At 44.1% G+C, this 115,308-nt stretch overlaps 8 protein-coding genes and 1 long non-coding RNA gene across 18 annotated transcripts; 6 read left to right on the top strand and 3 right to left on the bottom strand.

The window, feature by feature from the left end:
• Positions 1-20,131: 20,131 nt before the first annotated feature.
• LOC125284899 lies at positions 20,132-20,966 on the top strand. Its single transcript, XR_007191958.1, has 3 exons — positions 20,132-20,197; positions 20,533-20,670; positions 20,897-20,966. It is a non-coding gene; the product is annotated as an uncharacterized LOC125284899 (long non-coding RNA).
• A 2,688-nt stretch (positions 20,967-23,654) lies between these two features.
• On the top strand, positions 23,655-27,399 carry LOC125285475 (secretagogin-like). The gene is made up of 11 exons (XM_048229930.1): positions 23,655-23,787; positions 23,911-23,981; positions 24,167-24,259; positions 24,563-24,652; positions 24,799-24,855; positions 24,952-25,029; positions 25,716-25,771; positions 25,912-25,957; positions 26,140-26,199; positions 26,293-26,361; positions 26,653-27,399. Exons 1-11 carry the CDS (start codon positions 23,718-23,720, stop codon positions 26,779-26,781), a joined length of 819 nt encoding a protein of 272 aa, XP_048085887.1. The 5' UTR covers positions 23,655-23,717; the 3' UTR covers positions 26,782-27,399.
• A 5,287-nt stretch (positions 27,400-32,686) lies between these two features.
• LOC125285088 (protein MTSS 1-like) lies at positions 32,687-72,050 on the top strand. Of its 6 annotated transcripts, none has more exons than XM_048229329.1 (15): positions 32,687-33,229; positions 37,481-37,542; positions 38,959-39,032; positions 58,483-58,567; positions 59,137-59,228; positions 59,695-59,769; positions 60,272-60,283; positions 62,791-62,948; positions 63,778-63,885; positions 64,082-64,179; positions 64,692-64,902; positions 66,955-67,071; positions 68,352-68,519; positions 68,948-69,104; positions 69,411-72,050. In XM_048229329.1, the coding sequence occupies exons 1-15, from the start codon at positions 33,158-33,160 to the stop codon at positions 70,004-70,006; spliced, it is 2,085 nt and encodes a 694-aa protein (XP_048085286.1). In that variant the 5' UTR covers positions 32,687-33,157; the 3' UTR covers positions 70,007-72,050. The 6 variants fall into 6 exon arrangements, with proteins under 6 accessions (XP_048085286.1, XP_048085289.1, XP_048085290.1 ...); XM_048229328.1 differs by having other exon boundaries at positions 32,689-33,229; positions 68,945-69,104; XM_048229332.1 differs by lacking the exon at positions 66,955-67,071 and having other exon boundaries at positions 32,688-33,229.
• A 39-nt stretch (positions 72,051-72,089) lies between these two features.
• ndufb9 (NADH:ubiquinone oxidoreductase subunit B9) lies at positions 72,090-74,299 on the bottom strand. The gene is made up of 4 exons (XM_048229334.1): positions 74,158-74,299; positions 72,852-73,044; positions 72,651-72,764; positions 72,090-72,450 (listed from the first exon to the last, which is right to left on the bottom strand). Exons 1-4 carry the CDS (start codon positions 74,241-74,243, stop codon positions 72,319-72,321), a joined length of 525 nt encoding a protein of 174 aa, XP_048085291.1. The 5' UTR covers positions 74,244-74,299; the 3' UTR covers positions 72,090-72,318.
• A 237-nt stretch (positions 74,300-74,536) lies between these two features.
• Positions 74,537-77,250, top strand: tatdn1 (TatD DNase domain containing 1). 2 transcript variants are annotated; one of them, XM_048229796.1, is made up of 12 exons: positions 74,537-74,612; positions 74,923-74,988; positions 75,079-75,128; positions 75,222-75,285; positions 75,434-75,577; positions 75,745-75,787; positions 75,886-75,971; positions 76,075-76,115; positions 76,201-76,277; positions 76,362-76,432; positions 76,735-76,861; positions 77,022-77,250. In XM_048229796.1, exons 1-12 carry the CDS (start codon positions 74,576-74,578, stop codon positions 77,122-77,124), a joined length of 909 nt encoding a protein of 302 aa, XP_048085753.1. In that variant the 5' UTR covers positions 74,537-74,575; the 3' UTR covers positions 77,125-77,250. The 2 variants fall into 2 exon arrangements, with proteins under 2 accessions (XP_048085753.1, XP_048085752.1); XM_048229795.1 differs by lacking the exons at positions 74,537-74,612; positions 74,923-74,988 and having other exon boundaries at positions 75,102-75,128; positions 75,447-75,577.
• Positions 77,251-78,854: 1,604 nt separating this feature from the next.
• Positions 78,855-82,841, top strand: rnf139 (ring finger protein 139). Of its 2 annotated transcripts, none has more exons than XM_048230498.1 (3): positions 78,855-79,189; positions 79,933-81,780; positions 81,951-82,841. In XM_048230498.1, exons 1-3 carry the CDS (start codon positions 79,027-79,029, stop codon positions 82,004-82,006), a joined length of 2,067 nt encoding a protein of 688 aa, XP_048086455.1. In that variant the 5' UTR covers positions 78,855-79,026; the 3' UTR covers positions 82,007-82,841. The 2 variants fall into 2 exon arrangements, with proteins under 2 accessions (XP_048086455.1, XP_048086456.1); XM_048230499.1 differs by having other exon boundaries at positions 79,933-81,798; positions 81,951-82,001.
• A 636-nt stretch (positions 82,842-83,477) lies between these two features.
• tmem65 (transmembrane protein 65) lies at positions 83,478-99,755 on the top strand. Of its 2 annotated transcripts, none has more exons than XM_048229460.1 (8): positions 83,478-83,821; positions 84,658-84,949; positions 92,061-92,105; positions 92,830-92,897; positions 93,194-93,248; positions 94,531-94,573; positions 94,825-94,930; positions 97,658-99,755. In XM_048229460.1, the coding sequence occupies exons 1-8, from the start codon at positions 83,792-83,794 to the stop codon at positions 97,778-97,780; spliced, it is 762 nt and encodes a 253-aa protein (XP_048085417.1). In that variant the 5' UTR covers positions 83,478-83,791; the 3' UTR covers positions 97,781-99,755. The 2 variants fall into 2 exon arrangements, with proteins under 2 accessions (XP_048085417.1, XP_048085416.1); XM_048229459.1 differs by lacking the exon at positions 83,478-83,821 and adding an exon at positions 83,828-84,002.
• Positions 99,756-100,252: 497 nt separating this feature from the next.
• dnajc8 (DnaJ (Hsp40) homolog, subfamily C, member 8) lies at positions 100,253-103,715 on the bottom strand. The gene is made up of 9 exons (XM_048229462.1): positions 103,610-103,715; positions 102,738-102,839; positions 102,453-102,509; positions 102,231-102,297; positions 101,732-101,826; positions 101,531-101,602; positions 101,260-101,351; positions 100,960-101,035; positions 100,253-100,758 (listed from the first exon to the last, which is right to left on the bottom strand). Exons 1-9 carry the CDS (start codon positions 103,682-103,684, stop codon positions 100,642-100,644), a joined length of 753 nt encoding a protein of 250 aa, XP_048085419.1. The 5' UTR covers positions 103,685-103,715; the 3' UTR covers positions 100,253-100,641.
• Positions 103,716-104,252: 537 nt separating this feature from the next.
• On the bottom strand, positions 104,253-114,042 carry hnrnpr (heterogeneous nuclear ribonucleoprotein R). 2 transcript variants are annotated; one of them, XM_048230553.1, is made up of 15 exons: positions 113,921-114,042; positions 113,276-113,388; positions 112,861-113,016; positions 112,433-112,551; positions 112,106-112,213; positions 111,746-111,859; positions 111,290-111,466; positions 110,902-111,037; positions 110,520-110,725; positions 110,064-110,213; positions 109,791-109,912; positions 108,937-109,478; positions 107,139-107,211; positions 105,597-105,672; positions 104,253-104,912 (listed from the first exon to the last, which is right to left on the bottom strand). In XM_048230553.1, exons 3-13 carry the CDS (start codon positions 113,012-113,014, stop codon positions 107,171-107,173), a joined length of 1,869 nt encoding a protein of 622 aa, XP_048086510.1. In that variant the 5' UTR covers positions 113,015-113,016; positions 113,276-113,388; positions 113,921-114,042; the 3' UTR covers positions 104,253-104,912; positions 105,597-105,672; positions 107,139-107,170. The 2 variants fall into 2 exon arrangements, with proteins under 2 accessions (XP_048086510.1, XP_048086508.1); XM_048230551.1 differs by lacking the exons at positions 104,253-104,912; positions 105,597-105,672; positions 107,139-107,211 and having other exon boundaries at positions 108,737-109,478.
• Between the last annotated feature and the right edge of the window lie 1,266 nt (positions 114,043-115,308).

Below are 115,308 nucleotides of genomic sequence, written 5' to 3'. Positions count from 1 at the left end.
AATCTTTCTTTTAGTTCCCTTGGCTTTCGTGCAAACTCTGCAGACACATAAGGCTTCAAACTGACCAGTTTCTCTGATATAAGACTGGACTGTAGCGGAAATGTGGCAGAGTAGAGGCCCAGCCCATCCACAATTCAAACAGCCTACGAACCACACCGAGACAAACCAAATACATGTAGTCATGGGGGAAACCACTGACCATGCCAAAGTCCAATTCTATGAATGATGAGTGTCCCACATGATGGTCCTCATCTCTACCAGCCTTGAAAAGCTCATCAGTCCTACGAGCAGCATGTTCAGGGAAAGTCATGCGATAACTACACGTTCTTTTGTATGTTTAGCAGTATAGCATATATAATGAGTATGACCAATTACATATGATATTCCACAGAGGACCAGCTTTATTACAAGAGAAGGAAGGACACCCTGGTCAAAACTGCAGCACAGCAGAGGAGGCAGATCAAATTTTCAGAGACATTCACTGTAATTTCATCCTTGAAAGCCTTGAAATCTAGACGCACCCTAGCGGCAGCAAATTATATTTTCTGCCAGGGCTAGTCTAGCAACTCTCCGTTGGCTTGTGAGCTGGAAAAATTAAACTTCTATCAGGCCAATCAAATCGTGTATAGAGACGTTAGGCGGGCTTAACATAATGATTGATGGCGGAGTTGCAAAGGTTTGACTTGAATACTTGAAAACGAAGAAGATGGATGTTGCTGTTGGCGAACACTGTGACACAAGATAAGCTTTTTTTTAAGTTGGCAAAAGTTTGAACTAGCCAACTAGCTCCGCTGGTGGAAAAACGCATGGGACTCATAGCTGTCCTATTACGTGCAGAGGGAATTTGAAAGACAACCAACCGATTATCCCGCCCCTCGGACTGAGCACTGCCAACGGTGAGTGCCCAGACCCTACATTTTAATGTGGGTCTGGCTCGTCAGGCTACAGTTTTCCCCCTTCCACCTGATGTTTGGAAAGGAGGCACGTTATCCGTGTCAGGTCCCTAAGCGTTTTCAGGTGAAGCATAGCATTTACAGACTTTGTCAATGTCCACTGAACCATACATTTAAATGCTATGACATATAGATTACATCTTTACTTACATGTCTCCACAGATGCAGCACTCCATGGAGAATGATTTCCTGGCTGAAGAGGTGGCCATTGACATCCAGTGCCACAAGGAGATCATGATTGTGGAGGAGAACACAGAAAGGCAGCAGGACAGAATCAGGGAGAGGACAAGACAGAAGGGTCTTGTTACCAGTCGGGGCCCTGGTATAGCGAAGACATGTGAGGAGCCAGCAGAGGAAAGGGGGGAAACTCCTAGGGACCTGATCAACACCAATGGCCGTTCTTTCCCCAAGGTCAGCATCGACCATTTGAAAATGTATGTGGAGGAGGTCCCAAGAGTGCCACAAAGGCTGAAAAGGGCCCCAGCTCCTGTTGGCACCTCAATCCCTACCTCCCCATTCACCATGGATGGCGATGATGAGGATGGCGCCTCATCCAATCCCCTGTGGGAACTCGACCCTGGTTACCTCCCCAACCCCAGGATGAGAAGGATGACTAAACCTCAAACCCTGGGTTCCATGGGCAGTGTAGGTGGACAAAATAACTCTAATCATGTTAGCCTATTACATTTTGTGAAACTCCTGTATACATATCAGTAAAAAATAAAAATGAATACAAATTAATGCCATGTACTTACAAGTAATTGATATTCAAATGTCATGTCAACAGCCTAGGGAGGAAAAGCCCATGTCCTGCTGTAATCAAACTACCAAACGAGCTGCAGGCAAGGCATAAATTAGCCTAAACTTCAAAAATGCTAAAATATCATCCTCACATTAACTTAGCATATGTGTGTAACTTTACAGAAAGTCGACCCATCTTATCACTGAATTAAATATCCAAATGTAAGTTTTTGTAGGTCAGCATTTGACCACGTGATTCTACCGAACAGGCTGCAGACTAGGCATAGCCGAACTTGAAACAGTAGTAGCATCCAACACTAATTTAGCATGCCTGTGTAATGTTACAGGAAGTATGTTATTTTCATATCAGAAAGTTGGCAACACCCCACCTCATCCTCCCCTAGCGCTTTGACTCATCAACTACATAGAAAGTATATCTTGTATTGAGATGAAATACAAGGATTTGTGTGTCAAAGGGAGCACCACTGACTTACACACAGAAAAAAAAGGTGCAAACCAGAACCAAAAATGGTTCTTTACATTGATGCCATAGGGGAACCATTTTTGGTTCAACAAAGAACCCTCAAAGGTGCCTCCACCCCATGTATTCAAACATCTTTCTTTTGTTTCTGTTTTGTTTTTTACATTTCATAAAAAAACACCCGTGAAAATTCTTTTGCAATTACATCCCTGTCCCCTTTACAACTTTACAATACTTATTACAATACATATATATTTTAAATCACTCATTTTAAAATTTGTGGAACCGCTTGAGGAAAGAAACTCCTCCTCAGTCTGTTTTAGCCATGTGGGAACAGAGACGTCTGCTTGACCACAGTGGTTAAAACAGTCCATGGCCAGGGAATGAAATGTTCGTTAAAATAGTTTGGGCTCTTGTCCGTACTCTTCTGGTATAGATTTCCTGCAGGGTAGGGAGAGGTGCTCTGATGGTACCTCCGGCAGTAAAAGTCAAGTGTCTGTAAAAGAGAAAGAAAGCATATATAAGAATATATATGACAATTTACCCTGTCCATTAATGTAATTTAAGGTGCTCTAAGCGATGTAGCGGTTTCTAAGCTAAAACATTTTTTGTCACATACAGCAAACATCACCTGACCATCCGCTAGCTGCCTGTCCCGAGTACACTGTAAAAAAACGTGGTCTCTGTGGACAGCCCAGGCTCGAAAAACAGCCTGGACCATGACACATAACAAACTGTTCCAGCCAATCACCGACGAGATGCACGTTCAGGAGAGTTTCAGTTGCACGGGAGGGAGGGGCAAGCTAGCTCTCTGTTTTGTTTGAACGTCAACAGAAGTGACGTTACCCAACATTGCTAAAAGCAAAGTACTCAGCTTGTGTGACGAATAAAAGCAAACCCACACTAGCAGCCTAGAAGTGAGGTGCAATTCGCCTTATTCACCCGGCTGCCATAACGAGGCTGCCATTACACCTCAGTCCAGCAGATGGTGGTGGTAATGCACTCCGTTTGCAAACTGCCAAAAAAAGCTCACCGATCAAAGAAGAAGGGTTCACTGGCCTGTTTTTCTTCTTCAGTAAATTGTTTTTTAGCAGTTTGCAAACGGAGTACATTACCACCACCATCTGCTGGACTGAGGTGTAATGGCAAGTGTACCCCTCAGACTCGTAATGGCCGCCGGGTGAATAAGGCAAATAGAAGTAATGCCGATGTGTACTATATATACACCACCATTATAAAGTTTGGGATACACTTAGAAATTTATTTTGATAAAGAGGACATTTAAAAGTGACCCTACACTTCTGAGCAGTAGTATGTCTGTGTGATATTAATGATGTTTTCTAAACAAAGTTCGGGAGGAGCCCTTAGGGATGATTGACAGCAATTAACTCACCTGTCTTCCGCCGCCAGGGTATTTAAGCCGGCCTCCTTATCCATACGTCACACGCCGCGGCGCTCGCAAAATTATTGGAGTCGCAAAGCCTCGGTAGGCAGACGTAATGGAGCTGGGTCTTTTCACTATAACCATCCAAAAGCTACATCCAGTCCATGGGCCACAGCCACCTGGTTCACCAGCGTTTTCAGGTCACTGCACAGAGCAAGGGTAAGCTACAACTATCAATTATGCTATAGCCTACTCACCCCAGCCTACTTCAAGGCTCTAACATCAGGCTGCTCCAAGCTCGCGTTTTCACGTCGCAAGACCAGGTAACTCGAAATGCTCTACATGGCTCGCCACGCCAAGCGTCTGAAGTTTGTAGGCTATCCACTAACGTTATCCAGCGGAGGCCTATTTTCCGAAGATCACTCAATCCGTAATCCGTGTTGGCATCGGAAACGAACAGGTCTTGTTCATTCACTTCCTATAGTTGTCCAGTAACTTCTCATAAACTGATACTAGCGTTGTTGGATATTTAAGCTACTTATAACGAACCGATAAGCCTCAACCTTAAGTGCCCAGTATTTCCGCTGGCTTGTTCCGCAGTCTGTTTAAACCATGGCGCTGCGTCGCAGACGTCAGCAATTATTAAAGCGATAGTGTCGATGGCCGACGCTTCATGTAGCTTCTACGGGGTATAGCAACAAGCTAGTTCACTGATATAAGCTTTGCAATGAACTTAAGTCATATTTGGTTACCATGACTGGTTATTCGTATGTTTTAAAATTAGCACTTCGCCAGCAAGCAGTGCTTCGTGGACAGTTGCGCTAAGTTCGCTCTCAGCAGGCCCTCAAAGCCCAGTCTACAGTCAGAACATATATTAATGACACTCCTTGAACACCGGTTTATTGTTTCATCCCCCCCCCCCCCTTTGACAGCTTATTAAAATTGTTTGCTATTATCGCATCGCATACAATCGTTTATCGCAATGCATTATCTTATTGCAAGCTGCAATTATTTATGCCGTCTTGTGTGACCGTTAGTGAAACACGACACTGCACTGACGTGCTCATCAATCAGAAGTGGCACAACTTTCAAGATTAGCTAAATCTTGACATCAACATAAAAAAAAAAAAACACAAACCATATCGCTATTGCATTGCTCCAATCATTGCATTGCTCCAATCATTGGACAGCGGCACACATCCACAGCACTCCATTTCCGCAGCATCTTGTTCTGTAGGTCGGATAGGAAATTTCATCCTCCTCTGTCTTAACTCCTATTTAAGTCCTATAAACCAATCTTTTCTCCTTCCCGCTCCCTCTATTCATTCTCTTCTCCTGACCAGGAAGCAGGCTGCTCTTGACAGCGCTTTCCTGCACCATACGCTCCAGAGCGTATCACTCCGCTGCTTCAGCCACAGCCACGCCAGCGTCCCAGGTTCTTAACCACCGACTTCCTTCCCGCAGCATCTCCGCCGTACTTCCGGATCCGACTCCACTTCTTCAGACGGCCCCGGTACTCCCTCCGCCCCCTCTTCCCCTTCCCCACCCACTTCCCCCAGCCAGGACCCGGTCCAGGGCTGCCCCTCTTCCAGTCGCTCCGACGACTGCTCCCTCCCTTCCCCCTTTTTTCCCCTCCCCATTCCGTTCCCGGAGTCACGTCTGTACAGCACGCCACGACTCATGAAGAGGCGTTCGTTCAAACTCACCTCGCTAGCTCCCTATTTTCTTTACGAGTTAGCGAGCACCTGGTCTCAGCCGGCTCCGGTAGCGACCGCGTCGCTACTCCCTCCGCCTCCTCTTCCCCTTCCCCACCCACTTCCCCCCAGCCAGGACCCGGTCCAGGGCTGCCCCTCTTCCAGTCGTTCCGACGACTGCTCCCTCCCTTCCCCCCTACCCCTACCCATCCCTTCCCCGGCTCCGCGCTAGACCAGCCCGCCGCAGCGGGTTATCAGCACTCCGCGAGTGCTTCGGATCACGACGTCCCATTCCGGCTCCCCAGCTATTCATTAGCCACAGCCATTTCATTCCATCTGGATACTCGCCATTCATGCTATTCATGCCTTATCTTCCTATCATGTATTATGTGTTGTATGTCGTATCATGCTGAATGTCATGTTTTATCAGGTAATGGTATTCTAAAAGTATTCTTTCAGCCCAGGTTGGATTATTTAAGGCTGCCACAGATGGTACGGAATGAGCTTGGACCCAATGCAACAACAGCTTCAGGGAGACCCACGCAGCAACTGCTCCGCTGAGCTCCTGCTACCCTGCTACAACGGCTCCGCTGAGCCCCATGCAGCAAAGCTACAGAACTACAGGACCCATGCAACGACAGCTTCACTGAGCCTCAATAACCCTGCAACAACTACTCTGAGCCCCAAGACCCATGCAACGACTGCTTCGCTGAGCTCCAAGAACCACGCAGCAACTGCTCTGCTGAGCTCATGTAACCCTGCTACAACGGCTCCGCTGAGCCCCAAGACCCATGCAGCAAAAGCTACACCGTGCTCCAGGACCCACGCAACGACTGCTTCGCCGAGCCTCAAGAACCATGCAGCAACAATTACTCTTGAGACCCAAGACCCATGCAACGACTGCTTCGCTGAAGCCCCAAGAACCACGCAGCAACAACTACGTCCAGCTCCAGGACCCATGCAACAGCAGCTACGCTGAGCCCCAAAACCCATGCAACGACTGCATTGCTGAGCCCCAAGACCCATGCAACGACTGCTTTGCTCAGCCCCAAGAGCCATGCAGCAACAACTAAGCTGAGATCCAGGACCCATGCAACGTCGGCTCCACCAAGCCCCAAGAACCATGCAGCAACAACTACGCCGAGCTCCTGGACCCATGCAATGTCGGCTTCACCAAGCCCCGAGAACCATGCAGCAACAGCTACGCTGAGCTCCAGGACCCATGCAACGATGGCTTCGCTGAGCCCCAGAACCATGAAACGATGGCTTCGCTGAGCCCCAGAACCATGCAGCAAATACACCGAGCTCCATAACCCATACAGCAGCAGCTACACTGAGGCCCAGGACCCAGGCAACGACGGCTCCACCGAGCCCCAGGACCCAGGTAACGACGGCTCCAACGAGCCCCAGGACCCATGCAGAAGCAGCTCCGCTAAGCCCATAGGACCTTTAGGAACAGCTCCGCCAAGGTTCAGGACCCATCTAATGACTGCTCCGCTGAGCCCCAAGACCATGCAGCAACGTCTCGGCTGAACCCCGAGACCCTCGCGGCAGCAGCTCTGCTGAACCCTGACACCCATCGTTCCCACGGTTATGCAATACACGAATGTCCGACGCTGAGCAAGCCCAACGAAGATCCACTCTTGTGTACTTGCCGCTTGCCTTGCTATACTTCGCAAGGGGTTCATGTCACAGCACTCTGATTCACCCTCCATCATGTTTACCGGCCTCCTTTGGGCTGCTGAGATGTAGTGAGTCTACATGCCCCTCAGCTCATTTCATTCCCGATGGCAGATCTTGAGATAGACCAGGACACAATACGTTTACCACCAATCAGACTAAACCGATAAATTCCGAAAAGGACACTCCTATTCATATCCAACTCTGCCTCAGATCCTCAGCTTTCATACCCATCACACTACATCTCATATCGGTCAGCTCAGCATCGCTACTAGCCCGCTCTCTTCATCTCAGATGAAGGGTACCCATCACTCGTCACAGGTTCCAGACTAATATATATCCTTGTCAAATCCGGTTCCCGCTGGCCGCTACTCTGTGCATTCAGGATAGGAGCCGCTACTACAGCTGCATGCTTGTCCTATCAGAGCAGCAATCAAATACTGAGCCATTGGTCCACAGATGCCTATCAGTCCTACTGTACATCCACTCCATCTAGTGGATCTATGACTTGCTAAGCAAGCGCAAATGTAATTTCGGTAGTGGCCTTCCTTTCTGCTCTTTTTGGGGTGCAAGCGGCCATTGCTCTATCGCGATCTCCGCTTCAGGCATTCCATGACCACGGCCAGCTACCATGCCAAACACGCGCTTAGCTTATTCACTCAGTATAGCAATCATGCTGACGGGCGAACTAGTGAAATTATGTTTTCTAAACAAAGTTCGGGAGGAGCCCTTAGGGATGATTGACAGCAATTAACTCACCTGTCTTCCGCCACCAGGGTATTTAAGCCGGCCTCCTTATCCATCGCTACGCTGGGCGCTCGCCAAAATTATCCCTCCTCCTCCCTTACTCCTCCATTTCACTGATAGCCCAGTAACGCATCCTCCTTACATTGGGGGGTGCAAGCGGCCATCGCTCTATCGCGATCTCCGCTTCAGGCATTCCATGACCACGGCCAGCTACCATGCCAAACACGCGCTTAGCTTATTCACTCAGTATAGCAATCATGCTGATGGGCGAACTAGTGAATCATCATAGCACTTGCCTTCTTGCTTACACCACCTTTCTGATGCCTAACATAGATAGTATATAGTAAAGTATATATACTCTTTTGATCCCGTGAGGGGAAATTTGGTCTCTGCATTTATCCCAATCCGTGAATTAGTGAAACACACTCAGCACACAGTGAACACACAGTGAGGTGAAGCACACACTAATCCAGGCGCAGTGAGCTGCCTGCATCAACAGCGGCGCTCGGGGAGCAGTGAGGGGTTAGGTGCCTTGCTCAAGGGCACTTCAGCCGTGCCTACTGGTCGGGGTTCGAACCGGCAACCCTCCGGTAACAGGTCCGAAGTGCTAACCAGTAGGCCACGACTGCCCGATCATCCCCCATCAGACGTGCAGTACCAGTCTCTGGCTCCAGGCTTGAACTGCTCGATGGCAGCTAAAAAAATAAAACGGCAATACATTTTGTCATTGTTGATTAAGATAAAAATCATAGCATTAAAAAAATAAGTAAGGTAAGTTAATCAGGTGTACAAACAGAAATTGTAATTACCTTTTGAAGGCACCCTGCCACTAGGTGTCAACAATAATCGTTTCGGCAATGCATTGCAATGCGGGGCATGCACGATTCAGCATCGATGCGGCAACGTGCCATAATCGATTATGTCACTGTTTATTTTCTGGCCTTGAGTGGATAATAAAGTTGTGAAGTTTCAATTACTTCTGGGGGCAGTTCCGGAGCAACGTTGTAATGACATGCGCAGCCTGTAGCTACATGCTAAGCGGCAGCACTAGCTAGCATACTGTAACAACAACACTAAAGAATCAAGATGACGGAGGGAGATGACCACGATAGACGGGTAATTAAAAACGCACCCAAAGCCTGGAAAGCGGACATCTGGGCACATTTCGGATTCTACTAATTTAATGGGAAACTAGACAAGACATACGCGGTGTGTAAAACCTGACACACTAACATCAAGCACGTTGGCAATACAACTAACTTCACGAACCATGTCGATCGTTGGCATCCTGAGTTGGCTTCGTTACTCTGTGGTTTACAGGCCACGGTGGCCTTGGTGCCCCCTTCTTTCAATATTCTGTTTTGCGTCCGACTAATAACGATTTTTATTTAGCCTATGGCCTGTCAAAATAATCTAAGCATTCACAGCGCAAATTAATTTAGTCTTTTACGCAATGGAGAAAGTGACAGCGCACGGCAAGAAAGAAAGTGCATCCAAATTCACCCATTCTTCTCAGTTGAACCAAAGTCCTTTTAGGCAAGTCCCTCCACTCGGCGGCCATATGACGACGCTTTTTGGGCACTCGTCGGCCATCCTATTCAGCAGAAATGCGTGCGCGCAAGGCTTCACGACACCAGCGGCGAGATCACAACACATTATTGGCACGATGTCTTCACAACACACTATATGATTGGCTCAATATCTTCACATCACACCACATGATTGGCTCAATGTATTCACATGTCAACGTTTTGGATGTGAAGATGTGTAGACAACGACCATATTGGCGTGACAAACTAGCCCCATGCATTTCTATGGAGTATTTTTTGAGTGCTGTGTCTCCACATTAGAAAGTCTCTGGTTGAACTACTCGCGAACAAGCCTACTCATCACACAGACATCACAAGTAGCCTATCACATCACATGAAAGAGCTTTTTCTCAGCTTTTAAACTATGTTAGCCTTTAATTGCTGTGGTGAACGGTTCGCGAGAAAATTACACTTAAGTGAATAATATAATTCAATTTAATCATAATTCTACTGAAGGTTCTGCGCCCATCTCCCTACCCATTCATCTCGGTGGAATACTTCACAAACCCTTCGTTCAACACATAACAAACCATATATCAGAATAAACAGCTGACCTTACCGAACAGAAAGGTGTAACAGGCCCCTGTACAGTTAGCCGTTCCAGAGTAATCCAGTTCTGAATTTGCAGCAAATTTCGTGGGGCAACGAACTACCTGAAGCATCCTCCACAAAAAATAGTTCCTCAGTAAATCATTGCTCCAAGTCTACTTTTAATAATGTGATTGTCACATTAATTATCTATAGTTTCTGTAGGCTTTCCAACTATTTTTGGTCTATTGACATCAGTGGCGTCGTTAGACCTGGGCATTCGGGGCTATAGCCCCGGATCCTCTGGGGATAGCCCCGGATCTATGGGCCGTCAACAACAACAAAAACTCTAATCGTGAATGAAATAAATAGCCCCGTAGAAGAGACTTTTGTGTTTGTGTCCATTGTGTGCATTAACAGCAGCGCAAGAAAATTTGACGTGATCTGGGCAGGTTTAGAATCATTTGTTGCAAAATGTTGCAATTTCAATTCTCTTCTACGCTATTAGGCATTGCTGTTTCGTGCTTAGACTAACTAGCCTTAGCGAAATAAGTGTACAGAAGGACAAATGGATATTAGAAGTTTCTTTAGAGAAAAAAAAGGGCAGAGCAGGGACAAGAAGTGGAAACTCAGTGTGTCATCATCTCCCGCCGTGACGTGAGTCATTACAATTGGCCTTCCTTTTCATTCTCAAAGTAGGTTAAAATTGCATGTTCATCAGCCCGATTTTCAAAATCTCTCGGGGAGAAACCCCCGAACCCCCGGATAAAAAGGTCACTAAGTTCTGGGCTCTAGCCCCGAATGTTTTAAATAGCTAGCGACGCCCCTGATTGACATCAACTTTTGGATGATGGTGGCGATTCTCGTTGAATTTAATCTGTCATGCAATGTTGGGGCAGGGCACCTCGACGATCGCATTCCTCAATAAATTATCGATAACCCTGGCGGCTTCAATAAGGATTGCAATCCGGCTAAAAAGACGCCTGTATGGTCGTAAAGTAGTCTGCCCCATGGTCATATTCTAGAACTAGCCTACTCAAATTATTCCACCAGTTATAAATTAGGCCTATCGTTTCATTTCAAGATGCAGAAATGGCGAGTAGTGTTGCACCTGTTAACCGTGTTGAGTTTCTGTTTAAAAAAACTATTTGAGAGGTTGAAATTAGAAGATACGTTTGCTAACCCTGGTGTCTTCCTTGGTTTAGTAGCTAGCTTCTAATGGATTTAATAGCATCTTTTGACAGCGCAAAAACGAGAAGGCAACGGTGTTCAAAGGTATGGCATAGGCTGCTGCATTCAGAATGAGCTATCAATATAGCCTAGTTTCTACAGCGAGTGGTCAGACAATTACTGTCTTGAGTTGCAGTTATAAAACCCAACTACTTAAAAATATTAGATAGTTAGCAGGCCAGACAGAACACAAAAAAAAATAGTTTTGTTTACCCATAGCAACTATGCTTCGCTGGTTTAACGTGATGAGAACGGTGCAAACTTAACTGATGGGTTACTGATCTACAATTCTGACTGTGACATGATTTAAGCATACCGCAAAGTCCTGTAAAATATGTAATTTTAATGTAGCCCAAAATGATAGGCTATTAAAAAAAGTCAGACTTTCTGCCCTACCAAAATGTATGGTCACCGCACGCTACTGAATATATCCTAGATATCTAAATATTAGATGATCAGATTTACAGTTCTATGTAAAATGCCACGTTTCATGTTTTTGTAATGTTTCATAGGCTACAGTGATGCAGGTCTACTGCTGTTAATAGGCTAAATACAACTTTGATCATTTTTATAGTCTACTATACTTTGGCCTTGGTGCCCTGACATATGGCCTTTGTGCCCCCCACCAAATATGCCCAACTGAAGGCCAAGTAGCCTTGCCCCTAAAATGGTGAAATTCCATTATTTAATGACATTTATGTCAAAGATGCAGGAGAGTGATAATACACACATAGCAGCCAATAAAATCTGTTCAATATCTGACTGCTCGTACTGCCTCATGACCTCAAAATTTGCCTTGTTATGTGCAGTAGAATTTTGATACATCGCAATGCATTGCAATGCATCGTAGAATCGAATCGAATCGAATCGAATCGAATCGTTACCTTGTGAATCGTACTCGAATCGAATTGTGAGGGCAGTGCCAATGCACACCCCTAATGTCTTATACACCAATAAATGGCTATTATGCCAGATGTGTGGTGCAGTATGTGTATGTTTTGTCTGGCACTGTCGTATGTGTGATGGTATGAAACTAATTTTCTTCTGCTAATCTTATTTTAGATCAACACGGAATTTCAAAAGAATCACAATTGTCCCACTTCAATCCAAGTTCCTGTCTCCAAGCAACGATTAAGCAAATTATTGATGTGAGTGATGCAGAGTTTTAATCATGCAAACCTTACAGAGGCTAATATTTTTGATCATGTTGATATTGATACTTCACATATTGTTCTATTATTATTTTATTATTCATCACATCCTAAAATTTGTGATGACCTCGGGAAGAATAAAGTATCTATCTCTATCTATCTATCGTATTCGTCTAACTTTTTGTTTCTTTTTATCATATGGTCGTTTACAACAGTGGTTGAATTGATTGGATCATTTTAATGAATTCCATTGAGTCTTTTACATATGATGGAAGAGAGGTAACAAGTGGTTGGAGAAAGTAGACTTCCCTGTCACTCCAGTTTAATATACTCTCCCCAAAATCCACAAAATCTACACAGATGTACCCCCTGAACGGCCCATTGTGGCAGCCATTGGGTCTCTAACAGAGAAAATTGCAGCATTCGTAGATTACTTTCTCCAACCACTTGTTACCTCTGTAAAAAACTCAATGAAATTCATTAAAATGATCCAATCGATTCAATTAACAGATGAACACTGCTTCTTAGTGTCCCCCCTTTTCAAAGCGACCACGTGCTTGTGTAATCCATTCTTGTATGTTTGTATTGTCTCTGTTGAAAACGTTTTTCTAGATCCGCTGCCTGGGCTTGGAAATCACTGTCTGAACTACAGATCCGGCGAACGCGACTAAACTAATGTGGGTTTCATAGTTGGTTCAGGATGATTTCCTTTTCAAGGAGTCCACAATAAAGGGATGCAAAACTTGGGGCCATTTTGGCTCCCATGCTCGTTCCTGATACCTGGAGGTAAAAATCAGAGCCAGAGAGGAGAAAGTTAGAAGTGAGAACAATTTCAATGAGATCCACAATGCAGGAAGTACTTGGGGTGTCGCTAGAGCACTGATTTAAAAAGAATTCTACTGCCTTGAGACTCCCTTCAAAGGGTACGTTGGTGTAAAGAGACTCAATGTCCATGGTCACTAAGAAGCAGTGTTCATCTGTTAATTTAATCGATTGGATCATTTTAATGAATTCCATTGAGTCTTTTACATATGATGGAAGAGAGGTCACAAGTGGTTGGAGAAAGTAATCGACGAATGCTGCAATTTTCTCTGTTAGAGACCCAATAGCTGCCACAATGGGCCATCCAGGGGGTACTCTCTCGGTGCAGCTGGCTCCTTGAGTTAACTCACCTGATACCTGAGGAAAACAAGCTCATAATTTTCTCAGTTTTCCTTTGTTGTGTAGGATAAAAGTAAATATCTTCAACTAGACTGAAATGTCAAGGTAAAAGTGACATTTCTCACCATCCATTTTTCTGCCTGGCTTTTCAGCTCCTGTAGCAACCTTTGCTTCAGGACTGCAGTAGTCAGAGCCGTTGATAAGGTGCAGCTCTCCCTTTCTTTTGGTCCATCTGTCCCACCTCGCGGACTCTGCAATCATGCGCTCTGTCTCCTTGGCCATCATTTTATCGTAGTCTTCCTCCTCCATCTCCAGGAGGAAAACTACAATGACCTAAAACTACAATGACCTAAACTAAAATGACCTGCTCTTCATGTCTCTGACTCCATCATCTCCAGGATGAAAACTACCCTCTTGTGCTCTTTCTCCAGAGCAACAAGTTTCTTTCTCTCCATCTCAAGCTCCTCAGCCCTTCTGTCCACATTACTGCAGGCATGAGTAGGTGTTGCGATGCTTCTCCTGTAAATCGTGTTTGGCAGCCTCTCCAGCGGCTTCCACCCTCTCCTTCTCCCTTTGCCACTCCTCCACCTGCGCCTTCCTGGCATGCTCCATCTCTGTGACATGCTGGAGAAGCTTCTCCAGAGAGGCCTTCAGGATGGTCTCTTTCTCTTGTGCCTCCTCCATCATGCCAGCGAGAAACAGCTGCAGCTCCTTGGCCCCGGCGGGACTCAGGGATGCTTTCAGATGCTCACTAAGTTGATCCATGTAGAAATCGCCGTAATCGCAGTAACAATCCAAAGGAGTACTTAGGCCTACTTCTCCAAGATCACTTTATTGTTACGAAAAAAGGTTGTCGAAATTATAATAACAAGATCACCAAATCTTAGCTTTTTATATGGATATTGATATAGCTTCTTGATATCGGTCAACTTAGCTTGCCTAAGACCAACAACTAGCAATAACGAGATGGGAACGAAGTGAAGAAAAAGGAGCTAGAGACCAAATGAGCGTGAAGACATGGAGGATCAAAAGTGCAGTAGTGATGGAACAACCGACTCTTTTACGCAAGTCGGTTCAACCGGACGGTCGTTGGTTGGCCTACCGAGTTAATAGATTCGGTCACCGGTTGGCGCGCCCGGGGGGTGCGTTACTTCCCCCGCCATAGTCGCTCCAAGACATGTAGCCTCAAGCTGCAAATGACCTGCTCTCCATGTCTCTGAAATAAGCTGGAATACACACTCATATTGACCGACACTAGACTCAAGCACTGGCCACGGTTACATTCGGTCTTGTTCAGTACTCAGCTGTGCGCGGTCTCCTCGTGAGCCTACCTACCAATAGCCTTGATTACTCATGCATTAGCACGGTTACGGTCGGTCTCGTGCAGTAACCTGGTGCACAGTCTCCTCGTGACAGCCAAACATTTCATTTAACATAACTACCAAGATAACATGACGTTTATTTGTATTTGTATTTTACATCCATTACATTACATTACATTACATTACATTTGGCTGACGATTTTTAGCCAAAGCGACTAACAACATGGTAAACAGTTTAAGTTTTAGAGCAGTTCTCAACAATTTTAGGACAATTTAAAAACATTAGAGTACAATAAGAATAAGTGCATCAGTGAGTGCTGTTTTTAACAGTTACTTGTCAGTTTGAGACGGCTGGCGAGTGCTAGGATCAGTAAGACTTGTTGTAAGTGTTGCTATGAGAGGAGATGTTCTCTAAAGAGCTGGGTCTTCAGGAGTTTTCTGAAAATGGAGAAGGATGTCTCTGCCCTTGTAGGAGCTGGCAGTGTGTTCCACCAACGAGGAACAACAGAGGAGAAAAGTTTGGATTGGCTTGAGCTGCGTGCGGGTGGTAGAGCTAGACGTCGTTAGATCTGAGGGAGCGAGCGGTCTGGAGGTAGCGTATGTCTGTATGAGGGCATTCAAGTAGGTGGGAGCAGAACTGGAGACTACTTTGTAGGCAAGCGTTAGAGCCTTGAATTTGATGCGGGCCGCTGGATGAGCAGCGGGGTGACATGTGCCCTTTTGTGTTGGTTGTAGACCAGGCGCACCGCCGCATTCTGGATCATCTGAAGTGGTTTCACTGCGCAGGCTGGGAGACCTGTCAGGAGGGCATTGCAGTAGTCGAGTCGTGAGATGACTATTGCCTGAACCAGAAGTTGGGTAGCATCTTGAGTCAAGTAAGTCCTGATTTTCCGTATGTTGTAGAGTGCGAAACGGCATGACCGGGCGACTGAGGCAACATGATCTGAGAAGTTTAGTTGGTTGTCGAGAACAACTCCTAGATTTTTTGCAGTCCTGGTAGGTGAAACAGACAGGGAGTCAAATTTGATGTTGATGTCGTGGTGTATGGTAGGTTTAGCTGGGAGGACCAGCAGTTCAGTCTTTGAGAGGTTCAGCTGGAGGTGGTGTGCCTTCATCCATGTAGCTATGTCTGAGAGGCAATCCGAGATCCGTGCTGAAACCAAGGGGTCATCAGGTGGAAAGGACAGATAGAGCTGTGTGTCGTCTGCATAGCAGTGGTATGAGAAGCCATGAACGGATAATCTGTCCCAAGGAGGTGGTGTAGATAGCAAAGAGAAGGGGCCCAGCACTGAGCCCTGGGGACCCCTGTGGTGAGATGGTGAGGCGCAGATAGCTGACCAAGCCATGATACGCTAAACGAAGGCGTCCTGTGAGGTAGGATTCAAACCAGGAGAGAGCAGAACCGAGATTCCCATGTTAGCGAAAGTATAGAGAGAAGGATGCGGTGATTAACCGTGTCAAAGGCAGCCGATAAGTCAAGCAGAATGAGTACTGATGACCGAGCGGTCGCCTTGGCTTCTTTTAAGGCTTCTGTTACAGAGAGCAGAGCCGTTTCATCGGTAATGTAGCCTATGAATTTCTATGTAGGCTACATAATCACCTAAGATGCACGAGAAATAAATAGGTTTCTGCAATCGGTTGATAACTCAGACTTGCGATAACACCCGTTTGATTAGACTCATACCCTCAGTTCAGTAGCCTGGCGCGCGGTCACTTCGTGAACCTACTATGAAGCCAGCAACATTCACCTCTCTAACATTTAGCTTTATAACTACAAAGATAACATGACGTGTATTTTTAGGCTATGTGATGAACTTCTCCATATGTGAATGGCCATGAAAACAATCATCTACGATGCACTAAAAACGGAAAAAGGCATGGTTAATAACTTACCGCGAACCTACTGTAGACAACCGTTTTGATTACATAGACTTATAGCCTATACCTCGGTTACGGTCTCGTATGCATGGTTATGCGTGGTCTCTTCGTGACAAACGAAACCAGCAACATTAAAGGAACCATATGTAAGATTGTGGTCAAAACTGGTACTGCAATCACTTTCAAATTACTGTAGAGCTGTGTATCCCCTCCCCCTCTCCCGTGACTCGAGGTTGCCAACCCAGATGCCGAAACACTATACTGACTTTGTGATTAGTAGATAATATTATTGAGAGCTGCAACTTCACTTTTTAAATGACAATATCCTGGCCGGACTACTGTTGTCAGTGATATAAGTATTTGAAATGAACATGATTTCTTAATGTCTAGTGACATATCAGGGCCATTTTATTATTAATTGAAATACATTTCTTACATATGATAGTATATTTTTACTACCATATTTCTCTTAAGACTTAATCAGGACGATGAAAGGTCAAGATCCAGGCTTTATTCTTTTCAATGAGGGGCCAGTATATGTTTGTTTCACCCCATCATGGATTTCACCAGATTCTCAGTATTATCTGACTTCTCTGACTATACAGAAACAGTCTACTAACTTTATGTTACAAACAAAAGAAGGAGTGACCTCTAGGTCCAACCCAGTTTGAATATGCAATAGAAAGGGAGGATGAGGATTAGGCCTTCATCAGGTCTGGTCAGCTTCTATTGTCTTTTAATTAAAACTACCCCCTTTCCTGGGAAGTCCTTCAGAGGCCTGGACACATGCTGTTCTATAAACATTAACATTTCACACCTATCTGAAGAACATGAGGAGAGATATCATATATATCAGAAATATCACTTATAGAATGTTCCAAACATTCTCACAATCAAATCATTACAATCCTTGTACTGAGACTATTACAATGATACCAAACATGAATACATTTACAGTTAATAACACAAACATATAATTCCGCTAAAGTTAACTATAAGGTCTTTGTTTAACCCAAAGACAGAACAGAGGAGATTGACAGATGGTAGGAGCCAGTGGGGAGCATTTCACACCTACATCTGCATTGAGAAAGAGAATACCCTCTAAATGTAAATGTGGCTAAGCCTCCACCAAGTCTGGGGCAAGAAACGGTCATATAAAATTATTTCCTTCACATACGGTTCCTTTAACTTCTCTAACATTTTACTTTATAACTACCCAGATAACGTGTATTTGTAGCCTATGTGATGTAGGCTACTTCCCCATCAATAATGTGTGAATTGCCATGAACACAATCATCTACATGTACGATACTAGAATAAGGCATGGTTGATAACTAACTTGCAGAGAACCTCGACCGTTTGATAACATTAGACTCACCCTCGGTTACGGTCTCGTTCAGCCTGGCACGGTCTAGGCTACTATGAAGCCAGCAACATTCACTTCTCTAACATTTCACTTTATCACTTTAAGATAATATGACGTGTAGGCTAGTAGGAGATGTAGGCATACTTCCCCATCGATAATGTGTGAATTGCCATGAACGAATAATCTAGGCTACGATGCACTAACAAGGCTGGTTATAATTAATCAAACTGGCCGAGAACCAAGACAAGATAAAGGGTACAGCGGTTGCACGGTTACATTCGGTCTCATTCAGTCTCCTCGTGGCAGCCTGCAGCCTACAGTCATTCACTTCTAAGCATTTATTTAACGTAGCCTAACTACCAAGATAACATTAGGCCTATGTGTATTTGTAGGTATGTGATATAATACTTTCCCATCGATAGAATTTCCATGAACATAATCATCTAGTTTGCACTAGAAAGGCATATGTGATCGGTTGTATTACTGGAACTTGCCGAGAACCTAGCAAACGGTTTGACTCGTGTGGCAGCCACGGTTACGAGGCCCGGAGAACCTAGCGAACTGTTTGACTCGTTTGGCAGCCACGGTTATGAGGCCCAGAGCCATACAGGCTCATCATAGTTTGACTGATTATACTACCACTCCAGTAGAGGCGCTAATACGCGATAAGATGAAAAAGTAGCGACGAGAACACTCGCGCAGCCAATCAAGCCAGTGTTGCTCTGTATGTGAAAACGAATGATGTTAGGAACACTGAGTCGGTTTATTGACGTTTGGCACTCGATTCTCCCGGCTCAGTGACACGAACCGGGTTAATTAACCGACACATCGGTCAGTTCGTCAACACTAAAGTGCAGTAGGTCTAGTCGTCGACAGGGCGCGTGAAAAGTACAAATATTACTTAGTGTAAAGATGTCTGTAATAAAACATGTATTGTTCACATGCACAATGTAATGGATAGGCTATACTACAAGTTTCCGCCAAACGAAAACATACAGTCCAAATACTTGGATTTGGACAAATTGGATGGGGAGGATTCAGCTTCAAAGCTATATTTAGCTATCTCTGTGGCAGTCATTGCTTTATGCAGGATCAAGTAACATTGCTATATAGATCAAACCATATGAATACTACACAGAATTAAAATGTGGTTGTAAGAAAGTGAAAACTGAGAAAAGAGAAAATACTGTTGTATTGTGTAAAAAATACTTATTCCTATGGGGTTTAAAAGGGAGGGGGGAAATCATACTGTATATTTTTTACATCCAGTCCTACATTTTCAGTAGGCCTACACAAGCTTCTAAACCCTGATGCAGTAGAGAACGTGTTGAGTATGTCCTGTAAATAATTTTCCGTTCATCTTCCCCTTCCCCTTCCCTTGCCTGTTTGAGTTGACTTCCTATTTAACATGGTTTTTTAACAGTATTTTTTCCTTTTTAAGATGTCTGGGAAATAGTCTCCTGGTTCAGAACCCATTAAATATGGTTCTCTCTGACCCTGGTGTAGGCTCAAGTGAGGAAGACCACCAGCCCTCTGAGAGGAAGGCCCCAGCTGAATCCCGACCAGAACCTGCCCCCAGGACCGTCCATCCTACTTCTCCCACCTCGGCCAAACCCAGCATCGGCGTCCCAAAGCCCCCCATCCAGAACACCAAGCCTTCCCTCGGCCCTCGCACCTCTGGACCCCTCAAGACCCGCACCAACAGCAGCAGGAGCATCTGTAGGCATGGCAACAGCCTCCTTAGCAGAGAATGGGCATGGCAACAGTGTTCGTTGCACAGTGAAGCATTCTGGGAGAGTGATTATAAGAATTGCCTGTTAGGTCCTGGAGGAGAAAGAGATGGACTGTCTGTTACCTCTATCTGAGAAATATCTAGAAAATATTCACTCTGTTACCTCTACCTCTATACCTCTCTATATCTGTCTCTTTCTTGAATTTCCCCTTGGGGATCAATAAAGTATCTATCTATCTATATCTATCTCTATCTCTATCAAAGAAATATCTAGCAATATTTCCTGGTTCTGTATACATTTATATGCATCTCTTCCTGCTCTCCCATCCTCTCCCTCTGTATTGTGTCTTTCTGTCTTTGTGTCTGTATTTCTCTATCAATCAATTAATCATTCAGATGGCAGTCCGGATTCTCCCAGTGGTTGCTCGTCTCCAAAAATGCCAAGTCTTACCCAGGTGCCTGTACCTGTCCAGCGCCACAAGAGGGTGCCCTCCGACACTGAGTGAGAGAATGAGATCAGTCCATGCCTGAAGACTCTGACAGCAGGGAGTTTCCCTCTGGTGAGCTGACATTTACATGTCTGAAATAAAGCTGTTTTTAGTTATATATATGAAGGAATTTAATGAAAGCACCAGTGTTTTTTATAAGCATTGAATATGATATAGAAATAATAAGATGCAACATATTTTGACAGTTTTTACAGTTTGTCTAAAATGCAAACTAATACAGTAGAACTTATAACAGTAGAATGGTGTTTCTGGATGAGTGGAACATGTGTTTTATGTGTGCCACCTATGGCAAGTATACCATCATATATGCTACATCAGAAAGCATGCTATGATGAAATCACATGTAAGAGTTAACCACAAGCTACTTTAATCCGTCCCCCTTACAGAGATAGCTGGAGACAGCAGTGTATTCTATGGAGACCAGGACTCTGCTCCAGTAAAACACTCATCCTCCCTTCGCTGCTCAACCAATCCTGTTGTGGAAGCAGATGAGCGCCAGCGAATCAAGTCCCTCCCCACACCTGGTCTGTCCAATCAATTAAAAATAAAATATTTGGTATTGGAATAGAGTGATCAAGATGCCATTATTATGCTTATGATGTGCCTTTTTGTAATTTAATTCTACAAGTAAATGCTTATAACCCCATGTTGCCATACTGCTTTTATCTAATGCCTGTTTCAACCAAAGGTAAAAGTGTCGAGTGTCGAGATTCGTCTAATATTGTTGTGCATTGTTTACTGTTGCTGCAGTGAAATTGTTCCCAGAGGATGACCCAGTCCTCAGTCCTGGTCTGCCTCCCCCTCCCCTTGACCTGCCTGAACTCATCCCAGAGGACCAGACCCAGACGCCAGCGCATAGATGCCTGCCTCCTCACCACAGGCCTCTGATTCAAAAGACAAAGAGACTCTGGAGTCGTTTGACTCTTCCTTCTCCTGCCATTTGCTTCCGAAAATACAATTTTTAAAATATCACTAGGCTACTTCTCCGAGGCATTATTCTGGGTTTATTTTCAGTACAACATTTCAGTGTATGTTTCCTATCATTATGGGCACACACTACACAAAAGTGCAGGACCATGGTGGTGTTCTCGTTTCAGAGAAGACTGAAAGAGTCTTTGGTATGTTAGTGCTCATGATTATGACTGTATCCCTCTCAGAGTCTGACTGGAATCAATACAGTAGCAACTGTTTTTGCCCCCTGGTGGTTCTTGTAGCGGTGACTGATCTAAAACTCTTATCACGACGCAAAGTTAATTCCTAACTTACACTCAAATTTTTTCGCCATGCCCTTCTCTTTTATTACACGATGTGCCCAGGGGTGTGGCACTTAGCGACATAAGATGTGGTCTGGCGTGTTCAGTCATTCAAACATTATTCGGGTAAGTGTTGCTTTTTTCAGGCTATGTTTTCGATGGTAACCCATGTCATGTCATGTCATGTCAGTCAATAGTGAAAGTAATAAACTGTGTAAAACGATTTTGTCATTAACTATGACACCACAGTGAAGTTAGTTTCACTTTGCCTATGAGTTCAAATAATAGACAGAGTGCAGATGCGTGTAGGCTATACTCTGCTAGGTTTTAGTAAAGCATGGTTCAGTGGAATACGTGTTCCATACGGTCTCGCGTGCAAGCAGATTCCTTCAAATGCGCCGCTGACTATCAAAATACCAATGCACTGTTTGAAGTTACGCTGCTTGCTGTTAAAGGGAATGTCTTTTTCTTAAGACATCTTAAGACAGATGTCTTTTTCATTATTTTAAAGGATGTTACGCCCAAAACACACCCATGACTGATTAAGAAACATAAGACCAACCTTTTAACACCAGGTGCCTGATGTTTGATAGCAAAACCACCTCCAATGTGGTCTGGACAAACCCCTAAATTTATTTAAGCTATTCGCCAGTATTGCCTGAGGAAGACCCAGCCGGGTCGAAACGTTGCAGTGCCAGTGACCATGCGTTTTAGATCATCAAGATAGGGCCCTGAGTTGGGGAGGTATACATTGGTGACTGCATGGGCATCTCACATTGCCTTTTCATGTATTAAACAGCTGGTCAGTGAATGAACTGTGTCTTTTTATCCTCTGGTAAGTCAGCTTATCAAGGACGTTTTTCTTAGTTGCATTAGTTGAGAATGAATCAGCTATTATAGGAATGATGGCAAATAGTTTTATGGTGTAAAGTATGTTTCTGTATATGTACAATATATGTTAATTCAATGTATGGGCTATACCCTCTGTTATGTTTCACTATATATGTGTTAGTCTTTTTATTATGATCTTTACCATTTAAAGGAATTATCCGGAGTAAAATGCACTTTAGATCGATTTACGGATGATTGGAGGTACATACGTTGAGTTGACATCAAAATCAACAAAAAAAAACATAGTCCAGTCCATACAACTTCATTTCAATTTCGAAAGAAATACTGGACTATGTTTTTTTTTTTTTTTAAAACGGTGACGAAATTGTGAATTTCCAGAGCGTGTTACAACACACTCAGCAATCGACTCCTACGGACTTTCCCCTGAAGCTGGCAGCAAAGATGGCAACATTTCCGGAAAGGTACTGGCTTGATGAAATTCATTCTGGACTCTCTATCCGACCACATAAAGACCTCGGGATACTTCGGTTTGGCTTTAGGGACCCTCTACTCACTACCACGTAAGTGTTATGTTGTTTGGAACTGTAGAAGAGGTATACAAATAGTGTTTTGTAGCGGCGAAATTGATATGCCCTGCTCACTTCCAGGCTACGAGTTTTGACTGAAAATGGTACATTTTACTCCGGATAATTCCTTTAACTATTCTTTGACTATATTGCCTTTCTATGCTTTTATTTGTTATTATTGTTTGGTTTTGTTTATGTAAAGCACATTGAATGACCTCTGTGTATGAAATGCGCTATATAAATAAACTTGACTTGAGTTGACCTGACTTAAATAACTGGGGGATATTTTCTTAAGCATGCATAAATGGGTACATGGTGATGGTTTTCTGCACCTTTGTGTATTTTTTTTAAAGTAAAATGCAATTACACAGTTATTTATGACTGAGTATTAATGTGTGAACGAACACATTTGACAAGATGTTTTGTTCTTTTTTTGCAAGATTGCAAAACTTACCTTTCTCTAGATAAGTGTCTTTTTTTTGTTCAGATTACTCTTTCATACATCTTTACACTGCGTTTATTTTAGCATATTTTATACAATATTTATATTTGTGCCAATAAAATAATCTACACAAATTGAAATGAGTCAACCAAAATGTTCCATATGATGAAAACTTTTACAGACAAGACAGTGGTGAGGAAAGATGTTTTATGACTGTTGTTGTTATAAGCTCTCGATATTTTTGCACTAGTGCACCGAAATGTGCTTTCTCCCATTCTCTAATCGTCCACTTTACCCGTAGGCGTTATTCTAAGTAGCCTACCATTCTCTCCCATAAAAAACGGGGAGGTGGAGTTAAGTTCATTGAAATAGGACATACCATTTAGACTTTTGTAACGAGATAGCTCTCTGCGCCAACTTCACATCGGAGTTCATTATTCCAGTTTTAATTTGGTACCATGGACAGCACCTTGGAAAATCTGGATGCCGCCTCCTTTTTGCAAATCTGGAAGCATTTTGACTTTGACGGTATACCACTGTGGGATGCTATGTTATCTTTGATTAAAAAATATATATATATTTTATATTTATTTATTTCCATAAATATACGTTAAACTCCGAATCTTACGCTTTTTTTTTTTTTTTTTTCAGATAATGGCTTTATTGAGGGAAAAGAGCTGAACGAGTTTTTCCGATATCTAATGAATAAGCTTGGGCTAAGCGTAAGTAAGATGCTATCAAACACCGTTAGATCATTATCGCAATAGCTATTCTAAAAGATAACTTTAAACTTGGTTTTACAAAAGTGTGACAGGAGATATGTCAAGTCTTAGGCTACAGTAGCCTACAATTTCATTCATCAGTTAAGGAAATGAGTGATCAAACTGACACAGTGTTGTATTTCAAGGAGGAAGAGACAGAGGTCAAATTGCATCGATTGAAAGAAAACTTCATGTCTTTATATGACTCAAGCATGGACGGTCGCCTGCAGATACAAGAGGTGAGATCCTCGACTAAGAACAATGCTCGAATGTGAAACTTTTGGTGGTGAAAAGTTATGCGCTCTCAGTGTTGTAGGCCTATTGCTGATGAGTAATTCTGTTATAAATGCGAATGGATTCGATTTTCAAAGGGGATATTTTTAACCTGTTGATTTTTATTTCTTATTTTCAATCACGCCGTTATTGTAGGCCTATACTGGACTTAATTCTTTTATATATATATAAAATACACTACACAGAGACCTGTACATAAGGGCCATGAAACCAAAACAAATGAGCATGAAAGGCTTGTGCAATTGCAGGTGGCTAACATGCTTCTACCAGAGGATGAAAACTTCTTGCTCCTGTTCCGCAGGGAGACTCCGCTGAATAGTAGTGTGGAATTCATGAGGGTAAGCCACATGCTTTTAATTGTCCCAGCACCTTTCTTACAGTCACGTGTGGTATGATGATGAAGTATCTTTGTATTTTTTTATCTTATCAAATTTGGTGACATGTTAGGGAAGTTTTAGTATTTCTATGCAATTCCTTTTTTCAGATTTGGAGGAACTATGATGTAGATGGTAGTGGTTACATTTCATCTGGAGAACTACAGGTAACTCAGATAAACCCTGCATATGTCCTCTTATGTTTACTTGCTGCAGAAAGATTTGAGTTGATTGTTGGGGGACTTTCTCTTGGGTCTATACAGGGTTTCCTGCATGATCTCTTTCTGCAACACAAGAAGGAAATTTCCTCAGACAAACTCCAGGAGTACACTGATGCCATGGTAACCTCATTATTCCAGTGTCATAACTTTGCCTCTGACATCCTGGTGCCTGCAAACATGGCGGTAAAAAAAAGAAAATCAGTATCTCACTAAGCCATTCATGTTTTCTCTTTAGGGACATCATAGATAAATTAGATCTGAGGAGGCTGTTCAAGCATCTTGTTTTGCATGTGGTTTATCATTATGGGGACATGGTAATATGGCAAAGTTATTAAAGATGGAATCTGTCAGGTTTCAGTAGTGTGTCCCTCATGCCTTTGAGTGTTATACTTCATGCTAATGCATTGGGTGCAAGAATTGAATGGTTTAAGACCTCATCATCACAGTGCTACTCATTATCTCGCTCAAGTAGCTCTCCCAGTGATTGAAAAGAGATGTACAACTGTAACAGATTAGACTGTTTTTTGTGTGTGTCTGTGAGTGTGATTGGATACAAACACACTCGCTGTGTTCAATATAAATCTAGAGTGTATATAATAGTGTCCTTACTGTGTTAGCTCATCATTGGTAGCCACCACAGGCACTTACTCTCCATACCATACCATGCATTAACACATGCATCTGATGAATGAGGTTTCACTGTTCTGTGGCAAGTCTGTGAGGATTAAGGTGTTCTGAAGGATGTTGTGTGATAAAGGGGAACCGATGATGTGTGAAATTCTCATCGTTTTTAAATTTCTTGACAGATGCTGTTGTTTGATAAGAACAGAGATGGCCATCTGGATTTGAATGATTTAGCCAGGTAATAAAGTGCCACACCCAGGGCAGTTGGTCTTAACAGGCCAACGTAACATGACAGTGCATGATTATTATCATTCTTATCATGATTTTTCTTGAATCTCCTTTAATTTGTTCTTCTGTGCTGTGAATGTTTCCCTTTAGAATTCTGGCACTTAAGGAGAATTTCCTTTTGAAGTTTGAGATGGAGGTGAACATGTTTCTTTTATGTGAAGTAAATGTGTTTGGATGTAAACTTAATAACGATTGCATTTTTAAAGTACCCTACTATATTACGTTATATTTTGTCCTATGCGTTTAGCTGGAAAGATCACCTAAACTGACACATTGGCATGCTTACATTATGTCACTAATTACTGTTGATAATTGTAGGCCTGCACTCAAGAAGAGAGAAAAAGGGATTTTGAGAAGATATTTGCTCACTATGATGTGGTAAGCTAATAATTTCAATGCAAAGAAAACCCCAAAGGCAATCACATGTGTATATGAGTGAATGGAAAAACGTTTTCACTTTCTTCTTACCAGAGTAAGACTGGAGCTTTAGAGGGACCAGAGGTGGATGGTTTTGTGAAAGACATGATGGAGCTTGTGAAGGTGAGAGGCTGAGAGACAGTTAATGCTATGCAGACACCTTTTTTGGCCTGTGAACATCAAGCCTATAGAAAATATGTCATTTCGGTTTTCAAATACAGAGTGTTCTGCAAAACATCAGTGAAAGTGAAATTTATTTCCTTGATGTTCACCCATTTTGATCTAGTTTCTTTGTGATATCATTACTTTCATTACCCTCCCAGTGGCCACTGGTCTCTCTTTATCAGTTCTAACTAATTACAGAGAATGTCTAATAGGAAGACAGGCTCTGCTAATTATGTGTTTTTCCTTAAGCCGGACTTAACTGGAGGGGACCTGGACAAGTTCCGGAAGGCTTTGCTGAGCCATTGTGATGTCAACGGGGACGGAATGATTCAGAAGAATGAGCTGGCGCTGTGTCTAGGGCTCAAGATCAATTCTTAAAGCCTACGTGACAGGGAACTAGAGCATGTTTTCCACATTACCATTGAAAGTCATCACATGCTAATCGCTAATGCCAAACTTTGTTGATAATGTGATAATATTACATGTGTTAGCTTTTAAATTCCGAGGAATGGGGTAGAGAGTTATGTTCATATCATAGGCTTGTGTAGATCTGTGATTATATGTCTGTTGGTGATATGTTATATATGCTATATTATGAATTTTATATGCTGTATGATGAATTTTAGATTAGTTAGGTGCTGTGCACTCAGAATGTAGCAATGAGAACACTGCAAATTTGTTAGCCTATCATGATTCATGTATGCTGAGTGTACTATGCCAATGTGTTTTTCATCATTTTAATGATGTAACTACTAATACAACAAATAAACAGACATTTCAAACATATGAACATAAATAAACACAAATACACTTTCAATCAATGAATGGAAAAGCAATCAAAGAAAGTGCTTGTTATACACAATACCAATAATGTATAATTTAACACATTCTTTGAACTCTCCCTTTTTGATTTTGAGACCTTGCTGATGTTTCAAGCTCTGCTAATGTTAATGAATGCATTGAATAAACATGGCCTGGTAATAGGTCCCTGCTGGGAAGCTGCAAGAGCTACTGAGAATAATGTATGATGTATTGATTTCTCCAGAAATCATCTTGGGATTCATTTGTGCTGTTTCTCTGTCATATTGAGAGTTAGTAGTCCTCCTTCTGCACTGTAAACATTATATGTTTCAAAGTGTGCATGTCTTGGAATAGAGTAATGTCAAAGAGAAAGATTCAGCCCCCTTCTTCTCAGTCTCCCTCTAAAAGTAACCCTGTTCCATAAAACACACACACACACACTTTCTAATTTCCATTTAAGTTGACAAGCATGCCATAAAATATGAGCAAAGGAGGTGAGGTCTAATATAGTATAGGTGAGAATGTAAAGTCAATACAAATGCTTGAGGTGGTGTGATGGGTTTAGCCAAATGGATGTTTGGCTAATTGTGTTTATATTGATGTTTATGTTTTATCCAAAGCAACATACAAAATGTAACAATACAATAGTTAAACAGTTGGACAGTAAACAGTTAACACAAATTAACTTTTAAAAAAATTGGTAAGACTACATTTAGGAAAATAGTAATAATAGCAATAATGTCAATACAATATCAATAATGAAAATAAACAAATAGATTTGCAGATACAGAAGCAGAATAACGTGGTAGAGTAATGTATCCCCAATCCTTTCTAAGCCAGTTTTAACTAGGCTACAACTGAGTGTCATGCTAATTTAGTGTTGTATTGATTAATAACACAAACATGTTGGTTTTCACTTGTGATGTTTCCAGTCAGGCTGTGGCTCTCATGAATGTCCTTCTGCAAACACAGTCTGTCTGAGTGCACTAAGTGATTCATCTCCAGTAATGCTTCAGTATACAAACATGCACACGCACACACACACACACACACACACACACACACACACACACACACACACACACACACACACACACACACACACAGATACAGAAAGACAGAGAGGGAGCGAGAGAGAGAGACACACATACACTCGTCTGGGCAAACATGGTAAGATGATAAAAATAAATTATATAATAGATGCAAGGACAATACTGAAGCAACAGGTGGCATGCGATAAAATGGGACATTTTTAATGGACAAATCATTATTCTGTAGCTGGATCAGCAAACAAATTGCTTTCCTTTTCCAAATAAGAGTTTTGGTGTGTAGTGCCATTTTTGTCAGGAAAAGACCAAGAGGAGGTGCTAACCTCATGAGGAGTGATAGATATGGGTTAAATTAAATTTGTTTCTTGCTTGGAAACCACACTCTTAAAACGAATGTGTTGTCCCTATCTGGCCACAGAGATGTGTTAAAAAACAATGCAAGTTGTGTTGTTTTCAACACATTTGTTTTAAGAGTGCACTGCACGCAGAAAAGCCATAACAGCACTATGGCAACTGGATGGCTGTGTCACGCTTGGGATAAAAATGCAAACACCATGGGCCACTTATGACTGTGGCTAAAAGGTCTTTGGGAAACAACACACATGGATAAATCTCCCCCATAAAAGGCATGGCTGTGAAGCAGGTTTGCAAGCCGGAGGCATAATGGTGTTTTGGTGCACTAGTCTGCAGGTGCTCTACAGAGGCAGACACGCCCTCCAACACCATAGCTAATGACAGACAGGGAAATTACAGAGAGTTGGGGTTAATAGTTTACATGTTCAACTTAATGGTCATTTCCACAGATGTGCCATAATTGCTATTTTGTTGGCAGAGGTTGGACAGAGCTATTTTAGTATTAGATGCTAAAATGTGTTTAATTTATTCAAAACTGCATTTTTGTTTGCTGTGATCTGGGGTGACTCTCCTAAAGCTAAATGCTTATTACACACAATAACACAAATAGTGATTATATCTTGACAGTTGGAAAAGCTCTGACATAGAGCATATATTTTTTATTTTGTCCTTTTTTCAAACAGCTGTTTTTTTTAGTCTGTATATTTATTCAACAAACCCCTTTAACTGTTGGCTTAAAGTTATTTGATTAATCTGAATATGTCATACATCCTCGTCATTCCTTGAACCACAGCTCCTCTCCACAGCGGCTGAAATGGAGCACATATGCAAGCTGGTTTCCCCTCAACAGTCCCTCGACCCCATCCGTGTGCTCGGCACTGAGTGGCTTTGCAGATGGGAAGCCCACACAGGCCCTCTGATTCCTGTAATTTCATTGCTCTGGGCCTGTGCCGGGGGCTAATGGCACTGTTGCCATCTGTCATTACCAGCCTCTGTCTGTGGTTATAGTGTCAGTCTCAGCCACTTGGCCCTGCAGTCCCTCACATTTCAGGGCCCCCTCCAGTCCCACCCGCCAGCCACCGGCACAAAGCGAGCTGTCAGGAGACAGGACAGCACCCACCGCAAAGGGACTGGGGATAATTAGACGGCAGGGCCTGGCGAGTTGGTCAGAGTCAGAGGGTGCAAAAAAAAAGGGGGGTGCAGGCAGTCTGCTTGGACTCTGATGTGGCGATAGCTTTTGCACAGCTGAAGACTGGGACTCCAGAGGCTGACAGATTAATGAATGCACTCGGAACCACAGATTTCTTTCAGGAAATGTGCGTCTTTTGGGTCAAAGAGTGGAATGGGATGTTGGCTTTGTTGATTTATCTGTGAACCGAATTGACAATTTCAAGCTTCAAGCTAGTCCACACTTTTGTGTCCCTCAAGAGCATCTCTTTCATGGGCATATGGGCTGAGAGAGTGTCTTAGTCTAAGTATTCGGTAACACTTTATAATAACTACACACAATTCATCATTTATTAAGCCTTTGTTACTTATTAGTTAATAGTTTGTTCATCATTAGTAATTTCTTGTTCATACATAATTTATCATCAGTAAAGCATTTGTTCACACAGTTATAAATAGTTTGTTCACAGTAAATAAGCCTATATCTAAAATATGTTTATACATTATTGTTAATACTTAATAAATTATGCAATAATATGTTTTTGATTAAGTAATATTTCCATTATTTAACAGTTGTTACATACACATGCACTAATGATTAGTTAGGGTGAGGATACATATTTTATAAACCACTTCCTAATACTATAATTAATAATTAACTCAGGAGTTACAAGTGGTTAGTTAATGATATTTTGTGAGCTCATCCATCATCAAGTGAGGACGTTTTATGCCTTGCAACACATTTACAAATGTGTTATAAAGTTTACTCTTGCATTTATTCATTTAGCCAAAACTTCCACCCAAAGCGACTTACACATGCCAATGAAATTAAAAGGCAAAGCCACATTGGAGGACACCAAGTTTTGAACCCCCAACTTAATGGGTTACTACATGTTAACCTGGCTCCCTATCCACTACACTACCTCTGCCCAGTGGTATTACAACAGTCATTTCAAAAATGTAATATAGATATGCGTATTTACTACGAACAAACCATTTTTAACTGTGCGTAAGCACGATTTACAGATGAGAATTAATGTAGGAATAATGCTTTACAAACGAAGAATACAGCATTTAATAATAGTTTGCAGATGTTTAATAAATGCTTAACAGTGTGCAATAGAAGAAAACAGAAACTCTTGCATGGGTTTCTGTCTGGGTCAAGGTAGTGTAGTGGATAAGGAGTTGGACGAGCATGCAGTAGCCTGAAAAGTTGGGGGTTCAATTCCTGGCTTTCACTGTTATGTCGATTGGCCTTCAATTTAATTGACATGTGTACGTCGCTTGTCTGCTAAATGAATGAATGTGAATCTAATCTTTACAACTCATTTGAAAATGTGTTGCAAGGCATAGAAAGTCCTTACTTTAGATAAGCTCACAAAATATAATTAACTAACCACTTGTAACTCCTGAGTTAATCATAAATTATAGTATTAGGAAGTGGTTTATAAAATATCTATCCTCACCTTAACTAATCATTAGTGCATGTGTATGTAACAACTGTTAAATAATGGAAATATTACTTCATCAGCAAAATATTATTGCATAATTTATTAAGTATTAACAATAATTCATAAACATATTTTAGATATAGGCTTATTTACTATGAACAAACCATTCTTAACTGTGTGTACACATACTTTATTTATGAGAATTAACATAGGAACAATGCTTTACAAATGATGAACAAAGCATTTTGTAATAGTTTGCAACTGGTTTATAATAAGAACATTATTTCATTTCTAAGTGGTTGTATCATTACTTATTAAGTATAAATCATGTACTTTGGATAGGCTTATTTACTATGAACAAACCATTTATAAATGTGTGAACAAATGCTTTACTGATGATAAATTATGTATGAACAGGAAATTACTATGATGAACAAACCATTAACTAATAAGTAACAAAGGCTTAATAAATAATTAATTGTGTGTAGTTATTATAAAGTGTTACCAAGTATTCTTCTGATATCTTCAGATAATATTCAGCTATTCAGCTATATTAACTCCCCTTCCAATATTATTTTTAGATAATTGAATCAATGACAGCAGCACATACAAAACCTCTCCTTGACATGACACATGGAGACAATTCCCTCACCCTCTACCCAATACTAATATAACACATCACTGAAGTGTAGCCTATTTTACATATGTCCATTCTTTGCAGCTAAAACATAAAACAATAATTTGGAATTAATTCAAGCAGTAGTGAGAAATCGCATGGAGACCTCTAGTGGACACCCGGTTTAACGAGATAGTGACGTCAACTTATAAACTTATACAATAAGAGACAGTCATATCCTGAACAATACATTAAGTCATTTTCAGGGGTTGCTCATACACCATCTGTTCCTGTAGGGCACCAAGCTATTTGGACTAAATAAAAAAACCATTGAATCTTTCAGATGTAAAATTAAGTATGCTGCTTTTTTTTTTTGCAGTAGTCAAAAACTTGTATCAAGAATATTTGTCTCCAATCGCTTAGGTTTTAGTTTATTGAAATAGATATTAGGCTACGCCTTGTAAAAGATGGTCACGGTGTGGCGCTGCTGCGCTATAACCAAATTTATGAGGTTATTTAGAACCCGGCTGGCTACTCATTTTCAGGACCTCACGAGGATAGCCTACCTTGTTGTCGTAATATAAACATACTCTGTATAGTGTTAAAATGGGATATCCATGATACACAACAGGTGGCAGGTCAGATAATTATTGTACAACCTGAAATGAACCTTTCCAAGAATATTTTAATGATTGGAAATAATTAAGAAAAGCAGTTCATCAAGCAGAAATTATCTGTGTTAATGTCTTGCACTTCATAGAGCTGAATGTTTTACCGTTAACCTGTTAGCTTCAGATGTAGTGTAGCCTACAAAGGCGGGGCAATGCGTTTACACGCGGCTGCGCTGAGGGGCGCGCGCATCAGAGCGATCTGTATTGCTTAAAGTTGAAGTAAGCAGAGTCGGAACTCACTTGAAATAGCATTGACTTAGGTAGACGCTTAGTGGACACATCTTTTTTTCATATAACAAAAAACCTCACAGGGTTTAGCTTTTTTCTGAATTGTTTATAGGCTACACAACGTTTTGGATTTTCTCCCTGGAATGAAACCATGGAACTTAAACCAGCGTGGAAACTACGACTGCCTTGAAATCTGGTCGCAGTCGTTCAATGAATTTTCCTCTCCATCGTAGGAGAGTGCTGCGTATAGGCTATTCACGCAGACGGGATACCGCAGAAGTCTCTGAGCGGAATTACACCTCTAGTAGAAAAAAAACGGCTGCTGTCTACAGAATTTGGTGGTACCTCTCCAGGAAACGAGAGTAAACAAATTACACCAGGGTGTTTGCAGAATAAACAATAAACGCAGGGTAGAAAATGGAGACGGTGATGGAGAGAGAATGCAGTGCGCTTGGAGGACTTTTTCAAACAGTCATTGGCGACATGAAGGTAACACAATATGAAATATTAACGTCCACCCTTTTGGTACTTTTTACATGAACCAGTATCGAATGATTGACTGTACTATAGTCTACGCTATGACTTTGCTTATCGGCTAGATAGCGGTTGAACACACACACAGAGAGCGTCACTGTGGTTAAAGTCCACATTTTGACTGAGGCCGAATGACAAGGCGTTTACGATGTCTTTGTCATATGTGGCATTGAACTGTAGCTTACTGTATTTGTCTCATGTCTTGTGTGACGCGATTTGTATAATGCCTATGAATGCACAGTCAAGGTTGGCCTGTCTATGTCAATTATCTGCTATTCTTAGCATGTTCTAGCTCCTGCAAAGACGCTTATTTGGAGGAAATTGAGAAGAGTGGTTTACAACAATGTAACAGATCTGATAACATAGCCTACCAGCTGCGAGAATGAGTCTCGTTAAATTACTAATTAAAGAGAGTCCTGAGTGTCAAGAATAAGTGATGTCAACGGCTCTGTCTTATCATGTGTGGTAGAACATCGTTTGTTTCGGCTATTTGTGCCTTCTGTTTTCCACAACGGTTATGGTCTATTACGCACATAAAGTATGATACCAGAAGTAATAGTTTATCTTTTGACTGTTTCAGCGACTGAAACTTGGGCACACCGAGTCAAACCTTAAGATTTAGGCTATTCATTTTTACTTTGGCGCTAAATGAAAGGTCTTCCCGGAGATGATCAAAAGAAAGCGGCACAATTGGTTGGTTCGCAGTGCTACCCTCCATTCATAGCCGCGTCCACACCTGTTCCAGATTATGGAATGCGGGAAGTGGCAGGTGACCTCAAAGGCCAGAGAGGTTAGCCGTAGCATTAGCGGGGCCAAGCGAGTTGGGCTGCCATTTGGGGGGGTGAATGGTCAGAACTGGGTTGAAAGGGGAGAAAAGATGAATGTCCTAATCCTCCATCTATTTGTGATTCTCCATATCGCTGTTTAATTGTCTATGTTTAGGCCTATATCATGTTGGATGTATTTATATTGAGTGTGAATGAAGTTCTGTTCTGGTTGTGGTTAATACATTAATTGTCATTAAGGAAAACCTAGCTGTGTACTTACATTGAGAGTTGAGACTATTGATCCAACTGGCAGGTATCTAAATACTGCCAGAAGTAACCATTAATACAACTAGGTCTGTTAAAAGAACACTGAAAAGCTGTACAGACTATGCAACTTGTCAGTCATTATTTGGAAGTTGTGCCATTGTAGATACTAATCACCAGTTAAACATATTTTGAAGAATGCTCTTACAGGTTCTGCATACTGAATCATCTGTTGATATTAAAGAAATGTCAGTTACAGGTTTGAACCTTTGAATACTTTTCACACATCTGGGAATACAACTGCATCTCCATCTGCAGCAGTAGGTCTTGATTCAAAAGCTTTATTTTGTCTTTGCCTGAAGCTACCCTGTGAATGAAGAGGTCTCAGTTACTTGGTCCTTGTCATAACTGAAGGGCCTATTGGCTCTTGGCTGGAATGATACTGTAACATGAATCATTTCACAAATGGCATTCTGTAAGCCCTAGAATAATCTTGTATTGTGTGGCAAGGGATTTTCCACAGAGAGATGTTTAGAGTATGTGAGCAAGAGATGGTGGGTTAGATACATTCTGTGGGTATTTGCTAATAAGTACCTTTTCTGCTAAATTGAATCAGTATGTCATGGCTTTTGTGTGTGTGTGTGTGTGTGTGTGTATGGGGGTATGTATGTGTGTGCACATGTCGTGCACCTATTAATAAATTATGAATAGGCGGTTCGCATAGCTTCATTGTGTGAACAGATGTATTCTCATTCATTAGCGTAACTCAAGCCTTCCATGTAATATAGACATTTTTCCATAGGCTACAAAAAAGGCCCTTCTTTATGAGACCACCCCCTAACTGAATTGAATGAATGGCCTGGATCAATTACAATCTTATTACTGCGAGACATACTTAACTTAACACGCTGCCAAGATTAGCTTTCAATTTCTTAAAATACTTTCACACATGGCCTGTAGCCCTCTGGCAGCATCAGCATTATTAAAATCCCTCATTTAAGGGGTAGGTTCATCTCCACTGTCTCTCTGTCTCACTAACTTTCCTCGCACCCCTCCCCCTGTCTCAAAATGGAATTTGAACAGGCTGGGGGTTTAAAGTTAATGTGATTGCGAGTATTTCATGCACTTTCTCTTATTAGTCAAAATAACTCTTCATCTGAATAGTCTGTCGTAATCGCCCGGGCCACAGTAATCCTCTCTCTGGGGGGTGTCAGGAGATGGGATTACGGAGGGAAAGCCTGGGCCCTCCAAAACGCCACGGTTCCAGGAAAACCCACACAGCCATTACCAGGGTGACAGCTTTATAGTCCTGCACCACAGGCCGCCCCACAGCAAGTGAGCGCATAGGCACATTTGCATCTGTGCTGCTCACACACACACACACAGACAGGCGCATCGAACGCCTAACAGGCTTCCAACACAGAGAGAGAGAGATGTTCTGGATGATTGTTTGTAGGAGTAATGCTCTGATTTGATTTGTCTGATTTGGGAGATGTGGTTGGTGTGTGTGTGTGTGTGGGCATGTGTGTGTGTTTGTTTGTGTGTGTGTGTGTGTGTGTGTTTCTTTGGTGGTTTGTGTGAGGAGAAAGCATGCTGACGGAGCTGCTGCTAGGGAGATCGAACTGCAGCGTCATCGTCCCCGCACCACAGCCCTTTTCCGCATGTTGTCACGGCAACAGTTGTAGGGCACCACACAATATGAGAGGGAAATAAAAACAGAGCCAGGGTTGATTGGGGGGTTGGGCGAAAGCAGGTGTTGAGATGTCAGACGTCCAACTCCTGCTGCAGAGAGGGGGTTGGTGGGTGATCTCTCTGTTGGGGGTGGGGTGCTACAGAATCAGACAGTTAATGAAGGTAATTTCATATCTGACAAAAGAAGGTGTCGGCATCAAAGTGAAGAACACACTTATGTCTCTTACAGCCACCAGACAACAAATGGAGATGGTCATGAGGTTGTCCTTTGTCATTGTTGGTAGAGAGACAAAGAGGAATTTTGAAGATGCCATTCCTAAGAGGAATGGCATCTTCAACTGACCACATGTTCCACATGAATTGGTTCATCTGTTCTTGTCTCCTTACATCAGATAGCCAGGACTCCCCAGGTCATAGGGGATAAGGTCAGCCCTAGTTGACCTCTGTGGTATCTAGGCTAACCAGCTGTGGTGTGGGCATGCTGGTTTTGATCCAGGCTGCACCGCGTCACGGACAGATGCTTTGTCCCGACCACAGACATGCACAGCAAAAACGCAGGATGTGTCCAGCCAGCTCTGGCCTCCCTGCCCGCTGCCTTTTAGTTTATAAATTCTGGCCCACTTTTTGCTTAAAGGAGAGAGAGAGAGGGAGAGAGAGGGGAGAAAGAAGGGAAAAGAGAGATGGAAAGAAAGAGGGAGAGATGAAGAGAGAGAAAGGAATATAGAGACAAAATGAGAGAGAGAGAGGAGAAAGAAAGGAAAAGAAAGATAATGAGAGAAAGAGGGAAAAGGAGGAAAGAGGGCTATAGAGAGAAAGGGAGAGAGGAAGGGGGAGATAGAGAGAGAAGGAGAGAGAGAGATAGAGGGACCATCCAGTTCAAAGCCAGGCAGACAGCATAATATAACCAGAGTGTAGTTAGCCGTAAATGGGGTCTCATCGTGCTCTCAGCGTCCACCATGTTTGTGTTCCCTCCAGATTAATGAGGCCGAGAGGACCATCCCTCTCCTCTGCCATTCTCCTTCAGCTCGGCATCCGCTTAACTGTACTGTTTCATCCGTGCCGGTTTTGTACGTGCGTTTGTCCTCCATTTTACACAGTCCCAAAAGTCAAGCTTTATCCCTTGATGTGTGCTCTGGCTGGGTTCGTTTGATCCCATCTCTGCTGCACACCCTGCGCCACAGAGACTGGAGAAATCTGGCATCTCGCAGAGCCAGTGATAGATTTGCATCAGGGTGGCTGCCTGTCGTCTTTTATCTCTGTGTATGTGTGTCCTCGTGTGTGTGTTTACTGTATGTGCTTTGTGCATGTGTTTATCACTGTGTCCTTCACTGTGTTCTGTTTGTGTGTGGGTGTGTTTGTGTGCTTGTGTATGCATGTGTGTGTGTGTGTGTGTGTGTGTGTGTGTGTGTGTGTGTGTGTGTGTTCATGTATGTTTTTTGTACTCTTCTCTCAAATGCCTTCTCTGTGTTTTTTATCTCCCCAGAGCAGTTATCCAGTGTGGGAGGACTTCATCAGCAAAGCTGGCAAACTGCAGTCCCAGCTCAGGTGAGACATGTACCAACAGCACACATGGACACCCCACCACTACCACCCCGACCCACCACTCCTCCTCTCCCCTCCTCACCCAGTCTCCCCAGGCGTGAGTCTTAGATTTCATCTCCCCTGCCTCGGCCTCACTGATGAGGCTTGTTATCAGCCATGTCAAGTAAGCAAGCAGATGAGGCGTGGCCCTTTGGCCCTCCCTCGCCGGCGTGTTTTGGATCGGTGCGTTTGGCACCGAGCTCACAGATTCTGCCAAGTGCCAAACCAGGGCTGAAGGTCACCAGAGAACTCCACGTGAGACACCAAACGAGGAGGAAGGAAGAAAGGAGCTGAAGGAAAAAACAGAGCAGGCAACCCAAAACTCAATTAACCTTTCATCAGGCGAGATTAATGATCAAATCATAAACTCATTATCTCGGCAGAGGAGACTGGCACTGTGTGGCAGGTGATCTATTCTGGGCCAGAGGTTACAGCAGTTTAACCCGCTTCCAACTCCAGATTCCTCCAGATCTTTACCCTAAGCTCCAGTTTCGAGGGCTGAGGTGGGGGGGTGGGGGTTCAGTGGGGTTAGAGAGGGGCCCCCGAAAGTTGAAGTCTATTCATATGCATGTGGGCCACCCCTGAGTCTTGTGTACCCCTTTTTCCACGGAGGTGTCAGTCTCCTCAACAAACCCTAAACCAGAACACAAGACCAGGGCAAAGTGAAAGAGGAGATGCAAATTGCAAATGGCCAGGAGCCGTGTGTCTTCACACTCACACAAGTTGTGATAATTGGCTCTTTGCATTGCGGTATATAGGATGAGGTGCCGACTGCACACACATGCTCTCTACCCAGCAGATCGAGGCTAGGCTTTTTTTGGGACGCCTTCCGAGTCAGCAGAGCTATAAGCGCACCTTTGAGAAAATGTGATGTTTGTCTTAAAATAGCCAAGAGCGTGTGGCTGAGCTGCACACATCTAATTTGGCTCAAAGACAGGCAGGAGACAAAGACACACAAAAAACGCATTTTTCCACATAACACCACTCTTGGCTGCTCCTGGCAGATTTGTATTTGGTGACCTGTAATGAACCCCCAACTCATAACACGCCATCCCACAGGACCCCAGCTGAGCAGGTTAAGTTCTGCCTGCTGGGCCAGGGACCATTTGGCTGATTTTAAAGCCACAAGGGCAGGCTTGTTATGGAAGAGGATTTTTAATCCAGCTGAGACCAACTTTGGAAATGAGGGTTAAGGTGACGTTTCAGGCATAATCCCAATTTGATCAAATTTTGCACAGGATGTAATTTTATGTCTTTGTCCTCGATTTTCGCTGAAATAAACAAGCCTTCAGAGGAGAGTGGAGAGATTGGCCTAAAGGTGTAAGGTCTATGCCAAAGATGTCTATCACATTTGTTTGTTGTTGTTGTTGTTTTTTGTAGGACAACAGTGGTTGCCGTGGCTGCCTTCCTCGATGCCTTCCAGAAAGTGGCCGACCTGGCAACTGGTAGTCGAGGTAAGCTCCTGCCCCGTAATTAGCCACCCCAAATCTTATCAGGCACCTTTACTTACCTCAGAACCCCTCCCTTCCCCTCCCTTTTCCACCCCCCCAACCTAGCTAATCCCACTCTTTAGTCCTGTTCTTTTCACATGATCAAAGGCGTCCATACAACAGATGTGTCAGACTCATCTTACCCCTCTCCATCTCCCCACTTCCCCAGTGTGTTTTGGAGTCACCCTCAGCTGCTAAGTCAGTCACCTTGCAGGGCTTCATCGCTTTAATGCACTGAGTGATGGCTGTTCGGGAAGGTCACTGCCGAGCGAGCAGAGGCTGAGTCACTGTCAACACCCTCTCCTAGGTGACGGGCCGGCCTGCTGTTTCTCCTGCGTCGTTTTCCGCCTTATGTGCGAAGAAAAAAGGAAAAAGAGACAGACTAAGAAAGAGTGGCCGTTCAATAACAAAACAGAGGAGGAAACGTTGCCATAGTAAAACAGTGTGGAAGAGAACAACACAAGACATTTAGGGCCGGTGTCCACCAATCATGTTTTTTGCGCCTACGGTGGCTATTTTCAATGGACCCTTTCAAGAGAGTTCCATTATCAGCATCATAGTTGGCCCCACAAGACTTCCTTTTTAACATTCCATATGTTATCTTAATGCAGAGGAAGTAGATTGGGGCCCAAATAGAACGTTCAAGCATTGTTTTTGTTTTTATTGATGAAAGGGTCTATACAAATCCCATGAAGTTCAGCGTTCACAGCGCTCAACGCCTTTGGCGGAAAAAAGTCCTCGCTGCTGACCGTTTTTTTTGCAGCACTCAGAGCGGTGAAAGTTGAAATCTGTTCAACTTTTAGAACAGCGCCGGGCTCATCAATGTCACTTCTCTCTTGATGACCAATCAAAACTTCGTAACCTGGCAAGTGGCAACAATAAACACTTGACTGAAGCGCTCTGAAAATGAGGTTTAGGGCGCTGTCAGCGCTAAAAACGCGATTGGTGGACACAGGCCCATAGTATCTGGACCAGGAGTCGCCTCTTCCTGTACCTCTCCCTGTCATGGCCGCCTGGAGGGCTTTGGCCCCTGCGTGTGGGGCGAGGTGGAGGCACAGCTGGCGCAGGAGAGGCTTAACCGCGTGTGCCAGCGGGCATGTGTCTCTGCATGTGCGTGCGTGTGTGGGCGTCCGACAATACTATGCACAGTACGTGTGCCAGGCCTGATGTTTTGAGGTAATCAGTGTGTATAGGGCTAGGCGTAATCTCTTTCTGTACAGCCCTTTTTGAAAAAAAAGTATTCTATTCATAGAAAACTCGAAAGCTAACATGTGTCTGACAGTGGTAACATCAGTGGAGTGGGGTGGAGTGGAGCTAGTGGGTGGTGCGGTGTGGAGTGTGTGTGTGTGTGTGTGTGTTTGTGTGGGGTGGTGGCTTGTGGTCCCCTTCTGCCACCACACACAGGCTTCCTGCAGAGATGGGGCAGGGAGTAGACCCACCACTTACCCCTGGGGTCTAATTTTAGGCTGTGGTTTGCGGAGCCCGCTAATGCTAGTCATCTGCAGCTGAAGCTAGCCGCTATCTGCTAGCGTGCGTGCCGGGTCCCCTCCACAGGGGTTAATAAATAGGAAGGCTTTTCAGAGAGCAAAGCGACCGCACCATCCATGCTGCGCCACCACTCCGCTCAGGCCCTCTGTGATGCTGGCCTGGGACTGGGCACGAAGGGAACGTTTGAAGAGCATTTCCACTGGGGGAATACCCTCAAATCAAAAGGCCCTTTTTAGAGCACTTTTAAATGTTAAATCTACAGGATTAGATCCATACACACACGTGTCTTATCCAAAGATCACTTAGTTCTCTATATCCCTCTATTTATCATATACTTTTTTTACAACAGTATTTAATCTTCGTCTTTCCTTACCCCGTTTTTTCTTCCAGTTCCAGATTTTCTGCGCTATGAATCACTCCTTATCACTTCAGTGTGATGTATAATCCCGGCTGTGGAGGGCTGAGCTCGGCCATCATAATGCCACATGCTCAGAGAGCTCATTCCACTAATGGGAGTCTCGGAGAATTAACTCTGGCACGGCAACCATGGGCTTTTTTTTTCAGTCTCTCAGAACAGTCAAACACCTCAGAGGCCAAAGGGTACCTCCGGAAGTCTTTTAAAGCCAAACATCAGAGGCTAGATCAGTTAGCTGCATGTACAGTGGTTTCCCTATCGTAAAAACGTAACTGTGAGTTAACATGAGGCTTGGTGCATTTGCTAGGAGCTCATCCCTGGGAGATGCTGAGCTGCTCCACAAATATACAACCGATGTTTATAAAAGTACAAGTCGGTTTGTGCTAATGCGCAACACCCGTCTGTGGTTTGTCGGTGTGCATGGAGAAAGGCCTGGCGGAGAGGCCCCATTGGCCTGCTTGTAAACAGACCCTGCGAGTGGGCACTGGTGTCTGTGGAGCATGTGGCCGTGCTTTTGCTGTGGCATCAACCCAAAATAGCCACCCTGCCTTTCTCCCATCTCTCCATCTCTCTCCCTTTTTCGCTCTCTTAGCTCTCTGTAGTCTCTTTCTTTCTCTGGTCCTCCGCTTCTATCACTGTCTGGGTGTGGACCCGCTGATAGCCAAACAGAGCCTCATGATGACTGTGATTATAAAACTGGCTCTGTATTCAGCAGACTTTGTTTGTGTTTATGTGACACTTTGGGCTCCATAATGGCCAGAGGTGTAGGCTACAGAGCAGACTAAAGTAGGGAATACCGGTATGTTTAGTCTCATTGGGCCGCTAACAATTGTTGGCTTTTGCAGTTCAGTGTTACTGTGCTGCAGGTACCAATGATGCATCAAAATAGTGCTGCACTCTGGTATTGGCACGGGGCATCTTCTGTAGGATCTATACAATATTTTATGTGGTGATTGTATTGTTACGAGTGTAATTAAGCATGTAATTAGCGTTATAAAACTTTGATATGATTCCTCATCTCTCTCTGAGGAAGTGTTTTTTCTGCCCATGCCACATCCACTGTTTGTGCTTGTGCTCGATGTGCTCGTCTGCCATGTCTGCCGAGTCTGCCGAGAACGAAGGGGCTTCTTCCCATCCCCGAACCCCACCAGGCTCATGGACGGCCAGTTCTGATTTGCTTCCCAGAACCCAGCGTGTGCCAGGTGGCCATTTTGCACTCGACCGTGTCGCGTCCCCGAGGCCCAGCCTCACAGCTGGCCCCCATCCTCATGGCAACAGCACGGAAATCACGAGCGGAGGGAGGGGTGTGTGTGTGTGTGTGTGTGTGGAGGGGAGGCTAAGACACCTCTCACCTCCAGTGAGTGAGTGATTGACAGACATGGAAAATTCCCCTTTCCACGGGAGCAGACCCACACGTTATCCCACTCCCACTCCACTCAGCAAACCGGCATTATTTACTGCCCAATAGCCCCATGTCCCTCTCCCTCTCCCTCTCCGTCTCTTTCCCTCTCTCTCCTCTCCCATCCCTCCTTTTCTTCTCCTGCGTCACTCTACTTATCGTCCCTTTCCGAGAGAGGAGCAATGAAGACGACCTCTGTGAACATCCGCTGAAGCAGACATCCTTGTTACCGCTTTGCCTGAGCAGAACAAAATATTGATTTGTCTCTCGCTGGCACCTGCTTTATCCAAACTTCAGCAGCAGCAGCGAGCAGAGAGCAAACACCCGCGTCCTCATCCTCCCCCTCTCAGACACTCAGTTCACCAGTTGCTGAATCAAACAGATGCACTGTACTGGAATTAATGCGGCGTGGGGCGTGGGAGGGAGGTACATATCCCAGTCCCCTCGCAGGTACACAGTGCACATTTCACGCTGTTTTAATAGCATCACTCGGCAAACACTCTCCCCTCCTCTCTCTCTCTCTCTCTCTCTCTCTCTCTCACTCTCTTTCTTTCTCTCTCTCTTTCACCTGCTTTCCACACCTCCCCCACATTGCTCTTTTCCTCCTTCTGCCTCAGTCTGTCTCTCTCTCTCTCTCTCTCTCTCTCTTTCTCTCTCTCTTTCACTTTTCATTCTGCCATCTCAATTTCACCTGAACTATGTGATGTATCATTCTATTTCTATCTTTCTCTCTCACACACATATCTCCCTCTCTCCCTCTCTCTCTGTCTCATCAGTGTCTCTCACAGCCCTGCTGCCAGCTCCCTTGTCAGAATGGGGCTCGGCATCTATTTGCCATATATTTTGCTGGGCTCTGCCGTTGCCATGGCGCCCCCACTGCCAGCGAGGATCCTCTCTCCTCCGGCAGACTTAGCTTTAGCATTTAGCATTAGCATTAACATCAGATGAGGCCGGTCAGTCAGCCATTCAACCGGGGAGAACAGGCAAGACAGGGCGCTGCAGGTAGAAAGATCCCCAACCTCTCGTCGTCCTCCTCCTCCTCCTCCTCCTCCTCCTCCTCCTCCTCCTCCTGCTCCTCCTCCGTTAGTCTGATTATCGGAGGGCCAGCATGTGCTATACATGCAGGAGACATCCCAGGCTTTGTGCTCCAGCTCCCTCTCCCACTGCTGGATGGCATGGAATTGATTTGCATTGGATTATGGCTCCTGGTGGAGGGCCACAGGGATGGGAGCCGTGCCTCGTTAATCAAAGGGAGCCGGCGATGGGGAGGCAGTGTCCAGAGTGCTGATGAGCTGGGAGAATGGCCGCCTTTGTGGGCATTTGCTTAAAACCCCTGATCTGCTTCTTAGATGGTTGACAAATACACAATACCTGACCTACAAACCTAAATGGAATGGTGTAAGACAGCTGACCATGGCTGTGTTTTCAGTTACTGCATTATTTTTTTCCCAAGATTGCATACTCTTCTGTAAGAAGTGTTCTGCAGTCTGCATGTGGGTCTGTGCTCTCACCTGGCAGTGTGTATTTCAGTGTTTAGTCTGTCGGGAGCCGTAGATCTGCTCCTCTAACAAGAATGTTCCACTCCTGCATCTCCCCCAACATTCAACAGTAATGTATGCCTCTCCCTCCCTCATTCTCTCTGTCTCTCTCTCTCTCTGTCTCTGTCTCTCTCTCTCTCCTATCGCAAATTCAGTTCAGCAAATTAATAGCCTTGTATGGTCAAAACACAGGAGAGATGGCTCTAAACAGGCTTTAGAACATAACATACAATTATACTAATAGTTGTTTTTGTTTTTATTTGTTTTTTTTTCCTTCTCCTCCATGTCTTTGTTTCTCTTTGTCTCTTTTCCTTCCTTCCTTCCTCTCTCTCTCTCTCTCTCTCTCTCTCTCTCTCTCTTCCTATACCCCGCCCCACTACACCCCTACTCCCCCTCAGCAGTGCTCTTTGGCCAGAGGCTTCCTTAAAGCAGCACCCCCCCATCCTCCATCCTCTCCGTCTCCACCACTTAACTCCCACAACCAACTGCAAGAAGCGCCCCCCACCCCCACCCCAGCCTCCTAACCTCCATCCTTTATCATTCCAAACCAGCCCCTTCCTCCTACTGACAGCATTAGCCCTTGCCTTTCATGGCTCCGGTTAGGGCTGTCGCTTTGTCACCAGACTGACTCCCTTCGTCCCTCTGCCCCTGTTAGGTCGTCCGTGAGTGGAATGCCGCCATGTATAGAGTACGGGTGGGGGTGTTGTGTGTGTGTGTGTGTGTGTGTGTGTGTGTGTGTGTGTGGGGGGGGGGGGGTGAAAAAACGAGAAGAGCCGTTTTGTCTTTCCATAGTTCCCCAGGAGTTGTTTACCATGCGGTCATCAATTATTCAATTAGATAAACCTCAGTAGATTCTATTAGATAATTAAGTCATGGTTGAGGGATAAATCCTAGGCATTGCTCTACGCTTCTGAGTGCATGTCCTCGGGGCACACACTAACGGCCTCTCCAGCCACGTCAGTTCTCCGTGTCTCAGTGATTGCGATGCTGGCCATGGGTTCATTTATTTATGAATAAACAGCAAACACGTTCCAAGTGTGTCTGTGCGTCTAGTCTCTTTGTGTTGGTTTCAGTCTGAACCTTGTCTGCATTTTTATCTCATCTGCACCTTCAGAGTAGACGTTACAACAGAACTTCTGTAAACTTATATACACTAATGACTAAATGGGAAAGCATGTCGCAATGACCTTTGTATTCTCAGAAATCCTTTTGCCATATTTTATTGGGACTTGTTTTGAGAGGATTCCTCAGTTGAAATGTTGCCAACCTTGACACTGACACTGATCTTGAATACATCTATAACAAGTGTTAACCATTTTTATGTATTGTACTCAGTACTACATAGCCATTCTATGGGAGAGTACATTCCTCTTTGTCCTTCACAATGTCCCAACAACTGTTTTGTCTGTCGGGGGGTGAAATGTAAGATGGAGGAGCAGCCTCATTTAGTCATCAGACATTTGCTCACACCTAGCCCCTGCATGCTCATGCTTGTGGGCGTAAGTGAGGAAATGGCCCTTGGGATGAGGAGCCCATTTTAGCATATTATTACCCAGCCAACGTGTGTGGTCAGCCATTCTGTGTGTGTGTGTGTGTGTGTGTGTGTGTGTGTGTGTGTGTGTCTGGTGGATGCCGGCCCAACGCTAGCCCATGGCAAACACTAAAAACATTAATATGCAGCTAAGATTTACTCTTCATAATGTGTTTGGGTGTGTGTGTGTGTGTGTGTGTGTGTGTGTGTGTGTGTGTGTGTGTGTGTGTGTGTGTGTGTGTGTGTGTGAGTGTGTGTGTGCACGCCCATGCTTTCCCCTTGTTCATGTGGGGCACACCTGTTGTACTGTGTACAGATTTCAGTGGCATGAAACTGGTCGATGTAATAATAGAATTATGAGCTGCGTGCCCGTGCGCCACACACACAACAGCTGGTATGAGTCTGACGTCACTGTTTACCGGCCCCCCTGGCATCTGTGTCAGCATGCACTTGAGGCACAAAACCGTTACCAATCCACAGCTGGGCCTCTATCAACGTAACACATCAAGGTTTTCCAAGACATAAAACAAACATCAGATTAAATCAGAATTTAGATTCACTTGCCGTGACACACTTTTTTTGAGTAACATCTGTTGAAGTCTTTCAATCCAGGCCAGGCTACGCATTTACCTTCTCCCAAGTCCCTTTTGTATCCCTTGAGCCTGACTCTGTGGTTTATTGCACAGTCACCCTCTAACATACCCCTCCACAGCTGAGTCTCTCTGACCTTTTCTCCTGTGGGCTGTTTTTGTTTCACGACCCACCCCATCCCACCCCATCACCCACAGCTGACTGTGAGTTTAAACATCTGAATTATTGAGTGGGAGAGCCCAGCAGGTGAGGCGCACACACACATACACGCACACACACACACACACACACACACACACACCCTTTTCATGTGCCTCCACGTCGGTCGCCTCTTTTAATTAATTATGAAGTACCACTCACCCCACACTCGTTAGCACGGATCAAACGGCATAATTCACCATGGCTGCGGTCCGCCATGAAAAATAGAAACAGGCCACTCACTGGGTGCAGTCATCAAGGGTTGGTGGCCATGTTCTCCAGGCTGACAAAGGAAAAAAAATGACATCCCGCTGAAATCTGAGTATCTTGCTGATTAATGGCAGTGGCCATTTTGCTTCGACCAGCCAGAGCCTGACTGCACGCAACTGGAGGCTAGAATGAATGTTGCATGTAACTGTGCCTGACGTGTCCCAAACCTCATGTCTCTACACAGTCTACCAAGGGACTTTCTCTGCCAAGTGCGGATCACTCGAACCTGACAGATTCAGGCCACAAACCACTAATAAGTTGCGACTGGACCAGAGAGAGTTCAGGTGAGCTCTCTAACATCTGGTGTCCAGCGTCCACTAGAGCAAGCTTGCTTACAGTCATCAGTGGCATTATATTATTTATGAGGAAAGCTAAACAATGTTGAAGCAAAGTAGCCCCCTAGAGGTATGGCGTTGCTATGGGATTACCAGTGAATAAGCTTGGACATTCATGAATGCAGAGGAGGTCTTAAATTATTAATAATCATGGCAAGCCTCTTAGCCCTTTCATGGCTCTTGAGTCAAGTCGTTACAATAGTGGAGGGCTATCGGGTTGTGCTTAACAAGGCACTGGAACTCTCGGAGGTCGAGCTCGGCTCGCGAAAGACTGTCAGCTTGTCGAGCCCCTTAAATAATTCTCAGCCCTCACTTCCCTCTCAGATGCAGGTGTGACTTCCAGTGAGTTGTTACGGTTGCGAGTGTTCCGCGGGCGTTGGCAGACAGCGGAACTGGGACATGGGAACGTGTCGATGTCGCAGCTTTGGGCTCTCAACCACATCCTCCATCCATCCTCCATCACGACTAGATCCATTAACCCCCAGTGGTGATGCAACCAAGCCCCGCATCCACGCTCAATTTCTCCGAATGCGTTTGGACAAGTTGGCGGGCCATTTTCCAAGAACAAGCACAGAAGGGGGCGAATGATATACCTGTTTACAGTGCCAGAGCCAGGGCAGCAGGAACACCAGTGTGTCTGGATTCTTCTGAACCACAGAAATATGACCCCGCAGTGCTCTCACAAAACCCTTCACATTACCACACGGCCCAGCCCCGCTGCACGCCATACTGTTGAAAGCCCTACTGTACCTCGCGTGGTCCTTGGCACTGGCTCATACCCGTCTCCGTTTACACGCGGTGCCGTGGCTGGGCTGCGCGAGCAGGGACAGATTAGATGGTGTCAGCTGATCAAAGAGGGGCACAGGGTTGGCAGCTGTAGCGTACACAGCGCGGGTGTTGCACTGTCCGTGCATGTCTATCTGCGTGTGTGTGTGTGTGTGTGTGTGTGTGTGTGTGTGTGTGTGTGTGTGTGTGTGTGTGTGTGTGTTTGTGTGTGTGTGTGTGTGTGTGTGTGTGTGCTGCACGCAGCTTACCCATAAACACAGGAACTCCCTCTCCAACGCTGTTAGTCATCTAAAGGCCCTGAAGGCCCCCTCATTGGTTTTGGTCCTCAACTTAGACTTGCTAAGGGTGGTGTGGTGTTTCAACATTACACTTGATCTATCCAGAAAACAATTGCATAGGATGTCAATGTTATAACCAACAAAATACTGTTGTGATTGTTCCAAACTATTCCATAGATCACATTTCATAGATTTGTCATGAAGGAGCCCACAAATGACCTTGTTCCATATGGACTACTAATAAAACACTTGAATGGAATGATGAAATATCATCCTGTAAGTGTAGTATATTTGTGATGTTAGTAGAGTAATTGGTGAAGGCTGCATTAAAGTCAGTGGCACAGAGCTACTATTCCCTCTGAGGGCAGCTTGCACTATTTTGAGGCTCAAGGTTTTGATGCAGTATCCAGGTAAAGTCTCTTTGTCTCATCAAACTGCAGTCCACCTGCAGTTACCCCACATGTGTCTTTAAATGACCAAAAACAGAGTAGCCTTGCTGGTCCCCCCCCCTCGAGAGAAGCCTATAGTAGATTTCTGGCTTATGCATACACATAAAATTGGACTCATTCTGATTGGTTGTGCTACTATTTCTATGAACCCCCCTTTTTGAAACACACACACACACACACAGTGGGCACTATCCCAATAGTAGCTCTGTTTATTAGATATCAATGATCAGGCAGGCTGTGATTAGGATTCCATGAGCTTTCATTGGTCAGAGGCCCAAATACAGAAAGCCAGGATAGCTGGATGTGACCTACTTCCCCCTTCAGCCCCTCCACCTCAGCTCTCCACCCCCTCCACTCCCCTCCCCACACCCAAGCCCCTGTTGAATTAATGAACAGAGATGAACCGAGATCTGGCAGCAGTGAGGAAGAGGAGATCAAGCAGCAGGAGGAAGAGGAGCATGGCACATTTTTTCCCCCTGAATGACTGTTAATAGATCAATTTTCACGGAGAATATCTGTGCAACGATCCAAAGATAGACAGAGAGGATGGGAATGAGGGAGAAAGAGAGAGCAAGTCACACATTCAGAGGTCGGCATTGTTCATTTGCACCTCTTTGTAAAATCACCCAGAGGAGGTATTATAATTTTAAGCAAATGAGACCTAATTAAACATGCATAGCATTTGGGAGAGTGAGAGAGTTGGCAGTGCATGGCTTCATCCCGATATCAAAGAGAACAAACATAGCAATTAACCGCCTCCGCCAAATGTGCGACGCCCGCCGCCTCTTGTGCAGAAAACGATAAGGCTGGAAAGGGGTGGGCCGATTGGCTACAAAAAGAGAGCAGTGCTCGGCAAACCTTGGGTAATTAAGAGAAAAGGAGGGGTGGAGGGGCTGATCTCACTGAGGGAGAACAAAGCTAGTAGCGGGGACTACTATCCATCAAATCCCTAACTCCCTCAGTCACTCACTTACTCGCCCTCCCAACCCACCCACCCACTCTCCAACGTTTTGTTTCTGCCAGCGGGATTATCTGTGGTGCAAGTGTGTGTATGTGTGTGTGTGTGTGTGAGACCACTGGCCCTCTAACATGAGGATTACTCATGGGATTACACTCGCTGCTGGACATGGGACTTGGATCCTCGTTGCAGCCACTGCGCTACTGTCTGAAGTGTCTCGGCGGCGGCGGCGCAGAGAGTGCCGCCTTCACAAGTAATCCCAGCTAGCCAGGGTATCTGTGTCAGAGAAAAAGCCCAGATGAAAGGAAGTAGGTCTCGCCTGGCATGGGAACGAGGGCAGGGGAGGGGAAGAGACAGAGCCGGGGCCAGACGAATAGACTGCAGATCTAATGGAGCGATCTGGAGCGATGAGAGAAAGAATCGGCTGCCGCGCCTAGCCGAGCTGTCAGCCCTGTCCTGCCTTGCCCTGTCCTGTCCCTCAGCCTCTCTCTCGTCCTCCCCAACCCCCTCTTGCCCCTCCACCTCCACGCCCCACTGACGGGAGGAACATCACTGGGGCATCGCTGCCGCCATGGGTGTGTGTTTTAAGTGGGGGGCCTCTTGCCTTCCGCCCTCCCCCTGGGTGAGGGAATTGATTTTCAGGGGTGAACTGGCATTGGAATTGGAGTGGAATAATAGGAATGAGGCTGCTGCTGCTGCTGCTGCTGCTGATGTCTCCTCTAATACAGCATGTATGTGTGTGAGGCTTTTTAGCAATGAGGGACCCTGCTCCGAGACAGGAGTGTATACATTCACGGTCTAGGGCCTCTGAGATGGCCCACAGCATTTAACTGCCTGTAACAAATTCACTGCTGGTGTTGGTGTGCCTTATATCACAAAGAGCCCTACAGCTTTGCTGTTTGTGCACTCCCCTCCTAACGTGTACTGGGTCATTGAAACTCAAGCCCAGGAGTGCCTGGTCTTTACACATGGCTCTGAATACAAGTACGGAAATGCAAATAGCTAATACAGGTAACCGGAGAAAGCATGTGACCCATAGACCAATTCTGTTCAAAGGAACTGCCTATCATTGTTTGTCTTGCAAACATAGGCATGATCCTGACAATAGATCTATTGACGTTTGTCATTACGAACACCGGATGACCTACTCTATGCTCGGAAAAGGCCACCCAGTTTCTGTTAGAATTTAGTCAGTGATGTCTTATCCAACATACCAGACTGTCAGACTGCTTCCTAGGGGATAACCTTGGGGAAGGAATGGCTTCATTAGTAGTCACTCAAACAGCTCAGTCAAACCATCAAAAGGTCGTCAACTGGTTGTCAGCTACAGGACCTGTTTCACCAAACAAAGACACAACCATTTCCTCTGCAATTTCATTCAGACCACTGTCATCGAGAAGCCTAGTGCTTACAGGCGCACGAGGGGTCTCTTATGACTCCGTCTCACACCTGGCCTGGAGTGGTCAGCATGTCTGAGGCTGTTCCGTCTCCCCGAGCTCTGGAGACCTCCAAACCCCCAGCTGTCTGGTAGGGGCAGAGCACCCTAGCAGGTGCTGTCCGAGTCGGACGAGAGACTGGGTGAACGCTGCCGGATTTTCAGAGGCCTGCGCAGTCTCCAGGACGCCACCTGTCTGCAGTGCGAAGACGAGTTTCGACAAGCCAACGTCCTTGGAATGGGGCTTGGCAGAGTGGGGGAGGGGAAGGAGGAGGAGGTAGAGGGCATGGAGGGGGGGGGGTTAGTGCAGGGTTTCTCGCCACGCATTATTTATAGAACTTGTAAAGAATTTAAAGAACTCCAGCAGTCCTCGGCCCCCTCACAATGAGGAATGTGCCATTTTTGAAAGACCCCCCACCCCACCGTACTCCACCCAGCCCAACCCCCAATTTCATTGCCACATTGACTCCAGTGGAAATGTGTGTGGGAGGGGGTAGGGGGGTTGGCTGGGCTTGACGATGGGAGTGGGGAGAGGCTTGGAATGGGAATGGCGGTGTCTTGGAATGGGCGACCTTGGCAGGCGCAGAGATGGATGTAACCTCATTCCTCCGGGCTGTCCGAGCCATCACGTCAACCTACCCACTCGTCAGAGTACAGTGGCGCACCAATGGCCAGGCCCCCTTTTCCAATGTACGAGTGAAGGGGAGTGAAGATCCTGAACCTCGCCGGTCATCGTGACCCATATCACTGCAGCGGCACTGATTGCCGTGTTTGGTCTCCATCAGAGCGATCCCAGGGGGCCACCACTTCACGTTCCCCAACACTGATGGCTTTTGTGAGTGGGTCATCCGGTGTTGTGTGAGAGAATCAGGCTCTGCCGTCTCAAAGAGGGCCTATGCCTTTGATGGCGATGGTCTCTGTTGGCTCTGAATCTTTTATTAGGCCATAGAAGTAGGTCAGACCAGTTAAAACCAGTTCACTTTGCAATACGCGTCCCATGCCATATTAAAACAGTATATCTATGTCAGGTCATGGAATCTGAACGTCTATATGATATTGTAGGGTGTTTTAGTTGTTTCACAAGCCCTTAAAGACTAATATTCTCTCTTCCGGTGCCTTTACTTGTTTCCTCAGAACAGATAGGATGTCTAATTAAGGCTTTGTGGAGAACACAGAGGCAGTGTTTCTCAATGAGATGAGCTGCTGTAAATGCTTTGGACATGCTACTTCTCATCTATTGTGTGGCCCTGGACAGGTTAATACATGTTAGTATATAACTGGGAGATCGAACAGATCTGAGATAGCTGTCTGCTAAGTCTGAGATAAGTCTGTCTGTTGAGGCCAGTGCTAGCTGCCGTAGTTTTGCAGTGAGCATTCAGGACGCAGCTGGCTGAGCGTCCTTGTCTGCTCTGAGTCCTTGTGTGGCCCTTTGACTTGGGGCCCCACGGCGCTCCACCGGAGCCTGACAGCAGCGTGGCACGCAAGCCTTCTCCGACAGCCGAGCAGAGCAGAGAAGAGAAGAGCTGTGCAGGGTAAAGGGGTGTGTGGGGTTAGAGGCGAGAGACGTACCGAGAGCAATAGAGAGTGAAGGCATATCTCTCTATTTCTATCTCTATCTCTCTTTCTCTCTTTCTCTGTCTATCTGTCTTTCTTTCTTTAAATCTCTCTCTCTCTGTCTCTCTCTCTCTCTGTCTCTCTTTCTCTCTATCTCTGTTCTCTCTCTGTCTCTCTCTCTCTCTGTCTCTCTTTATATCTCTCTCTTTCTCTCTCTCTATCTCTCTCTGGCGGCTAAAGCTCATGACAGGGGGCACAGGGGCTCTGCTGAGGACAGCGCTCACATCAGCACTCAAACTGACATCCAAGAAGTTATGAGCACAAAGAGGCAAAAAATACTGTTCTCTCCACAACCCGAAATGAGCAAATGGACCAGTGTAACTCAGTGGCCAAACTGTATGCAGCTATTTGCTTATTCAAATATGTTGGAAGTAGATAATCTAAATGCATTAGGAGTATTATTTCCGTTCTTCAGTATAGATTTTCATCCAGGTTGTACTGACTCTCCAAACATTGACCAATAGCTATGCCCTCAAGGACACAGGATTATACAAGACTAATGATCATGACTATGAATCAATAACATTGACTGAATTGGCATACAGAAAAATCGTACAACAAAGCGTACAACACTGTCAGAATGCTTAGGTATCAAGCAAAAACAATCCAGCAATCAGCCAAATAGAGCCTCCATCAGCAGACAGTAATTTGGCCTGATGGGGTAGGCACACCTCTGTCTGTGTTTGTCACTGTGGCAGCCACAAGCTAGGAGGGTTTTGTGTGTGTACGTCTGCCACATGGTTGTGTGCAATGGGTATGAGACGGTAGGTTTGTTCAAATGTGTGTTTTCCTGAATGCCTTTAGTGTCAGTGTGTGTGCGTGTTTATTTGGCCGAGAGAGTGTATGTGTAGTTGAGTGGCATTAGCCTGTATATGGGTGTGTGTGTGTGTGTCTGTGTGTGTGTCTGTGTGTCTGTGTGTGTGTGCGTGTGTGTGTGTGTGTGTGTGTGTCTGTCACGCTGAGGGCCACACATACTGCCGCTGTCTCGCTGCATCCCAGGGAGTCCTCGGCGTTCCTGGGAGCGCATTCCTAGCACCCTGTCACATGGCACAAGTGTCACACACGCACCGAGGGACAACTCCTCTCCCTAAGGTATCGGATGGCTAATTCTAGACCGTGATTGGCCGGGGCAGGTGCTCAGGGGGCTCGGGTGAACCAAACAAAACAAGAAATAATTTAAAAATCCCAGTCACGACAAAATCTCCAATCCCTTCAAATTAAATACCAACATTCACACAAAGGTCTATACATTTATCACCACATTTCAAATTTGCTCCTCGGAGACTTACGGCACTTGTTTTTTTCTGCAAACAGCTTCTGCAAACACAGCTCCCATGTCTGGGAGTTGTTCATTAGGATCAGTGTGGATTTCCACAGGCACCCAGCAGTGTCGCCACAGCAGATTTGAATGTGGCTGATTTACTGCGGCCTGCCAGTCCCATGTAATCACTTTAAGTAATGACTGGATGGTTGAATGGATTGTGTCTGTTGGAGAGAGAGAGAGAGAGAGAGAGAGGGATGGAGAGAGAGCGACAGAGTGAGAGAGAAAGAGATGGAGAGAGAGAGAGACAGAGATGGAGAGAGAGCGACAGAGTGAGAGATGTAGAAAGGGAGCAAGAGAGAGAGAGAAGAGAGAGAGAGAGAGAGAGAAAGAGATGGACACATGAGAGGAGCCGGACAGTTGGGCTTTGATTAAATAGATGCACAGTCTGGCTTGATTGCCATTAAAACTGCCTGCGTCCCGCAGATCAATACCTGTGCCCCGGCCCACCCCACTCCAGCCCAGCCTACCTCCCCGCCCTCGCTGCCTTTGTGCTGGAGGGGTGTTGGCATTGGCGGGGGTTGGAGGAGCCGCAAAGTCACCATGGCACGACTGAACGCGGCGTATCAGGTTTTTCTGCCGACTCAGGGCAATCGGCACGCCCATCTGTGCAAGCCCTGCCCATGCCAGCTCCCCAGACAGGAGACAGAGAGAGCGAGAGAGACAGAGAAACAGACTAAGAGAGGCAGACAGACAGATGGAGAGACAGAGAGAGATAGGCAGACAGGCGAAAGAGATCCCTGGATGGAAGTCGACTTCCACAAACACAGACAGAAACATATATAATAAACATGCACGCATGTATCTGAGTAAGAGCAGATGTGTACACATGCTACGCTGACCTTGACATGCTATCTGCATGGAATAAGAGTGTGTAGAACAGGATAGGAGAAACACAACACGCAGACAGACTGTCTGTCTGTAGTCAGAAGAGGCACTTACTCCTGGGTCAAAGCAAAACAAGAGTGCAGTGATAACACTGAAGTAGCACGATTGTATGTGTGTGTGTGTGTGTGTGTGTGTGTGTGTGTGTGTGTGTGTGTGTGTGTGTGTGTGTGTGTGTGTGTGTGTGTGTGTGTGTGTGTATGTGTGTGTGAGAGAGAGAGACTGAATTAGGGAGGCTATGTGTGTGTGTGCCAATTCATACATGGGAGGGATATGTGTAGAAAGAAAAGAGAGGGAGAGAGAGAGGTTGTGTGAAAGACAAGTGTGGGGAGCATGAGGGTGTGAGTATGTGCGAGTATGTCTGTGGTGTGAGGAGAGAGAGAGAGAGAGAGAGAGAGAGAGAGAGGAGGTGTTGCTGCAATGCAGTGCTCGCCACAGGCCCCCCATGTCACAGCTATTAATAAGGAGTGCTATTCCATACATCAGCTACTCAGGAGGGATCCTTGGCAACCAGAACCCAGTGCCAGCCATATTTATAGATTTCGGGGTCAGAAGATTTGAGGCGCGCAGCGGCTGGGGCTTCAAAAAAAAGAGGAGGGAGAGAGAGAGAGAGAGAGAGAGAGGAGGGAGAGGGCTGAGAGACAAACAGTAGTATCAGACACATCAAGGAATTCATCCTCCTGGTACTTTCACTCAAGTCTTCCATAGCCTCTAATTGAAACCATAGACAAACCAAACACAGCTGGAGGAGAGGTGGGTCCCAGTGGGGCCTGAACACAGAGCTGTGGTGGGTTTTTGGAAGAGTGGAGAGATGAGCTTTTTCCCTCTGTGTGTGATTTTTTATTTTGTCTGCTAGCAAGAGCTACTGAATTATGGATCGCATGTCAGAAGAGAAACTCAAACACGTGTGATTCATAGACACGAAGAAAGAGATTGAAAGAGAGAGAAGCAGACAGAGGCTGAGAGCGGCTGTGTGTGTGTGTGTGTGTGTGTGTGTGTGTGTGTGTGTGTGTGTGTGTGTGTGTGTGTGTGTGTGTGTGTGTGTCAAAAAAGAAAAAAAAAACACGGCACAGCACGAACACATTTGTATTGACTGACTGTCTCCATGGCAACCAGCAAGCATCATCAGGGAGAAAGATTCTGTGTACCTGCTGCTCTCCGCGCTCCAGCAGGAAACTCATCACATCTGACAAGACACGGAGAAGCCAGCTGCAGAAAGCCAAACACCTCGCTCACTCACACCTTTCCCTTGACACCAGCTGTATATCTTCATGCAGGAGCCATGTTTAAGACCAGACCTGGGCAGGGCAAGTAGAGAAGGAGGGGGTGTGGGTGGGGGTTCAGCCTCATATGCCTGAGACAGAGAGGCTGTCTCAGACAGAGAGACCCCCACCCACCCCCCTCCCTCCTCCAGCGCCCCCGCAACCCCACCCTGAATTGTATTCATCCATAAATTAGAATTAATGAAGGGATAATGGAGGTCCATTATACACGCACCGCATGGAGGGGAACTCCAGCAGGCTAGAATCCGATGTTTACACCCGCACCTGAAGAATGCTCACCTCACAGACGTGTTTCTTTTCTTTTCTTTCTGCCTTTTTGGTTTATCTCACATCATAGAAGGGATGCAGGCCGTCTCCTTAAACATACCATATCAAAATAGTTCTTCTCTCTGTGCCTAAACAGGAAAACCAGTCTGGCAAAAATATGAATCTAAAACATGAGATACACTGAGATATAGCCTTGGGTGAGCGAGGTCATAGCCCTTGCCTTGATTGCTCAGCTGTTGATAACTGCCGCCAGGCTTGTCTTGTGCTTGTGGGCGAGGGAGCCGAAATGGACACCCAGGCCTCCAGAGCAATGACTTCAGCCGGCGGGCTCTCGAAGTATGGCCTGAATGTTGGGGAGTGTTCCAAGGCGGATCATCGGCATAGTAGCCCCCCTCGCCTCGCCGGCGGGTTTGTAAACTTGATGGCACCCCGCTAATGGGCCTGCCATAGAAAGCCCCCGACCCACTCAAGGACGCGTAGGAGTGCCAGAGAGCAACAGAAAAGAGAGAGAGTCAAAGAGAGGGAAGGGAGAGAGAGAGAGAAAGACAGACAGTGAAAGAGAAGCAGCAAGTTGTAAACAGAAAGTGTGCTCATCCGCCTTGGCCACAGTTGCGCGTATGAGCGCCATTCCCGTGGATTAAGGGCTAGGTTTCACTGCAACTCAACACCCTCGGCTGCCAGATTAAAAATGTATGACTTCTGCATTCACCTTCACCAACCCTGATCAGCCAACCGCCTCAGCTTCGTTCTCGGCCTCTACCTCGACCTCGGCCTCGCAACAACAAACACCACAGAGCCCAGACTAGCCCCATTGTCCCATTGTTTTGCCTTGGGTCCTGTCATTTCTGAAAAGGCCATGATTGAGATGGGTCCTTTTGGAAAGCGAAGGTGGTGAGAGAAGGAGCCAAAAGAAACATGACTAAATTATACAGGCCGGCAAAGAAAGAAATAAAGGAGCCAGGTCATGTGACAACACTGGAGCCCCCTGATTGGTCAAAATCAATTCTTCATTGATATGGGCCTTTGTTACGATCGCTGTCTAGGAAGCGAGGTCATGTTAACAGTTCAGTGGGCTTGCCGTCTTTGTTCTGGAGCTCAGCCATATTGGGAGGTCACTGCAGTCACAGTGTCACACTATTGTCTTCCCATATGATACGAGGCATAAGATATAGATCTCCCCTGCAGGTTAAGAAATGGTCACCCCCATTTGTTTGTTTTTTTTCTTTTCTTGTACCACCATCACTCATCATCCTCATCATTTGGCCAAGCTGTGGAGACTCAACAGTGATAAATTCCTTTAGTGTGCGTGTGTGTGTGTGTTTGTGTGTGTGTGTGTGTGTATGTTTTCTCAAGGATGGATTTTGGCTGCCAAAGGAGTGCAGAGGCTGGGGAACAATACCTCCAGAGGGGGTTACAGTCCCAGTCAGAGAGAATGTAGCCATCTGTGGTCGAGGGGGCCTTCCTCTCCTCTCCTCCTCTCCTCCTCTCCTCTCCTCCTCTCCTCTCCTCGCTGCTGTTGCTGCTGCTTGGCTCTGGGAACCACTCTGTTTGGGGTGTTGGGGAGAGGTGGAGGGGTGACTTGTACAGTCCCAAGGGAAAGTTGGGGTTTTTGTTTAACAAGGGATGGCTATTTTTTGAGGAATATGTTTTTTGTGCAACAAACATGTTCTAGCACTTCACACTTCACACACACACACACCCCTCACCACCTCCTCTTCTTTCACATCCTCTGTTTTTGCCTCTGCCCTCTCCCCTCTATCCTTCACTCACTCTCTCTCTCTCCCTCCCTCGCTCCCTCTCTCTGTCCTGCCTGTCTGGAGCGATGAGGTCATGGGCTTTGTTTGGTTTGCTCTAAAGAGCTCATGGTCACACTTAAGTGAAGGCTCTTTGGTGGAGGGGAAGTGAAAGGGAGTGGGGAGGGGGTATGTGTGTGTGTGTGTGTGTGTGTGTGTGTGTGTGTGTGTGTGAGTGCCCCCCCACACACACTTCTATTCTCCCCATGACTGGATGCCAAATGGGATGGTTGTGTTAAAAGTGGTAGCATGATGCGAAACCACTGTCTCAAATGGACTGTGTGTCCATCGAGCCTGATCTTTCACCTCTGTCTTACCTTACTGTTGCTGTAAAGCCTCTTATACAGCTGACATTACTATGACCCATGATTTCACTTAAGTATGACAGCAGATCTAGAATCTGGAAATATAACTGGTCTAATTGGGTAGTTATCACAAAGATTAGCGACACGCCTAAATCACAGCTTATTTGTTGTGTACAGGTTCGCAATCCCATAGGTTTTTTGTGGTCTGGCATGTTTAATCTTGTAACGGATCGCCCGTGTTTGTGTTTGAAGGAGTATCTGTGCTCTCGTTTCAGGAGGCACCAGGGACATCGGATCAGCCCTCACCAGGATGTGCATGAGGCACAGAAGCATCGAGGCCAAGCTGAGGCAGTTCTCCATGTAAGCCTCCCGTTTTCGTCTTCCTCCTTAGAGAGATGAGATAACTGGGGCTTTTATTAAAGACACACAGACAACCACGGCAGAAAGAGATGTAGCCTCTGTTTATTCTTCCACACACTGCACACTCTACACTTTACACAGTACACACGCGCGCATGCACGCACGCACACACACGCACACACACACACACACACACACACACACACACACACACAAACTCACGCTGTCGTGAGAACAAACAAACACACAACATACTGACCTGGCTTAACCTTAGCTCTGTTCCCTGCATGCCACACATGAAGATGTTAGGGCACGATGCTAACATTGGGTGGAATGCTTTACTTTGGTGCTAAAAAGTCGTATTTTTCCCACGTCATTTTGTGACAAGGATTTTGAGCTACTGTGACTCTCTCACTGGACATGCACAATGTTTCTGTTGTAGTACACAAACCACCACCCAAATGTATATTTATTTATAAGATGGGAGAGAAGCAGAGCTTTGTGTGATAGTTTTGTTGCTGTAAAGCATCTTGTGCTTTTGGGATGACATGTGTCTGAACCCCCCTCAGGGTGTTCATCGACTGCCTGATCAACCCGCTGCAGGAGCAGATGGAGGAGTGGAAGCGGGTGGCCAACACCCTGGACAAGGACCATGCCAAAGGTGGGCACCGGAGAGAGCTCACATGCTCACTAAAACATGCCGCATTCACCAGTTTTACGGATTTAACATTACATTTCATTCCAATACAAACTTCCAAAGTATAATTGTGTTTACAATAGGCTGGCCTATATGTATTTTTCACAAAATTTCTGTCTGTAATATATTACTGCATTAGGTATATTGTATGACTTATTGTTGTAATTCTATTTCAGTAATATGCATAATGACTTGTTCAATAAGTAAGAAAGAAATGTATTCAGCAAGAGAGAAGTCTTGTATCAGGAACCCTAAGCTCTCTTTCTCCAGTATAGCAAGAAAGATTTTGTGTTTAAAATCATCAGCTCTTTGGATGGCAAGAGCAGCAGTGCATTCAAAAAAGTGTGAATTCATTCTGTTTTTTAACACTACCCATAGTCTGCCCCACAAAGCACTGCAGTGGTAAGACCTATTGTGTTTCCTTGTACAGAGTACAAAAAGGCCCGACAGGAGATCAAGAAGAAATCCTCTGACACGCTCAAACTGCAGAAGAAAGCAAAGAAAGGTAATGGGACTGCTGAGGCCCACTGTCTGTTTTTGTGCACCAAACTCACAGTCTGTACTGGCACACTAAGCAAAGTCTACCTAGTTGAATTTGTTTTGTTTTGTCTTGTTTTTTTGTTTTTTAAAAAGGCCAGCTGTTAGATAAAGATAATTGTTATTTTGTTTATTTACTTTTTCACTTTGTACAAATATTTGGCAACATCACTTAAACGACTCTAAAGCAGAAACAAAATCATAGTTGATGTAGAGGCTTAAGCTCACCGGGCCATTTCTTGAGTGGGCATCTGTGCATTTAATTTTTTCAGTGCCGAAATAATTGTCTTCCAACAAGTGGATCTTGGTGGCTTCTATTTCACTGTTTCAGAGCTTAGAAGATTCTGTAACAGATAAAACCCACTTAGGAACTGGCCCTGTGTTTCTGAATATGAAACTGACTGAAAATATTTTCCTCTTTGCGCCACCACGCGCCATTTTGCATCCCACCATGCCCCTGTACTATCCAGCTGATGTGTTTGGTAAGTTTGTGTGTCGCGGTTCTCTGTTAACCTGTTGACCCCCACCCCCCACCCACCTTCTGTGTGGTCCTGGAAGAAGTCCTTAAGTGCAGATCTAGGAGAAGCCCTCAATTTTTCAATTTGATCAGGAAAAAGATTCTTCCCCAACCATTTGGCTGATTCTGGATCTACACTTATGTGTAACTTCTGCCAACACCAGTCCAGTTTTTGGTCACATTCCTCACAGTGGGCACATGGCCCAGAGGCCCCGAGAGTTACAGTCGCACTGCTACCATTCCCTTGACTTTTCCCTTGTGTGTGGCATGACTGCCTGTCACGACCCAGGCATGGGCCTATGAGCAAAATATCAATTAAGTGAAATTGCACAATTCAGGTGTGGTGCCCTTTGTCATACTCAACAGCAAATACTCCTTGCTTGATCACTTTCCTCAGAATTTGTTTATTACACAGGATCTGGTTTCTGCTAAACCACAATGGGATTTGCATTCCTTTAAATCTCGCCAAGTCTCCACACACACTCTTCCTTAAATTACCTAAAACACACACGTACACAGTAAGAACACTCCTCTTATTGTAAATCCATGCTTATTTCTACTGAACTCATATGATAATCAAATAGGAATGATAGCCCAAAACAATACCCAGCAAAGCTGCATGAGTTGTAAATGTAGTAGAATTTATAGTTTTACAATATTCACAGTATATGTCTGTTATACTTCATGTAATTGCATGGTAATCGTAGGGTTCACTGTAAAGATGACATCAAAATGTGTGTGTCTTGAGACAATATGAAGTGTCGTATACACGTCAATGTGGTCTGAGTGAAAAAGAATGAAGACTTTCCCCAGAATTGTTTTGGTAAACTTTTGTAGACACTGAGAGTTATATCATTATGAATGGATTATTGTGGCTCCAGACTCTGCAGATCGCATAAATCTGCTGTCTTGTATTTTACATTCCAACCTGAGGCCGACCTTAGAAACGGAGAGTTCTTTGGACTGACCCTTGAGGAACCCCGTCTGTGGTCAGCAGCATCGTACAGTAGCAGGAAGGGCCTGTTATTTTGTGCAAAGGGAAAATCCCAGCACAGCTCTGCATGCAGTTAGTGAGGAATGGAGAGCTTCGTTGAGAATGTACTCCCTTGATAGACGTTAAAGCCATGTGGGAAACGTACTGGTGTGTGTATTTTGTTAGTGTCTGTGCGCGTACAGTTGCACTTCATGTGATGGCGGAATTCCTCTTTCCCTGGAAAATAAGATAGCCTTGCCTCCACCGCATAACTGCTGCTGGCTCGGCTGTGAAACTGAAAACTTTAATTGTATGTTTACATCTTGAGGGGCCTTTAACTTTTTGGGTTCAGGACCAAGCAGTCTTGTTTTCTCTTTTCTTTTTTGTTCTCTGTTTTTGTTTGTTTTTTTCTCTCTCTCTTTTTCAGAACTCTCCAGCTTGTGGTTCCCAGTCACTTGATAGGTTCTTATCATGTTCCCACATTCTGCATTCAAATGGGCTCCACGCATACAGTACATGCTGCCACCTCAACCTGTCCCTCTCAGCTCACCTACCACGATAGCCTGTACAGAGAGATATAATGAGGGAGCACACCGGGGGCATGGCCACTCAGTATCCACTTTCTGTGCAGCCATTGCATAAGTGTGTGTGAATAGATACAATGCCGCCCTGTGACACAGTGTGTTTCCTGCCTCAGGGACCCTCTCTTCCCTCAGAGTGTCTGATCTTGCCCGACGCTAGCACGGCAAGGGTGTGACCCTGCTCGAAGCCACCAACCGGTTCCACAGCTTGACTCGAAATTGCTCTTGAACTTTGGGAAAGGACATCTGCTCAGACAGAGCAGCAGCTGACTTGTGCGCAGTGAAACTACTTGCACTGAGGCGATGCTGAAAGGGGTCATATAAATCTTAATAGTGTAGCAGAGATCAGTACCAAATTTCTTTTATGCCTACAGACCGTTGCCTTTGGTGTGTGAGGAACACCGTCAGGTGTAAAGGACGGAAGCCATTTGACTCTAACGCAAATATTGGGCTTAGTAGATGAGTCATTCCTTGCGTGCATATCTGTTATAGGAAAATCTGAGTCAACAGTTGTCATTAATAGGCAAGGCCACTGGTTCTAGACCAATACCTCCAGGTCCCTTGCACGTACAATGTCATGCATCTTGGAGTCTATCAAGATATTGAACTATTGAACCCCATTCACCTGAAAAAGTATGCCCTTTGTCCGCATGTGTGTGATCCATTGTAGAGCACATAAATAAGAAATAAGTCACAACATATGCTATAGTTTTAAGCCACATGATGTGCTGTCTTGACACAAAATGTATGTCTGAGAGAATGTAAAGCACTGTGCCATAACTGAAAAGCTGCATCTGAAACAAACTATTACTAAGGCATAAAACATAGGCTAGTTTTATGGGATACAAAATTGCATCAAGGCTGGGTCGTAACCATGACAACACCGGCTGTTTTTTTGTGTGTTTTTTTTTAACCCAGGCCGCGGGGACATCCAGCCACAGCTGGACAGCGCCATGCAGGACGTGAGCGACAAGTACCTGCTGCTGGAGGAGACGGAGAAGCAGGCAGTCAGGAAGGCGCTGATTGAGGAGCGCGGGCGCTTCTGCACCTTCGTCACCATGTTGCGCCCCGTCGTGGTGAGTCCCCCTTCATCCACTTCCTGGTTGTCTCTCATCTTTTTTTCTATTTCGATGTTCCCTCTCTTTGACACTCAATTTCCTCTCCTCTTCAACTCCTTATTCTAAATGCTAAATTGGGGAGTTTTTCATGTCCTCTTTCTTGGATTGGTTGTCTCTTCCTCTTTCTCTCTGTAACTTTCCATCTCCCACTTTCACTTCACATCTCCTCCTTATTCAATACCTTTTTTAATCTATATTTTCTGCCATGCTCTCCTCATCTCTTTCTCTCTTTTCCTTCTCTGTATATAACACTACACATCTTCTTCTCCCATTTCTGACCACATTAGCCCACAGTCAAATTAAAAAAAAAAAAATGGAATATAGTTAAGGTGGAGAGAGAGATGTTTATTTTCCTTCAACGGCACCTTGTGTCCCAATCTTCAAATTCTGCTGGAAGCCAGACTTCTGCTGGAAGTATCATTGAGTAAAGGGACTGTTATAGTTTATGTGAATGCTGCCTATTCTCTGATAATCAGCCATCTTCCCCCCCTGGCTTGGAGTGGTGTCCTCGGCTGTTTTTAGAGCCATGTGACATTCTTTTTGGATGCCTGAGTTCTCATGTTACTTAATGCTTTGAACTCTGCATATGTTCTGTCAGCTAGAACACAATCAATGAAAGACTAATGCAGAGTGAAAACACACAAGATGACAGATATATGTGAACCCCCTGAGTGAAAGGTACGATTTAAGTGTGTGTGTGTGTGTGTGTGTGTGTGTGTGTGTGTGTGTGTGTGTGTGTGTGTGTGTGTGTGTGTGTGTGTGTGTGTGTGTGTTGTTTGACCCTCAGGAAGAGGAGATGTCCATGCTGGGAGAGATCACCCACCTGCAGGCCATTTCTGATGACCTCAAGACGCTGACCATGGACCCACACAAACTCCCCCCCTCCAGCGAGCAGGTCTGTTCCCCATGCATTTGTCCATCTACCTATCTGGACATTGCTATTAGGCAATAGTTTAGGCACTACGGAAAAACCACTCACCCACAACTTCCCAATTAATGTTACCCAAACAAATGAATATGCGTTTCGTAGCCTATGTTGCTTGCTGTGTTTCCAAATCCAGTTGACTAACGAGGCGGCTCTGGTTCTACAGGTAATTATAGACCTGAAGGGCTCAGACTACAGCTGGTCTTACCAGACGCCCCCGTCCTCTCCCAGCACCACAGTGTCCAGGAAGTCCAGCATGTGCAGGTACAGTGCCAGGGCAGTGCTCAGCAGCACGAAGGGTTAAACTGGGCGGGTTCAGAGGTGGATCTGCATCACTGCCACTGTAGTTCAGATCCAGAGATATCATGATTTATTATTACACTATCTGTTCAGGTACATAATGGAAATAAGCAATGCTTGTATCTCTTAATATGATTTCATCACAATTTATTACAAATTTTATCTTTGCCAACCAGCATCCAGCATCAATATGCCAAAGAGTGATTATAATCCTAAAGGGCCCCCTTGTGGTCAAAATGAGTCATTGCAATACTGTTGCACAGTTATTTTGCATTCTACAATGTGATGTCTTATACTGTTTTGCATTCTACATTGTGATGTCTTATACTGTTTTATACAAAACTGCATGTCAAATTTTGATTGCTTACATTTTTCAATGTTATTTTGTTGCTTATTTTCTATCATTTCCCCGATCTCATCTCTCTAACTTCTATCCCTCTATCATCTCCTCCTGTCTGTGTGTTCTGTCTCAGCAGCAGTCTAAACAGTGTGAACAGCAGTGACTCACGCTCCAGCGGCTCCCACTCCCACTCGCCCACCTCCCACTACCGTTACCGTGGCTCCGCCCCGCCCCAGCAGGGCCCCGCCCGCCTGCCCAGCGTCTCCTCGCACGACTCCGGCTTCATCTCCCAGGACGCCTACCAGTCCAAGTCCCCGTCCCCCATGCCCCCCGAGACCAGCCCACAGGTAGGATCCTCTGCCTGTCAATCAAAACCCAACAGAGAGTGATCTAACATTTGGTTCAGCCATAGCCTAAAGCTATAGGAGAAAGGTCAGAGGTCATTTTAAGCTTTGTGAAAATCTGACCCAGGAAGAATCAATTGTTCAATTTCATTACCAATTCCATTCATTAAGTGCCTTTTCAAAGCAACATTGACCAATATTGACAACTTATGACTGAATAAGTGATGTAAGTGATGAAATGGCAAGCTCCAAGTTGAATTCCACATCCAGTCCCAAGCACAATGCCCCTTTACATGGCTCGAAACAAATGGAATTAATAAACTGTAGTGTTGTTTGTATTTACATTCTTCACAGGAATGTTTTATTAGCCAAGCACAGCTGCAGGTTCCATATAAACATCCAGTTCTGAACACAGTTATATGAATATTTCACACTCACACTCACACTCAAACACACACTCTCTCTCTCTCTCTCTCTCTCTCACTCACTCACTCACTCACTCACTCACTCACTCACTCACTCACTCACTCACTCACTCACTCACACACACACACACACACACACACACACACACACACACACACACACACACACACACACACTCGCAGCTCTCCATTCACATCAGCCTTTGTCAGAACACTTAGTTGTTGCTAGGTAACACTGCTTGTTAGACGGCACAGCCGTGTTGGAGCCTCGGCAGGCTGGGCAGGGAGTGCTGGATGAGTCACCGACCCACACCGACCCGAGCCGCTGCAACACAGAGACAGTCCAGGACAGCATCCATGTCCGCCTGTCCCCCACACACACACAGGCCTCACACACACAGCAGGTCACTTCACCACTGACGCAGGGACCTAGCGAAGCATCTTAACACATCACAGAGATATCCTAGTCTTATGATTTCTTATAGTAGGATACTTGCTGTAGTGTAATGTAATGCATAATAAGTGAAGCATATTCTAATGCTTCATGCTAGTTTGTTGCAATTATTGTAGAAATAATTTAATGACTGGATTCTACTGTCATTGGTTTGTTGTTACTACATGGGTGACAAAGCCATATGTCCACCAAAATAATACATGAGGTTTGTGTGTCGGTATATTGTTTGTTGTTACTACAAACTACAAAGGAAAACAAAGCGCTATGGTTACTGTATGTGCTGTTTATGGTTGGCCTCTGTGCTGCCATAAATACACTGGGGCATGATAGACATCTTAATGATTCCCGAAGCAGACCTATAATCAGTGCACACAAACCACATCTAATAAAAGTAGACTCAGTATCAGCGTGTTTTTTAGATTGTGTGTGTGTTGTTGGTTTCACTCCACACTCTGCCACAGGGCAGTCTCAAAGGGGTCCGATGTGCTTTCTGCGCATGGCTTTCTCAGTGTTCCGTTTCTTTCTCTCTCTCTCTCTGTCTCTATCTCTGTCTCTCACTCTCTCTCTCCCCGCTTTATTCTGGCCACGTTTTATTGCTTATGCAGCTGAAGGTTTGTGCTGAAGTGCTGCTTTCTGCTCTGCACATGACTGACCCCACTGGGTTGCATTCTGTTTCCACGGGCCCATACCAGCCTCAGCCTCTTGGTCTCTCTGCTTCCAGTTCACTGTGCCATACGCTCTCACGCTGCTCTCACGCTATAGCTGTTTTAGTGTTTTTGATTGTTCCTATTCAATTTTGAGTGCTACTTTTTTCTTTGACATATCTTTAACATACTTCTTCTGTCTTTGTGTGTGTGTGTGTGTGTGTGTGTGTGTGTGTGTGTGTGTGTGTGTGTGTGTGTGTGTGTGTGTGTGTTGTCCTGTCACCTTCCTTTCTCCTCCATCCTCTTCTGTTGATTTCTCTTGATTTCTGCCAATCCTGGTACATTGTGTGATGCTGCTGCTGTGACCTTCTGTCTTCATGTCACTTCCCATGTGTGCTGTGTCAATGTGCTGCCTCTCTGGCCTCTCTGTGTGTTTGTGTTGTCCCTTTCTTGCTCCATGTGTGTGTGTGTGTGTGTTTTTTTTCTGCAAATCCAATCCTGTGTGTTTTCGCGCTGCATGGCTGTGCTGTAGCCCTCTTCTGAGTCCAGCTCGTCGGACGCCTCTGAGTCTGGTCAGCCCAGCAGCGAGGGCAGCCCACAGGCCCCTCAGGGGCCCACTCAGCCCAGCCCCAACACTGATGGGGAGAAGGTGAACAAACTGGCCTCTTTTACACACACACATGCGCGCTTGCACACACACACACACACACACACACACACACACACACACACAAACTTCTGTGCACTTCCAGTGGATCCATTTTTAGGTTCACAATGTTATTTTAGTCCTCTATATTTGTTCATTTTTTTTCTGATATGATCAAACATGGTCAACCGTTATTATACGATTTTCAACATTGTATTCATTTTGCGTTATTTATTTATGTATAATTTGCCTACATGCATCACTTCATTGTAAAATTTTAAGTTTTGTCAGTTTTATTTTTGTTTCACATGTACTTTAAGTTTGATCCTGAGTTGTTCATCTTTCCCCATTGTGTCTGTTTTTGTATGTTATTTTTGTCCCATCCCACTCATTTAGTTATCTAATGGCTACGACCATCACAGACCCCCCGACTCGCCCTGCCTGCGTGAGGAGTGCTCCCTGGAGCAGTACCTACCCCTCCCCCCTCCCACCACCCTGCCCCTCCTCCACCTCCCCCACCCTCTCCCCCACCACCATCATCACCACCACCCCAACCTCCCCCTCCCCGGGGTGGCCCTGGTCTCGCCCCAGCTCTTCCATGATGAGCGACTACCCCCCCTACTGCCCCCTGGTCCCGGGCATGATGCCCTTCTCCTCCAGAGTGCCCAGCTGGAAGGTTTGTTCGTCCTCCATCTCGCCTCTCATCTCCTTTTTTCTCCCTCCTCCTCCTCTTCCTCGTCTATATTTCTGTGTTCTTTCTCAACAAAGTCTGCCCTCTCTGCAGCAGTTAAAAAAATGTCACTTTCCGTTCCCAATACAGGGAAATCTGTGCAGTCATTCAGCTATTTTAGACTCGTCTCCTAGGCTACTAATAGCATTCATTAGCTGCCATTAGCCCCAGCTGTTTAGTTCCAGTTACTCTGGTTTGTGGGAGACACATGAAACCTTTTGTCTGTTTCCGGCAAGTCTGGCTTCAGTGAGCTCTAGCGAAAAATAAAATATTCTATATGAGTTTTCTTGGATATCAACTGAACTTTACTCAACTCTTCCAACAGTTTTCTAACCACATTTTAATGGCATGAATAATAATGGCTAGCCCCTGGAATTTGTTCTATTTGCTGTTTTTTCCATTTTCTGTGCCATTCATATGTTCTCAAGGAAATGGGTATCAGGATTTGCTTCTCAGAAACAAACTAACCACCGTGTAATAATGGGGAACACACACACACACTCCCCACACACCTATTAAGGAAAACCCTTTCTAAAGCAGTTTGTCTGTGTAGGACTGGGCTAAGCCTGGGCCCTATGACCAACCCATGGTGAACACGCTGAGGCGGAACAAGGAGAAGCGTGAGCCCAGAGAACCCACGAGCCCCCTGGCAGGAGAGGCCAGCACTGCTGGGGAGGACCCACAGAGACCCAGGACCATCCACCCAACCAGTCCTCCTAAGGTAGACTATCCCGCCTTGATGCACAGCAGTTACAGCTTTTGTGGTAAATTCTCAATTCGGTCCGTTTCTTTAAGGGCATTTCATTGTTTTGTCAGTCTGAGTTGGCAAAGGGTTGGCAGGTCATGGAAAAGGCATCCAAAGGCTGGATCACGTTGAATTTGAATTTCAAATGGTTCTTAATTTTTTTGTACTCAAATGTGAATGCTTATAATATGTTGAGTATAAACACATTTGTGTGCAGACCTATCTGAACCAGATTACCTGTTTTTTTCTCATCTGTGTAGCACAGTATTGTTCTAGTGCAGGGCCGAGTGTAAGTGGTTGGGCTGCGCCCTCTAGTGTTTAACTGTATGTTTTCATGTGCTTGTGTGTGTGTGTGTGTGTGTGTGTGTGTGTGTGTGTGTGTGTGTGTGTGTGTGTTGCAGCAGGAGGATGCAGAGGCCCATGAGGAGTTGGCCATGGCCCTGAGCAGAGGCCTGCAGCTTGACATCCAGCACTCCAGCCGAGACTCCCTCCAGTGCTCCAGTGGCTACAGCACCCAGACCAACACACCCTGCTGCTCTGAAGACACCATCCCCTCACAAGGTACTGTACATGCACCTTTTAATCCATCTGCTGCATATCATGGATTAAGCCTAGTCTAGTCCTAGACTAAAAGTGTTTTTCAGTGCAGACTGACCCTATACAACATTGAGTTTATTTGTCTAATGACCTTTAAGATGGTCTGTACATTTTATCTGGAGTTCTGGTAATCATTTTGTTTTCTTGAATTGAGCCCCTGTTGTGAGCAGAAGTTAGACATTACCATGCCATATTTTGACATAATTTATACGGTTACTGTACGGTTATACAGTATGTAACATCTCCATATGCTTTTCTGTTCTGGTGCAGTGTCAGATTACGATTACTTCACTGTGGGCGGAGAGCAGGAAGTGGACCAGCAGGACTTTGACAAGTCCTCCACCATCCCGCGGAACAGTGACATAAGCCAGTCTTACCGACGCATGTTCCAGGCCAAGCGGCCGGCCTCCACTGCAGGGTTGCCGTCCAACGCCGGCCCGGTCATCCTCACACCGGGCGTGGCCACCATCCGCCGCACGCCCTCCTCCAAGCCCAACCTGCGCCGGCCGTCCGGAGGCGGCATCGGGCCCATCCCCATCCGCACGCCCATGGTGCCCGTCAAGACTCCCACCGTGCCCGAGTTCCCCGCCGGCCTGCCCTTCAGCGAGGAGAGCGAGACGTGTTCGCCCACCAGCCCTGCTGGGTCGCCCACCGCAACGGCCACCGGGGCAGCAAACACCAGCGGCAACAGCCCCATGTCTTCGCCACCAGCTCACACTCCAGGCGTGGAGCCCCACGGCGACGCTAACGCAGAGGAGGCCGACACCCAGAACGCCCAGGGAGACAACATGCTCCTGGCCATCCGCCGGGGGGTGAAGCTGAAGAAGACCACAACCAACGACCGGTCGGCCCCGCGCATCGCCTGAAACCCCATCCCACCTACTGCATAAGCGTGTAAGCAGTAAGGTGGGGAATAGGGGTCTAAGATGTAGCAAGAGTTTGTGTTGAGGTATAACATGACATTCGTGTCCATACCTGTAGCAGTAGGAAGTGAAATATGGGGTCAGGATGAGGTGTCCTCAGAAATATATGTAGGTCTCGGAGAACGGAGGGATTGGAGCATTTGATTTTAATATTTCCATGACTTTTCAGATTAGACGAAAAAAGGCTCTGTCTTTGTTTTGTACATAAATAATTCTAATTATATTTTGAAGTGTTATACAGTATGTTTATATGTTTCTTTTTTGTCATTGATGCTCCATTTGTAATCCCCATTTCTGAAAAAAATGTGCCAAAAGCCTCAAAGCTGAGCGTTTTTCAATAGTTTCATTTCACTTAATAGGATTTATCTTTTCTGTGAAAATGCCAGAGATTATGAAAAAGTAAAGCAATGACAAGAGTTAGGGTGGGCAATCTACTAGATAGAACTCTTAAAACTGAAAGAAAAGTGCACTAGAGAACAGCCAAAACTGCGATATGGCATCATCTCTTAAATATGTCCCTTATAAAACTCATTTGATACGTCCCAGTAACGTGCATGCCCAATCTGAAAGTTTATTGTGACCAGTCTTTTCTGGACACATACTTTAATTGCCTGTGCAGTGTCAGGCAGTATTGTAAATAGAACACACGGTCTAATTAGTCCAGAAACACACATTTGTATGTTTCAACTGAAGTCTGGGTAAGACGCAAGAGTGTGTGAGTGTCTGGTGGAGATTGAGTATACCTTTTTGCCCTTCATGTCCATCTTTGTATTCAGTACACTACACTTCACTGGAGTGATACACTTTGGCAAAAGCCAACGTGTAGATAAACCCAAGGACGTTTGAAAGACATTCAACCCATGGTCAAACATTTCTTTAAAGTTTTCAGAAAAGTCCTCTCTAAAAGTAAAAATATATACAGTATGTTTTTTCTCACGGTGAGCAAGAATTTCTGTAGACAGTCAATGTCATGTCGCTTCACAGGAACTCCTTTTGTAACTTTGTTACAATCATGGAGTCAGCAGTGATGCCATACTCCCTTACTTCTGTTCACACTGGTGGTATACACATTTGGGTTTGGGGAGCTCCTTCAGTCGAAGCTTTGTGTTTTTAAATAATTCTTGATATATATTTTTGCCCTTAACTTATTTCAACACACGAAGACTCCTGCAAGATCAGGAGGTCTACAAAGAACCTACATTTCCCCAAGAACCACTGTAAATCCACCAAGTATTCAAAGCCATTACCTCATTGACGTAAGACTACAGCAGTCTAAAACAGTTTTCCCCAGGGAAGAGCTAGCTCAGCTACACTGTCGACATGAACTTTTCTCACAAAACGTATAAAGAAATGTATTTCTGCATGTTGCTTTCAGAGTATTAATGCGCATCACTTTAAAAAACAACTATTTATCCAAATAAATTCCCTCTTTCCCCCGCTCACCACATCCCCATTTTAGAGCCGTTGAATATATTGTGCAGCGACTGAGGTCTGCACTGTTGTCCCAGAAAAAGCAGACCTCTATAATGTGCGTAGAACAGAGTAGCTGATGCGACATGCATATGACGCTGACCTTATTGACTGTCTGCACCTGTGTGATTTCCTGTCTTGATTACAACATAAGTGGTTTATTATAAATGTCAAACAACTCTAGCTGTAACTATGTGTTGTTTTCTTTTTTCCAGAGTACAGCTGTTTAGATAAGTTGCCAAAATGTTACCTTTGTAAAATAACCCAGATGTTCAAAACGCATAGGTTTGGTGTTTTTAACCCGTTGTTGAAAGCAGATGGTCAAACTTCAGGATTTCTTAGACACTGTTGCTAATGCTTGCTTCAGTACCATGTCTGTGTATGAAGAGTTGACTTTTTGTTTATGTTTTATATCCTGTCTCCTCTGACCTATCAAAGATGGTTCCTGTTTATGTAGTTCTATCCCCTCTCTCTGTCAAACAGTTTTCAGCTTACAATAAAGGTGTTGAAAAGAAAACCTTTCGTATTACTAATACTACCCATGACCACAGTTATGTAGGATTTTACAATATACATTTATTTATAATTTCTTCAACTTATTCACCAGTCAACAGAAATAGCAGGTATGCTAATACAGGTTTCTACAGGTAAGTGGCGGTGTTCTCCCTCTGACCAAACTGGTAAATGAACATTACATTTGTTCAGGGCCAGTGTCATGGTTTGAAATGCATCCTAGTCTCAAGACATGCAATGGCAAAGTCACTGGCCAGCACCGATCTGCACTCTTACATTGGGCGCTCCCTAGGGCGGGTGACAAACTGCCACCACAGAGGGGGGAGGTCTCCCTCCTTCCTGGCTGGAGGAAGGGCCTCGCTCTTGGGGCCATCGGCAGGGGTCTCGTCCTGCAGCTGCTGGACCTGAAGCACACAGAGACCACCTTTACTGTACAGCAGTACCAGAGGGTAATGTGTCAGAAGAATGTTATCAGGCACAACACATTTTCCCTGTGCGTGTGATCTCTGGCAAGGTAATGGTGCCAAACTAAAACACAAACAAAATGTTTAGTTCTAATTTGTCATTGCCTTTCAAGTGATAATGAGCAGTCGTGTGGCCTTACCTCCTTCTCCCATGACTGAGCACGGAGTTTCTTCCACTGCTCCCTCTTGGAGAAATAGTCAGGATACATAGCTTTTTCAGAGGGATGCCAATGGTCCAAGCACCATTCAGGGACCTGCAAACCCATGAAAAGAAAGTTATACTATGCATTGAAGGTAAGGCCCCAACAATGTCTCGAGTGATTAACAGAGTGTTTAATTACCTTATAGCACTCATATCTCTCATAAGAAGTCCCTCCAGGAGAGTCTGGGAAGAGGTAGGGCTGAGGATGCTGGTTAGCCCAGAATTCCTCCTCTCCGGCTTTAAGCATCAAAGTGGCTTTAGCCATGTCCTTCTCACTCTTGCCGTCATCAAACCGTGCCCTCAGCAGACAAGCATAGAAGCGATATTTGTCCCTAAGACAGATGACGCATACATATTGTTAGGACACAATGTTACTGTTGAAGATAATTTCATTAAGACGCTAACTCGTTAATGTTTACTACAGCGTAAGTAACTAACAGTGTCACTAACAGAGATAGACACGTTTTCTGTAGATTTCACTAGTCCTTGAGCCAGAGGCGGTTGGTTGGTACCATCTGAGAGGAATGGGTCTCAGTGATTTTTGGCTAAGTGTGCCACCCTAGAGTTAATAAATAAATAAATAAATAAATAAATAAATGAATGCATTGCATTGGTAGTAGCTGTTTGCATTTTATCATTATATAATAACAAGTTACATTTTTATAGTGCCTTTGTCAACACTCAAGGTCACTCTACAGAAGTCAAAACAAAACAAAAAAAGAGGGGTGGCAAGTCTATTAGTGGTGGAGGGGAAGTGTTCAAGAAACAGAAAGGTCTTGAGATTAGATTTGTAGAAAGGTTGGGAGGAGCAGTCACGGAGAAGTATTATATTCCGTGGCAGACATGAAAAACAAAAAGAATACATTTGAACCTAACTTTATCCAGTGTTAAGGTTTATGTAGTTGAGATGTCTGTCAATAGATAATAGGCTCATTTATTTACACATACAATTTCAGAAAACGTGCAACACACACAAAAAAACAATGATTTAATGTAAATAGCTGTGCAAGTTTTGTGGGGATATCTATTAGTTAAGAAGTTTTTAGCCTCTTCACCTGAAATATCCCTACATAGACATATAATGCACATAAATAGGGTGATAAAACACAAACAGCTACCCAAATGCAATGCTGTCACATATTTCTAGAGTGGTAACATTATACCGTTATAACGTTATACATTCACTGTGAGCCAATGGTACCAATTGACCAAAGGAAGGACTACTGTTATTATGATGGCATAAGACAAAAGTGATTCAAAGTATGAATGGTCGTGCGCCAGGTGTTTAAGTTTCAACGTAATGTATGACCGATTGGCCTTTCGCTTGCAAATCGTACTGAGTTAGCAAACCTAGCTAGCAAGCTCGCAAACATTAACGTTACCAGCCCATGAAGGCCATTCAAGCGGAACCTTCTTGCTGGACGTTAACAAAACGCGTTACTTACCTAAACACACACCACGATTCGAGGTGCCTTAGAGACTTTTTGTAAAGTCTAAGCACCTTTTGTTGATGTGTAAGGTACGCAGCCATAGCTTCTGTCCCCTGTCACCTTCTCGACGACGAGAGAACGGAATTCTGGGATCATGGAGGATGTTTGCAACTTGTTAGTTCGTTTTGTTTGTAGTATTTGCGCAGCAAAAAAAAAATAAATGTGTTTTTTCCCCCAGCATAATCGAATTTGATTAATCGGCATTTACTATTATTGACGTAATGTGGTCAGAGCCTGGATATACTGTCCATAGTTTAAGATATTTAAATAAATCCAGACTTAATTTTACGCATCTACTACAATAATTACGATTTGGGGAATTATGGGAGTTGCCAGGCTTGCATGTGGAGTGTGTTTCTACAGCCTGTCCAAAATGAATGCTCCTGTCATGGCAAGTTTCAAATTCATTGGTAAGTATATATGTTGGTGTTATGTTAAATAAGTGTGCTAAACAATTTTCGATAAACGCATTTTAAATGCTCACAAATCCACATGCAATCGGCTCAGTGAATGTTGCAGCTGCTAACGTTAGCTAGAATGTCTGATGTGATTCCCATAGTTTTTACTCTTCACGACTTCCATTTACATTCATTTACCAGACAATTTTATCCCAAATGACTTACAGAAGAGAACATTCAAGCTACGGTTTAGAGGAGACCCTAGCGAGTAATTACTACTGCATTTCTGTCAATATCCATCACGTGTCTTTATCTTTTACAGATATTGGGATAAATTTGACAGATCCCATGTTTCGGGGAATCTACAGAGGAAACAAGAAACATGAAGGTATGCTGCTTATATCTTTAACATGTTGTTCAGCAGCATGTTTCTGAATATCTGGATACCCCCGTGCTCACTTGCTGCTTATATTTGCAGATGACTTTGACCAAATTATCGAAAGAGCATCCAGTGTTGGGGTGAAAAAGGTAATCTGAGACAGGGAATTAAAATGTATGCTGAATTAAGACAAAAGTGTATGTTACATAAAACACTAATGCAGCTGAATTTATTTTGTGCAGTTCATGATTACAGGAGGAAACTTTGAGGACAGCCAGGAGGCCCTCAAGATGGCAGAGTCCAGAGGTTTGATTAAGTTTCTCTGTATTGATTAGTGGTTCTGCCCTTACACACTTACTTAGAGAAAAGTCAGAATATGTGTCTGTTTGTAATGAATCCACTTTGCCTTATTGCTCCCTTTTCACTAAGTACCAATTCTCCAACTTTTGACCAGATGAATTTTACAGCACTGTAGGTTGTCATCCAACACGCTGTAGTGAGTTTGAGCAGAGCGGCCCAGATCAGTACTTTGGATCACTGAGGGAACTAGCAGTGTCAAACAAAAGCAAAGTGGTGGCTATCGGAGAATGTGGTCTTGGTGAGTAACAGTCTGATCCACTCTGTGTACTAGTTACCAGTATGTCTGTAAGCTATAATGTGCACAATACTTTTACCACCATTTTAGACCCATGTTTAGGTATGGATGAACTTTCAATCTGACTATGGATGTTACATCATTGATATATTCATATATATTTTCCACAGATTTTGATAGGCTGGAATTCTGCCCAAAAGAAACACAACTTATGTAAGCTATTTGTAATATACTTCTAAACACACAGTGTGACCTTACAGGTATCCTACAGAAACATTCAGATCCCCTAATATGTGTCCTTGATTTGGCAGATACTTTGAGAAGCAGTTTGATTTGGCTGAAGAAACCAAACTGCCCATGTTCCTCCACTGTAGAAACTCACATAACGAATTTATTGGTATTACCATTACACTACTTGGTTATTACTATGACACTACTCTCTCTTTGATTTTTGATGGGTGCAGTGAGTTGATCTACAGTATACCCTCCCCTTTTCGCAGAAATCATGAAGCGAAACAGGGACAGATGTGTTGGAGGTGTGGTAAGAAAATATCCATATTATGTTTTTGTGCTATTGAATCCTACTCCTTCATGCTCAGACTTTGTATTGTTTTTCACCATTGTAGGTGCATTCTTTTGATGGAACCAAGGAGGATGCAGCGGCCCTCATCGACTTAGATTTATACATTGGTATTAATGGCTGGTGAGAGTTGTTCTCTTTTCATAGATAATTTTATTATATTTAGACATGACTTTATCTAAAAGCTACCTGGACTTTCTATTTCAGTTCTCTGAAAACAGAAGCAAATGTGGAAGCTATGAAGTCCATCCCCTCTGAAAGGCTGATGATCGAAACAGGTCTTTACAAAAGAGGTTTTTTTCTTACAAAAGAATTGAATTTAGTTAAAAATATCAGTCTGAGGCTGATTCTTGTTTCCTCTGTAGGCTGCCTACAGTAGACTAGTTAAGTAATATAAAATCACAGTTATTGCATTATCAATTTTTGTTCAAATCAAAATATTGTTCCATCAATTGAAGAACTGAGTTAACTGAGTAAATCCTTTTCCTCAAAACAAAGTGCCTCTGATTTCCTTGTCATATAACAAATTGAGTAAGAACAATCTAATTTTATGTGGTGATGGATTTCTTCCCTCTTGCAGATGCTCCGTGGTGTGGTGTGAAAAACACGCATGCGGGTGCAAAGCACATCAAAACTACTTTTCCCACCAAGAAGAAATGGGAAGCTGGGCATTGCCTTAAGGACCGTAATGAGCCATGCCATATAATGTAAGTCAAATTTAGTTTCTAGGTAGGTGAAGTTACAGAAATTAAAGAGAATGTTGCTGTGAAAAAAGTTTGTGTGTGTTCCTAGAGAGGCCTCTTTTTAGCATTAATTCATCCCATTTGTCAATAATTTAGAATAAGACTTATTCCACCTCTTTTTCAGACAAGTTCTAGAGATCATGGCTGCAGCAAGGAATGAGGACCCTTTGGAGCTGGCTAATACTGTTTACAACAACACAATGAAAGTCTTCTTTACAGGGAGCTAATGACGTTCACAATGTCTTACAGTGAATTAATTCACAAAGTTATCACATTGATTTCCAGTCTATTTGTTTTCAGTAAGAAAATGCTTCTGAAGCACAAAAATCTAAATAAATATGGTGCAATATGGATGTATTGTATATGAGAAACCCTGATTCTTGATGGTTGTATTTATGTAATCCAATGAAACATTGTTATTACTAAAATAATAAGTCATGAATAACAACATCTAACAATATACTATATTTAGACATTAGCAGAAGTCTAACGTGCAGAAGTTAGGGGTGGAAGAAAATTCTCTAGGCATAGGCTTGTACATGCCACTTAATATTCCACACATAATGCTTATCTACATGGACATTTATCATGCAAACATGACCACATATAGAGATGTTCAACCTGCAGATTACCATAATCTGAGTAAAAACATGGTCACTGTAATCCTATAATATGGACCATTGCATAATACATAGTTCATTAACATGAACACTATTTTAACCATCCGAGACTACATTTACTTGTCCGAAGGCAGATGAGAAATCTCCAGACCTAAATACAACATAAAAGTTAATCACTATCTTTATCTCATTCCTAAACTGTGGAATGTGGAACTTAAAGCAGGGGGTCAAACTAATTTTCATCCTGGGCCACATCAGCGTTATGGTTGTCCTCAAAGGGCCGGTTGTAACTCAAAGACTGTAAATGTGTCATAATATGTATAATATTATTGCACAATTGCCTCTGCATTCTAATATTATTGATTACCAACAAATTAACTAGCTTTCAGAATCAGAACCTTTGAAAGTAGAATTACCAACTATTACAGCAAGCAGATATTCAAGTGTACAACTATTGTACAGTTTATTTATTTATTTTAAATATGTTTGGTAACAAAAACATATGCTTGTGCATAAATGTATACACATGTACATAAATGTAAAAATATACTGTATGTGGGTAAACACATTTCTCTGTGTTATTAGAAGATCATTTCTCAGATTAAGAAACCCTCATCATTACTCCATTAAAGACAACAATTTTCAAGTGAATAACAAACTAGGCTACTCTCAAGCTCTCGTGGGACACATAAAATGATTTGGCGGACTGCATCGGCCCACGAGCCTTGAGTGTAACATGTGACTTAAAGCCTGATTTGTGGAATGTGAATTTCATTGATGGGGTTGGAGTACAACAGTTTTACCATTGAGGTGGGCCAGAAGAGATGTCAGCACAGGAGAGACCTCTCAAAAGAAAAGTAGACAGATACACACAAATGCAGATACAAATGGACCTGACTTAACTTTATGCTACTTCAACACATTGTGTTATACAAATATACATACTATACACAAATAAACACACAGACTGTACACCAGTGAATTTCAATATACTTTTCATTTTCAATATACTGTAGTAAACGACTTTTCAAAATGGTGCCTGTGGTCAGTCAAAATTCATCCTCCGTCTCAGAAGTAGTATTGACAACCAAAAGAGTGAGGGGATAACAATGTCAGGCCATTTATAAAAATGTCCTACCCAAAGTTACTTCCTTTACATCACCTCTAATAAAAACTTAACTGTTAAGTGTATAAGACATTGACTACACATCCCCACCCCAATCCTATTACATCAGCCCCCAAATAACAAAGTGCATGTCAAAAGTTGCATGGCCACACCAGACACCAGGGCCACACCTTACGGCGAAATCTACGTCACGTAGAATTCAAAAGCGCCACTTACTTCCGCGTTCTTCGCATAGCAACAGGAGGAAAGCGAAGATGGCGGATCATGGGGATCCGGTAAAATAACGTGTCCGAAGTAGTAACAAGCGACGGTCTCTTGAAAAACGAAGTTATTGGAATAACCTTTTCGAAAGACTTGGTCCCTCTGGGACAGCGGCCTGTGCCATGGCGTCAACTAACGTCCGAATCGGTCAACAGGCCTTGGCCGTACTGGATGTGGCACTCCGCGTACCGTGCATCTTTATTATCGACGCCATTTTTAATTCTTACCATGATCCTGGGACTGGATGGGCCGGGACAGCTGGGAGGGTTTTAATAAGAGTTTTTGGTAAGATACTAAAACGTCATTTTTGTTCAACCATTGACCAATGGCATAAAACTAACTATCGAGAGCTAGCTGACAATGTTATTCTTCCTTTACTGGATGCTTGCTAACATTAGCTTCATAGCATTAGCCCCTAACGTTAGTCAGTCGCGACACCTGTCAAAATGAGCTTCGGCCTTCACTCCCTCCAAAGCCGATTTGCTAGCGATAACAACCTTGCCCTTGTTTTCCATGCTAATTAAAACCAGTTTTCCTCTCAGTTGGCCAAGCTATTATGTGGTTGGAAAGTAACACAGGTATCGTTAGCCTAACGCTGGGGGGGAATGTTTCGATAAGTAGCCTGTAAATCAACTTTGTGTAACTAAAAAGTATTAGCCAACCAGGTAAGGTTTACTGTAACGTTACAGTTAAATGTTCTATCTGGACAACAGAGGCCTTTGGATATGAATGTGAAACACTCAAATCACTCATCTTTGTTGTAATTAATTGTTATATGTGAGGACTATTAGTGGTGAAATGTTTAATTGTTAATGTTGTATGAAGTATATGCATCTGAAAAGTTGAATGAACATTGGTAAAAAATATTAAATAAACAATAATAAGCTACATATTGTGTAAAAATGATATAGCATGTATCATTCACACACACATGTATGTATAGAGATGTGCGTATCAATTTATCTAGTTAAAGTAAATATGCTGCCCCTCAGTCTAACTTATACATTAAAATGTGCTTTCCCCCCCAGGTATTTTGGTATCCAGCGTAGTGCTGGTCCTCTCCCAGAAGGCCCTGTTCAAGTTTTATACACTGTTCTTCGCCGTGATGCTGGGCGCTGTGGCTGTCATGATCAACTACTATGCCACATCACACATAGACTTCTACAGTGCCTACTACAAAGCGGCATTGGGCTTCCGGCTGCTTCCACGCAACGGCCCCACGCTCTGGCTGGGTATGGCGGTTGTGCAGCTGCTCTTCGGCCTGGGCTACGTGGTGCTGCTCAACGTCCAGTCCACGTTTGCAGCGCTGGTGTTCCTGGACATCATGATCCCGCTGTGGGGTCTGATTATCGAGCTGCCGGTGGACGTGCGGCAGCTGGTGGCCGTGGCCTCGGGCTTCGTGCTGGCGCTCAACACGGCTGCCTGCTTGCTTCTCAAACTCAAGTGGTTCTACTACTCGTGCCGCTACGTTTACCTGCTGCTGCGCCACATGTACCGCATCTACGGCGTGCAACTGCTGCTGGAGGACACCTGGAAGCGCATCCGCTTCCCGGACGTACTGCGGGTCTTCTGGCTGACGCGCATGACCGCCCAGGCGGTCATCCTGGTCTACGTGGTGAAGGTGGTGCGCCACGAGAGTGGCCAACAGGCCACGCTGACATGGGATGTGTGCTGGGACCTCTTCAGCAACCTGATCATCAGCGGCTGTGACTCCACACTCACCGTGCTGGGCATGAGCGCCGTCATCTCCTCGATGGCACACTACCTGGGCCTGAGCATCCTGGCCTTCATCGGCTCCACCGAGGAGGAGGACAAGCGGCTGGGCTTCGTGGCGCCCGTGCTCTTCTTCATCCTAGCGCTGCAGACGGGCCTGAGCGGCCTGGACCCCGAGGAGCGCCTGGTGCGGCTCAGCCGCAACATGTGCCTGCTGCTGACGGCCATCCTGCACTTCATCCACGGCATGACGGACCCCGTGCTCATGTCGCTCAGCGCCTCGCACGTACTGTCCGTGCGACGCCACCTGCCCGTCCTGCTGGTGTCCCTGGCACTCTTTGTGCTTCCGGTGGCCCTCAGCTATGCCCTTTGGCACCACTACGCCCTGAACACGTGGCTGTTCGCCGTGACAGCCTTCTGTGTGGAGCTGTGCCTCAAGGTGGTGGTGTCGCTGACGGTGTACACGCTCTTCATGGTGGACGGCTATCACAACGTCCTGTGGGAGCGGCTGGACGACTACGTCTACTACGTGCGGTCCACGGGCAACGTCATCGAGTTCATCTTTGGCGTCATCATGTTCGGCAACGGCGCCTACACCATGATGTTCGAGTCAGGGAGCAAGATCCGCGCCTGCATGATGTGCTTGCATGCATACTTCAACATCTACCTGCAAGCCAGGAATGGCTGGAAGACTTTCATCAACCGCCGCACAGCGGTCAAAAAGATCAACTCTCTGCCAGAGGTCAAGGGTTCCCAGCTGGACGACATTGAGGACGTGTGCGCCATCTGCTACCAAGAGTTCGCCACCTCGGCACGCATCACGCCCTGCCACCACTACTTCCACGCGCTCTGCTTGCGCAAGTGGCTCTACATCCAGGACACGTGCCCCATGTGCCACCAAAAAGTCTACATCGAGGACGAGGCGAGAGACAGGGCGGCGTTCTCCAACAACAATGGCTATGCAGACCCCGGGGGGGACCCGGACGAGTTTGCAGCCCCGGGCAGGGCAGAGGGGGCAGCAGCCGCAGCAGGTGGGGCAGATCCTGACAATGAGCTGCTGGAAGACAATGACAGTATAGAATACGACGAAGATGAGTGGGGCACACTAAACGGAGGCACACCCATAGAGGAGGACTACATTAATGATGATACAGATTCCAATGGCGATTGATTTATGAATAGTAGGCTATGAAAATATATTTTAAATATATATATATATATATATATAAATATATATATATATATATTTAAGTTACCATCTTAATTTTTGTCAACATCAGGGATGTCATTTATTTGTCTCCTTTTAGTTTTGTTTTGTGTTTGTTTCTCAAAGGGCTTGTGGAGGTTTATGGTGTGAGTGCCTATACGAAGTGGGTGGAGAGGCTTTGAGTTCAGCGAGAGACGCACATTCCTTTTCTATTTCTCCTTCCTCTTAGGGATGCCATGGGGGTTTGTGTGTGTGTGTGTGTGTGTGTGTTTGTGTGTGCTTTGGGTCTGTCCATGACTCAAAGGGAGATGGAGATCAACAACAGAACGAGAGGTCTGATTAAACGTGACATGCTACTGTAATCACTGATATACCTCTGTCATTACTACTGGTCTCTTGTGTGACCTTGCTTAAATCTGTGTACATTGTTGTACATGTAATAAAAAAAACAAAACATACTCTTTCCCTTGGAAAAGAGGAGGCTGTATTACAATGGATGTTTTTCAAAAGCCACTGGACTTTTGGCTGTTGGAGTGAGAAAAACTGCAGCCTCCATGCTGCATTGTTTGACTCAGACCATATCTGTGTTAAAGCATCAATCTCTGCATTTCAACTAGACAGTTCCATCAGTGATCTGTTAAAGGCAACCACTGCTATTTTATTGTTTCATTTGCAATCATTCATTTTTGGTTTCCATTTAGAATTTGGCACATTGGCTGACTGAGGGAGAGCAAGACATGCAAGATGCTATTTAAAAAATAATAATAATTTAATGCAACAGGCAGAGGAACTGGTGAATTAATGGTGGAAAATTATGTGTGTGCTGATCTAGGTTATTATAATCAGGAAGTGAAAATAATTTGATTTATTCTGTGGAATAGTTGTGCTTTCACTTTCTGTCAATGAAGGAATTTTATGATTCATCTTTTTTTTTTTGCTTTGGAAAAGGTGCAAATGTTCATTTTGCCTTTTGCTTTAAAGATGATGTAAATAAAAAAAAATAATCTTTAATAGTGATCTGGTTGTTTTGTTGTTGATTTTAAAGCTGCAATTTGGTTTTGTTGTGGGAAAATCCTTCATAATTTTAATTCTATTGGCACATGGTTTCCCAATAACCCTATTGCATTCCTAACATTCTTCTTTGGTGTCTTACCCAATGTCACCCAATATGAAAAGAAAAATGTCACCCAATTGACTGAAGAAATCGAATCAGTAGGAACAATAAGGCACACATATTTTGAGATATTTCTCTCGGTTTGTTGTTTTCATTTTTAGAGAGTGTACATTAGATTTGGATATTTCCTTGAAGACTTAATGTTGTACCTTTAACTGTTCAGACACTAGACGCTTCACAGGAGTCGATACATTTGTGTGGGCCCATTTCTGCAATTACCTCATTGCTATCAGGTGAACATAACCTATTGTAAGTTTAGAAGTAATACTTCTGTCATTTTACAGTGAATATTGGTTTTGGAAGGACATCCTGTAAGTGGCGAATTTGGCAACAGTTGTTGCTGTAGTTATAACACCACTAGATGGCACCGTAACACCTCTGAACAAAACCAGAAAAATACTGAAAAACATTGTTTGCAAATCTGAACCAGAACCACTACAATAACGATTCGTGTGATGATGTACTGTCATGTCGGGATAAGTAAAACATTGTTGTCGCTTCATGTTTGCTGTCTTGTCCACATAGCGTTGCAATATTAGATATAGGGAAGTGTAGTCAATATTACAGTTCGTCATGCTCAAAAAGAAGCTTGAGGAATACATCTCCTATGATGCATTTGTACGCATAGGTTAGTGTTAACCAGAGTGAACGGTCAAACAGCAATCATGTTTTCTTAATATAGCATATCAAAACCGAGTGTAATTTTAAATATCGAGTTTAATTGCTGTTCTCTGTGAAGTTTGACCATTATGGCAATATAGGAAAAGTGCTGAAATGGGTCCAACTACCAAGAATGCGGGTGGAACTACGGGGAGTGAATGAGGTGATGTTTCCACTTGACTCATCACATGTGGTTGCTAGTTACGTTACTCCACGAAGGACGGAGTCAGTTCACTTGGACACAAGCTAGCTTTGAGATTGCTGCATTTCTTGGCTTTTTCACCTTAGGACCTAGCTCTTTTCATGGAAACACGCTATGGATTGTTCAACATAACTACTATTGGGTGAGGCATAATTCAAAGGCAACTACTGTAAATGATCCGTGAAATGTCACGGTAGGACAACTTAACTAGGGCTGGCGTTAACGTTACTCGAATAACGTTAACACACAGGCGGTGACTGGTTATCCGTGTTTTTAGCGTATCCAGTTTCTGTCATTTAACGTTAGCATAGTTTACGTTACCTTTGACAAAGTCCATAGTGTTGTCTAACTTCGATTAGTATTTTAAACATGGCTAGGTTATGCAGCCGAGCTAGCAAATTAGCTAGCTAACGTTAACAACGAAAGATAAGCTGTTACAGGACGAGGATCAACATTCATGCAGAGCAGAAAGTTTCTAACGTGTCGACTGTCAAAAGTCCCACAGTAAACACCGCACTACAAGTTAGCAGATATTACTTGACTGTCCGGTGTGGTCCAACATACTGGCATTGACCACACTTGCCTTCGAAACAGTATAATTAGCAACTTTCAACTTGGATGGTGTCAAACCAGACTTGTAAAACTGTCAGATGAGTTAAGGTTAGGTGCTGGTTATTTTTCAGCAATAAGGTTAAGGTTAGAAGCTACTCAACGTTTTACCAGACATGTCAGTTCGACAGTGGCGCATACGTAAGGTCTAGGTTACGGTCTTTCTGATTTTTTTTGTTCGTTTACAGGTGCTTTATTTCCCACATCCTCGTACCAAAATGATGAAGTTGTGTCTTCAAAGGGCTCTGCCGAGCACTGCATTATTATCAAGAGCTAAAGTCGCAAGTGAATTCGGCAAACCATTCTTTCTGGCATCGCACGCTCAAAGGTGTTTTCTTGGAACACACTCGCGTAAAGAGAAGCTCGAACCCCTCAACTCAGCTAAAGGAGCCAAAGACTTCATCTACAGCCTTCACCCACAGGAGCGAACATGTTTACTGAAGGAACTACAGAACTTTGAATCCATAGCTATCGCTCAAGGTAAGAGGAGATCCGTAACATAATGTATAACGCATAATGCATGAAACATACTGTACATGTAGACCGAGAAAACGCTTACAAGTATGTATGAGCCATGTGTTTGCGCTTGTGAAGAGAGCAAATGAATGTGTTATTAGATGATTCACACTGTCGGCTGCACTCAGGCGTTGGTTACATGAACTACTTTTGTCCCTCTTGTGCCACAAGACTTTCCCTGTGTACTTTACTTTCAAAACTATGCAAGTCATTTATTTCGCTGTCAGATGTTCTGATACTATATGGCTGCAGTGCCCCACCTGTTTCTGTGTCCGCGTTTTAACGCTCCTTGAGTGTTGGCAGGAGAGCTATATCTGGAAGTGTATACCCCACTGTGTTGGTGTATACATATTTTTTTTTTAAAGGTCATGTCGACCTCCTGCGGTGACACTCTACAAGCCTATCCTTTATGTTTTTGTGTAAAGTAGTCTGGTTTTGTCTGACTCAAAAACAGACTGTTTTTGAAGGATCCCATGGTCATGAATCAAATGTCTCCAAACCCTCCAGCCAAGACGAACTTATGATAGTGCAGTGGGTTATGACATGATTCTTTCATGATTCATCCCCCTCAGATTTAAAGGAATTTCTTCAGTTCCTAGATGGGCGAAGTCAAAGCCACTGTCCTAGCCCACGTGTTGGCACCACTGCTAAAGATAACTAAGCTCAAAACAAAAGCTGCTTGCTCACAGGAAACGCTCTGGATCACATTTTATGCATCATTGTATTTGCAGATTGTTGTAATAGCACTGAGTAAGAGGTTTCAAGTTCTGGTAGTATGGTAGCTTGCGGATAGTGATTCGTTGTCATCACATACTTAATATTGACTGGATATTATAGCAAATTATTACAGAGATATTTACCGGTATATGTGTGTAATAATGGTATAAGTAATATAAAAAGTGTTGGATTGGCTGATTTTTGCTCTTAGAGCCCATAGCATCCAACAAGAAAATTCACTCTGGCTTCTCTGGAAATTAACCACTATCTCTGCCACTGCCCCAATTCTGTCTGCTATTCCAAGGCCCCTCATCAGTCATTTATCTAAAGTGCCTCAGAGAGTCGGCATCAGGCTCTGGGTCACTGCCTGGGTAGATCCACCTCTCCATCTCCTGTCCCTCCACACCCACCACCGTGAAAAGCCGCCGCTGCCGCCACTTTACTCGTCGCACTGATTTATCCCTCAGGGCATTCCTGTGTAAAGGTAATACTTGAGGCTGGCGCTCCACCCTCAGGTTTAAGGCAGACAGAGGAACAGTACAGGCTGCTCCCTGTCTTCCCACAGACAGAGTTTTAAATTGAATTGGGAAGTTCTTTCTTTAGCTCGTGTCTGGTGTAAATGGAGCGGTGGAGCTTAGTCGAGTCAGGCGTGTGTTTCTGAATTATTGTAGGTGTTTGTGTCTCCATTGCTGTACTGGGTCTTTAACTGCTCCAGGAACAGTCTCAAAGCTGAAAGCTGGCTTTGTGGGTTTGTGTGAGGCAGCCACACTTCTCTCTTGGGGGACCATTAGTTGAAAGCGGACAGACTCTTAGTGCTGCCTAGCAGAAGTAACCTTTGACCCCCCCCCCCTCTCCCCAGCTCTCTGCCTACCCGCTCCTCCCCCCAAAACTAAACTTTAGATTTAAAATAAGCTTTGGCTGGAATCGAAGCTTTTTGATTTATGCTGGTATTCATGGTCCTTGCTGAATATTTGAATGGAAAAGAAGGAAATTACTGTGATAGAAAAGGCACTCGATAACAGAAATGAATTATGCAGTCAGTATTCTGCCTGATTAAGGTATAGCGCTGATGTATTGCTCTTGCCTCTGTCTCCAGGGAGGAGCTTCATCCATCAAGGACTCAAGCTAAACTGCGTATAATGTATTTTACTTATCCAAAATACATAGTGTCTTGTTGTGATTGTGTGTGGTTTTTGAAAATGAGCAATAATTGAAAGTAGAACAGTCCATTTCCTCCATTCATTATTTCAGTCATTCTGCTTTGTAACGACAGACAGATTCACAGTTCTGTTCCATTGGCACTTATTTAAGCAGATTTAAACACTTAAGCAATCTACCATTGACACTTTTACATTCTAAAACGAGAGGCCATAATATCTGGACTTGGCCCTAGTGTAATTGAAGTTAGAAGTAAGCTTTCTGTTATTCCATTGTTGAGAAAGACATGTCTTTAATTTAACCCTTGACTGATAGACTTTGAAGGTTAGTTGTTGTTAATCAATGTACTGTAGCTAAGTCTCATTATAGCTTGAAAGTGAAATATCTCTATAATGATCATTCTTTAGTTTAAGAATGTGATGTTTGTACATATTGAGGGCATTTTCTGTCCATGTTTCCATCAGTTAACCAAGCCACTTTGCCCTGTCCTCTCTCTAAACCCACCAGGGCTTATTATTAACCATTTATGACTTGAGGTAGACCTCCTCTCTTGAGATGGCCTGCTGTTTGTTATCACTGTTTCAGAAGACACACATTAACAGTGTTTCACAGGCCACATACTCAAACACAATTTTGGACGGCACAATTACCTGCAGGGTTTCAGATGACGCAAATAATTTCACATGGCACCCTGAAACCATCCTAACACACACACATACTACACATCATCATCATCACTTTTTTAGTTTTAACTTGCATGGAATGATGTTCATCCTGAGGGGTTTTGGTGAGGTGGCTGACTGAATCTTATTTTGAAACGCTAATCGGAAGTGGCCCTGAGACCTTTAAAGCTCCCCAATGATCTGCCAGCGTTGCCTTGGTGACTCAGCCGTCAGTGTCACTCGAGCGTCAGTGCCCCTGAAGAGAGTGTCTGAAGTGATGAGCTCTATTTCGTGTGTGTGTGTGTGTTACAAAAAGAATGTGAGAGTATGTGTCTGTACCATAATCAGTGAAGTATCTGCCACAGGCACATTATTTGAGTGCATGTGTGGGAAGAGCGTGATATGAGGACCAGAGGCCGTGGCGTGCGTAGCAGCATCTTTGCCTACCACACCTATAGGCTCTATGCATGTCACAGGAAGGCAGACATGAAAACACATTACTCTATATGTGATGGTGTGATGTAACTGCGTGTGTGGTTGTGTGTTTGCTGTCAGCTGTCAGCTGTCAGCTGTTCTCAACAGGAGCTGTGGGTGACCATACACGAGCGTCAGCATCACAGGGCATTAGAGCACATTAGCAAAGCATCCCCTCTGCGACGAGACATTACTGATGTATTTCTGTCTCGGGCTCGACATTAACTGCCAAGTGCATTGTAATGGTACACGGATCCAGGGATTGTGCTGATCACTAGCAGCTGCCACAGTCACAGCAGCAGAAGCAGCGGCGGCAGCAAGAGTGAGCACAGCTCATTATACAGGGGCTGGTTTTGTCTGCTGGTCCATTGCATTCTAGAACACCTCCGCCTGTTGTCCTCCACGTCTCATTTCCTCCCTTTCTTTCTCTCACTCCCTCTCTCTTGGTTTGCTCTTTTTTCATATGTCTCACTTTTTCTTCCCTATTCTCCTGTGCCCTTCTTTATCCTTTTCTCCACTTAATTTCATATATCTTCTTCCTGTCTCATGCACCATTCATCTCTTGGATCACTCCGGCCTCCAGCTTCTGGCTGTCCCAGCCTGCGCCCTACTTCCCTCCTCAGCAGTGCAGATCCAGGGGGAGCGGGTAGGGCTCTCAGCCGGACTGGATGTGCCACGCTGAGCTGAGCTGAGCTGTGCTGTGCTCAGACGGGGGCTGGCTGAATTAGACTGACTTGGCCTGGCTGCCCTGGCTGCTCTGGCTGCTGTACTCACACCCACTGTCTGTCCTGTCTTTCTGTGCTAGCGTCAACACTCCCTTTGCCACACACCTCCACCCAACACATGCCCTGCACAGCCACCACTGTTAACTTTAGTACCACCACACGCACTCCACACATGCGCACACACATTTATATTTATTAATTTAGCGGACACTTTTAGCCAAAGCGACTTACAGCAATATAACATTTGAGCTATTAATATATAGCATTTCAATAATAGCGAAAGAGCTACAGATGTAGCATTAGAAAACATTTCAGCTCCACACATGTGCACACACACACATGTATAGATCCACACATGTGCGCACACACCCACACACACACAGATCCACGTCTCAAAACCATATCGGGTGCCATCAGTATAACATTCCATTGCTCTCTCAGCCTTGTTCTGTTGTCTGATCCACATGGCATTGTTTCTTTGTTGTGGGGAGTTGTCGTTGGAGGCACGCCGCTCACATGCCTGGTCTTGTGCCACTCCTCTGTGTGGCTGTAAGTAGCACCTCAGCGCCACTGGGCATCTCGCTGCAGCTTGGCTTGGGTTTCATTTGTTGTGTTGTGAGTGACCAAAGGAGTCGAGACGGATATCATGATGAATGCCCGGGGGGCTATAATCTCCTCACAGGAAAACTGTCCTACATGTTTTATGACTTATGGGACAAAGAATCTTCATGAATAGCAGTAAATCATTCCCTAATCAATTGCGCTGATAGACACTGAAGGCTGTTGGATACAGAGACTTTGTGTGTGTGTGTGCATGTGTGTGTGTGTGTGTTCTATCCACAAATGGAAAGAAAAGTAAAAATAGATTTCAAAAAAAGTGTTTTAGTGTTGCTGGTATTGTGTTTGAGAGACAGACATGGGGAGGGGGAATACGGAAGATCAAACATGGCCGCCTCAAGAGGCCTTTTCATAGAGCCTCTAGATTCCCCTCCAAATTAATTGGGAGCTGTTCCCTCCTTATGCCTCATTCAAACAAGCTGAGAAGAGCTAATTTGCTCTCCAAGGATAACGAGGAGGCTTTTAAGAACAAGGAGAGAGCAGCGTGTTTATTTATTTATTTATTGTGTTGCCTCTCCTAACGAGTGCGTTCACCCGCCGTGTGATGTGTTCCGTCGGTGACGGTGTCCAGACAGTAGACAGATGGTGACTGTTTCCCCACTGCACATGAAAGGTTCTCATTATTCTCTCCCTTCCAGACTTCCCTACCAGTGAAACTCTATAAAGAGAAACACAAATAAGCTTCTGTCATTCCCTCTCTGCAGCACCCTTTGATTCCCCAGGTACAGGCAAAATACACACACACAACACACACACACACACACACACACACACACACATACACACACACATTTTAATTAGGGAAGATATAATTTGCCCTGCAGCACCCAAGTAGCAATCTCAAATTGATTAAGGTAGCAGTAATGAAGTTGTCTCTAGACGAGAAGGGTACAGCCAGTCCATGCAGGCGTGTTATTGGCTTCAGAATGAAGTCTTTGACACACTGGGCCTCATGAGACCATTAGTGGGTACTGGGTAGATGCCGAGTGAAATAGATGCCCAGTGTTTTTTGTTTTTTTTTTGTAAGATGGGCCTGTATGTTCTTCACCAAATGAACTACATGTTTTAGAACTTCATCACTGAACTTAAGGTATGCAACAGAAATTATGTTGCATCAATGGCATTATAATCCTTAATTTGATCTGCATTTGATATGGTTGACTTGTCTGCATGGTCTTACATCTCAGTCCCTGTTTGAAATATGTCTTCACTATGCTTAAATGCATTTGAAGGCATTAGTGATAGCAGAAAGATGTAGTCAGCACTGCAAACTAAAGTGTCAGCTACTGGTGGTCATCAACATAAGGGAAAAAGCTGAGTCACCATGTTTACTGTTGGCATGGTCTGGCAACACTGTCATCGTAATCATCATTTTTGCCAAGGTTTAGGTCTCCTATTGGGAATTTTAGGTGTATAAAGTGCTGTAAATGTCAGGACTCTCACTGACCCCAGGCGGACCCTAGTAGATCCAGAGCAAACGGCTAACTCTGAAGTCCAGTAGGTCACAACAGGACGTGACCTCATCATTTCATCTGTGCTATGATTGGCTCATGCAAAGTCCCAGCAGTACACCGTGGGTTGGCCTGCAATGTCAAGAACTCGTCCACTCCTCAGACTATAAATACCGCTGCCATAAATCAGAACTCTCAGACACTTGGAAGAGTCGTTGACCTTTTCCTCGACACAAACACTGCCGTCGCATCACAATCACCTCTGCTCGCCGTGATCTAGACGGCCCGCTGCTGTTACTGTTTATTTGTTTGCTCGCTCAGGCAGCTGTCCATCACCAGTTGCGAGACGCCTGTCTGGCACGGTGCCCACGAGCCTTCTCCCTCAAGCTCTGAGTCACCCGCCGGTCTCGTGCCAGCGAGTCAACCACAGTCACACTGATCAGGCCCACAAGGTCGGGGTTTCACTCAGGGCTTCCATGTCATGGGCTCGCATGAGGTTAGCAGAGGACGATGGCGTTGCTGCTGCTTCTGTTGCTGCTGGCGCCGCTGCCGCCGCCATACCCTTGAGGCGTACTCGGCGCAGCACACAGAAGCCACAGGGAAGCCATTTATTAAAACTAGAAAGCTGCATTTGAAGCGCACTCTAGCATCTGGAAGTAGCATTGGGGGAGTAGCACTGTGGGCTCCAGATGCAGAGCAAACAGATGGTTCTCCTTTACGACTGCACAGAGGGAGAGAGAGAGGGGTTCTCTGGCTAGAGCATGTGTGGCAAGAGTAGCAGCACTGCTGTCTCTAGGGGCAGGCCAAGGAGAACCACAGAAGAGGCTGGCCCAGCTGTCATATGGGAAAAATAGAAAGGTCCTGCGTGCTGTCATGCCTCACTATTCAACCCTGAGGCCCCTTTGCAGCCAGATGGCCAACAGAGCCTTTGACATGTTTATATTTAAAGAGCAGTTAACTTTTGTTGATATGCTGTTTGCAGCCTGCTGTTTATCTGTTTGTGATTGTGTTCCATGGTGTGGTGTGTGAACTGCTTGTGAACTGGGTCTGGATGTCTCCTCACTTGATTAATTAGCCTTTATGTGTGTGTTCATAATCTTGTGAGACTGCCTGTTTATAACTTCTACTTTCTACCTCACAGCTTTGATGTGAAAACAGCCTTTAAAAACAGGGCTTTCAGAAGACTGCTGTTCAGTTTTTTTCTGCACATTTAGCCCTCCAAAGCAGAGAGGACTCACTAACCTCTTCTCTATTTTGTGCGTCTTTGCAGAGAAACTGGAAGCATTACCACCCAACTCTGGTCAGCTGAGATATGGTAAGGAAGCATTCAGCGTCACAGCAGCGGCTCTCCATCATTGGTGGAGGCATTATGTTCTACTAGGCATCGTGTGGATGTATGCTGCCTACTACTTCAAATACAAGAGCCACACATTTCTGTCCTAATAGTAGTATTATGAGTATATATGCTCATTTTATCCTATTCATTTTTGTTTATAGGGTAGAGCCCATGGTTTTGATTAATGTAATTCTGTGTACTGTGTGTGGCCTGATGTATTTGGTTTCAAACAACACATTCTCTAAATATTACACCAGAGAGCAAAGAACTGAAGCAATCTTGGCAGCTAAGGGTGGTGATTTAGTCCTGCCCGTCTGGTCCCTTAAAATGTGGATGTTCCTGAATTTCCTCCTGCCCACGTGTGATTCATATTGAAGTCACTATCAGCTGCTAGTTTCCCATGACTAGTCTTAATGCAGGATCTCCTGCACTCTCAGGCCATACTGGGAAGAGTGTGAGACGAGAGTCAATGGGCAGTTTGCTTTTACATTGATTACTTATTGAACAGCATTTGGTATCTACTGTGGTGAGTTTATGACTCATTACTGAAGTTAAAGTTCAGCTACTGTTAAAATCCACTCTGAGGCAAACCTTGCTGGTGAGCACACCATGCATTGTCAAATATGTTCAGTTCTAACACTCAGGTAGTGTTTTTTTTGTGTTTCTTAAATCCCGGTTCTCTTCTCTCTCTTTTTGCTTGCAGTGCTCATTCACAATGCGATTCCCTTCGTGGGTTTTGGTTTCCTGGACAACGCCATCATGATTGCAGCAGTAAGTGGAATGGCTTTTCCTGGCCACTCATGTCTTTTATAGACCCGCATCTGCCCTCTGTGCTCACTGAGGCTGGTTGCAGTAGAGCTCTTTGGAGAGAAACCTCGGGAGAAACTAAATAACATAAGAGCTTTCTCACAAATGGAGACGGATGACATTGCTTCCTAATGGACATGTTGCATGAACTCTGAGACTCAAGTTTGACTTCAGTGTGTGCCGATAACCAAATTTGTTCAGTTTGACTTTAAACGACCAGAAAACGCTTTATCGATTTTAATGAACAAATCCATTTACAGGGAACTCAAATTGAATTGTCCCTTGGAGTGATCTTTGGGATATCCACCATGGCAGGTATGTAGGTTAATGTCTTCCCTGCAGTGCAGTGCCCACCCTCACACACACACTTTTCCCACACTGACAAGTGATGAAATGTATATGCAACTGCTGAATAGCTGAATGCTGAATGCTGAATCCCTAATGATGCCACACACTGGCCTCTGCCAGACCAGGAGCACTGATGATTTAAAGTATTTTTGATGCCAGCCACACACACACACACACACACACACACACACACACACACACACACACACACACACACACACGTGCAGGCAGGCATATCCAAGTGGCTCGGTTTTACAGCGACTACAGATGGCATTGCTGTGCTTTCCATCCCCTGCTGTGGGCTGTGATGGATCTCAAAACGACTTCACCTGCAGTGACTATAGAACCCACAATTGGGTGCAAGAGAAACCCTCATCCATCTGCCAAGCACTTGATTCCAATTGTTTTCTTTTTTTCCAACCCAGCCATCACCTTGAAAGTTCAAAACTGTCTCTCAAGATTAATGGTAGATAAACATTTTGAAGTCCCTATTGAAGTCTTTTTTTTGAGTGTGTGAGTGAGTGAAGCTGATGGACGTGGGCCAGTCGGTTTCCCCTTTCTCCTCTCATTATCTCCCAGAAACAGCTTAGCATACAATGAGAAGACAGCCACCGGGCGAATCCTGAGCTCTAAACGGATTTCTCAAGCGATGATTGGCTGTGGCAGGGAGAACTCTATTACAGAAGGGTCACAGTGCCATCTCACCCTGATGACTCATTCAGTCTAACTTTGGGGACTCTGAGCAATCCTAAAGCAATTCTGTCTGATTTTGATTTCGCCAACCTCCCACAGCTGGGGTGAAGTTAACTTGTTTTTTCCTCCTCATCTCACAAGACACAAATCTCGTGGCAAAGTCAGGAGACAGATTTAAAAAGAACAGTACAGCTTTTATACCACACATGATCACACAAGCCTTTTTGTATTTCTGTTGCTGTCACTTACAGCAAACTTATATTCTCTTCATGTGAATTTAAAAAGACTGCTCTGCAGAATTAGTTTAACATTAGTCTTTTCAGACATCTCAGTCCAATGAAGGAATGTGGGACCTGTTAACTGCATTAAATAACAAACACACTGAGGTGGTGTTTCTTTTAGTTAGCTTACTTGTTTAGGACTGCTTGTTAAGTAATGTCAGTGTGTGGTGGTATAAGGGAGTTAAATCAGTGTACAAAGTACTGTCTGTCATGTATTTTTTTTCTCATTAACCATTCCTTCTCTTTCACTCACTCTCCTTTTCTCTCATGCATAGCTGCTGCTCTGGGAAACCTGGTGTCTGATCTGGCCGGGCTTGGGTAAGAGATTAAGATGAAGTTGGAAATGATATACCGGGTGGTGTAGTATTTACTTTTAGATTGTGCAATGTTTTATCTTAGTGTGATTTGAATACCGGTATACTATGACAATGAAGTTGTGTATAAAATGTTTTAATTGCAGAAATTGTAGAAATGTACCCCTGCATGTGCACTTCAGCTACATATAATGCTTTTTATGTGTCGTCTCTACTACAGATGGATAAACTAAGTGTATGTATTGCCATGTTCAGTCTCGCAGGCTACGTAGAGGCCCTTGCGGCCAGGCTGGGTATGCAAATCCCTGAGCTGACCCCCAAACAGGCAGACATGTGGCAGACCAGAGTTAGCTCACACCTGGTGAGTGACCTCCCAGTCCCTCTATCCACGTATCTCTCCTTTTACCTGTCTACTCATTCATCCACTATGCTAACTATCTATCCTTCATCCACTATGTTAACTGAAACTATCTACTGTGCTATCTCCTTATATATAATTTTTATGTGAGCACTCTAAAGGCATTCATTTACTTGTGTGTAAGGGCATTTGTGAGCTCTGCCCATGAAGAGCAGTGGGTAGGTGGTGGTGATGGTGTCCCTAGAGAGGGCTGAGCTTATTTCAGCTGCATCAGAAAGTCATGAGCCGTTCAGAGATCAATACAGGCCAGAGAACTATAAAAGGCTGTTCACTGCCCCCAGGCTCCTAATATAGAACCTGCAAATCACCACACCTCACGTAAGACCTCCGTGCTGAATTCCATTTCACCAAAGACGAGCCCTCCCACTCTTGTCCTCGTCTCCTGGACTTGGAGGAATTCCTGCTGCCATCTTGAAGTGCAATCTGATTGGTAATGACAGCTGCCCAGAGCCTGGCTTTTACACAAGGGAATCACAGTGTGTGTGAGTTTCAGAAAGCTCTATATGCTGATGTGCTCTCATGACAGTTCAGGCCACACCCACCTCAGTGAGTGGGCACTAGTGCAACACAAGTGTGATGTGGGTGTAAAATGCAGGAAGGCAACGTTGGTGGAAAGGTCCAGGAGAAAAAAGGAAATGGAGTGGCTGGCCCAGTATACTGTGCGATGGAGGCAGTAGCATGACCCATGTCCTACCATGACCTATTTAACAGGTTGGTTAAATATAATTTTGATATCACATCATCAAAGATGCCATCAGCGATTATGGATTCTGATATTTGAACAAAGCCCCAACAAGACACCAGAGAGCAAAGTCCCCAATCTTCTCCCCAAACTCCCGTTGTATTTCCCCAAACTCCTGTCCCCCCTTTCGGTGATTGGCTGGAACAGTTTTGTTAGTTGTTATTTGGAGGACAGGCTTTTGTTTGTTTCCAGTTCATGGTGCCGATGCTGTGTATGAAGGCCGGGTTTTTTTACCGTGTCATCGAATGGAGGGCTAGTGGATTGGGAGATATTCGCTGAAGTGTTAGAAATCGCTTAGAATCGCTGACGGTACCTTTAAGACTCTTGCTTTTTGATTATTTCAACACCAATCATGACAGGGGGGTGTAAGGATGGGGGGCTTTGAGCAGGATGATGAGTTTGGGGAGGATTCATTCAGAAAGAAAGTGTTTTAAAGAGTGTGTGTGTCTAACCATCAACATGAGTTTTGCACTTGAAGATTACTCATTATTTGTGGGTCAGTTTTAATCATGGAAGATGGCTCTGAAAAGACCATTTTTCATCACTAAGGTGGAAAGGCCTCTGATTAATATGCCTGCCTGTTATTGGTTCGAGGTGGTGATCAGTGTGAAATTGCCTTTCGCCAAAACTCCTGTGTTATGCTTGTCAACATGTTGCCCAAGGATGAATACTTATGGATAAGAATCTCATTTGCAAGATGAGGAAGGGAGGGAATCAGTGATGCCATGTGTTTCTACAAGGGCATTTTGACTAAGGGTCACAGTTAGTTGTAGTCAGGGTTCTCTTCTTATTGCCTTCAGTGTGATAACTAAGAGGAGTTGTTAAAAAGAAATGAAAACTGTTTGACTGCATTTGTTTTTTTTCTTTTGGCTGTTCTTATAGCACATGGGGTGGGTCTTTTGACTTTCGAGTAACCTTAAATCAAATATAAAATTAAATTAATTGAATTAGTATCTGAGGCATTCTTAACTAATTTGTTTTGGAAATATGAACAAAGTGGCAAATAGCATGAAAAAAGGAAAAGATTCAAGGAGACGCAGACCTCTGTGCAGCCTTTGAACCCCGACTTGGATCGATGCTTGTGAGCAGGCTATTATTCTGCTCTGGTATATTTGTGAATTCGGGCAATTCAGCCAAGACGGACAATGTAATGTGTTTTCTTCCACTCAATATTTATGAATGCATGCCATATGTTTGATGGCTAACATTAGGCCTCCCATGTCTCTCTCAGTATTGTAGTGAGCGCTGTGGCTCTGACCATTGGTTCGGAAATCAATCAAGTTGAACACACTTTTGGGATCGTCCGTCTCTCCTGATTCTCTGGGGCCTATAACACAGGGCTTTGAGCTTTTGCGTGACTTCCAGGAAATTGTGTTCCTTCTAAGCAGGAGGGATTTGTTCAGATATTTATTTATTTCATTTCTCCACCTCGTGGCATGATTTTTATCAGGGTGTCTTCAATCTAAATGTCATTACGCTGACTGCTAAATGGGCTCCCACTCAGCGGGCTCATCTCGTGTCCTCGGTGCTCGTTTCTGCCCAGCAGCTATAACCCTCCAACGTGAGGAAATACTTTTCCAACTCGTCTGGCCTGAAATGGATGAGTCCTAATTTCATGGCTCTGAGGATCATTTGTCTAAGAGGACAGCCTTGTGTATGCTGTCTCAGAGAGGGTATAACAGCAGTGTTGCAGGGTGTGTTTCTGCAGAAAGCAGAATTATTGGGTTCTTATGTGTTTTTAAACATAGAAAAGCAAAACAAGAATTCTCTCTGATGATTTTGCTTTTAAGTGTGAACAGTATTGTAAAATAGGTGTGGATATTCGTCCATGTCTGGAAACATCTAGGCTATGTATGTTGGTCATAATGTTCATAAACTTTGTCCGTTGAAGGGATTGTAACATGCCTGTGAATGATGTATGTCCATAGGGGAAGGCCATTGGTGTGACGATCGGTTGCATCTTGGGGATGTTCCCACTCTTTTTCCTGAATGAGGACGATGAGAAGAAGGCCAAGGAAGTCCAGCCCCCGAGTCCATCCAGCACAGAATAGCGCAGCAGCTCAGAGACACAGTCCTGGGCAAACCTCCAACAAGTCTCCTGTGGAAAAAAAAAACCTCCAGAACAGATTGGATGCAGTCAGCCACCTTCCCATCCCTCTCCTCTCCTACCCTACCGCATGCAACCGAAAAGGCACTAACCCTCGTCGTGCATGCTAGTGCTGTACATTGTTGGCCTTGTTTACCCTTGCCAGTGCATCAACAAGCCCCTTGTATTGTGAACAGCACGCCAGAGATGTTCAAACAGAACAATATATGGGAGTACATTTTCATGCTAATTTATGAATGCTGTTAAAATAAGTAGATTCTTTTGGGTAGAATCTTAAGCCTAATATCAATGGTCATTTGGCAGTTATTTGAAAGCATTATCAGTAACTCTAGCCTTATCCTCATTTTTATAATGTTATGGTGTGTTTGTGTGTGTGTGTGTGTGTGTGTGTGTGTGTAGTCCTATATTTGCACTTGAGGTGACAGAATTTCCCATGTTTTACTTTTATATACATTTAGTGCACACTACAACAAGGTCTTAGTCTGCAATAGGCTACACTAACACGGGGAGAATAGTTTATTCAAGAAAAGCCAAATATCTATTGTTCAAACTGAGCTATACCTCCAAGATACAGGTTGAGAAAACAGTAACCTCATGGTAAATGCTAATTAAATAGCCAACATTTTAAGAGGGGATCTGATAAACAATTGTCACAGCATTCAGTTTACAAATGTTTGATGTTGACCTTGCATCTGAACTGATATCTTGCAGTTTGTGGGGAAGATACGTGCAGCTGTATATTGATGTGTTGGGGTGCATTCAGCTATTGATTGAACCACTCAGTGGTAGGGAAATTACTCTTTTTACAGATGAAGTTTGGTGCTCCTAAATGTTAAGAAGACTATTAGGCCGTTACCTCATTGTGTACATTTTCATGATGTTTTTGAAAGCAGTACTGTTGGCACTGATGTACTTTTCTCTTTTAAAAAAAGCAGTTTTACTTGGATTTATCATAGAATATAAGTAAATGTTCTCTTACGTTAAGCATGCTGCCCTTGATCAAGCTCATTTGTAGGATTTCCTTCCTTCTTTTATGAAATGATAATTTATCTAATGTACACTTTAATGACTTTATGATTACTACTTTTGATTTCTGCCATTTGTTCTTCTTACATCTCTAATCAGTTGTAACAAGACAATGCCTTGTAGATGATGACCTCACCTCCTTAAGAACAGCTACCTAATGTTTATTTTTTTAATGTAATTATTATTAATAATAATCTTATCACATGACAGGTGTTGGGAGCGGTTGCCTTTGTGTTCTCTACAAGTTAATGTTTTTTGTTTGTTTGTTTAAGGAATGCATCATGATTTTAGCACAATTGTACATTGTGTATGTATTGAATACTATTCAAAACCAGACATGTATGCAGTTTATAGTTAAAATCTCCTGCAATATATGATCAGACTTCACAACGCTATACTAACATGGACAAGTTGACACTAAAAACCTTTGATTGAATAACTTGCCTGAACAATCAGCAGTACTGGATGAGTCCCAAGCAAGTGTTGTTTTTAGTATAGAAGTTCAGCGGAATTTGCAATTGTCTTGTATAGATTGGGCTATTATGAACTTGTTTTTGTGGTTTCTTTTACGAAAAGACTAAAGTAACAGGATATTTCAAGGCTTTGTTACACTCCAAAAGATATAAATATAAATAATTATTGGTATACATGACATTAAATTCACTCCAGGAGGAAATAAAGTTGGACAGAGCAGAAAAGGGCAGGTTATAAACATCTCTGTTTATGTTACTCCAGGAAGGTGAAATGAGTGACTAGTGAATTGTGAGATTTTTCTAAACAGGATATTCATCTTCATGTCCTTTTCTCATGTGACCTTTGTTGACAGCTCATTAAAAGCAAAGTGATTGTCAAACTGGTTTTCGGAATCAGATAAATAAAAAATAAATGGTCAATTCATTGATGTGTTTGCACACTATAACAGGGAAATTCATTGCATCATCTTAAAAGGAGGGGTTTTAAATGACAGCGGCATTTCACATTTATTTTATGCTTGAGTTGTGGCAAAGAAATATCTCCCGAATGACAGGTTGTCTTATTTCAACATATGATTTTCAGGCAGAAAATCCTTTATATATATATATATATATATATATATATATATATATATATATATATATATATATATATATATATATATATATATAAAAATCTCCAATACAGACAGTACATTGAGATTGCTTGTTGATCTTTCACAACAAACTCAAGCTTAGGCAAGCTCATTCCACAAAATCTTGATAAGACATTTCAGCCAGAAAACAACCTTGTAAACATTCTATGATCAGCCTCATGTGGAAAAGTCTCTTATCAAGGAACACATTGGAGTGAATCTGTTTAATGCTGCTGAACAGATCAATTAAATACTGACAACAAACACCATTGACCCCATGCATTACCAACAAGGACTCTACAAACGAGCGTTTATTTTGTCTGAAGAGGGTAAAAAAAAATGAAAGAAATTGTTGACGCACATGAAAAAAGAAAACAAGTACTTCTCTATTCTAACATACTGAGCCTTCCTATTAAAGTCTCTAAAGTCACAATTTTCACAAATATGTACATTTTTTTCCTCCAAAAACAAAAACCTAAAGATATCTATTCTTAGGAAGGGATGTGTCTCCAAGTGTGAACAGAGGCAATGAGTATGAGTGTTGAGATTGGGTGTCATCGCAGGCTGCTCTGGACGTCTACGCACAAATTCATTTCATACACACACATTCACACACACACACACACACACACACACACACACACATACCACACACACACAGCTGGACAGCATCACTCCCTCTGTTCCATCTTGACTTTTGGGGGCTTCAGGAAGGTGCGGTTCTTCTCCTTTTTTTTCCCTTTTGCCTGGAAGGTGCGCCAGCTATCTACACGCCCATCTCTCGAATCCTGCCAGGGACATCAAAACAAGGACTTATTCATGGGAGTCCTCACACAAGGTAACAACATCAAATAGCTGAGCATAGAAAATACAACATTAAAATAAAACAAGCAAGTTCTCTATCTGTATCCCTCAATAATGTTAAGCACATAGAACAGTGTATGGAGTCTGATTAAAATAAATGTAAAAGGTCCCTTTTATAAGCTCACCTCGAAGTTCTTCTGCCATTCCCGATCTCGTTTCGCCTTCTCATGAGTTTCAATCTCCTCCTCCCTTTGTCGTTTTCTAAGAGGGCAAAAAAAAAATAAGAGTTGTGAGAATGGAAAATGGTAACCTCATTGGCAAAGAAAGAAGTCTGAATGTCCTCCATAAAATCTGCAGCATGTTTCACATTTTGCACCATACCACCTCACGTGCCTATTAGACCCATCCCAGTTTAGAATGATTGTATCTGGCAAAGCTGCAGTACGCTGTGCGCAGAATATCCCAAGGTCACAGGTAAGCGCTACCTCTCGTGCATCTCCTTGGCCTCGCGCTCCTTCCTCTTGATCTCCAGCTCAGCGAACAGCTTCATGGTCTGCTTGTACACAGCCTGCCGGAACTGAGACACCGTGGCAACGTGAGCACCGACCTACGTCCCATACTAACTGATACAGCAATACTGCAGAAGTGCAGTGCATACATTAGAGGGCATCAAATTCACCAAGTTTAAATTAATTTCCAGGTTTCTTAAGAAGCCCTCAGCCAATCAGGCCATAAAATGAGGCAGTGTTTCAGTACCAATTCAGGGTCGTCCTCCTCCACAATCTGCGGCTTGCCGTCCTTCTTCAACTGTTTCCTTTTCTCCTTCATCTGTTAGTCAGGACGTTTTTTGATTACATGCATGCAGATAATAATCTTGCCCACGTGAGAGCCAGACTGAATCACATGTCAGGGGAGTACCATGAGAGTGACGGCGGAAAAGACAAAAACACTACTCACCATGTGCTCAACATATTCTTTCCCTGCATGGATCACATCAACTGCCCGCTTCTTCTGTTCAGGATCCAGGAGCAACTTGTATGCTTTGTCAACCGCTATGGCCACAAGGGAAATGTAGGCATGATGTGTACATGAAGTTCGCTTACATCTGATCTGAAAACCTGACTTAACTATTTATTTCATGTTTACTGTGACCAACCAACATTCAATTTCTACCCAATTATAACATTTGGAATACGAACTCTTCTAACAAAAAAAAACAACTAGTCAGCATCACTAATGCCTAATTCCAAAAACTGACATGGATGTGTCAAGTGTATGTAATCTTGAGAGCAGCCATCAAATCACATCACACCACACCACCACATGTGTATGTAAACTGGAGGGAAACATTTCAGTGAACTAGAATAGATGTATATGAGCAATGGCTGGCTTTAAGGCCACTTGACTGGCCCTATGCCATTTACTGCTGATTATATGCAGAACTTGAAGTACAAACCTTCAAAAGCCATCTGGGCACGTTCTGGGTCATCCTGGTTTTTGTCAGGATGCACCAGGATGGACAGCTAAAGGGATATACACATTATACCACAACATGTAACATGCACACATTGTCATGTTAAGAAATATTGTGAGGACTCTGTTATAATCTGCAGCACAATGATATTTAACTTCAGCATTGCACTAGAGTGACGACCAAAACGCAAGAGGGAGCACCCACCTGTCGAAAGCGCTTCTTGATCTCATCATCAGTTACATCTGGATCAATCTGCAGCACCTTCAATGGAAGATGATTACAATGTTTTGTCGATGTTGAATATAAATAAATATAAAGGGACTGTTTCTATCCCAGTTCAAAAACAAACCATTTACCTGTATCTGAATATAGACAAAAGAAAGACCATCTGCATACATCACTTATGTTGTATAGGCTAATACTATAAGTAGGCTAATGCAACTCACTGTAGTCATCAAGTCATCACTGTAGCAGCCATCAACAACTTACTTCAAACGGGTTGAGATTAAAATACGATGCACCAGGTCTAAGCAAACGTTCGATTTGTTGCTTTGGCGTCAACACAGAGTCTCTCTTCTCAATTTGTTTAACCTGGGGAAGAAAACAATTAAAAGGTGAATGGCTGATAATCACTGGGTCGTACTATAGCTAATTAATAACTAGTTATATAGCTATTCTGTTCTCCAAAGGGTCAAGACATCCAATCCAACTAGCTAGACATTTTAAACGCATGTTACTTCGTAGGTTAGAAGCTAGCTGGTTAACAATCATGGTTAACCATTGAAATAGCGAAACAAATAACAAGTCACTAATGTTGCCTTGAAGAATCATTGCTTTCCATGACATGTTACCATGGGACCTTGTACTTAAGTTACCACTTTTATTCCATAAGAGTTAATGTACTCTAGAGTGGATTCCCCGCTAACATACTTACCTAGAAAGACGCTTGATCACCACTTATGTTAGCCTACTGAACTAACCAGCACGACCGCGCTGCACCGTTCATTAAATTAGCAAACGAGCTAACGTTAGCCACACGTCACATTCGTCTGTGGGATACAAGCTCACTGAATCTAAAACATATCATGATCCAACGTACATATCCTTCATACATTTAAGAGTAAAATAAAATAAACGTCTGGTAATCAGAGACGAGTTTATTTCCGGAAGCAACTTTCAATGATTGTTTGAACAGTATTGTGCTAGTCAGCTAATATGCTAGCTGCACTACACTTGCTAACTAGGCCAAACTCATATTTACAGACTCACAAAGCCCCATTGCGTTCATAAGGCTCCCTTAACACTTATCATTAGTAACATAAACATACAATGGATAAATGGAAGATACACGTGTACAATACCTCTGTGTAAAACGTTTGAAATGCATCGTCTGTACTGCCACCTTGAGCAACAGGCTCTCCTCCGGCAGCCGCCATCTTGGCTCAAACGTTAACATGTGACGTACGTTCGCGACTGACGTGATCTCGGGCCTTCCCATAAATTAAATTAGGAATAGGAATTTACACTGGGTATTGGGTAAATTTGTTCAATGCCTGAATTGAGAAAACTTGACATACAGGCCATATGCACTATTTTACATCATTATAGTTTAGTGGATTTATAATTACACCTCCTTTATGAAAGGCAAGTACACTACATTCACCCAAGGATGCTATGCAAACTCTGTCCTGTGTCCCCACTTCATGGCAGGTTCAGGAATGTGCAAGTGTCCATTTACCCCAAAACTGTAGTGCTCTGGCTGGCTGCTGAACTTAATCAAGTTTTTTTGCCAAGTGCCTTCTTCTCATATGTGGAACTTAAAAATGTTGTGGTTTGCCAATTAATTCAGGGGCCCTCAACGGCACATTTAGTTTTAAGATATAACAGAGAAGGATCCAAATCACCAAATCTCCAACAAAAGGCAGTATATGCTGACCTTTTTCCACAAAAAAATACATTTCATCCATAATTCATCATTCATTCAGAATAAAACAACTGAAACTGTTTTTGATAAAGATCATTTGTATTTGATGAAATGAAAAACAAGCATATTAAAAAGCTAATATAACTGTCAGCTTGCCTAAATGAGGTCTACCATAGGAGGCCCCAAGGCAGTAATGTCTTAAATGAGGTGATAAAAAGATCAGGATGTGGAGGATATGGGTCGCCTACTCCAAGAGACACTCAACCTTCCTCCTGCCTCCAACTTGCTGCTGTTTCTGGGCATCGCGGAGACCTTTCAGCCTCAGGGTGATGTCCTTCAGACAGACAACACTCTCCTTTGCGGAGAGAGTCTGCTGTAGCTGCTCAACCAAGGAGTTCCTCTCTAAATAAAGGGGAAAAGTTGTCCGATTATTCTGCACAAGGAATAACATTCACAAACTGCGAAATATTAAGCAGAAACTGTATAATAAAATGAAAAGTATCTATACCCTCTTCTTCCTCCATCTCTTAAAGGCATGGAATGCAATTCCAATAGACAGGCTTAAGAGGACGATCAACAAGATGGGAAAAACCAGCTCCACGACATACACTAAGGCTGGGGTATACTTTGAAGATTGGCGTTTCACAATGGTTTTTGAGGGTACCCCGCTGGACAGATCTGGCCATGTGGTGGCCCAGACAGGAAGTCGGGAGTGGACATAGGACCTTTGCTGAGAAGGGCTGGAGTGGGACCAAAGAGAAAAAGCCATTACCTTTTAAATGCCAAGGTCTTCAGTATAAGCTAGAATTTTTAGAGAACACAAACAGAATCGTGGATGAGAACAGAATACTGTGACAAAGAAAGACTGATTGTGAGGTCATCCATTCCAGCTTTGGCCCATGTTAAATTTACCTTACATTTGACTTGATGACATGTTAATAAATTTCCCAGGCTCTTAAGATTGATCTCCTTGCTCAAAAGGATGTATCAACATAGGAATGATACATCAAAATTGCCCTAGCATTTTTTTTTTACTTTACAAGAGAGCACTTGATTCCTCTCCAATATGAACAGCTAGCCCTGCCAGTGACAATGAGATAGCATAATGTGAAAATCAAGTGGGCTCACTTGAAAGAATGGAGGACTGGAGTGTTCTCATAATCCACTGAAATGTGGCATACATGGGGAACATTAATGAGAGTCCAAAGTAGTAGAATGCTACAGTGAGTGATGTAACAGAGAAAGCTATTTTTGCAATTACACCTACACCCGAGCCGGTTAGTTTGAAAACTATATGGAGTAGAAAAATACCAGTGTCCTAAAACCATATATTGTATTTAAGTTTTTCAAGGACTATATGCATCATTCAGTATCAGAATTACATTTACACAAACTTTGTATTCAAGTTAAAGAAACCTCCTTACCAAATCTATGAAACTGTCACTCTCTCAGCCCCACCAAATTCTTCTTTCCAGAGGATGGCAGGGTATGACGACATTCCTGACATTCAGGCAACAAGAATAAATGATCACTTACAGTCCAGGGATCGTGTCTTCTCTCCAAGGTCACCACACTGTCTCAAGGCAACAAAGCCCAAATTCAGGAGCAACCTGGCCTTAATCTCTTCTGGACCTTTTCCAGATTAGGAATAGATTTGAATAGCCACTACTATGAACCACAGAGGTTTATGGCAAATCCTTTAAGGCATGCATCAGGGTTTTATTAAGTCATTACATATTCTGTGTGGGTCATCAAATTGGCACTGGAGTGATATGATTGTGGTTTTTGTTGCCTGAGACATCAAAGCAGCATTCTCTGAGCCACTTCTGTGTACACCAGTGACCTTGGTAACCTTCACCGTGTCTACATGTTTGTTTATAGCAGATGAGAATCACACACACGCACACACACTTGATGGAGGTATACCCAATGGGTGACTTTGGCTGGCAGGACAAAAGCACATATAAGTAGGGTATATTTTGTAGAGGCTATACTGCATGTAATTAGCTCTTGCCATAATTGAACGGTAATCCACTAAACATGTGTGAAATATTCAAAAACTACTGTCACCAGTGGAAGGGACTATTTAGTAATTCATTGCTGCCATCTAGTGGAACATGAATGTACATGCGTCCAGCCCATATAGAGATATCTGGGCAGCCCTTGTGTTGTGCAAAATAGTTATTGCATGACGTAAAAGAGTCCCATCAAAGACTTAATGAAGTCACTATAGGTATGTTATTGGTATACCCTACAGTTTCAAAACTACATGACATGAAACAGCAATGCTAATCCAACATCAAGTGTATCATTGAGGGGGTGGCTCAGTTAGATTTGGGTGGCACAGACTTGAGCCTGAACTCCAATTTCAACTCGACTTTCTGTACTTTCAAGGATGCTGAGGTGAGGTCTGCACCATGCCGAAAGCATTGAAGCTACTATTGATCCCTACTGATTAAGATATTGATTGCTGTACCCACACTCTGATAATCAAATTTAACTGATGAAAACCTCTTGGAATCTGTGTGAGTGGCAATTAGGGATCCTTCATGATTGAGACGTGCAGAAATCACGTGGCGGAAGGACCTGACAGTAGATCGGTGCTGAGCTACTGTTAATCACAAGATTTGGGCAATCAAAGCCCTCTGTGCGAAGCATAAAGCTGCAACAAAGCCCAATGTATACATGTATACTGCAGCAGAGGCAGAGCATAGCTCAGACAAAGTGATCCACCACGATCCCCATTTATGGTGTGCATGTGTAGGAGAGGGGGGAGAGAGAGAGAGAGAGAGAGAGAGAGAGAGAGAGAACAAGGAGATAGTAACAAAAGCGGAATATAACAGGAAGAGCAGACAAAAGAAGCGAGCAGCAAAAGAAACAAAAAAAAAATAAAAGAGGGAAAATAAGACAGATGATATGATAACAAAAGGGCAGAGAGGGAGGATTCGGGAAAGCCGGCTCCTCACCCGTAGAGAGGCACACAGTTGTGGTGTGTTCCTCAGGCTGGCTTTGGCACGCACACCACCCTGGGCACGACACCTGGGTGAATTTGAATGAGAAGGGACAACACTTAACTGTGCTCTCTCATTCTCCCTCCCTCATACACACACACACACACACACACACACAAACAAACACACACTGGTCTAATATGCCGGACCGTGGGGTAGGGGAGATGGAGGGGGTCACTGGAAATAAACTATTAGGGAACTGGGAGAGGTTGGTGTTGCTGCACTTAGGAGGTGTTTCTGGAGCCTTCTGGACCTCGGTAGGCACTAGAATAGCTGATGACCAGTATTAAAACAAATGCTGCAGTGCACCATATAGGCTGTACTTCAGTTTCAATGTCTGATTTGGTCATTATGGTCATTATTTACGTGTCTCTGGACACATCAGATATTTTGGCCTCAGTTATAAAGTTTGTGCGTTTGATTCTGGAAACTGGCCAATCCAGGGACGGAATAGTGAAAAAGTCTTAAATGTTTATTGCTGCATATACCATGGCATGTTGCAGGAATATGGAGGGTTTAAATCATATCCGTTGTCACAAGGGTTTGTTTATAGTCTCTGTTCTTGCGTGTTCAGACTCAGTTCTTCAAGAGCTCTACAAATCACTGGTATATTGTTGATGCCAGGCAGATTTAGGTTCAATTTGGGCACAAATGTGAGATCTGTGGTTTGAATTCAATCAGATAATTGGGACACAATTGAGTCTTGGAAGTATCCAACCAATGAGTGATGCTCGATTTGAGTTTTATTGAAACGGAACAAACAAAAAAACGTTATAAATACAAACATCAGAGAACAAACTGGGGTGGCTCTTAAGGTGAGCCAAACCAAATCCTCACGAGCATTTTCAAGAAAGAAAAATGTTTGAAGTAATAATTATTATAGTAATATCAGTTTTAAAAAACACAATTGAACTACTTCTAGAAACGCTAGACATACACGTTTAACTTCCTGCTACAAAAACCTTTTTTTCCTTCCCGTGGATTCTTTTCTCCACCTCGGCAAATAATGAAAAAATAAACGGTTGAAAATGAAGCTCTAGCCTTAAGCCATTATATACAAGCGAAGTCCCTATGCCACTAGTAGAAATGAGAAGAGGGGGATTGTTGGAGAAAGAGATGGAGATGGGGGGAACGAGGAGATTGGGGGAGGGGCTGACATGAGCTTCCTGCAAGGCCATTTCATGATTTTAATGTCCTCTCAGACTTTTGGTGAAAAAAAAAAAACAATGTCCACTTCTAAAAATTCACTGTTGGTTTTTTTTTAAAAAAAAAAAAAAAAAAAAAAGGTAAAGGAAACAAAAACAGAATAAAAGTTTTGCCCATCTTTAAGAGAAAGAGTTCCCATGATGCCATGAGAGTTCAAACTTAAATGGAGGGTAAATACAATTAATATGGGGGAGAAAAAAAAAAAGTTACATTCTTCAGCCAAAATGGACTTCCAGCCAATCAGGACCAGAGGGGCCAATTCCGCAATCTGTCCGTTTTAGAGTTTGAGATATTTAGGGAGGGATGAAAGATAAAAAGTCAATCGAACACTGCTGCCAATTCTCTTGTTGAGTGAGATGTCGACGTGTTTTTTGTTTGTGTGTGAAAGACTGTATATAGGTGTGTGTGTGTGTGTGTGTGTGCGCATTAATGTGTGTCTTGTGATGTTGCTGCTGCCCAAACACCATTTTAGTGGTGTCTTACTTCCACTGCTGCCCATAAGAATCCTGGGAAAACTCCAGGTTATCATTACTGTAACCATAGTTACCAGAGTAGTCGCCCCCTTGCTGCAGGGGCTGCTGGGCGATGGGCTGCGACCCCCAGTTCTGCTGGTTGGTGGTCTGGCGGCGCTTGGAGTCGGGCTGGTTGAAGACGTCCGCCTTCCTCTTGCCGCCCACGTTGCCCCCGCGGTTGCCCCGGGCGCCCCGAGTGCCACGCCCTCCCCTCTGGGGTGGGAAGGGCCCCCCACGCCCCCCGCGACCGCCTCTGGGGGCGCCCATGGGCGCTCCTCGGGGTGCATAGCCACCCCTGCCGCGGGCGGGCGGTGCTCCGCGGGCCCTGGGAGGGGGCGGCCCGCCTCGGCTGGTGCGGCTCCCCCTGGCCCGCATGGTGTAGCCGTCGTCGTAACCGTAGTAAGGGTCGTCGTAACCGCCGCGATAGTCATGATAGTCGTAACCGTAGTAGTCATCGTAGTAATCTTCGTAGGGGTAGTAGTCCGGGGGATAGGCGTAGCCTCCCCGCCCCCCACGGCCCCTGCCACGCCCCGGAGGCGGCATGCGGGGTGGAGGGTAGTAGTAGTAGTCGTCATACCTGTACACAAACACAGGGCCTTACAGAATTAAGATAAAGGTAAAGGCGAACGACATTTAGCTAAAGGCGTTACCCAAAGCGCCACAAACTCGCAATGGCTGACCAAATGTCAGACTGCGGCGCTCCCGTTGCTCCACCACGCCCACTATTGAGACACACAGCTGAGCAGTGAGCTCTACCTCGTCACTTTTGTCAGCCAATCATTCATTGCTCACCAACCACTCCTCTGCTCGTCCATCCTGGCATGACCCCTGGACCCTTGCCCCACCCCAACCCCCCCTTACTGTGAGTCACCCGACCCCCTGCCCTTACCCTGTGGTTCTGGTGGTCTGTCTCTGTGCCTGGCGTTCTTTCCTCTTTTTGTCTGGGGGCTTGGCCAGCACGATCTCGATCTCTTCCCCACCCAGCTCTTTACCGTTCATCTCATCCATCGCCTGACGACGGAAAATAAAAAATAAAGTAAGAGTCAATAAACTCTAAGGATAATGATGCTGCATTAAATTCAAATTCTGGTAGACACACAGTGTGTGTGTGACTGCGTGGATGTGGGAGGGACAGCATAAGTGTGTGTATCCCAAAGTTCACCTTGACAGCAGCATCGCGCTCCTCAAAGTGGACGAAGGCGTAATCTTTGAGTTTTTTGACCCGCTCCAGCTTGCCGAACTGAGAGAAGGTCTTCTCCAGCAGTTCCTCAGTCACTGCGGTGGCCAGCTTCCGCACAAAGAGCACCTTCACCTGTGACCATGACGACAAACATACAGACTTACTCACACACATGCACCTTATTTCTACACTCCATTCCCACTCTGTAAAAATGCTTATAATTTAACAATAGCATGAAGTTATTGTCACCTCAGCACATAGCAAAACAAATACAGTGACCTACAGACAAAGTAGGTGACTGATGCTGTGCAAAAAACAACAACATGTGATTTGAATGTGTGCATATTTTATGATGTGATATGTGCCTAACAACAATGACAACTGTCTGTGTTGTTTCCGTTCAGTGAAAGAGTTTATGGCTTCATGCTTGACACTGACCTTGGCCATGACCTCGGGGTCAGGTTCGGCGACGGGGTCGGCCCACTCCACAGTGACAGGGTTGCCCCAGACCTTGACCTTGCCGCTCATGAGGCGGCGGCGAGCCTGTGCGGCCGACTTGTGGTCCTCGTACTCCAGGAAGCAGAAGCCGCGGTTCTTCTTCTTGTCATCTGGCTGGGTGTAGAGGATCACCTCCTGGAGCCCCTCTGCCATTGCGCACACACACACAAAATCGGTCAACCCTAAACCACTGAGGCTTAAAGCACGGTTTCTTTTACTTATTGTTCATTTAAAGGAAAAGTGGTATTCTTCAACCTAGGGTCTGGTTGAAGTCACTACTGGTGATGTGTTTTAATTATCATCAATCTCCAGTGGCTCTCACCTGTGACTTTGCCAAAGTCCTCCAGGATGCTCTCCCTGGTCTTGTTCTTTGGTATCGACCCCACAAACAGGCGGTTGTTTGCCACGGAAATGCAAACACCAAGGTACTTTCCTGACCGGATCTCATAGTTGTCACACTACGGATAAAAACAACAAAGAATGTTCCTTCAATGCAATTAAACAAATAAAACCAGATAGGATTTAACTGCGAAGGACTTTATACAGAAAACATGCCATCTTTTTTCCAGACATGGATACAGTTGTTGCCTTAAATTATATTAAAGACTGATTAAAGATTGATTGACAAAGAGTATATATACATAGAATATATTATATTATATTTATTTAAAGTCACAAAGAGGATTGTGGTGAGAGGGGAAGAGACTCACAAGTTTGACAGCCTCCTGCGCGGCACTTTTGCTACAGAACGTGATGAAGGCGTAGCCGCGGTTCTGGCCGGTGAGCGGTTCCATCATTAACCTCAGGTCCCAGATGGGCCCAGCCTTCTCGAAGAGAGGGACCAGCTCATCCTCGTACAGGTCCCTGGGGATCTTCCCCACAAACACCTGCACCACACACGAGGAGGAAGAAAAAGTTTATGAGGAATCACAGACAGTAGGCATATCACCTTTCATACTTAGTCGACTGATCACCTTGGTCTAGAGCTACTTTCTAATACAGAAGATCACATGCTCCTACAGCCATCACAATACATGTACAGTAATTCATCTTACCATGTCAGATTGTGTACACAATTTTATGCATGTTTGGCATGGACAAACTACAAACGTTTTTAGACAGCAATCGCTTACGGAGACCATGGGAATATGAGAAGCAAACGTCACCTCTGTCCCGACTCCAGGCTGTGCCCCAGAGAACACCTCCTCAGGAGGAGGCCCCCCGTACTTCCTCTGTCCTGTAGTGACGTCCAGAGTGTATCCCGTCCTCTCCAGGAGAGCCTGTGCAACAGATCGGGAAGAAACGTAAAGAAAAGCCTTCCAAATCAGTCATTCATCATACGTAGGCTTTTCCCAAACTGTTTATGCTTTTTCAAAAATCCATATTCTTTACAGAATTTGTAAGACAGATGTTGGGATTTTCACCTTTGACAGTTTTTGCACAGACCTGCACAAGTGGCCTGTGTTTAGGGCTCCAGGCATGCAGACAGACAAGGAAGTAGATCTGAGTCAAATGTGACCTCATACCTTGATCTTGGCTTCGTCTGGTCCCTTTGTGGATTCTTGGATTTTGCTTCCCTGCTTTTCCCTCTGTCTATACGTTTTCATGACGCCACAGAGGAAAGCACTCTTGTTCTGCGAACACACACAGGCAACACACAAGTCAACCCCCCATTCTCTCCACATCAGCACCCGACAATTGGGACTGCATTAACACCTCTCACTTCCAAAGGAGCAGCACATTCAAGGACTCCCACACTCTCATGATATCTCTAATCAGCATGCAACATTAGCATAACTATTCCCATTCGTGCTTCCACAAAAGCACCGAGGGGGGTTGTGTGGGAGTCTCACCTGCACGTGGGACAGATCGCTCTCTTTAAACTGCTGCAGCACCGAGAGCGCCCCCTCCTCATTGAACTCCCGGAGGGCATCAATGGCTCGCTCGTCCAGGTCGGTGTATGACACAAGACCTGCAAGCACAGAAATCTACTGTTTAATCTACTGTCTGTGGACTGAACACACTCATCACATGATTATATTTGGTTGATAAAAATCACCTGTTGCTAGACATACACATGCATCCACTGGGTGCATGTCTACCACTTTAGCCTCCACTACACAATGTGAAGAACCAACTTTCGGACAAAAGAAAAAACAAAACTGCAGGTTTTTCCTTTACTGTACTGCGGCTCCAAGCTGAGCTGAAACTGCATTTCGGCTGGAAGAGCAAGCGTTGTGTCCACTTTCTCCCCGTTCGTTTGGTCTGAATAGGGCCTCACCTGTCTGGAAGATGTTGTCCAGGCTCTCAGCCACCTTTTGAGGAAGCCCAGCGTCCAACAGCGTCTGGTAATGTTCCGTGTGGGTCATGGAGACATCCATGGGCTCCTCCTCCTCCTTTGCAGGAGCGGAGCTGCCATTCACCTCCGCAGCCATTCCTGTGAAGAAAGTGTGTTGGTGAGAGAAGAATACACGCTTACAAAACAATATGACAAACTCGTTACCAACATTAACTACATCTGAACTATAACTTTCACATGGTCTTAACACATTCAGTAAATCTGGAAACTTTGCATGGCCCAAAGACAACATAATGCAACTTGTCTTAAATTATCTAAAATGAACATTCACGTTGACTTTAGAGAAACAAATTCAACAACAGATTCAATGTGCATCTCTGCCTTATGACTGATTTACCTAATAAATTATCATGCAACCTGTAGGTGCAGCTTCGTAGGATGCAGATCAAACCTGTTCATGTGAAGTGGTCTTGAACTACAAAGGCATAGCCTGCCACAAAGTGCAAAGACCTTGCCAGAAAGACGCTCAGTCACTTTGGGATAGGGTTAGAAAAAAGCAAACTACTACGCAGACGAGAACAGGGTAACTGCATTTGTGTTAAAACAGTAACATCCATACCTCACCAGGAATTGTTTGTATCCGTACAACCAACTTTCACGTTTCACAATTCATGCATGTGGCTGGCGCTACCTCGCGAGCTACACAGATCTGCGTTCCGCCCCCCTCGCGTGTGAGGTTAAACAATTAGCCAAAGCTAGGTGCAGCGGCACCCGTCAAAACTGCGTTAAATTGCCGTCTTGCCTAATTCGATGGAATCAAATCCCTATTTGTACAAGTTAGAAGCAATGAATATCCATTTACCATGGAGGCTACTAACACAATTTACCGATACACATGAGAAAACATGCCCGGCGAGATTTAGCTAGCGTGCTAGCTAGCAAGCTTACTGGCCATATGAGGCCTAGCTTTAGTACACCTTTCAGAATTCAAATAAACCACCCGCCAAAACCGGGATTAAATAAGCAGTTAGCTAAAACTTACCGATATATTCCGAGATGATGCAACTAGTGCGACCTAAGTATTCCGTCAGATGTTTTAAGAAGCAATCAAACGGTGCTGAGCATAAAAAATAATTCTTTGGATCTAACGTTACCCACGAGACAGCCCAGTCGCTCAAACAACGCCACTTCCTTGCGTACGGAAAGCCAACCCCCGACGTGAGAACGGCGGTTGCGTGCACATAGGCTACGCAAGCACGCTGCGTGGCCTACTTTGGGCGTGTTCATGCTTAGCCTAGAAATTTAGACGCAGTCTAGCGGCAGCAAATGTAATTTGGTAACAGAGCCCGGATTGTGCAAAAATATGCAAGGATATAGTTTTGTCCATATGCATTTGTCACACACTTATTAATTCATGAAATCTTGATAGCCATAGTCGACCTGCTGTCTGAACACACGCAGGCTACAGCTAATATAGGTCTATGTTATTCAGGAGGATTTAGGGTAGCCTTCAGACGCCTTTTTTCTTTTACTAGAACAGTTTTAAATCCCACGAATTCATGAAAATTGAAACCATGTGAAATGAATCACTGCATTGACACTGTTTGCTATATTAACTACAACCCCAAAACAGAAAAAGTTGGGACATTGTATAAAATGCAAATAAAAACAGAATGTGATAATAGTCTCGTAAACAAATAGTTTTGAGAATGAAATGTTGTCTCATTACTCCCAGATATAGTATTTCAGTTGCTCAACAGTACAGTATGGGGTATTCTTAGTCATGTTTTTCCAGCATTATGAACCTAATTTGACCAAATCTGGACTGCAGACAGGCCATTTTAGCACCTGGACTCTTGGAGAAATACTATTTAACTTCATATGGGGTGAGCATTTTTAGGCTTTTCCCCCTCGAAATTGCCTACTTCAGAGGCCACTGTTCCCACCTAGTTTGGCCTACATCAAATGCTTGGTCTCTTTAGAAAGCTGAGACCTTGTAGTTTCTTAGGGAACAATCAGAATATCTGTGGGAAGTACTAGCACAGAGGTACAGAGGCTAGAATACTGTTTTATATTTCTGCCGGATAACAAATATCTTTAAACTGACCACATTTCAGCCCTATAGGTCACTTGAGATGACTTAGAAACACAACTGAGCAGCACCAGGTCTTGTGAAGCTGTGTGCAAAATTAGATCAATATAGAATAAAAAATGACTGCTTTGGACCATTATTTGCCAAGGTGCCTAGGTGTGCCGTGGAAGGCATACTGTTAGATAGATAGATAGATACTTTATTGATCACCAGGGGAAATTCAATTTGCCATATTAATGTGCAGAATTGATTTTGGCATTGTTTTCCTGTCATAGATGTTGGGTTTGAACAAAAACAAGTTGGATAGGTTTGATACTTGAATAGGCCCTCTCTTTAGC

Source organism: Alosa alosa, chromosome 20 (assembly GCF_017589495.1).
Source record: "Alosa alosa isolate M-15738 ecotype Scorff River chromosome 20, AALO_Geno_1.1, whole genome shotgun sequence".
Classification (NCBI taxonomy): domain Eukaryota; kingdom Metazoa; phylum Chordata; class Actinopteri; order Clupeiformes; family Clupeidae; genus Alosa; species Alosa alosa.
The sequence above is the reverse complement of the archived record's forward strand: the minus strand, read 5'-3'. Positions and strand labels throughout refer to the sequence as shown.

Coding starts and splice junctions, on each gene's coding strand:
- rnf139 (XM_048230498.1), top strand. CDS start 79,027: ATGGCGTCAACTAACGTCCGAATCGGTCAACAGGCCTTGGCCGTACTG. Junction 79,190..79,932: donor GGTTTTAATAAGAGTTTTTG/GTAAGATACTAA, acceptor TTTCCCCCCCAG/GTATTTTGGTATCCAGCGTA. Junction 81,781..81,950: donor TGATGATACAGATTCCAATG/GCGATTGATTTA, acceptor TGTTTCTCAAAG/GGCTTGTGGAGGTTTATGGT.
- ndufb9 (XM_048229334.1), bottom strand. CDS start 74,243: ATGGCTGCGTACCTTACACATCAACAAAAGGTGCTTAGACTTTACAAA. Junction 72,765..72,851: donor AGAGATATGAGTGCTATAAG/GTAATTAAACAC, acceptor ATGGGTTTGCAG/GTCCCTGAATGGTGCTTGGA. Junction 72,451..72,650: donor CTCAGTCATGGGAGAAGGAG/GTAAGGCCACAC, acceptor TGTGTGCTTCAG/GTCCAGCAGCTGCAGGACGA.
- LOC125285088 (XM_048229328.1), top strand. CDS start 33,158: ATGGAGACGGTGATGGAGAGAGAATGCAGTGCGCTTGGAGGACTTTTT. Junction 64,903..66,954: donor CCCCCGAGACCAGCCCACAG/GTAGGATCCTCT, acceptor GCTGTGCTGTAG/CCCTCTTCTGAGTCCAGCTC. Junction 69,105..69,410: donor AGACACCATCCCCTCACAAG/GTACTGTACATG, acceptor GTTCTGGTGCAG/TGTCAGATTACGATTACTTC.
- hnrnpr (XM_048230551.1), bottom strand. CDS start 113,014: ATGGCTGCGGAGGTGAATGGCAGCTCCGCTCCTGCAAAGGAGGAGGAG. Junction 111,860..112,105: donor CAGACGAAGCCAAGATCAAG/GTATGAGGTCAC, acceptor TCTGTTGCACAG/GCTCTCCTGGAGAGGACGGG. Junction 110,726..110,901: donor GGACTTTGGCAAAGTCACAG/GTGAGAGCCACT, acceptor GCGCAATGGCAG/AGGGGCTCCAGGAGGTGATC.
- dnajc8 (XM_048229462.1), bottom strand. CDS start 103,684: ATGGCGGCTGCCGGAGGAGAGCCTGTTGCTCAAGGTGGCAGTACAGAC. Junction 102,510..102,737: donor TTAATCTCAACCCGTTTGAA/GTAAGTTGTTGA, acceptor CTTCCATTGAAG/GTGCTGCAGATTGATCCAGA. Junction 102,298..102,452: donor TCAAGAAGCGCTTTCGACAG/GTGGGTGCTCCC, acceptor ATATCCCTTTAG/CTGTCCATCCTGGTGCATCC.
- tatdn1 (XM_048229796.1), top strand. CDS start 74,576: ATGAATGCTCCTGTCATGGCAAGTTTCAAATTCATTG. Junction 75,286..75,433: donor CAAGATGGCAGAGTCCAGAG/GTTTGATTAAGT, acceptor ACTTTTGACCAG/ATGAATTTTACAGCACTGTA. Junction 76,862..77,021: donor AATGAGCCATGCCATATAAT/GTAAGTCAAATT, acceptor CCTCTTTTTCAG/ACAAGTTCTAGAGATCATGG.
- tmem65 (XM_048229459.1), top strand. CDS start 83,847: ATGTGGTTGCTAGTTACGTTACTCCACGAAGGACGGAGTCAGTTCACT. Junction 84,950..92,060: donor ATCCATAGCTATCGCTCAAG/GTAAGAGGAGAT, acceptor GCGTCTTTGCAG/AGAAACTGGAAGCATTACCA. Junction 93,249..94,530: donor TGGGATATCCACCATGGCAG/GTATGTAGGTTA, acceptor TCTCATGCATAG/CTGCTGCTCTGGGAAACCTG.
- LOC125285475 (XM_048229930.1), top strand. CDS start 23,718: ATGGACAGCACCTTGGAAAATCTGGATGCCGCCTCCTTTTTGCAAATC. Junction 25,772..25,911: donor GATTTGAATGATTTAGCCAG/GTAATAAAGTGC, acceptor GTTTCCCTTTAG/AATTCTGGCACTTAAGGAGA. Junction 26,200..26,292: donor TATTTGCTCACTATGATGTG/GTAAGCTAATAA, acceptor TCTTCTTACCAG/AGTAAGACTGGAGCTTTAGA.